The sequence below is a fragment of the Lepus europaeus genome, chromosome 7 (genome assembly GCF_033115175.1).
Source record: "Lepus europaeus isolate LE1 chromosome 7, mLepTim1.pri, whole genome shotgun sequence".
NCBI lineage: Eukaryota > Metazoa > Chordata > Mammalia > Lagomorpha > Leporidae > Lepus > Lepus europaeus.
This window is the reverse complement of record NC_084833.1, coordinates 107,461,051-107,598,259: the sequence shown is the minus strand read 5'-3', so window position 1 is coordinate 107,598,259 and position 137,209 is coordinate 107,461,051. Positions and strand designations below refer to the sequence as shown.

Here is a 137,209-nt window from a genome sequence, read left to right as displayed (position 1 = left end):
ATGTCCGCCCCGTTAGCACATGGTCCCCAGCAGACCTTAGCAGGGCAGGAGGGCTTCCATCAGTTCATAAAACACGTTCAACACACGAGCAGATTATTTATCACCACACCCAGTGACACCAAGTGTGACAAAAGGCTGTGACACCTCTCTGAGGACGAGAAAACTCCTTTACTTGGCTGATATCAGATTGGGAGCGAGAAAGAAACCTTGGTTCTTGGGGGCTGGTGTATGGCACAGCGGGCTAAGACACTGCTAATGATGCCAGCATCCCATAATTGAAGTGCCTGTTCAAGCCCTGGCTCCGAGCCAGCTCCCTGATAACAACCTGAGAAACCAGCGGCATGTGGTCCAAGTACCTGGGCACCTGCCGCCCACGTGGTAGACCGGGGTGGAGTTCTAGGGTTTTTAATAAGATTTATTTTATTGTTTTGAAAGGCACAGTTACAGAGAGAGAGGGAGGAATACAGACAGACACACACATGCACAAACACACACACACAGAGTAGAAGGGGAGAGAGAGAGAGAGAGTGGAGAGAGAGAGAGAGGTCTTACACCTGCTGGTTCACTTCTTAAATAGCCACAATGGCAAGGCAAGTGCCAGGTGGAGCAGGAACCAGGAGCTTTCTGGGCCCACTGTGTGGGAGAAGCAGCCGAAGCACCTGGGTCATCTTTCGCAGCTTTCCCTGGCACATTAGCAGGGAGTTGGATCCGAAGTGGAGCAGCCAGGACTCAAGCCAGCACCCATATGAGATGCCAGTACTGCACTACTGGCTTAACCCATGACCTCACAGCTTCAGCCCCGTGGGCTCCTGGCTTTAAACTGACCCTCCCTAGCTGTTGCGGCCATGTACGGAGTGAAGCAGAGGAGAGAAGATCAATCCCTCTCTGTCCGCTGATCTCTCAAATAAATAAATCTTAGAGAAGCCCGGGCACCAGTGCTGTGGCATAGCAGTAAAGCTGCCCCTGTGACACGGGCATCCCATGTTGGGAGGCTGGTTTGAGTCCCGGCTGCTCTGCTTCTGATCCAGCTTCCTGCTAATGTGCCCGGGAAGGAAGGCAGAGGAAGATGGCCAACTACCTGGGGCATTGCCAACCGCGGGGAGACCTGGATGAGTTTGGGTGCCTGCCTTCAGATGGGCGTAGCCCAAGTGAGCGAGCCATTTGTGTAGGGTGGGGCAGGGGAACCACGGATGGGTGATTTCTCTCTCTCTCTCTCTCTCTCTCTCTCTCTCTCTCTCTTTGTATATGTGTGTGTGTGTGTTTGTCTCTCTGTATCTGTCATTCTGCCTTCAGATAAATAAATAAATATTAAAAATAAAAACAGCCTAATCAGACATTTTCTTAGCAGTTTCCTTAGGGATTTACACTGAATTGAATTCTCGGGGCCGTGCCCACGGAGATTCCGCCTCCTCGATTCAGTCCAGCGTGGACCACATAGGACTGTCCACAGCACCTTCAGGCTACTGCTGAGCAGAGCTGGGGACACAGCGTCTCGGGGCCATCGCCTACCTCAGGGAAGATGGATTTTCTAGAACCAGGTGGGTGTGCATGGCGCCCACCAGCACTGCGAGGAGCGATGAGAATGAGCGCTGGGGGTGTCTCTGGTCTGTGCCGACGCTGCTTTGCAGTCCGGATGGAAACTCAGCTTTTCCTCGAACTGGGTTACTTGCAGGGACTTGGAGACCCCATGGCAATGGAAATAAAGGATGAGCTTCTTTGTTGCAGTTTTGAAATTCATGCATAGGAGAGGGTTTACAAAACGTTCACGGGAAAAGTATGTTAAGGACAAACTACGCACAGGTCTTCAAAAGTGTTTGCACCAAAATAAACATGGAATTTTATATTTGGTGATGCTTTGGTAGCTCCTGAGTTTCCTCTTTATTTGATCTGCCTTTGAAAACTCCAACCTTATGACAAAGATGGGTTTTTACCTGTGCTTGATGGAAAACAGTCCCCAAAGTCCTCATTCCCTATTGCTCTTTCACGTATTTAATAAAACTGCAGTGAGAATTCCTGGGGTGCTGGTTCTGTCCTCCCAGCCTTGAGGAGGTGACCAGCACTGCAGGAAATCACGGAGAAATCGCACCGTGCAATGTCCCTGGGCAACCGGAGGAGGGGTCATCTCCCCAGGGAGGGTTCCTCTCCCAAGAGGGCTTGGGCAGTCGGTGCAGAGGGACCACCACGTGTTCCTGGGCCCACGGCTGTGCTGGGCCCTGGGGGCTCCTCAAGAACTGCAGGAGACACCGATCCACCTGCTGTGTGGGGCGGGGGTTACGGGCTCATTTCCTACCTGAGAGGAGGTTGTGGCTTCCTCGGGAGAAACACTGGTCCTGAGGGCTCAGCACGAGGCTGTCCCAAGGAGACAGATCCGAGGCTGTGATGCGGCCATCGTCTCATCGTTCCTGGGCTGTGCAGGTCCTGAGGAGTTGAAGCAGGGAGTCTCATTTTTTTTTTCTAAGATGTATTCCATTTGTGGGAGAGTGAAGAGGGCAAAAGAGAGTGCTAGTGAGAGAGAGAGAGAGAGAAAGAGAGAGAGAGAGAGGGAGGGAACTCCTCCATGATCTGATACAGCCCATAAGTGACCTCCAGGACTAGGCCAGGCTGAAGCCAGGAGCCAGGAGTTTTTGTCGTTGTTGTGACAGGAGCCCAAAGCCCCAAGTGCCTGGCAGAGCCTCGATTCCTCCCTACCAGGCAGAGGACAGTCTCCGAGGATGTAGCATGGACCCCACTACCTTCTGGGCTTCCAGGGTTTCTGCCGAGAAATCTGACCATGACTTAGGGGGAAAGGGTGACAAAGCCACCTTCCTCTCAGCTCTGGAGATGCGGACAGTGTACCTGGTGGTGTCTTGGGCAACAGAACACGTGTTGAGTTTACCAAGGCCAGAGAAGTTGTTCCATCACTCAGAGACCCATCACTCAGAGGGTAAAGGAAAGGAGGGGATATACTAAGTGGAGACACTAGGAGGTCTTCGAAAGACACAACTTATCATCATATTTAAACTAGAAATTGAAGGCCACTGAAGCCATCTACAGGTTGGAGTTTCTCAAAAGTTAAGTATGCATCCCGATCAACAACCTAGGCCGAAATCTCTTTGGGTATCGTTTTGATTCAATTGGAAGATTCTGGAGAAAACCACTGTGGAGGAACTCCAGCTCCCATTGGTCAATTTCTTGCTCTGACTTCATAATGCCTCACTGTTATGAACGTCGTATTATTACAGAGTCCCTGGCTGGGCTGGGATTGGTCCGTTTCTCGCTCTGACGTCATAAGGCGCCACTATGTGAGGTGAGCCCCCCAAAAGTATAAATAGCCGCTGCGGGGCCTGGAGTTTCGTCCGCCTTACCCAGAGAGCACTCTTTTTGTGATCTGTGTAACTAGGACCGCAACTAGCCCTTTGCGCTCATTGCTGTTGCTTGTGCTTTTTCTTGGTTGTTTGTTTCTGGCTCTGTTTGGTTTTTGCTTTTTCCCGTTTTGTTTAGTTTGTTGTTTTCCTCCTCGTTGTTGTTTTGCCCATTTGGCCTTTTGTTGCAGTTTTCTTTATTTTTGCTTCCCCCACTCTAGTCAGCTAGCACGCTCAGAAGTATCAGCGGTCGAGGATTTAGTGGCTTTTCCTCTTTGTTGTTTTCTACTTTCTTGAGACAGACTTGGGGCTTCGCCTCTAGAGCAGTGAGAGTAGCTGGTGCTGTGTCTTAGTCAGCTGGGCAGTCAGGTCCCCGTGGTCCCTTTGTGTTGTAGGTAGTGCAGTGAGGGTCGGTGATTAGCTAGCGTGTGTCGAGCGACTTAGGGAGTCGAGAGAGCGTAGTTAGGTGACCGGCGGCATGAAACGCCACTTGGACGTCCATCCTCCTCTGCACGGGTACCACTTCATTTATGTGATCGGCCAGGGCGGCTTCGGCCTGGTGAAGCTGGCCCGGCACCTGGCGTCAGGCAGGTACGTGGCCGTAAAGATCCTGCGAGACGCCTCTCCCTTCAGCCCACTGTCCCCGCAGAGGGAGGCGGACATCCTGAGGAGCCTGCGGCACGACAACATCGTGCGGCTGCTGGAGGAGCGACACACCAGGAAGCACCTGTTCCTGGTCATGGAGCTGGCGAGCAGGGGCTCACTCCATCGCTACGTGCGGCGGCAGGGCGGCCTGGCCGAGGCCGAGGCCAGGGCCCTGTTCGGCCAGGCGCTGGCCGCCGTGAGCTACTGCCATGGGCAGCGCGTGGCGCACCGGGACCTCAAGCTGGGCAACCTGCTGCTGGACGAGCACATGAAGATCAAGCTGGCAGACTTCGGGCTGAGCCTGCGGCTGGAGCAGGGCACGCTGGTAAGGGGCTTCTGGGGGACCCCCGAGTACTGCGCACCAGAGGTTTTCCGCGGGGAGGACTATGACGCTTTTAAGGCCGACGTGTGGAGCCTGGGGGTGGTGCTGTTTGCCATGCTGGAGGCCACGCTGCCTTTCCGTGGCAAGAACACAGACAAGCTGCAGGACGCGGTGCTGTGTGGCATCTACGTGGTGCCACGTGGCATCAGCCCGGCCCTGCAGGAGCTGCTGGCGTGGCTGCTCACCATCGACGCCTCGGGGAGGCCCAGTGCGGAGGACGCCAGGACCCACGGGTGGTTCAGCCCCGGCCGAGAAGCCGCCCAGGAGGACAAGGAGGATGCGGTCGCCCTGCTGCAGCCCCTGGGCGTTCCCCAGGACCCAGAGGCCAGGGAGTACCTGGCGGGCCTCGGCCTGCTGCCAGGCACGGGGACCGAGGGGACACCAGGCCCTCAGCCGCAGGACCCCGCGTCCCTGCCCAAGTCCTCGCAGAGCAGCAAGTGCCACCCCATAGAGGACGACGGCTTGGCTCTGGTGTCGGTGTCCAGTGACAGCATGGCCGTCGAGGTTTCCTCCGCACAAAGCGACTCCTCCGAGGCCCCCAGTGAGTCTTGCCCTCTCCCTTCCCAGCCCCTCCTGCCTTGGGCCCTCCAGGAGCTGAGCCCAAGGCCCCGAGGTGACCCCACTCTTGACTCTCTCCTACCAGGCCAGCCACAGCAGGAGAGGAGCCGTGCTCCCAACGCTGCCCCCGACTCCCCCAAAGTCTCTGGTGAGTCTTGCCCTCTCCCTCCCAGCCCCAGCCACCTCATGTACTCTTGAGTCTGAGCCCTAGGCCCCCGAGGTGACCCCACTCTTGACTCTCTCCTACCAGGCCAGCCACAGCAGGAGAGGAGCCCTACTCCCAGCGCAGCCCCCGAGCCAGCCTCCAAGGCGTCGCCCTCCAGCCCCAGTGTCAGGAGCCGTGTGGACCTCGCAGAGCCAGAAGCCGCCGCAGCTGCCCGTGAGCCTGAGGGGGCTGGGACCGCAGCCACCGCAGCCACCGCTCACGCCACAGACACCACAGCCAGCGCCCAGGGCAAGAGGCAGGGCCGGCGCGGGGTCGGCCGGAGGGTCCTCCAGTTCCTGCTGAGGGCGTGCCGCATCCTGCCGTCCCGAAGGAGCGGCCCTGGCCTCCGCTGCTGCAGAGTGGCCCCCAAGTAGCCTTGCTCTGCCCCCATCACCAGGAGCAATGCGCAGGCTGAGTTGACTGAACGTTTTCTTTTCTTGAGCATTTGCAAATGCTTATGAATAAAATTCACCTTTGTGCGTGGCTTTTGTCCCGTGTGATGTTTGGGTCCCTCTGTGCACCTTGGGGAGGTGATGGAGGTATGGGCGGGGGCTCTCACGGAAAGACAAACGTTGGGCTTCTCACCCATGTGGGGATCACAGAAGGGGTGACCTCATAGAAACAGAGCATAGAGTGACGCCTCCCAGAGGCTGGGCGGGAGAGAGGGAGGGAGGGGGAGTCTCAGTGTCCACATGGCACAGGCACACGAGGATCGGGGTCTGAGGTCTCTGGCACAGTAGGGATCTCCCAGGCCACAGAGCTGTGCGTTGCAACAGAGCTGTCAGTGTCCTATCCAACATCTCCTGCGTCGTCGAGGGAGAACACAACCCCATTCCCCTGAGGGCCATGCACCTGGCCTCATGGGGTCCGGGATCCACCAGCTCTGCAGTCCAACAGCTGCAGGTGGAGCCGGGCAGGACGTCCAGGCTGCTGCGTGCCCGGCCTGCCCAAGGTGAGGCCCAAATGTAGCAGAGGACCAGGCAGGGCGAGGACCTGGTTGTTAGTTCAGGAGGCCCCTGGCAGCACCCAGGCCTTCCAAGTTCCCAGGGAACTGAAGGAAAGGCTTGAGACCTACTGGAGCGGACAGGACCCTCTGCCCCATCTGGGGACACTGGAGGATGGGACCTCCCCCACCCCTGGTCTTCCTCACTTCCACATTTCTGGGGCAGGTAGGCTGTGTTTAGTGAAGGAGCTTTCTTCCAGCTCTGAGGTTACATGGATGCTCCGTGCACAGAACTGGGCTGCGTGGGCTCCAGCAGGTGCTCACATCACACATGCAGTGCCTCTGGAAAGTGCCATGGGGAAGTGACTCAGTTATCAAGGTCACCCCGATGAGTGACCAGTGCTTCACGGCTGTCCTGAGTGACAGGGCTCTGAGCCGTGTGCTGGGCATAGGAGACCCTGTGACCCCCCGACCTGCACGTTACCTGGGTCCCACCATCAGAAGTCCCGTGGGAACCCCAGGTCCTGCCAGCGAGTGTGCTTCTTCCCCAGGGCCCACTGCACAATGGCAATGGCCCAGGGACCAGGCCCTGTCAGGGGTCACAGAGGTGGCCTGGGCGAGTCCCCCAGGAGGCCAGGTTGCTGACTGCACTGCTGAGCTCCTGACCGGGCCCTATGCAATGTCTGCGGCCTCTCCACGCTGGCATTTCAGCTTTGGGAGCTATGGAAGGAGCAGTCCCTCTGGGAGGCTTGGCCTGGCTCCCAGCCTTAGGCTTGTCTCTAGCCTGGGATCAGGAGAGCGATGGATAGCGAAGGAGGCGCCTGGCTTCCGCCTGATCCAGCTCCAGCCATTGCAGCCATCTGGAGAGTGAACCAGTGGATGGAAGAGCGAGCGAGCGAGCGAGCGAGCTCTCCCTCTCGCTCTCTTCTCTCTGTCACTCACTCTGTCAATAACCTTACCTTTCAAATGAAGTAAATAAGTCTTAAAGGAACTGACCAATGAGCTAAGTAGGGTTCATCCAGGACACATTCAGTATGCATCCACGATCCGCCAGGCACTAGAATAAGAACTGATGAACGTCTGCGTCCGGGGACAATGACACGCACTGAGGCTTCACAGCGCCAGGCAGTGCCATGTGTGCTTCCTGTGCACAGGCATCCCAACCACCCTCTGATGACACTGAGGCACCAGGCCACTCTCACAGGCTGCTCTGTGCAGTTAGGGTCAAATCCAGATGTCTCAGTCCGGAACAAACGTGTTGAATTCTTGCTCGGGGTCTGGCCCGGCACAGCCCAACACGGCAGAGGACCCCTGTGAAGAGGACCTGGCCGGCCGAGAGCAGGATCGGAGTGGGGAGAAGAAGGGGACGTTCCTGTTCATGCTCTTGACTCGATGGATTGATAACTCGGGGGTTTTACTAGAAGCCGGGCGATTGGCCCCTCTGTACTTGAATACCTACGTAAGGACACATGGAAATGGATTCCCAATGCCTACTTACTGTGCTAACTAACGTACAATAATCTCCCCTGATCCACTTCCTTTATGTTTTAGTTACCTGTGGGCAACAATGGCCCACATATACTAACGAGAAATTCCGGAGATGGTGTATACAATAATTTTACTTATTGTTCTCTGTGCTGTATCATCATCTTTACTTATTATTTATTGAATTTGAAAGGTGGGGGGGGGGCAGACAGGGCTCCTCCATCTGCTGATTCAGTCGCCAAATGCCCACAACGGCTCAACCAGGTCGAAGCTTGAGCTTGGAATTCAATCTGCGTCTCCCACGTGGATGTCAGAGACTCAGACACTTGAGCCATCGCCTGCCGCCTCCCGGGGGGAGCCCCGGCACCATCGCCTGCCGCCTCCCGGGGGGAGCCCCGGCACCATCGCCTGCCGCCTCCCGGGGGGAGCCCCGGCACCATCGCCTGCCGCCTCCCGGGGGGAGCCCCGGCACCATCGCCTGCCGCCTCCCGGGGGGAGCCCCGGCACCATCGCCTGCCGCCTCCCGGGGGGAGCCCCGGCACCATCGCCTGCCGCCTCCCGGGGGGAGCCCCGGCACCATCGCCTGCCGCCTCCCGGGGGGAGCCCCGGCACCATCGCCTGCCGCCTCCCGGGGGGAGCCCCGGCACCATCGCCTGCCGCCTCCCGGGGGGAGCCCTGGCACCATCGCCTGCCGCCTCCCGGGGGGAGCCCCGGCAGGAAGCTGGAGTCGGAAGCAGACTGGGACTCAGGTGCAGGCCCGCCGGTACAGCATGCAGATGTCCCGAGTGTGGCTTCATGCAGCAAATGCCTGTCCCGTTCCCAAAGTCGGGGCCGGCACTGTGGCCTGTGACACCAGCGTCCCCTATGGGCGCCGGTTCAAGACCCAACGGCTCCACTTCCAATCCAGCTCCCTGCTAATATGCCTGGGGAACAGCGGAGGATGGACCAAATCCTTGGGCCTCTACCACCCACGTGAGAGACCTGGATGAAGCTCTTGGCTCCCGGCTTTGGCCTGGCCCAGCCTGGCCATTGCAGCCATTGGGGGAATGAACCAGCAGATGGAAGATCTCTCTTTCTGTCTCTCTCTCTCTCTCCCTCTCCACCTCTCCAACTCTGCCTTTCAAACAAATAAAAAATAAATCTTTAAGTGCTCAGGGGCAGCTGAGAGGCAGGAGGGCCGGCATTCACACAACTGCCCACGCAGTCTGTCCTTACAATTGTTGTGTCCATACACACATGAGTCACTGTTGTGGATCTCTTAGTGTGCCTGTGCTTTACGACAGGGGTCTGTGGGGGGAAGCACAGTGTTGGGCTTGGCGTCATCTGTGGTTTCCATGTGCACTGAAGGTCTTAGAAGGCACCCCTGTGGGTGCAGGGAGGCCACGGGACACCACTTTGGGGACCCTCTTCCACGGGGCCCACGGACATCTGTTGGGAGGAGCTGAGCCCAGGCCATAGGCAGAGGTTACAGGGGCGTTGGCCAGAGTCTCAGTGCACTGGCCACCATGCCCCCCTCTTTCCCAAGGTGGGCTGGGCGCATGTGGACAGCAGCGTAAAAGGGTAGAGATGAAGTTTAACTGCTCTAAAAAGCAAAGACAAAAAGTCTCAACTCCAGTGGGCTGTGCAGGAGTACAGCAGGGGCACGGGGAGGTGCCCAGCCAGGGTCAAGGTCATCGGGGACACCAGTCCCAGCAGGTGGAAGGGGAAGCTGAAGCCTGGAGTCCCTTGGGAGTGAGAGGGACGAGAGCAGTGGAGCTGAGGCTGGAGGGGAAGCTCGCAGGGCAGGAAGGAGGTGGCCCCGAGCTGCGGGGGAGGCAGGGGAGGGGGAGTTGAAGGAACCTAAGGAGCAGGCAGAGGAGACCTCTGGGCAAGCAGCAGAATCAAGGGCTTCTTAGATGTGAGGAGGGAGGGGAGAGCTGGGGGGTGGGGGCGGGGGCAAGGGACAGAGCCCAGGGCCAGGCTGCCTAAGCACAGACAGGGGAGAAAAGAAGAGGGGCGTCCTTTCGGATGCGCTGTGTCTCCTCTGTAAACGCACACCCACGATGCAGCTTAGTTTATAAATTGGGCACGTAGCCGGCGCTGCGGCTCAATAGGCTAATCCTCTGCCTTGCGGCGCCGGCACACCGGGTTCTAGTCCCGGTCGGGGCACCGGATTCTGTTCCGGTTGCCCCTCTTCCTGGCCAGCTCTCTGCTGTGGCCAGGGAGTGCAGTGGAGGATGGCCCAAGTGCTTGGGCCCTGCACCCCATGGGAGACCAGGGGAAGCACCTGGCTCCTGGCTTCGGATCAGCGCAGTGCACCGGCCACAGCGCGCTGGCCGCAGCGGCCATTGGAGGGTGAACCAACAGCAAAGGAAGACCTTTCTCTCTGTCTCTCTCTCTCACTGTCCACTCTGCCTGTCAAAAAAAAAAAAAAAGAAAAAAAGGAAAAATAAATTGGGCACGTAAGAGAGGAGCAGCGATAATTAGGAATACACAGCACCGTGGCCACAAGGACTGTCTTCAGAATGACCGGCTGCGGTCTCTGGTTCCGGACGCAAATACAGGTGGCAATATCTTCATGCCCAGCTTGCTCTTTGGCGACAGAAACCCTGGGAAGCAAAGTTGCAGAAGGCAGAGTTGGGCACGGTCTCTGCAGCCAGGAAAGGGTCACGACCTGGGCACAAGAACGGGATCCAGGTGCTCTCAGTGGGATGGGGCGCTAGGCCTAAAAGCAAAGGGTGAGGGCCTGGTGCTGTGGTGTAGCGGGCAAAGACGCCACCTGCAGTGCTGCCATCGCATATGGGCACCAGTTTGAGTCCTGGATGCTCCATGTCCCATCCAGCTCCTTGCTAATGGGCCTGGGAAAGCAGCAGAGCATGGCTCAAATGTTTGAGCCCCTGCACCCATGTGAGAGAACTGGAAGAACCTCCTGGCCCCTGGCTTCGGTCTGCCAAGCCCTGGCTGTTGAGGCCACTTGGGGAGTGTACCAGCGGAGAGAAGATTTTCTCTCTTTCTCTCTCTCCCTCTCTCTCTTTTGAAAAACAAAAAATGGATTCAGCCCAAGCTCAGAGAGCAGGTGCAGCCATGGGCTCCCAGGGACCTGCGTCACACAGATGAATGTCCCAGGGGCACAAGTCTCCAGGCTGCTCGGTCTGTCTGTGCCTACTCTGGCTCTGCTCCTCTGGGCGACCTTGGCAACATCACGGCTCCACCTCTCAGCGCTGCTGTTTCTCCATGGTCTGTGACAGTGGTGTGGCTGGGCACAGCCAGGCAAGGGGGAGCTCAGGCCATATTCCATCCTCTTTCCTCCCACCCAGAGCCAGGGAGGAAAGCCCAACAGCCACACCTCCAGACCACTGACTTTTTCGCCTTGCCTCCCCTGCTGAGTGGGCCACCCTGGATGCACCCTTCTGGGGGTGGGGTTCAGTTCAAGTCCTGGCTGCTCTGTTTCCAATCCAGCTTACTGCTAGCACATGCTGAGAGGCAGCTGGTGATGGCCCAAGTGCTTGGGCTCCCATCACCCACATGGGAGACCCAGTTGCAGCTCCATACTCCTGGCTTCAGCCTGGCCCAGTCCTGCCTGTTGCCGGAATTTGGGGAGTGAACCCAGGCCTCAGACTGATCTCAACTGGACATCAAAACACATTTGGATGTGAAAAACAAAAGTCAATGTGTGGGGAGGCAGGTTTTGGCTTATTAAAATACACTAATTTTTTAAAAAGAGAATTTCGAAGCATCTGGAAAACATGCTCTTCGTTCCCAAGCCCCTGCAGCCCCATCTGCACAGCCATCTGCACAGCGTTTGGGCCCTTGCAGGTCAGGGACCGCCTCGCTCAGAGAATCCTGCAGCTCACACATTCCAGGTGCCCGCAGGTGCAGGAGTGCCGCCCGGGGTCTCATCCTCTCCCCTCTGCCAGGGTCACAAATCTCCCCCAGTCCTCTAACTGTAAGAATGGGAGCGTTCTGTTGTGTTCTGCTCACACCTGCCTGCTGTCCCCCCAGTTTCGCAGGGCTCCAGCCACCCGGTGATTCCCCCACCTAGGACCGCCCAGCTTTCTCCAGCACGGTGCAGGGAGGTTGTGGTACACGGGGACCGGGCATCGGGGCATCCTACTCCCAGGCTCCTCCTCTGGCCACCTGAGCTCTGCCCTGCCCCATTGCTTGTTGCGGGGTTGGGGGTTATGCCAGCTTCAGGAATCTTCAGAGTAAATAGATCCCTGGTTTTTGTTTCTAGTAAAATTATTTTATTTATAGTATCCAATGAGAAATTTCCAACATCTTAATTGAACTGTATGTTATTTTCTTTTAGAATGTCACTTTTTTCATTCAAATAATTTCTAAACCATTCTATCTGCTCAGCCCTCTGTTGAACACTCAGATCTGGGTTGTTGGTAGGGCACAAGTCACCAGCTCCATGAAGCGGCGAATTGGTCCTTGTTTAGGAAAACCCTCCAGGTGTTTATCCAAGAAAATACGTTCATGAAATTCTGAGCCATCATCATCAAAACCTGCTTCACTGGTAACTGGGACCTCCCTCAGGTGCCCCTCTGGTCCACCGGATTGTCTCTTCAAACCCATTCGGAAAGGGCTGTTCACTTCCTGCAGCCAACTGCTTAGCAAATTGACATCCCAAAGTGAAGGTGGTGTTTCCGCCTCAGGTGCTTCTTCAGTAAGTGTCTTAGGGTCAAAAATAGTAGGGCCTCTTCCCCTTGAATCAGTTTTTCCTAACACTTTTTCTGAGATCAGTAGGCTTCTGGGCAGGAGAACCATCAGATCCTTCGTCAAACTGAATCGGAAGCTCTGGTCTTATATGAACTCCAGCTGCAGCAGGTCTGCCAACTTTCCTATCTGAAATGATGTCCCTGAAACCGACCTTAGGCCTCTGTCAGCCCCTCTGTGCCCACGGGGCTTCCTCGCGTGCTGGAGCTACCTGAGCACGTCTGCCTGGGCTCTGCTTGGCAAAGGGAGAGCACCTGCCACGGCAGTCGAGCTGCCACCAACTCGGACTCAGAGGCTTCTCTCTCGTCTTTGGGCCGTCCTGTTTAGCTTTTTGAAGCTTGCCAATGACAGCCTGCTCGCCTTCCAGAGCCCTTCGCTTGGGTGGCTGTGTTGTGTGCTCCTCCGTGTGGCCACTGGTCCTCCCCGGCAGGCAGACACCACGGCTCCGGGCCCATCTTCCACCCACACCCTCTGAGCCACTTGCTCCTCTTTGGGCGTTGCCAGCGCTGCCCTGAGCCCTCAGGCACATGCTTCTGGGTGCACGTGTTGCATGCCTGGCAGTGCACCTGCTGCGTCCGGCCCGCTCTGGCTGTCGGCAGTCCCCCAGCCACCCCCAGGCCTGTGACCCCAGCCATCCCAAGGGCCAGGACCATGTCCATGGCAGCCAGGGGCAGGTTCCCCTGCCGACCAGCAATGCCCAGCGTCTCTGCCCATGCTTGGTGGTCGTGGGTCCGGCTGCTTTGGAGAAATGTGTGGCAGAGCCTGGGCATCTCTCAGTGGTGCTGGTGCCTTTGCGGTTCCCGAGGGTCTCCACACACTCTGGATCGAGTCCTTGTCCCAGACAGGTGTCAGCCAACCTCTTCTCCCAGCCGCCGGGCTTCTGGGCTCAGAGCACGCTGTCTGTAAACAGGGGCAGCTTCAGTTCTCCCTTTCCCACCCATGGCCCCGATGGGACATGCAGGCTGGCTTTGAGCAGGAGCCGAGAGAGAGAGAGAGAGAGAGAGAGAGAGACCTCGCGCCCTTTCCACCTGTCGCTCAGTCCAGCCTGCCACTTCCCTTCCAGAACATTCTCTGCTCCACCCCATTCTTCCTCTCAGCAGCTCTGCCCCCGCCCGCCCAAGCCTTGTTCCAAACGCACATGTGCGGGGCGGCCTCTGATCCAGAGCCTCCCGGGGCTCCGTTGGCCTGGGGACTGTGGTCAGCTGCAGCCCCCGGCCACCGCGGCCTCCCTCCTCCAGGCGGGGACCCCGGGCAGCGCATGGCCCTCGCTCTCCCGGGCGGGTCCCCCTCGTCCTCACACTGATGGCCTGCCCAGGCCCGTGGTGCTGACCCCGCGTCACTCCGGCCGTGACCTCCGACCCAGATAACAAAACAAAACAAAAAGCAGTTCCAGTACAGGCACAGGTGCTGTGATGAGGTCATCAACACCGTGGAGGAGGACCCCGCTGCCCAGAAGGTGCAGCTGCCTTCTGCCTGCAGCAGATCACGGCCGCAGAGAACAAGGTCACGACCTCTGACCTCCAGCCTTCCTCGCTGCCTCCGGGCGCAGGGGCGCTGCAGGCCCTCTGGGCCTTAGACCTAGCATCGGCCCGAGCGACAGGGCATCGAGCCTGTACCAGCCCGCGCCCACGGAGCCAGCACGGGGTCTCTGTGTGGAGACTGAGTGACTCGGGCACGGAGCCGCGGCTCACTTGGTTAATCCTCCGCCTGCGGCGCCGCCATCCCGTATGGGCACCGGGTACTCGTCCAGCTCTCTGCTGTGGCCCGGGAGGGCAGTGGAGGATGGCGTAGGTGCTTGGGCCCTGCACCCCATGGGAGACCAGGAGAAGCACCTGGCTCCTGGACTCGGATCAGCGCAGCACCGGCCGTGACGGCCATTCTGGGGATTAACCAACGGAAGGAAGACCTTTCTCTCTTTCTCTCTCTCAATCTCTGTCTAACTCTGCATGTCAAAAACAAACAAACAAACAAACAAACAAAAAACCGAATAAATAAAAATAGAAAAAGAAAAAAAAAAAAACAAAGAAAAAAGAAAAAAAAAAAATACCAAACCTGATTGATTCCCAAACGTGCCTTATGCCATGGAAGGAGACCTTTCTCTCTGTCTCTCTGTCTCTCTCTCTCTCTCTCTCTAACTCTGCCTGTCAAATTAAAAAAAAGAAAAGAAAGAAAAAAGAAAAAAACAAAAACAAAAAGAAAAAAAAACAAATACCAAGACTGAGTGATTTGTAAACGTCTCTTATGCCATTCTGAGCCCCTGTGGCAGTCAGGCCTCCACCTCCCCTCCCGACAGCAGCCGAATCAGATACCCAGGGCCTGGCCTCTGGGTGGGATCCGAGTCCCTGCAGCCCCAGGCTGAGCACCCAGACGTGTCTGCCCACTGCCCACTGTCCACGGACAGGAGGGGGAGACACAGAGGACAAGTGTACGATGCCTTCCTGACCTCACCCTGCCTCCCCAGGGGCACCCATGTTTGCCGGGCCCCACCTCCAAGGTCACGCTGGACATCAGACGTCAGGGCCGGGCAGCCAGGAGGAGCCCAGCTGCCCTGTCAGACAGGCTGCCCTGGAGGCCCCACCTGGGTCTTGGGGCTGGGAGCATGTGGACCTCAGGCCCAACACTGCCTGTTTTAGCAGGTTTTTAACACTATGAGTATTTTCATTTGTTGAAAATGCACACCGATGCTGATAATATTCCTGACTGTGGTGTGCTGTTGTCAGACACGTGTTCAGTCCAGAGGATGAAGTTGCCCCCTGTGTTCCTACCCCTCCCCTACCAGCCGCTCCTGACCAGGGAAAAGCAAAGAGCTTCCAGGGCAGTTGAGAAGGGGACAAGCGTTCGCCTAAGCAGTTAGAACAGCTCATCGCACGTCCGAGTACCTGCCCTCCCCAGCTCCTGCTCCAGATTCTGCCGCTGCAGGCCCGGGAGGCCCCGTGCTGGCTCCCATCACTGGGCTCCTGGATGCTGCTCCTGGCTCCTCCCTTCAACCCAGCCCAGCCCCAGCCATCCTGGGCGTTTGGGGAGCGAAGCTGCAGACGGAAGCTCTGTCTCTCTGCCTCTCAAATACAGAAAAATGGAAGAAAAGAAAGTTGAAGACCAAATATTAGGATCTGCAAACACTGATGCTTTTTCCAAAGACCAGCCTGGTTTTATCCAACTCTTCCCTCCCCCTCGTCCCACACCACACCTAAAACAGCACGGTGCTTCAGCTCACGCCTGCCAGAGCGGCTCTCAGACAGACACCAACAAACAACAAATGCTGGCGAGGAGGTGGGGGAAGGTGCCCTGATCCACTGCTGGTGAGACTGCAAACTGGTGCAGCCACTGTGGAAGACAGGGTGGAGGGTCCACAGAAATCTGAATAGAGACCTAGCCCGGGACCCAGCCATGCCACGCCTGGGAAGTCACCCAAGGGACATGAACCAGCCTGTGAAGAGCTATCTGCAGCGCCATGTTTATCGTAGCTCAATTCACAACAGCTACGATAGGGAATCAACCCAGATGTCTTCAACTGAAGACTGGATAAAGAAATTATGGGATATGTACACCATGGAATTCTACACAGCAATAAAAAATGAAATCCAGTCATTTGCAACCAAATGGATGAATCTGGAGAGCACCATGCTTAGTGAAATGAACCAGTTATAAGGGACAAATGCCATATGTTCTCCCTGGTCTGTGAAAACCAACAGAGCCCCTAGAAGGCAACCTGCAGAAGTGAACTTGACACTCTGTGATGCAATGACTTTGAATAGCCCTTGTCTCCACTGTGGAGGACAGTGTTCTTCATACTGTTTGTTGAACTCCTTAGTATAGAGTTTATCACAGGTGTTATATAGTTCATTGAAAATAGATCTTAAGTTTAAAAATGAGAATGGGAATGGGAGTGGGAGGAGGAAGAGGGTTGGAGAGTGGGTGGGAGGGTGAGGATGGTGGGATCCGAGGGAGGGCGTGGCTCTGTGGGTGAGGAGGTTGCTCCTGATGCCGCTGCATCCACAGAAGAGTTCATGGTCAACAAAATGGATCTGGACCTTGGTGTGGGGTGAAAGTGAAAGACGCATGGGGCCGGCGCTGTGGCGCCGGCATTCCATAAAGACACTGGTTTGAGTCCTGGCCACTCTACTTCCAATCCAGCTCTCTGCTAAGGCCTGGGAAGGCAGTGCAGGATGGTCCAAGTCCTTGGGCCCCTGCACCCACGTGGGAGACCCAGAAGAAGCTCCTGGCTCCTGTCTTCAGATTGGCACAGCTCTGGCCGTTGTGGCCATCTGGGGAGTGAACCAACTGATGGAAGTGCTCTCTCTCTCTCTACCTCTCCTTCTGTCTCTGAATTCAAAATAAATAAGTCTTTAAAAAAAAAAAAAGAGTAAAAGACACACAATCAGCTGGTGCTGGCCGAGTTCAGCCCGCTGTGAGAAGAAACAGGTGACGGCTGGGTCCACTGGGCTTAGTGGGTTAAGTGAGAAATGCAGCTCCTCAGGACAGGTGTGAGGTCAGGGCCCCTCTGCCTGCCGCCTTGGGCTTGCTGCTTTTCAGACCAGCTTCTCCTGTGGTGGAGAACAGGCGGCCACAGTGCTGAGCCTCCCGGCACGGCCCTCACTCAAGTCCCAGCAGTCCCAGGAATGATCCTGAGAGTCACACTGATTGGGCTGGCAGAGGTCATGTGCCCACTTTCCAACCAATCACAGTGTGGCTGAGGATGGACCCACAGATGGCTCCACCCCTGCCCTAGTGGCCAAAACAAGGCAGCAGCCACAAGCAGAGAGGGAGTGAGGAAGACCTTCTCCTTGATCCCAGGCAGTTATTCAAGTCTTACACCCACCTTTATCTTTGCTTTTAAAATCACTGATGAAACTGCACTTTCCTGCAGATCGGTGGCCTGTGAGTGTGTCAAGTGCCCACAGAGCGCTTTGTGGTGTGAACAGGGAGAGAACGCGTCATTAGAGGAAGCTTGGAAGGGCTGGTACTGTGGCGTAGTAGGTCAAGCCACCACCTGCCAGGCCGGCATCCCATATCCCATCTGGCTGCCAGTTCCAGTCCCGGCTGCTCCACTTCCCAGCCAGCTCGCTGCTAATGGCCTGAGAAAGCAGGAGAAGACTGATGGACCAAGTGCTTGGGGCCCTGCGCCTGGCTGCAGCCTGGCCCAGCCCCAGCTGTTGAAGCCAACTGGGAAGTGAATCAGTGGATAGAAGACCTCTCACTGTCTCTCCCTTTGTGTGTGTGTAACTCTGACTTTCAAAGAAATACATTTTTAAAACACACACGCACATACACACACACACTCACCTCTGGAAGATCTAACACATAGGAACACCCCTAGCAAGTCCACATGTTCTTAAGGGGCCAGGATCACAACAATGGTTAAAATTAACACCCCTTAACACCATACCCTGCAGCCCTTCTCCTCCGTGGGGACAGAGGCCTGGAGTCGCCTGGGAGCCAAGGTCAACTTTCTGCTGGGCTGTTTTCTGGGTGTCGGCTGTGCCATGGTGCTGGACTCTGCACTGACCAGGCAGGGGCAGGTGCTGAGACCACAGTGCAGGGCTGGCAGCCCCAAGGTCAATGTTGCCTGCAGGCTGTCCCCACCAGGACAGCGCCCCTCTGTCAGCCTGGGCCTCTCTGGTTCCTTGTCTCCCCCTTCACTCCTTCCTCCCATACCCTCGTCACTCTGGCCCCTCTGTACAGGGACTGCACCCTCGGGCCCTGATCTCCCTGCCCTTCCGGCCCAACAGGAAAAGCGAACAGACCAGAGTCACTGCCTCTCGGTTCTAAGTCTGCAGGTGGCACAGCTAGCTGCCTCGGCTGCCCACCTGCTCCCATCAGCACAGATCCTGCAGGGTCCACCCCGCGGGTAGAGGGGAAGCAGAGACTGCGGCTGTGAGTGCGCCATAAAGTGGGTCTCCGGGTCTATGGGGGACGTCCTGACACCTCTCATGAATCCCAGGAAGATGATTCACCCGGACACAGGGACCAGGCCACGCGCGGGCTGGCCAGCAGCACCCAGCTCCACCAGGGAGAACCAGGGACAGCCCTGGTCAGCTGAACACATGCAGCTCCGCTGAGGGCAGCAGAGCCGGCCTGGCACGGACCCAGGGCCAGCTGCCCCTTGGATCTGGCTGCCGGGCTGCCTGATCCGCAGTGGGGTAACCGCGGCTGTTCTCAGAGCATCCCCGGAGCTCGTGTCTGCTGCCAGACCTGCTGCAGCTTTGCTGCCTTTCCTGTGACTTCCTTGTCGGGAGACCCTCACGACTTCTGCCAAACTTGACCCTGAGTGAGGCGCTGAGAGAGGGAGCCCCCAGGCTGTGCCAGGGCCGAGCCCACCTTTTCTCCCCCTCCCCACCCTCAGACCTAAGCTCCCTGCTCCACTCCAGATCCCAATAGCTGCCATCACGAAACCGATTTCCTAACCTTTCAACCTGACCTTCAGCCTGCAAGCCCGTGAGTGGAGTTTGCATCTCTCCCGGCACAGATGGAAGTGCTCTGTGTTCTGGGGCAAATGTGGTCTTGAGGATGAGCCAGGCCTGGGCACTGGTCCCAGACTCACCACCAGAGGGCGCCGTGTCTCACTCAGCAGGCTCATACCGCTAAGCCTGATGCCACTTCACTTACACATTCTTATTTCTTTTCGGCTGGGAAGTAGACAGACAGACAGAAGTCTTTTGCCCGCTGGTTTACTCCCCAAGTGCCTGCAACAGCCGGGATTGGGTCGAGCGGAGGCCAGAAGCCCGAGACTCAGCACAGGTCTCCCACGTGGGTGGCAGGGACCAAGTACTTGAGCCATCTCCGGTTCCTCTGCGTTAGCAGGAAAGTGCAATCGGGAGCCGAGCTGTGACTCGAATCCGGGCACGCGAATGTGGGCTGAGGCGTCCATTGCGGCAGCTTCAGGTCTGTGCCCAGCACTGCCTCCTACGCCTGTTTCTCGCCTCAGAAACTCGTGGTAAGTCTCCCACAAGGATTACGTGGGAGAACCCAGGATCAGGTGCCCGACTCCCAGCTGGACCTCAAATGTTACCCTCTTTCCTTCTTAGAGGCGGGAATTCTGAGTACGCAGTCTAGACTCTTTCTCTCGCACCCACGATCTCACCAGTTCAATCAACAGCTAGTGAACCCCTGCGATACACACGGGCCAGATGACACGGCCTTGAACTCCAGGACTCCGCAGTCCTGTGTCAGCACCGGCCCCGTCAGCTTCTCATCACAGGGAGGTGGTGCAGCGGGTTATGTGCCCCTAACCTCACAAAGGTCTTGCTCGCTGTAAAACGTTGTAAATGACGATCACCCCGCCCCATACACACGGCGCCTCCTCCCCCACAGAAGTGTCTCAGCAGCAGGATTCTTCTAAGAACTCAGCTGTTTCTCCCTCTTCTCGCACAACTTTGCTCCTTCGATTCCCCTGCCCCCGGTGGAAAGTGGAATGACAGTGCCCTACACACCAGCAGCTGTGGTTCAGGACCATGGACAGCTCCAGGCGCCCGCCCACCCCTTGCCCAGCAGGTGGGTCCTAGCAAGGTGCTATCCCTAGACAGGAGAGTCAGAGCCCTCCTGCTTCTCCCAGGTTTCCCTCCTGCGCGAGTCACAAGTTCCCACCAGCACTCGGGCTGTGAACTCTTAGAACCCTCCCTCCCTGATGGCCTGGAAGGTGAGTCTGAGAGCCAAAAATACCCAGGAACCCTTGCCATTTGCACACACAGGGGAGAAAAGGGCAACCCACGGCTGGCTTCCAGGGAAGGCAGATACAGGGGACCGGGATGGGCGGCCTGGCCGAGACGTGTGTCCTAAGCCCAGTCACGTGGTGCTCCATGCTTCAAGCTTCCCAAAGCCAGTCCATGCCACTCAGTGCAGGAGTCACAGGGACGGCCACCAGCAAAGAAACCAGAGCCAGGCCTGCAGTGCCGCCGACCGAGAACCTGCCTCGTGGTGTCCTGGGCTAAGCCGCCACCTGCAACACCTTGATCCCAAACAGGGACCAGTTCAAATCCCAGGGGCCTCACTTCTGATCCAGCTCCCTGCTAATGTGCCTGGGAAAGGAGCAAAAGATATCCAAGTCTTGGGCACCTGCCACCTAGGTGGAGACCCAAGTTGAGTTCCTGGCTCCTGGCTTCCATCTGGCCCAGTGCAGGCTATTGAAGACATTCTGGGAGTGAACCAGAACGTGGAAGATTCATTCTCCCTCTCTCTCTCTCTCTCTCTCTCTCTCTCTCTCTCTCTCTCTCTCTGTAAGTCTGCCTTTCAAATATATAAATAAATCTATTTATTTAGTTGCGGCTGACCTCTGAGCCGGCATCTCTGGGGTCATGGCGCCATTGGCCCTGAGCTTCTGGAGACTGCTGGCCACTCCTACCTCCCCACAGCTGGTTCCTCCCCCCGGCCCTCACTCAAGGCCACGGCCAGGCATAGGCTGGGCCCCTCTGTTCACTTTCTCCCTACAGCTCGCCTTGTCTCAAGTCTCAGCTCTCAGCTCCATGTCTTGGCCTCGACAACTCCGTGTTATCCCCCAGATTCCTGATCAAACCCATGACCTCTACAGGGCAACCCCTCCAGGCCTGCAGCCACAGAGAATAGGGAGAATCGGTAGAGGTCTGTCCTAGGGGATGCGGCTATGCGCTGGGTCAGAAACTCCACGTTCGCTTTCCCTCCCGTCACCTGAACACCAAGGCCAGGGACAGAGTGAGCGGCACCTCTCACGATCGCACTACCCCAGGCCTCTGAGCTCCTGGGCTTGGAGGTCCTGGCTTCCACCAGGACACAATTGCAGCTCCATGGACCGGACGAGGGACCCCCCGGCCATGGGGGTCTTCATGCCGCTGAACCAGGAGCAGAGCAAAGCGGTAACCGACTTGAGTACGAGAAGAAACTGGGGTGTCACTGCACGGTGGAGGGAGGGGGCTGCATGTGGAGCAGAGGACGTCTGGGGTGCTCTCAGAACGCTCACGTCCGGTCACCAACCTTGGTGACATCCAGGGCGATCAGCAGAGGTGGGACCTCGAAGCACGCAGGGACCTCAGGAGCGGCACTTGAGGTCACTACATCAGAAACAGACCCAACCGGGGCGAGCCCAGGATGTGTGGGGTGAGGATGGGCGAGAAAGTGTAAGACGTCACCGCGGGCACACGACCCCTCCAGGTCAGGAGGGCAGCAGCTGTGACCCTTTTCTTCCCTGTGTGCTGTGTGTCTGTGCTGTGCATGTGTGCTGTGTGCTGTGTGTGTGCCGTGTACTGTGTTTGCTCTGCGTGTGTGTACTGTATGTGTGCTGTGTGTGTGCTGTGTATGTGAACTGTGTGTGTGTGCTGTGTGCTGTGTGTGTGCTGTGTACTGTGTGTGCGTACTGTTGTGCTCTGTGTGTCTGTGCTGTGTGTGTGCTGTATGTGTTGTATGTGGGTACTGTGTCTGTGTTGTGTGTGTACTGTGTGTGTGCTATGTGTGCTGTGTACTGTTTGCGCTGCGTGTGCCCTGTGTGTGTGTGCTGTGTGTGTGTGCTGTGTGTTGTGTTTATGTACACTGTATACAAAGTGTGCTGTATGTGTGCTGTGTTGTACTGTGTGTGAGCCATGTTTGTGTGTGCTGTGTGTATACTGTGTGGTGTTTGTGTGGTGTGTGTGTGTACTGTGAGCTGTGTGTGCTGCAAATTCTGTGTGTGTGCTGCATATGGTGTGTCCTGTGTGTGTATACTGTGTACTGTGTGTGTATATACCATGTGCTGTGTGTGTGTATACTGTGTGCTGTGTTGTGCTGTGTATGTGCCATGTTTGTGTGTGGTGTGCGTGTGTATACTGTCTGGTGTTTGTGTGCTGTGTGTGCTGTGTTGTGCTGTGTGTGTGCCGTGTTTGTGTGTGGTGTGTGTGTATACTGTCTGGTGTTTGTGTGCTGTGTGTGAATTCTGTGTACTCTGTGAGTACTGTGTGCTGTGTGTGTGTACTGTCTGTATGTGTGTGTACTGTGTGTGTGTGTTTATAGTAACCACCTCTTTCTCCTCTTCCCCATGCAGTCCTTGGGGATGGGATCCTGTGGCGCTGGACCTGGGTTAAGTGTGAGGCCTGCCCAGAGATGGAAACCATGGCTGCTGGGATTCTGCATCTCTCCATTTTGGAGACAGGCTGAGAAGGTTAAATGCAAACATAAGGGTTCTTTTCTTCCTTTTTTCTGTTTCTTAAAGATGTACTTGTCTATTCAAACATCAGAGTCAGCGAGAGAGAGGGAGAGACAGAGAGACATATTTCCCATGCATTGGTGCACTCCCCGAGTGGCTATAATGGCCAGGACTGAGCCCAGCCAAAGCCAGGAGCCAGGAGCTCCATCCAGGTCTCCCTCATGGGTGCAGGGCCCAAGCACTTGGGCCGCTTCTGCTGCTGTCCCAGGCACAATGGCAGGGAGCTGGACCGGAAGTGCAGCAGCTGGGACTCAGACCAGCATTCCAGTCTGCGATGCCAGCATCCAGAGCAGTTGTTTACCCACCGCACCACAATGCTGCCCCGAGAGTTGTTTTCCTTCTGCATCAAACAGCTGAGTGTGTGAATGGAAGTTGAGAAGCCAGAGGGTGGCCTCCACGGCTTACTAAACCGGTGTGGGCCACCTCTGCACCTGCCGCACACGCACGTTCACCTGCTGCTTTGTGAGCGTGAACCAGGACTCCACGCACATCTCAGCTTCGCCACCTGGTGCCCTGGGAAAAGCTGGGGACGGGCAGGGGCCCGGAGCGAAGAAGAGCTGGCTCCCTCCATCTGCTTCCCCTTCCCTTCTTCCTGGAAAGCTGTTGTGCCCGGGGCGATGGCGGAGTCCAGTCCTCAGCCTTCCCAGGGCTGCCGGAACACTGCCCGGGCCACCAGGGGAGCCACCGGTGCTACCCAGCTCCTCCTCCTCAGCCTCCCAGTGGGGGCTCCTCCTGGACCTCACCAGGTTTTAGTAAGTCTCCTGTCTTCCCCTCACTTCCCCGTCCTAACGTGATGACCTCCAGAGCCTAGGGTTACCCTCTACCCTCTGGGTTCCTGCTTGCTGCTTTTACGCCTGGCTAATGACTCAGCTGAATTCCCTCTTGTCAGATGAGGGTGTGATCTTTGATCCTGGGCCAGCCCTTTGTGGATCCAGTGCTCATTCGTTGCATTTAATGTCACGGAACTACGTTTTCTTCTTAGTGAATTAGTTCACTCACATTATGTTTGAAAGACAAAGACAGACAGCTCCTCCTATCTGCCAGTTCATTCTCCAGATGCCTGCATCAGCCAGGGCTGGGCCAGGCCAAAGCCAGGACCTGGGACCTCTGTCCATGCCTTCCACCTGGGTGACAGGGCCCCACGTGCTTGAGCCATCACCTAGCTGCCCCGGGTGTGCACTAGCAGGAAGCTGAGAGCAGGAGCCGAGCTGGGACTTGAACCCAGGCCCTCGGCCAGGGGACGCAGACCTCCCGTACTGTGTCTTAACTGCCGGGCCGGGTGCCTGCCCTTCTGTAGCTTCTTAAATTGATGTTAGTAAGTTACAGCTGTCTGGGCTTTTTTCTGATATAAAATGTCAAACATTGGGGGGTAAATTTGTTCCTAACACCCTGCCATTATCTTACTGATACCTGTGACAGCTGGAGGATGTGGTCTGCTTCGTGTTCTTGGTGTTCTCCTACTTTCCCTCGTTCCCTTGATCAATCTCAGCAGTGTTTCAAGTTCATTCCTCTTTTAAGAGACTTTTTAAAAATATTTTATTTATTGATTTGCAAGGCAGAGTTACAGAGAGATGGAGAGATACAGAGCGAGCGAGAGAGAGAGGTGCTCCATTCATTGTTTCACTCCCCAAATGGCCACAATGTCCGGGGCTGGGCCAGGCCAAAGCCATGAGCCAGGGGTTTCTTCCAGCCTCCCACGTGGGTGCAGGGGCCCAAGCACTCGGGCCGTCTTCTGCTGCCTTCCTGGGCCACTAGCAGGGAGCTGCATTGCAAGTGGAGCCACCGGGACATGAACTGGTGCCCAGATGGGATGCTACACCACAGTGCCAGTCCTGGTCATTTATTTTTAAAAAGAGGCCTATTGGCAACCGACAGAATGGGAAAAAATATTTGCAAACTATACTACAGATAAAGGGTTGATAACCAGAATCTACAAAGAAATCAAGAAAATCCACAACAACAAAACAAACAACCCACTTAAAAGATGGGCCAAGGACCTCAATAGACATTTTTCGAAAGAGGAAATCCAAACGGCCAACAGACACATGAAAAAATGTTCAAGATCACTAGCAATCAGAGAAATGCAAATCAAAACCACAATGAGGTTTCACTCACCCCGGTGAGAATGGCTCACATTCAGAAATCTACCAACAACAGATGCTGGAGAGGATGTGGGGAAAAAGGGACACTAACCCACTGTTGGTGGGAATGCAAACTGGTAAAGCCACTATGGAAGTCAGTCTGGAGATTCCTCAGAAACCTGAACATAACCCTACCATACAACCCAGCCATCCCACTCCTTGGAATTTACCCAAAGGAAATTAATTTGGCAAATAAAAAAGCCATCTGCATATTAATGTTTATTGCAGCTCAATTCACAATAGCTAAGACCTGGAACCAACCCAAATGCCCATCAACAGTAAACTGGATAAAGAAATTATGGGACATGTACTCCATAGAATACTATATAGCAGTAAGAAACAATGAAACCCGGTCATTTGCAACAAGATGGAGGAATCTGGAAAACATCATGCTGAGTGAATTAAGCCAGTCCCAAAGAGACAAATATTATTTGTTTTCCCTGATCGGTGACAACTGAGCACCAAAGGGGAAACCCGTTGAAGTGAAATGGACACTATAAGAAACAATGACCTGATCAGCCCTTGTCCTGACTCTAGATGTACAATGTAATACTTTATCCTTTTTAGTATTTTGTTGTTGTTGTTGTTCTAGTACTAGTGGTTGAACTCTGTAATTAACACACAATTATTCTTAGGTGTTTAAATTTTAACTGAAAAGTGATCCCTGTTAAATATAAGAGTGGAAAAAGAGAGGGAGGAGATGTATAATTTGGGACATGCTCAATCGGACTTGCCCCAAATGGTGGAGTTAGAAATGTGCCAGGGGATTCCAATACAATCCCATCAAGGTGGCATGTACCAATGCCATCTCACTAGTACAAGTGATCAATTTCAGTTCACAATTGATGGCTCTGATAGGTTTAAGAGTCAAAGGGATCACACAAACAAGACTAGTGTCTGCTAATACTAACTGATAGAATCAAAAAGGAGAGAAGGATCCAACATGGGAAGTGGGATACACAGCAGACTCATAGAATGGCAGATGTCCTAAACAACACTCTGGCCTCAGAATCAGCCCTTAAGGCATTCGGATCTGGCTGAAGAGCCCATGAGAGTATTGTAGGCATGGAAAGCCAAGATACCATGGAAAAGAAAAAAAAGAAGACCTAAATGAAAGATCTCTGCGAGTGAGATCCCAGTGGAAAGAACGGGGCCATCAAAGAAGGAGGTACCTTTCTCTGAAGGGAGGAGAGAACTTCCACTTTGACTATGACCCTATCAGAATAAGATCAAAGTCAGCGAACTCTAAAGGCTTCCATAGCCTTGGCAACTCGTGACTAGAGCCTAGGGAGATTACTGACGACATAAACAAGAGTGTCAAATTGTTAAGTCAGCAACAGGAGTCACTGTGTACTTACATCTCATGTGGGATCTGTCCTTAATGTGTTGTCTAATGTGCAATGATGCTATAACTAGTACTGAAACAGTATTTTTACACTTTGTGTTTCTGTGTGGGTGCAAACTGATGAAATCTTTACTAATTATATACAGAATCGATCTTCTGTATATAAAGATAATTGGAAATGAAAAAAAAAAAACCTGGTGTTAAATTGGAAATGGCATAGAAAATTAATTAATTTAAAAAAAATATTATGTAGGATCTCTGTCATTAATGTGCTGTACACTGTTATTTAATGCTATAACTAGTGCTCCAACAGTATTTTTTTCACTTTGTGTTGCTATATGGGGACAAACTGTTGAAATCTTTACCTAATATATACTAAACTGATCTTCTGTATATAAAGAGAATTGAAAATGCATCTTGATGTGAATGGAAGGGGAGAGGGAGCGGGAAAGGAGAGGGTTGTGGGTGGGAGGGAAGTTATGGGAGGGGGGAAGCCATTGTAATCCATAAGCTGTACTTTGGAAATTTATATTCATTAAATAAAAGTTTAATAAATGAAAAAAAAGAGGCCTATTGGGTTCACAGTTCTGGAGGCTTGGAAGTCCAAATACAAGGCTCTGGTGATGCCTCGAGCGGTGTTGGGGGGTAGAGGGTGGGGCAATTGGAAGCAGAGGGGAGGTGAGCAGGTGGGGAACCGGGGTGAGCTCATTTATGAGTACTGCATCCTGTGACTGCAAGAGCCAGAACTCTGAATCCCAAGAGAACTCACCCAGACCCCGAGAAGAAGCCGATCCCTTGCCGGGGGCCGATCCCTCAGCCTCTGAAGGCTCCCCCAGATCTTCACTCTGCGACATGGGGGATCGAGTTTCCACAAGGGTTCTGGAGGGGACAAACCACATCGAAACTGCTGTGGGCAACGGGCCCCTTGGCTGGGCTTGGGCTAGGCTCTGCTCTCCACAGGTGGAAGAATTTAGGGTGGAGGCATAGAGGTGTGCAGGGAAGCAGGGTGTGTGGAAGGAAAAGGGCAAGTGGGGAGGCGCTGAGGTGCAGTTGGTAAGGCCGTCGCCTGCAGTGCTGGCATCTCATATGGGCGCTGGTTCATGTCCCGGATATTCCACCTCTGATCCAGCTCTCTGCTGTGGCCTAGGAAAGCAGTCGAAGATGGCCCAAGCCCTTGAGCCCCTGCACCCAGGTGGGAGACCCGGAAGAAGCTCCTGGCTCCTGGCTTTGGATCGGCGCACCTCTGGCCATTGTGGCCATCTGGGGAGTGAACCAGCAGGTGGAAGACCCCTGCCTTTCTAATAAACAAACAAATCTGGAGAGAGAGAGAGAGAGAGAGAGAGAGATAAAGGCAGGCAAGCTGGAGAGAGAAGCCCCCTCAACAAGGTAAGGGGTAGAGAGAGAGACAAAAAGCCTCCAGCAACCTTGGGGCCATGTCTGGGACTGGTGTCTGGGTTGAGTTTAACTGAATATTCAAGGGGGTGCAGTTTGGAGTGAGACTGAGTACCACCTATTTCCGTGCCCCATTCCAGAAATATGGGCAGCATCATGGCATCAGCTACATGACGGGAGTGGGAGCCCTGGCCACGGTAGTTTTAGAAAAGAATGGAAGGGCGTTGCCGGGATGCATCCTGCAGCCGTACTGGGTGTTTGCAGCTGGTGCTGGTGCCTATGTCTGCAACGCTGTGGAATTTGCGATTCCTGACACATGGAAGGAGCTGGCCTGGAGGTGCAGGGAAGGCAGGTTTGGGGGTGCACAGAAAGGGGGTGTGGGCGGTGCAGAGCAGGCTGCCACGAGGGTGTGTGGGGGTGTCACGCTGGGGCTGGCCAGCCAGGGCTCCTTCAAGGGGCCAGCTGCAGGGTCCGGACAGGAGAGTGATGGAAAAGTGACCACCATAGCAGATCAGAACGGAACACAGAGACCCCAGCAGACTGTAGAGAAAACACACGTGTTCATGACTTTAAAAAGCTCTCTTTTGTGCGGGGGCTGAAGGGCGAGCTGGGTGGGGCGGCTGGGGTCAAACAGGCTCATCTGATGGAGGAGCAGGAGGAGCCCCCATGGGAAGGGGCCCCTCCTGCCCACAGCCCCCGTCCTCCAATCCTCCAGATTTTCCTGGGCAGCTCTCAGAAGCAGAAGAGAAAGGAATGCCAGGGTGAGCAAGGCTGGCTGATGGGGGGCCTAGACTGGGAGCCCCAGGCCCCACAGCCACCTCCCAGCTCCGAGTCCAGGAGGCTGAGTGAGCAGTAGGCTGGGCTGCACTGCCTGTGGCCGTGAGCTGCTCGGGGCACTGTGGGCACAGGAGAAGAGAGGCAGAGTCTGGTGCGAGGTCTTCCAGGTGGGGCGGGGTCACCTGAGCCAGCAGGTGTCAAGGTGTGGAGGGAGATGGACCTGCAGGGATGAGGGCTAGGTGTGCATTCCCCTCCCCCTAGCATTTCCCAGGCATGTGCAGCCCACATTCAGGCCACAGAGTCCTGGGGCTTGGGGGTGCTTTTCTGGAACACGTGCCCAGGCACGAGGAAGGTGGGACCAGCAAGCACCTGGCCAGCCAGCATCTCTGGGCCCTGGGCACCGCCCTCCTAGTGCCTGACTCAGGTCTGGGCACTGGGACCCTCCAGAGGCTCACGGCCCTGAGTGTGGGTGTTTCTGTCTACTCCTCACACCCCCAGGAGAGCCCAGGTTGGCTCCCACACCCTGCCCCTGCCTGCCCTTGACCAGGGATAGCTCATGTGCAAGGGGCGTCCAGGGGGTGACGGCCTGGGGACCACTTGGGGTTTTCCTCTCTCTGTGTCAGGACTGCTAAGCACAAGGCAATGTGGACTTTCTTACTGGCACAGGAAAATCGTTTTTCACAAACCCCACAGGGACGCCATCTCTGAGTTTATCAGGGAATCACAAGGAGCCCTCGCAGCACAAGACAACGGGGTGGAACTTGTATGAGAAATTTGTATTGTATTCTTATAATGTGTTAATTATGTCTACCTCTCATTGCAACCCTAGGGCCAAAGGTAAGGACAGATTTTTGGGATGGAGAGGCTTGTATCTAGGTTCGGCTCTGGTAGACAAGTAACTTTGCTGCCGGATGACCTTCTCCTGCTCCTTGGGAGCCTGGCCAGTTCCCGGGGAGGAGGATAAAGGAATGTTTCTGATAAACAGGTGGGCATGCTTCGTGTCTCGGCTCTCTGGCCAAGATCCAAGACGGGACGCACTGCTTGCCTAAAATCTTAGCAATGAGCCACCCTTGTCCTTGGGGGCTTTAAGAGGGAGCCGGAGCAAGCCTCTGCTGCTGCTGTTTCATCCCGGGGGAACACACAGTCAAGCTAAATGTTAAACATGCCTGTAATGATTACTGATAATGTCTGATTCTCAGTATGGATCCTTTTCTGGTGCTTTGTGAAGATTGCCTAGTGATGCCCACAGCACTATAAATTCTGCTAAACATAAGTACAATGTAAACATGGATCGATTGGCTACTGTGGCTGAGGTGTTCTATGACAGTCCCTTTCAAAAAAAATTAACAAAATGAATTCACTTAAAACAGGACATTCAGGACCTGCCGCTCTGCATAGTATGTCATTATAAAAAAAAAAAATCATCAAGGAGGGCTATAAATGTGGGCAGCAGGGACATGTACAAAAATTGTCCAAAAGTCAAAAATCAAAATAAGGCTCCTCCTGGTATTTTCCCCCGGTGCTAAAGGGAAAGGCATTGGGCCAATTAATGTCACTCCAAAACTGATAAAGAAGGTAATTCACTAAAAAAACTGAAGTTGCATATGTAGCCTGTGATGTTCCTGACTGGAAAGACCCTCAGTTCGCCTTGTTGGCAAAGAAATGGGCTCTCTGCTCAGGATTAAGTGAAAATTAAAATGACAAGTTACGGAGTGCACAGCCTCCACAAGTTATTGAGGTTTGCAATCGGTGCTAGTAGAAAAGGGAAATGAACTATAGGCTTTGGGAAGGTAAAAATAAATTTTGTTATCTGCATACTGATGCATGTGTAAGCAATTTAAAAAAACGGTACAGGATAAATGTAAATTAAAAAAAAAATACTGCCCTTTGGAGTCAAACTGCTAGGTGGTAATAGAAAAATTATATCAAGCCTCTGTGCCGCTGCCAGAGACAACTAAGGTTATTCAGTGTAAACAATACAGAATTCCAGGTAGACTTAAAAAAATATCTAAAACAGTAAAAAATTATGTTAATGCTGGAGTGATAATTCCCATAATCACTAAAAGAAATTATCTAATTTGGCATGTTAAGAAATCAGGTGAAACCTGGAGAATGACTGTAAATTACAGAAGGTTTGAGTAAGTTACAAAAGGTTTGAGTAAGTTACAGAAGGTTTGAGTAAGTTACAGAAGGTGTGAGAAAGTTACAAAATGTTATGGAAAGAAGACATTTTCGGTTATAAAACTATTAGTCTATTTTCTTTGACATAAAATCAAAATCTGATCCTCTGTTAAAGCAATGAGTTAAAGTAATCTATTATGTTCAAGTCTTGATGTCTCTGTTAAATTCTAACTGTTTAAAAATAGCTGTGAAAAGAGCAATGGTGAAATGGAGGGATCCTATCACCAATCAGTGCAATGGACCTGATACGGTACTGGAATGGGACGCAGGCTCCTAAGGGATGGGTTTTTCTATGCAGCCAATATGCCTTTACATCTTTAGCCTCTGATAACTTCCGCAATTGCTCCCTGGGCCGTGTGACCCTGATGCTGACATCTGTATTTACAGCGGCGGATAGAACGTGTCAGCGACATGCTTCACCTAAAGACTGTAATGGCAACGTCATCCTAATAGGAGAGGACACTGCCCTTGCCATGGCTGTACCAGCAGTAAGTGTTCCTGGACTGGCCTTTGAAAATAACCGTGGGCTGCGAAGGCTTGCATGTTTAGTGACCAAAACAATTAATCTTACTGCTACTGGACTGTCCAATATAGCCAAAGAATTGGTTCAAGTTTGCTACCAAACCTCCTTTGTAATCAAAAATAATTGATATTTGGCTGTAAGCTTCATCTCTCACCTAATGTCAGGCTGGAATGGTACTCAAAGACGGGTAAGACACTCAGCATCCTGTACCAACCTAAGACAGGGCTCTAGGCCAAGCGGCCAGAGTTACCGATGACGGGTAAGGACAGGAATGACTGAGGGCAACCTAAGACAGAGGCCATTCTCAATTAGATAAAAAAAGGGGTTGCGGCAGGTGTGAGAACAGGAACCGCCGCCCTTGTAAAAAAAAATAATCAACGCCAGAAATATCAGGCCCTCCATAGGGCAGTAGAAGACGATATACTGGACCTAGAGCAGACCATCGGTAAGCTAGAACAGTCTTTAACATCACTTTCAAAAGTAGTGTTGCAGAACAGAAGGAGGATGGACTTATTGTTTTTAAAGAAAAAAAGGTTTGTGTGCTGCCCTAAAAAAAGAGTGCTGCTTCTACACTGATCATTCAGGGGTCATCAGGGACTCTATGGCTAAACTAAGAGAAGCCCTGTAAATTTTAAGATTAAAATCAGTACAAAAAGAAGAGGAGGGAATGTAAGACCCCTGCTAAAAGTAAATATTAAAATAATATTATAGTAAAGGGTTAAAAAGTTTAGCTGCTGACAGTAGACGTCCCTTAAAATAACTGTGTCTCCACCTGCCTGCAGAATAACCTTGGGAAACTGCTCTGTGTTACTATCTCACGGGATAACACTTGCAGGAGTCCGGAAAAGAGTTGCAATAAGGTTCTGTGACCATTGTATATACTTACCCCTTCCCTCGATAAAATCTCAACAAGAGTTTGCCCTTCAAAATAGCTAATCACCAAACGCCCCACATACATATGTTAATCAGGTGGCTATTGTCTTTAAAAACTGCTGTAACCCCTGCTTGGGGCTCTCTGGCTCTCTGGACCGCCTGTGGTGCTGGGTGCCCGCCCGTTTGCGCAAACGCCTAATAAAAATCCTCTTGCTCTTGCATCTACTGGGCTGGAGTTTTGGGTCTTTGGGAGACCACCCGAGCGCATTGGATTCCCAGATTTGGCGTCCTTCATAGGAAGCCTCAACCATGCACCGGCTGTAAACTTCTTCCAAAATGTGTCCACAGAAGGACAATGATGTATGCAATTCAGCTCCATTTTGGACAGTTATTGGTTTGTTTTTTCATCTCTATCACATTTGAATCTTGATTCCAGTGGTGGGACACCTCCCCCCCCCCCCCAATAAATCACACTTTGGTTTCTGAAATCAGTTTGAGAAATAAAAGACTTTTAAAGGGAACTACTAGGGCCGACACGGTGGCATAGCTGGTAGAGCCGCAGCCTGCGGTGCTGGAACCCCAGCCCCCATGAATACACCTGGGAAAGCAGCATAAAATGGCCCAAGTGCTTGGACCCCAGCGCCCACGAAGGAGATCCTGGATCCTGGATCCTGGCGTCAGCCTGGCCCAGCCCCAGTCGGTGTGGCCATCTGGGGAGTGAACCAGTGGATTGAAGATGTGTGCGTCTCTCTCTGTCTCTCCTCTCTCACTCTGTAATTCTACCTTTCAAATGCATAAATACGTTTTTTTAAAAAAAAAAAAAAAGAAAGAAAGAAAGAAAAGAAAAAGAAAACCTAAAGAAGCAACCAGAAGGACTTGTGCTGACAGGGACTGGTGACAGCTGCCGGAGGCCCCAGACCACACGGTGCCCCCGGCTATGTCTGCCCTGCAGGGGCTCATTTGATGTTGTCTGAAGACGCTGCCCTTTAGGGGCTGAGGTAAAGCTGTGCCAAGGGCAAGGGGGCTGGGGCAGGAGACCTCTGTCACATCTGGAGGGACAGAGCACTGGCAGGAGGGGACCCCCAGGGAGCAGAGGCCAGCCCTGGCCCAGGCACAGAGTCTGTCCCCAGGCACTTTCTGCATTTTTCCCCTTTTTCCTCCCTGCACCTGACACTCTGGTGTTCACACCCAGTCTGGATACAGTTGCACTTGGGGCATTGAAGCAACGGCCCTGGGCTGGGCCATCCTCTTAGAGCCAGCCAGGGTGGCCCCAGAGCTCGCTAGTGATGGCCAGGGGAGCAGAGTCCTGGGTGACAGCTGAGACACGGCCATCCAGGGGCTAACCCTGGAGAACGGGGGTCTGACTGGAGGCCAAGGCCATCAGTGAACGGACGTCTCTGCAGAGCCAGGGAGAGGGAACAAGGCAGAAGTGAGGCTGAGAGATCCCATTACCCCAGGATGTGGCTTACTTCCCTTCTTCCCGGGCAAGGCTCTCCCCCCACCCCCACCAGTTTATGAACTGCGGCAAATTAGATGTGATTGCAACATTGTCTCCAATGTGCGACAGAGAGTAGTGGTAAACAAGCCAGCAGGGTTTAAGGAGGGAGTGCATCCAACAGGGCAAATAGGCAACTCATCAGAAATGTCTGAATCTACGTTCTGACTGGCGTGTACTCGGTATAAACCTCTCCCCTGTTTCCCCCTCCCCCCAGCTGCTAGGCTATTGCCGGACAAAGGACTTTCTGGGTGTGAAATTTGTCAAAATTCCCCCAAAGTTTTCTTCCCCAATTTCTCCCGGGACGTCTCCAGGGGGCAGGCTGGGACCAGCTAGCTGACAGGGACATGGGCAGGATTTTGATGTGCAAACGCTGGGCTGCTCTCCAAGGCGTGCTAAGGCTGCTTGTTCCATTCCCCACAAATCCATTCCCCAGTGACACAGTGTATGGCAAATGACGAATCTTTCAGTAACTATTGAACTCGTGTGTGAATTCACGAACTGTCCACTTTCTTCCCATTACCCTCTCCATTGCCCGTCTGTGCTATTCCAGCTCCACCCTCACCCTCCCTGCACACTCACAGCTCCCACCCCAGGAGCCCACTTCCAGACTTGCCTCCCCTGGACCAGAACGCCCATGGCAATGCCTGTGCCCTAGGCCTGCTGGCACGTGGCAGCCGACCTTGCAGTCACAACATTCTTATCATCGGCTGTCATGTCCCAGAATAAGCACTGTCCTCGTGTTTGGGTCGCCTTGCATCTCACTCCCTGCTCTGCTAACAATCTGTCCATTTCCTCCTCTCCCAGCCTCAGCCCATGGGCTTTCCCCAGAGCTGACGGCCATGCTCGGCTCCCAGCAGTCAGGGGCGAGGGGAGAGACCCCAGGAAGTCCCCTCCCTCTGGCCAATGTCGGGCACCTGGTTTGTTCAAGCCGGTGAGCCAGGAGAAGGCAGCTGCTTATCCTCCAGGAGCTACACTCCCTGGAAGCTGCTGACCACCATATCCAGGCCACGATGAGCTGCTATGTGGGGATGGAGCTGAGGGAAGGAGAAACCAGGTCCCTGTTCCATGATGAGAGCAGGGCCAGCGCTGTGGCGCAGCGGGTTAAAACCCTGGCCTGAAGAGCCAGCATCCCATATGGGCGTCGGTTCTAGTCCCGACTTTTCCACTTCCGATCCAGCTCTCTGCTATGGCCTGGGAAAGCTGTAGAAGATGGCCCAGACATAGGGACTGCTGGCTGTGCCCCCTTAGTCATCATCTCCCTGTTCTTGCAAACTTTGAGGCCCCGCATTTTAGCCGGGCATCTAGCCGCCCAGAATGGAGACTACATTTCCACCTCCCTGGTGGTTGGATCGGCTACACCACCAGATCCGGGTGGGCACTTACGAGGTGAACGGAGCAATGTGCACACGGCCCTGTTCCTGCCCTTAAAAGTCAGGGCAGTCCCTTCCCTCTGGCTTCTCCCTTTCCTGCTGGCCCAACGCAGATCCATAAACACAGTAGGGAAATCTCTGAACTATGGATATGACCACATCCCACGGAGCCAGAGTTGTGGCACAGCGGATAAAGCCACCGCCTGGTACGCCGGCATCCTATATGGGTGCCAGTTGATGTCCTGCTCCACTTCAGATCCAGCTCCCTACAAATGGCCTGAGAAAGCAGCAGGAGACAGCCCAAGTGTTTGGCTCCTGCCACCCACATTGGAGACCTGGAAGGAGATTCTGACTCCTGGCTTTGGCCTGGCCCAGCTCTGGCTGTTGCAGCCATTTGGGGAGTAAACTAGCAGATGGAAGGTCTCTCCCTCTCTTTAAAAAAAAGAAATCACATCCTAGGGAGTGGCAGAGCAGCAAGGCAGAGATATGTGAATCCTCGGTCCTCCGCCAGCCCAAGGCTCACACTCATGAGACTAGAATAACTTTGGTTTTGTTTAAGTCACTGTGGTTTGCATATCTTTGTCTCAGCAGCCATACACAAACCCTAACAGCAGTCACTGCCTACGGCCGTGCAGGGATGTGAATGTGGTTTGTCCCCACCAAAGCCCGTGTCGAGGTGAATTCCTCAGTACAGCTTTGTTGGGCGGCATTGGAGTCTGGGCAGAACCCTTCAGGAATGGGCTAATACATTGCTCATGTGAATGTGTTTGAGTCAAGATTCGTTACCATGACAGCGGGTTGTTATAAAGTGAGTTGGGCTTCCCCTCTCTTCTGCACCTGCCCACTTGCCCTTCCACTTTCCACCATGCATCCAAGCAGCACAAGGCCCTCACCAGAATCTGAGCAGATGCTGGCCTCCTGCACTTGGGCTGTGAGCCCAGATAAACCTCTTTCCTTTATAAATCACCCCATCTCAGGTATTCCGTTACAGCCACGGAAGATGACCTAAGCCAGGCTGCCATAACAAACATCACAAACATCACAGACCGGGTGGTTAGAATAACACAAGTGTATTTTCTCACAGTTCTATAAGTTGGAACTCTGAGGTCAAGGTGTCAGCAAAGTAGGTCTCCTCTTCCTTTTTTTTTTTTTTTTAAGATTTACTAATTTATTTTTGAAAGAGTTACAGAGAGAGAGAGGGAGAGACAGAGACAGATCTTCCACCCACTGGCTCACTCCCCATTTGGCCACAATGGTCAGTGCTGGGCCAGGCCAGAGCCAGTTTTGTCTGTGTCTCCCACATAGGTGGCAGGGGCTCAAACACTTGGGCCATCTTCCGATGCTTTCCCAGGCCATTAGCAGGGAGCTGGATTGGAAGTAGCTCAGTCCAGACAGGAACCGATGCCTATGTGTAACGCCAGCATTGAAGGCAGTGGCTTTACCCGCTGCGTCGCACCACCAGCCCCAGAGTTGGTCTCCTCTAAGGCCTCTCTCCTTGGATGGCAGGCAGCACTGTTTTCTGGCGTCTCCCCAGGGTCCACTCTGCACACACCTGCCAGTGTTCACACCTCCACCTCCCAGAAGGAGGGCTTATCTTAAAGACCTCATTCTATCTTCATTGCCCTCTAAAGCTCTAATCTCCAAACACAGTTACAGTCTGAGATACTGGAGGTTAAGACTTCAACACACAAATCTGTAGGCACAAGGGGGTTGAGGAGGCACCCGGGGTGATGACACTAACACATTTTCTTCTAGACTGTTCCCTCAGCAAATATGCTAGGGTGACCTTGAAGGAGAGGACACTTGTTGGAAAGCTGGGAAAGAGGGGTTCTTCTGGTCTCAGAGAGATGCCCCAAGCCGGAGAGGCACTGTCAGCAGGGGGGACAACAGCCTGCACCCTATGGCTCCCCAGCAGATGACCAGGTCATGGAGAAACGGCCACAGCGTTAGCAGCCTCACCTGTGATTCCTGTGCCTGGAGCCTGAGCCTTGGCAAGCCCTGCAGAGCAGGCCCATGGGAGCCTCGGCAGCACAGATGGCGAACAGATGGCTGCCAGAGGCCATGGCCTCCTGCAGGCCCTGGCTCGAGTGTCACTGGGCCTTCTGCACTTCTGGGACCAGGAGACTCCCAAGGACAAATATGGGTTATGCACCCCCACCACCCCCACCCCCAGCGAAGGGCAGCTGGAACCTAAAGTAAGCCACCTCCGGAGCAGGTGCTGGCGAGCAGTGTCAGACTCCGCTTCCGATCCAGCTTCCTGTTAATGCACATCCTGGACTGGGGTCCCTGCCCCCTATGTGGGAGACCTGGATGGAACTCCTGGCTCCTGGCTTCTGCCTGGCCCAGCCCCAGCCGTTGCAACTATCTGAGGAGTGAACCAGCGGATGCATGATCTCTCTCCCCCCACCCCTTCCCTCTTTCTGTCTCTCTCTGTCACACTGTATTTCAAATAAAGAAATAAATCTTGGGGCCGGCATGTGGTGCAGCGGGTTAAAGCCGCGGCCTGCAGTGCCAGCATCCCATATGGGCCACGGTTCTAGTCCCAGCTGCTCCACTTCCAATCCAGCTCTCTACTATGGCCTGGGAAAGCAGTAGATGGCCCAAGTCCTTGGTTCTCTGCACCTGTCTGGGAGACCCGGAAGAAGCTCCTGGTTCCTGGCTCCTGGCTCCTGGCTTCAGATCAGCCCAGTTCCAGCCATGTAGCCATTTGGGGAGTGAACCAGCAGATGGAAGACCTCTCTCTCTGGCTCTACCTCATTCTGTAAGTCTTTCAAATAAATAAAAATAAATCTTAAAAAATAAATAAATCTTACTATGAATGAAGTTGCCTTAGAGAAAAATGTTAAATGCATTATTTCTAGCCTATCTGGATTAACTCAACCCAGAGCCCTGTTATTCCCCGAAGCCCCACAGAGACCCTAACAGAGAACAGCAGGTTTGAGAAAGACCTGCAGGAGTGAGAGAAGCAAAAGCAGGAGACAGCCTGGGCAGGCCGAGTCGGCCCCAGCTTCCTCTCCTGAGCTCCTCCTGGGCTTCGTCTTCGCACACATGCACACCCTCCCCCCGCACGTGTGTCACACAGCAGGAGCAACTCCAGGCCAAGAACTTCGCTTTCCTCGCCCTCTGGCCCCAGCCCACCTCCATCCCATGCAGGGACTGGAATGAAGTTTCCTAAAACTGAAGGAGAGGGGCACTGAGTCAAGACACTAAAGCAAGAAGAAACAGAGCTGCTCAGAGGTGGAGGCAGGTGCGGAGCGTGTCCCGCCAGAGAGAAGCAGGGGTTGTCCCTACAGAGAGGAGAGGAGGAAGCGGCAACCTGCAGCAGAGCCCGGCTGGAAAGGGGGGAAGGGGCAGGCACAGAGCCAGGCCACGCCCCGGCCCTCCCACGACCAGCTCCAGCCCTTTGCCGCAGCGCCGGCTCCTCCTGTCATGATTTATTCAACTAAAGTCATGCCTGAAAATATCTTCGGCAGGCAGTGTATTCTCTCAGGGCCCAGCTTGGGGGAGAAGCCCGGGCAGCCTCCAGATACATCCCTGAGCTACACGGTGTGCACATCCCAGCCCCGGGAGACAGGCAGGGCAGACAGCAGCCCATTTCACAGTGAGCAGCAGAGGCCAGGGAGACCATGGACCTTGACCACAAGCTGCCGGAGGGCAAATGGGGGGACAGGACTGTCCCGGGAGAATGCAGGCATTTGTCCTCCGGACCGAGGCCGAGTGCTGGGTTCTAATGACCCAAGCCAAAGCATCCCAACTCCGTTTCTGCAGGGGGAGCAGGTGCTGGGTGAGGAAAGCCAGGTCCATGCTAGCAGGAAGCAGAATCACCCAGAGGAAGGGGAGCAGAGCCACGCCCACCAAAGGTTCTGGAACTCTTGGGTGCTGGGCACTGCGTGCATGCCCCCAATCCCAACAGCAGGCTCTCTGCACATCTGAGCCCCATTTCTGCTATACAAAGCCAACATGGAACTCTGGTCCTGGGGTCGGAAAGATTAGAAGACATAGGTTGAAATCCCTGGCTCACCCCGTGTGACTTGGGCAAGTCCTTTGAATGCTCTGTGTCTCAATGCTTTCATCTATAAAATAGGGTTTATTTCACCTCCTCGTGGGGCTGCTGAAAGGGGGATGAAATCCACATGTGTGAAAGACATGAGCAACCCAGGGCTGGGAGTCTCTGGAATGTTCTCCTTGCTGCCCCCCGCACCACACAGCCCCATGGCTCCTACAGGCCCTCATCCTTTAAATAAAACATCCAGTTAGCTGGAGAGAAGAACACATAAGTCATAGACGATGAACAGAAGCAGGGCCCTGAGCCCAGCCGCATCTAACAAAGGCCGCTCCAAATCACACCGGTGCCAAGGGCTTGGGGGCGGAGCTCTGCCCGGAACAGGGGCACCTAGGAAGCCTTCACCGTGGACCAGACGTCTGCGCTGAGCCTTGGGACCTGTGGGATTTCTCCTGGTGGAGGAGGAGCAGGCGGAGCAGAAGCCCTGCTGGGAAGAGAGTGACAGAGGCAGACTGCAAGGCCAGTACCCAGCATGCCCTGCTGCCTGCGAGGCCAGGGTGGGAGAGGAGGTGCCGAAGAGGCCCTGAGCTAATCACAGAGGACCCAGTGCACAGAACAGGGGGCACTTTAACATAAGACACGGCGCTTCCCTACATGCTTAATATAAAAATCTCTTAAATAAATGATTGACTTCGGGGCCAATGCTGTGGTATTGTGGGCTAGGCCTCTGCCTGCAGCACCGGCATCCCATATGGGCACTGATTCAAGTCCCAGCTGCTCCCCTTCCGATCCAGCTCTCTGCTATGGCCAGGGAAAGCAGCAGAAGATGACCCAAGAGCTTGGGCCCCTGCAACCTGGCTCCTGGCTTCAGATCAGCCCAGCTCCAGCCAATGCAGCCATTTGGGGGAGTGAACCAGTGGATGGAAGACCTCTCTCTGTCTCTCCCTCTCTCTCTCTGTAACTCTGCTTCTCAAATAAATAAACCTTTAAAAAAATAAATTTAAATAAATGATAGACTCTGTTTTGTAAAGCAGCTGTAGGTTCCCAGTAAAATTGAGCAGCAAGCACAGAGAGTTCCCGTGTGTCCCTGCCCCTCCACTCACAGGGGCACCACAGGCACACACCACGGCCTCCCTGCTACTTCCAGAGCTGGTGAGCTACCTCAGCACGTCCATGGTTTACACTAGGGCTCAGTCTTGATGTTGTGCAGTCTATGGCTTTAGACAAATGACAAGGGCTCTTCCAAAAGGTCATGAAAAATGCTTATCATGAAAAAAAAAAAAACTATGCATTGGATTTCAAAAAGTTTTTGCACCAAAATAAGTTTACCTATTCATTCCATTTTCCACAGACTTTTTGAAGCGCCTTTGCATAATGGCAGGTACCCTCCATTGCAAGCACAGAGAAGTCTCACTGCCCTAAAAACCCTCTGTGCCCCACCCAGTCATCGCTCCTCACCTCTCAACCCCTGGCTACCCCTGATCTATTCCCTGTCACCATAATTTTGCCTTTCCCGGAATGTCGCACGCTTGGAACCACACAATAGGCAGCTTCTTCGGTCTGTCCTCTTGCACGGAGTAACACACTTCTGATGCTTCCCCATGGCTTTAGCTCTGGGTGACAGCCCATTGTGTGGCGAGGAAACCTTTGTTAATGTTGAAGTAATATTCATGCTTCTTGACACAACAACCCTGCTTTTAGAATCCACAGAATTAAATGCATCACAACAAAAACTGCAGTGAACCCAGGCTGCTTTGTGTGTGTTAGTAGCTACCATGGCCCCTTCCTAAATTCTTTATAGCCCACGTTGTTGGTGCTAAACAAAGATTAAAATGACAGCGCTTGATGCACGCATGAATTTGCAGATTCCAGGAGCTGGAGACCTAAAGTGATTAGAGATGCTATGGGCGCTAGATGGCTATCTACGGCTCTCTGGGCAAATGACCAGGTCTGCATTTTGAAAAGAACATTCTGGCTCCCTGCATCCTCGGACGGTGCCAGGACACCCTTCCAATGTGCCCTGGGACAACGCTCCAAACAAGAGTATAGCTGTGCATGGTGGGCACAGCCTCACCAGACCCACACAGGATCCACACAAAGTCCTCCTTGGCACAGTCAGCCAAAAACCTTGCCCAGGTTATGCTTCCAAACAAAACTTGCATTAGAGCACAGCGTCAAAGTGTCTAAGCCCAAATTCAGTTTCAGAACTGAAGAGCTGGGCCTACTCCACAGAAGATTAAAACCCAAAAGGGCCCAGGCTAAGGCCAAGGACAGGATCCCCCTGAACGGAAGATTCTGGGTGGAGAAGCAGGTGGTACTGTGCCAGCCGCACCGCCTGTGGATCACATACCCTCATCGAAGCACTGAAGATCAACCCTTACTCCAGGATTAATTCCAGAAGGTGATTTGCCCAAGAAATCGGGTTCCAGAGCAAGAGTCCAAATTCGGTTTCAAAATTAAAGAACTGGATTCCCTGCCCAGAGAAAAAGATGACCCGATGAGGCCATTAGACCGAGGTAAGACAAGAGATGAGACGAGGTTCCAAGGGCCAGCCTCACCAGTGGCCACCTGGCAAACTCCGCATGTCTGACGTTGCCACCCAGGGCCCCAGATCTCTCCTTGTCTCGCCCTGGGTCTTCATCCTCCCCTGGGACTACAAGCTGAGCCTTCTGGAGATGGCTCCCGAGCCCAGGCCTGGTGGAACAGGGCGAGAGCACCTTCCTGGGCCACCCACTCGGACGGTGTCCTCAGGGACAGCCAGGTATGATCAACACACATCAGTGTGTCAGCATCACAGTAACCAAAGATTCAGCCAAAATCCTCACGGATGTTAAAACCTTTCAGTGGGACCAGCAGCCTGGCGTAGTGGATAAAACCTCAGCCTTCAGTGCCGCCATCCCATATGGGCACCGGTTCAAATCCTGGCTGCTCCACTTCCAATCCAGCTCTCTGCTATGGCCTGGGAAAGCAGTAGAAGATGGCCCAAGTCCTTGGGCCCCTGCACCCACGTGGGAGACCTGGGGGAGGCTCCTGGCTTTGGATCGGCGCAGCTCTGGCCATTGCAGCCATGTGGGGAGTGAACCAGCGGATGGAAGACTCTCTCTCTCTCTCTGTCTCTGTCTCTCTCTCTCTCTGCTTCTGCCTTGTTGTAACTCTGCCTTTTAAATAAATAAATAAATCTAAAAATAAAGAAAAAAGAAACCTTTCAATGAAGAGCAGGATAGACATCCCCTTCAAGAATCTCCCAGTTGTTAACTTCGCACCAAGGATCAAGATCCCCTTCCGCAGGAGCCAGGCAAAGTGACACGGGTGCCTGTGACATGAGGGCCTGGGAGCGACATACCATGAAGCAGAAGGAAGTACCACACTCCAAACTGAGAGACAGTCTACCAGGTAACTCACAAAAAAATGGATTGAAAAGATGGCTAGAGTGAGGGAAGGAAAGCAAGTGGGGTAACCATGGAAATAGTCAAGAACAGCATGGTCCAAATAGGAATTTCGGCAGTGAAGGAAGTGTTTTGTGTCTTTGTTGTCCAATATGGCAGCCATTAGCCACAGTTGGCTACTGGGTCCTTGACACCACCCGTTGTATCTACATGATTTGTTCATCCCGCAGGCAGACAGGGAAAGAGAGAAATAGACACAGAGACAAACACCCAGACGGATACAGCTCTCCCATCTGCTGGTTCACTCCCCAAATGCCCACAACATCCAGGGCTGGGCCAGGTCAAAGCCAGGAGCCCAGAATTCAATCCACGTCTCCTCCAGAGGAGGCAGGGACCCAGCTGCTCAAGTCATCAGCTGCCGCCTCTCAGGGTGCCGGTGAGCAGGAAGCCAGATGGGAGCATTGCCGGGACTCGAGCCAAGCATTCCAGCACGGGTGCCGGCGTCCCAGGTGCACCTTGACCACCGTGCCGCTGTCTCGCCCCGCTCACGCTCACGCTGCAGATGCTGGCTGGGGAGATCAACCTCTCAGAAATGCCCCCAGCGCTCCTATGCAAAGGGCCCTTGCCCTCCATTCCCACAGAGTTATCTCTAGAACTTCATCTTCCTAATTATTAGGACTTCTGCTTTATCTCACTCTTGTCCTGTTTCCTGGATTCAGTACTTAGGCCACCATTTCTAATCTTCATTAAAAAAATAAACCTTAGTGAGATAGTCTATATTTCTTAATTTGGGCCATATTCAGTCTTTAAAAATCTATCTTAATATGTATAAATTCACACTGTGACTAAGGAACTGGATTTCTACTTTTAATTCCAATTCATTTAAATTTAAATTTATTTAAATAACCACACGTGGTTAATGGCTACTGTATTAAAAGCCCAGATCTGGATGGCATTTTCCAAATGCTTAATTCACCCATATTATTTGGCAATGTCTTTCTGATTCATAAACACTGTACCTATTTCCATGCTAACACCGACTGGCTAGAAAGCAATAATGCTAAACCAGACCTCAGTCACAGTAGAACAGGGTGTATCAGAATAAACCTTTAAACACTTCCATAAATAAACCTACATGTTCCAAAAGCATCTCCCTAAGGTAATTTTTTAAAATAAAGATTAGAAGCAGAGGCTGGTGCCGTGGTATAGCAGGCTAAGCCCAGGCCTGTGGCCCTGGCATCCTAATGGGCACCAGTTCGTGTCCCGGCTGCTCCACTTCCAATTCCGCTCCCAGCTGATGGCCTGGAAAAGGAGAGGAGGACGCCTCAAGTGCTCGGGCCCCTGCACTGACGCGGGAGACCTGGAAGGAGCCCGTGGCTGCTGCCTTCAGATCAGCCCATCTCCAGCCATTATGGCCATCTGGGGAGTGAACCAGCAGACAGAAGACCTCTCTGTAACGCTGCCTCTCAAATAAATAAATAAATCTTTAAAAAGAAACAGAAACAGTGGCCGATGCATTGAACTCATGGTAGTTGGGGAACCAATGAAAGAAAGCAGAAGTCCTCATAATCAGGGAAACGACAGAGGTGGCTGGGGAGGGGCGCGGGGCCAGCCCACAGGCCCCACCCACGCAGTGCCAACTGCAACCCCACCCCCAGCCCCGTTGTGATCACCATAAGTGACTGCAGGCACAGCCCTTAACGGCCCTGGGGGGAGGAAAGCCACTGCCCGCCTTGAGAACCACTGTTCCAAAGACCGTGTTCCAGGGCCCTGAGGCGGGAAAGGGCCCAAATGTCCAGGACCACAGGGGAGACCAGCAAGTGCGACCCTGGTGAGGGATGTGGGGTGAGGCAGGGCCTGTGCCCACGGCCCTTTGCAGGATTTCAGTTTCAGTCTAAGGACAACGAGAATTGCTGAGCAGCTGAAGTTCAAGGGGGCAGGACACGGGAGGGACCCAAGAGGGGCACGCAGGGGGCCCTCCAGGAGGGGGAACAGAACAGTGTGACGTGCTCAGCCTCTCGCCAGGCGATGACTCAGCTCCCTCACCTGCACCCCTGGCCTGCAGGTGGTTATGAGGATTCAAATGTGCAGCTCACGGCCCAGGTTAGGGTACGCGAGTTCGAGCCCCGGGGCCGGCTCTCGGCTCCAGCTTCCCGCTAATGCACACCTGGAAGGCAGCAGGTAATAGTTCAAGGATGCGGGTTCCTGCCATCCACACGGGCTCCCTGCCTGGGTTGGCCCAGTCCTGGGTGCTGGGTGGGCATTTCAGGAGTGGAACCAGTGGGTGGGATATCTCTTCTCTCTCTCTCTCTCTCTCTCTCTCTCTCATACATAAATAGGAGGGCTGAGTGTCAGTTACACACTTCGATTGGCGGCTGGCACACAGCAGGTGCGGTAGCAGCCATTGGCTCATAGTGTGACTGCGCTGGCCCAGGTGACAGACAGCAGCAGTGTTGAGTGATGGCGGTGAGCTCATCTCCACGGAGGGGCCGTGGAGTTCAAAGGTTTACTGAAGAAGCAAAGCCTGGGGAGAAGTGAGCAGGAGAGCCCGGGGGGAAGTCGGCAGGAGGTGAGTTCTTCAGGAATCACCCATGGGCGGGGAGAGCAGGCAGCACAGGAACCAAAGACATCGCAGACCATGGTAGGGTTGGACTTAAGCAGCTGCCGGGATGGCGGCTCCACGTACGGGACAGAACAGACCGCACGCTCACTCTGGGCATTCTAGATCTGAGACACCCGCGTGAATCAAGTAAGTACGAGCTGACCAGGGCAGACCCAAGGACATGAACTTGCTCCTCACCTTCTGCAATGGAAACATCTAATGATTTGATTTGAATTAGATATGGAATAATAACGTTTACAGGCATTCAGAGTCTAAGGAATTGATCCTGCAGATAGAGCAAACACATACAAAATTCCATTTGTAATATTGTTCGTGGAAGCTTTGTTTGCAATGGTATAGTTAATAAATTACCTAAATAGCATTTATTGGGGACTGGTTAAATATAATATAGCTATAAAGTGGGGTATTATACACCTGATCAAAGAAAAGGTCAGCTTTATGTTGTCCTATTACAGAGTGACCCACAAGAGTTGTTGGTCCGTGAGGAAATCAGATGCACACAAAACTACAGCAGCCCGTACCTGTGTGCTCCAAGTGCTGAGACAGGAGCGGGGCAGGCACCTGGCCTCGTGGCAAAGATGCCCCTGACCCACGTCAGAGTTCCTGGCTTTGGCTCCTTATCCTGCCTCCAGCTCCCTGCTAACACAGAGCCTTGGAGGCAGCAGGGATGGCTCAAGTTATCAGGTTTTGTCCACATACATGAGAGAATTGCATTGAACTTAAATGAACTTTAGCCTCATTCCAGGCCATTGTATCAGCAGATAGCAACTCTCTATCTCTTTTTCTATGAGTTTCAAATAAATATTTTTAAAAAAAATAAAGAACATGGCCGGCGCCACGGCTCACTAGGCTAATCCTCCGCCTTGCGGAAACGGCACGCCGGGTTCTAGTCCCGGTCGGGGCACCGATCCTGTCCCGGTTGCCCCTCTTCCAGGCCAGCTCTCTGCTGTGGCCAGGGAGTGCAGTGGAGGATGGCCCAAGTGCTTGGGCCCTGCACCCCATGGGAGACCAGGAGAAGCACTTAGCTCCTGCCATCGGATCAGCGCAGTGCGCTGGCCGCAGCGCGCCTACCGCGGCGGCCATTGGAGAGTGAACCAACGGCAAAGGAAGACCTTTCTCTCTGTCTCTCTCTCACTGTCCACTCTGCCTGTCAAAAATTTAAAAAGAAAGAAAGAAAGAAAGAAAGAAAGAAAGAAAGAAAGAAAGAAAGAAAGAAAGAAAGAAAGAAAGAAAGAAAGAACAGGGACCAGTGTTGTAGCATAGCAGGTAACATCACTGCCTGCAGTGCCGGCATCCATATGGGCACGGGTTCAAGTCCTGGCTGCTCCACTTCCAATCCAGCTCCCTGCTAATGGCTTAGGAAAAACAGCAGAAAATGGCCCAAGTGTTTGGGCCCCTGGTGCCCATGTTGGGGTCCCACATGAAGCTCCTGGCTCTGACTTTGGCCTGGCCCAACCCTGGCTGTTGCAGCCACCTGGGTAGTGAACCAATGGATGGAAGATCTCTCGATCTCTCCCTCTCTCTCACTGTAACTCTGACTTCCAAAATAAATTATATCTTTTTTTAAAAATTTTTCTATTATTATTGTATTCATAGGCTATTTTGGGAAGAATACACAATTGCTAACAACTGCAGTGATGGCTGGTGCATAAGAGCTGACTAAAAATTTACTTTTTTGTCTGTGTTCTTTAGTGCCAATATATTTGCAACCACATGCATCTATTATGATAGTTTAAGAATATAATTTTAAAAGAAAAAATGCCGGCGCTGTGAAATATGGGCACGTTTGAGTACAGGCTGCTCCACTTCTGATCCAGCTCTCTGCTATGGCCTGGGAAAGCAGTAGAAGATGGCCCAAGTCCTTGGGCCCCTGCACCCATGTGGGAGACCTGGAAGAAGCTCCTGGCTCCTGGCTTCAGATCGGCGCAGCTCCGGTCATTGCGGCCATTTGGAGAGTGAACCAGCAGATGGAGGACCTCTTTCTCTGTTCTTCCCTCTCTCTGTCTGTAATTCAACCTCTCCAATAAATAAAATCTTTAAAAAAAAAAAATCACTGTGGTAGCCAACTAGAGAAAGAGACCAGAGACAGGATACCAGCTAGCTGGCTGCGGAACTACCCGACATAAGAGAGAAGGCAAGGACCAAATCTAGGAGTGTGTCATGAGGACAGAGGGGCACAGCTGAATCCAAGGAGCATTTTGCAGACAAAATCTACGACTTGGATGAGTAACTGGATACGTGGGTGAGGACGAGATGGGGCGGTGCCCAGATCTGGGCTGAGAAAGAGTTCCTGCTCAGAATCACACGCCCCAGCTCTGCCACTTCCTCCAACCCCTCCTGGGAGGCTTGAACAAGAGAGATGTGTCGGGTGGAGCTGCAGAAGGGGGTGTCGGGGCTGAGGGTGTACTCGGGTGAGCAGAGAGCTCCAAGTGCCCCTGCCCACCCACCCCCACACACACACACGCACGGCATCTCATGGACCCCTGGACCACTCCCCGTGCTCTCCCAGAGAAGCTGAAACTCAATGCTTTCCCACACCAATCCTGCGCTTTAGAAGCAAGAATACCTAGTAACATGCTCTTCCTTTCCTGCCTGCCAACAAACAGCAGAAAGCCTTCATCATGGACAAAATATTTCCCACTTTTTCCTGTTTCCCATCCGAGGGCTGACTCTCCCTGCTCTGGAACAGCCTGGCCCAGAGCAGCTACAGGATGCTGTATTTGCATCCTGAAACGGTATTGGTTGAAGCCAGGGGCAAGGGGCGTGGGGTGCTTGGCAGCCTCTTCCAAAGGAGTTGGGGATTTTATGAGGCCGTAAATCAGAAGGCAGCAGCTTGCTTACAAAGCAGTTTTTGCAGGAGCCGAGTCCTGGCTCTGGAAAGTTGAGGCGGCAGTGGCTTCAGACAACCACGGGAGCTCTGCCTGTAATTTTTCCATAAAAAAAAAAAATTTGAAAACAACCCTGCTCACATTCCACAAAGATGAGCCTTATTCTGAGGCCCAGCTGCCCCTGCCAGCAAACTGCGAATTCATGCACCCCCCACCCCCCTCCGCCCTGCTGGAGAGGCTAAGTCAGGCCCTCCACGGACTCCACTTCTCAGGCAGCCTCCCCAGCCCTCCTGGGCCCGGTGCAGATTGGAAACAGCTGAGCTCCGCCAAGCCCAAGCCCTGAGCTTGAGGCCGACAGTCCAGGCAGCTGCACAGTCCGTGTCCCCAGCTGTCTCTGCCAGGTGCAACTGCCCAGCAGACAGGTGGGGGGAAGATCCAGCCCTGGCCTTCCCAGAGGCCTCTCGCCCCCTCTCGGCCACGCCCCAGCCAGCCTGCCTGCAGCCCCCCGAGTCCCAAGCTTCGTCTGTGCTGGCCCCTCCAGCGTGTGCTGGCTCACTGCTCAGACCACGACTCCATTTGTCACAGCTGTGGTTTTCTGCAATCTGGTGCTCTGGACCTGGGTGGCCACCCCTCCCAGGGTCAGCCAGTCCCTAGGGACCCTAACCAGTCCTGCCACCTGGGCATCCAGCACTCGCACTCCAACCACCTCCCTCCTCATGTCCTGGGGACGGCCCCTGGGCCAGGCCTGCTGAAATGATTCGAATTAACTACTCCAAGGCCTGCCACTGCCTCCCTCAGAAACCACAATAAAGGCCTACAGTTTTTGGGCCGGCACTGTGGCGTAGCAGGTAAAGCAGCTGCCTGCAGTGCTGGCATCCCATGTGGGCACTGGTTCAAGTCCTGGCTGCTCCACATCTGATCCAGCTCCCTGCTAATAGGCCTGGGAAGGCAGTAGAAGATGGCCCAAGTGCCTGGGTCCCTGCACCCACATGGGAGTCCCAGATGAAGTTCCTGGCTCCTGGCTTCAGCCTGGCCCAGCTCTGGCCATTGTGGCCCTTTGGGGAGTGAACCAGCGGATAGAAGATCGATCTCTCTCTCTCTCTGCCTCTCCCTCTCAGTAACTCTGCCTTTCAAAAAATAAATACATATAAAAAGGGAAAAAAAAAAAAAAGAAAGGAGGCCTACAGTTTCTCCCTTCCCTCGTGTCTCCTGACCCACTAGGTGCTTTCCAGTGGGGTCCCAGGTGTGGAAGCCCCCTCCTCTTGGGATCTGTGAGAACAACAAAATATCTCTTTAATAGCATTTTGCCACTTAGGTTGGCCTTGCCATTGCAAAAAAATACATTTGTGATAAATAATAACCTGTTGTGGTTTATACTAATAACGTATAACAAATAATACCTAAATAGGGAGCATTCAGCCCAGCAGTGAGGACGCCATGGCCCTGGCTTCGGTTCCCAGCGGCAGTTCCTGGCTCCAGCTTCCCGCTGATGCAGACCCTGGGGGGCAGCAGGGATGGCTCCAGCGACTGGGTTCCAGCCGCCCACATAGGAGACTTGGACCGAGTTGCTGGCTCCTGCCTCTTGGTTCCAGCCCCAGCTCCAGCCCAGCCCTGGCTGTTGAGGGTATTTAGGGAGGAAACCAGAGGATGAGAGCTCTCGCGCTCTTGCTCTGTATTTCTGACCCTCAAATGAATCAAAGATCATTTTCAGATGGTAATAAAATGACACTAAGTAATGCTGGAACAGTGGCCTCAGTCTTCAGCTCCCACCCCCTTGTGGCCAAATCCAAGCATGCACTGCATTATTTTGATTGTTACTGATGCATTTATTGGAAAGGCAGAGTGACGAGAGAGGGGGAGTCTGCCCCGTGACCGCATTGTGCACGAGGTGTGTGCGCTGGGCTCCTGCCCTGGCCCCCGGGTTGCTCTGCATGTGCTCCCGCATCTCCTCCCAACCCCACCTCCTTCTAGCCAACCCACCCTAACTGCAAGCCTCATCATCCTTCCCCTGGCTCTTCTTGCACAGCAGCAAGTCTGAAGCCTCAGCCTGATCAACCCAATCTTTCACAACCTGGCTCCCTCTTCCCGGGCAGCCTCTAGGCCCTCGCTCTTCCCACTCTGGAAGCCGGGGTGCAGCTCCCCAGCCTTGGCTCCCGTGGCTCCCCTTCCAGAACATAGCCTAACCTTAACCCACCTTCCAACTCCCTCCTTTTTGCTTTATGGGCAGCACCTGCAACAGCTGATTGTTCTTACATTTGTCCAAAAATATTGAGAATCGACCTTGCGCCAGGCCCTGGGGCCCCCAGAGACACAGCTGTGAACAGCACTGCCGTGGACCCTGGTTTCAGGGAAGTGGAGGTCACACCACTTCTTCCCACTCCTGGGCTCTGAACATACTGCAGAAGCAACAAATCACTTGGGCAGAAGATGCTCCGTGTGGCCCTCTGGCCACCCCACGCTGCCCTGAGCCGTCTTTCCAAAGAACACAGCGTGTCCCTGTTTCACCTCCCGCCTGCAAACCCTTTGTGACTCCCCATTACCCAAATGCGAACAGACTAGGGCTTCCCTGACCGCCTCATCCGCACCCTCCACGTTCACCAACAACCCAAACTGGCTGCACTCCCAGTGCCACTCAGCTCTGTGCCGGTGCTTTCGCTCAAGCTGCCTCCTCGCTTCAAATCCCCTTGCTCCTCCAGGCCTGGGTTCCTAGTCATCCATGCCTCAGCAACAAGCCACCTCGACCAGCACTTCCGCAGCTCAGCCGTGTGCTCAGGGCCCAGTGGAGACACCTGCCTTGGCTCCACACAGGTTGGCTGGGCTCTCTCCCACATCTGTGGTCAGCTGATGAGCGGGCAGGCAACTGGGTGATCCCAGAGGGGCTCTCTGAGTGTCTGGCGATCGGGTGGAGCCGTCAGCTAGAGCACGTGAATTTAGGTGAGGCTAGCTCAGGCTGACACACGGGGCAGCTCTCCCCTGGCAGCATGTTCCCACTGGCCCAAACCATCCAATCGCCACGCCTGTGGTCAGCATGGATGACGCATGACCCACCGGGGCCACAAACACAGCAACATACCCCAGTCCACCCTCCACTCCCAAACGGGGGTGATGCGCTCACTGCTCGCCAAGCACCCCAAGTGTCATCCAATCATGACATCAGGCTCCAAGCCCGTGATCTCACAGTGTGCAGCAGGCCTGGATGTGGCCAAGGACCCTTATGTACAGCTCCTCCTGATTCAGAGACCTGTGAACTAAGGCACCAGACATCTGTGCCCACGCACCTCCGTGCCCAGAGGAGAAACGGGAGGCCGCTGGCAACCACTGGTGCAAAGCAATTCTGAAATCCAGCCAGGCAGAAGCCATCGGGACCCTACTCCCCAGGCAGGGATCTTACCCCACTCCCCTACTCCCCAGTCTCTGCTCTTTGTTTTAGCCTCTGAGCTCTGGCTCTGCCCTCTGCTAGGTCCCCTTCACCCATATGGGCTCCTTGCTAATGAGATGGGGAAAGCAGCAGAAGACGGCCCAAGTGTTTGGGCCCCTGCCACCCACATGGGCGACCTGGATGAAACTCCTGGCTCCTGGCTAAGGCCTGGCTCAGCCGTGGCCATTGTGGCTATCTGGGTAGTGAACCACTGGATGTAAGAGATCACTGTCTCTCCCCAGCGCTAAACTCTCAAATAAATAAATCTTTTAAAAAACAGAAAAGAAAAGAAACTGGGACACAAGGTGTCTTTTCATTTTGAACTGTTTAAGTCCCATTTGATCCCAAACGGAGGCATTTGCCAATACAGGCCTATTTAAAACCTTATGGGGGCCGGCCCCGTGGCTCAACAGGCTAATCCTCCGCCTAGCGGCGCTGGCACCCCAGGTTCTAGTCCCGGTCAGGGCACCGGATTCTGTTCCGGTTGCCTCTCTTCCATTCCAGCTCTCTGCTGTGGCCCGGGAGTGCAGTGGAGGATGGCCCAAGTGCTTGGGCCCTGCACCCGCATGGGAGACCAGGAGAAGCACCTGGCTCCTGCCTTCGGATCAGCGCAGTGCACCGGCTGCAGTGCGCCGGCTGCGGCGGCCATTGGAGGGTGAACCAACGGCAAAGGAAGACCTTTCTCTGTCTCTCTCTCTTTCTCACTGTCCACTCTGCCTGTCAAAAAAATAAAAATTAGGCCGGCGCCGTGGCTCAACAGGCTAATCCTCCGCCTTGCGGCGCCGGCACACCGGGTTCTAGTCCCGGTCGGGGCACCGATCCTGTCCCGGTTGCCCCTCTTCCAGGCCAGCTCTCTGCTGTGGCCAGGGAGTGCAGTGGAGGATGGCCCAAGTGCTTGGGCTCTGCACCCCATGGGAGACCAGGAGAAGCACCTGGCTCCTGCCATCGGAACAGCGCGGTGCGCCGGCCGCAGCGCGCTACCGCGGCGGCCATTGGAGGGTGAACCAGCGGCAAAAGGAAGACCTTTCTCTCTGTCTCTCTCTCACTGTCCACTCTGCCTGTCAAAAAAAAATAAATAAATAAAAATAAAATAAAAATTAAAAAAAATTTAAAAAATAAAAAAAAACTTATGGGTTTTCTGTGAATATAACTGTGTCCCACTCCATTCACCAAAGCCACATACATAACTAATTTCAAGAAGACTTGGGGCCAGCGTTGTAGCATAGCAGGTTAAGTTGCCACGTGCAGTGCCAGCATCCGCTACAGGCACTGGATCAAGTCCCAGCTGCTCCACTTCCAATCCAGCTCTCTGTTAGTGTGCCTGGGAGATCAGCAGAAAATAGTCCAAGTCCTTGGGTCCCTGTGCCCACGTGAGGGACCCAGAAGAAGCTCCTGGCTCCTGGCTTCAGCCTGGCCCAGCCCTGGCTGTTGTGGCCACTAAGGAATGAACCAGCAGATGAAAGATCTCTGTCTCTCTCTCTCTCTCCCTCCCTCTCTGTAATTCTGCCTTTCAAATAAATATTTTAGAAGAAGAAGAATACTTTGGCCATGACACAATGCCCTTAATATTCTTAGAAACCCTTTTTGTTTGGCTGAGAAAGGCTAATAGACACTACTTAAATCTTGCTGGGATAGGGCAGGAGTTTAGTCTTCAGTCGACACACCACTTAAGACGCCAGCGTCTCACAGCAGGGCACCTGGTTCTGACACCAAGCTCTGGCTCCTGCCTCCAGCTTCCGGCTCATGCAGACCCTGGGAAGCAGTGGTGACAGCTCAAGTGGTTGGTTCCTGCTGCCTACGTGAAAAACGTGGGTTGTGTCTCCCAGCCCCTGGCTTCAGTCTCTGCCGAGCCACAGCCTTGTGGGCATCTGGGGGTGAACCAGCAGATAAGACAACACTTTCTTTCTCTCTCTCTCTCTCTCTCCTTTATAAATGTTTTCAGATTCTCTCTCTTTTTAAGATTCATTTCTTTATTTTAAAGGCAGAGTGACAGAGAGAGAGGGAGAATGCCAGTGGGGACACCAATTGGTTCACTCCCCAAACAGCCCTAACAGCCAGCTCTGGGCCAGGCTGAAGTCAGGAGTCAGGAACTCCATCCTTTTCTCCCACATGTGTGTCAGGGCCCCAAGCACTCAAGCCATCTTGCGCTGCCTTCCAGGCACATTGGCAGGGAGCTGGATTGGAAGCAGAGCATCCAGGACTCAAAACAGGCACTGCAACATGGGACGCTAGCATTGAAAATGCACCACATTCTCTTGGTTAATCAAAACAAAGCCGACAAACAAAAAAACCTTCCTGAAGTCTTCGCAAGGTTCGGCAGCCACACCCCTTTAATTTCATCTTCACCTGTAGGCCAGCTCTTACTGTAAGAACTTGCTGCCTGCCACCGAGACTGGAGATGAGAATGAGCTTTCTTTCCAACCCCACAGACTGGGCAGGCCCTTGTTTAGCTCCTTTCTCTCCTGTAGTACTTTACCACGCCAGCTAAAACACCCATTGTTACTGTCAGCATTCCGTCTCTAGATCCCGCTAGCCAAATCCACAAATCCATTAGGTGCTGTCTTTGTTGGCTTCGAGTTGCTCAAACAGAACACCGCGGCTGGGTCAGTCATAAAAGAGGCTTGCTTACTTCACAGTCTTGGAGGCTGCAACTCCAAGATGAGGTGGTCCCATTTGGGCAGCCTCTGACGAGGACCTTTTGTGCACAATGTGAGTGGCAGACGGTGTCACATGATGGGAGCAGGTGCAATCTCTTGCCCAGCAAGAGCTGAAAGCAAGAAAGAGCAAGCTGAGAGAGCCACGCTTGCCATCAGAACCCATTCGTGCGGTAACTAATCCAGTCCCACGAAACCCAACCCACTCTATTAATCCATTCATGAGGGTGCAGTCCCCATGGCCTAACTGCCCCACTAGGCCCCACTCTTAAAGGTCCCATCACCTCTCAGTACTGGTTCGCTGGTGACCAAGCTGCCAGCACATGAACCTTAGAGAAACTACACCCACACCACAGCAGGTGCATTTCCTATCATCTAAGTTACCACAGGCAATGTTTTTCCACTTGTTCCACCAGTCCATAATACAAGTCACCCCTGTTGCGGTCACCAGCAAGTTTCCTTACTTAAGACTGTTGGAGCCACGCACGGCAGCCTCGGGGCAGTCTGACTTCCTCATGCCGGCTCCAGAGACCACCTTCTGGCAAAGAAGGGAGGAGCTGTTCGCCCTTCCAAGGCTGCCTGCAGAGGTCTCAGCATCACTCCCGCCACACCTCCTTGGCTGAATCCATCACAAGACCACTGAGCTTTAAGAAGACGGGATGTAGATTGCATTTCCTGATGAAGGAAGTCAATGAACTTCTGTCGCGGTTTTAGGGGATGACACGCACTTCCGAGGTGGCAGGTCCGCTGAAGGTATGGAAGGAGATGACGCACAGCCATGGGTCCCAGGGCACGTGACTCACCGGAGGCCAGCCATTAACAACATGCTACCCAGGGGCAACTGCCATGCCTGCATATGGTCTCCATGCACGCTTCACTCCTCCAAGAAGCCGTCTCAGGCCCCATTCCTCTCTCCCCCACCAGAACAAGCCTCTGAGCATAGAGGTTGTGTTCCGTTGGTCTTTGTATTCCTAAGGTCCAGCTCTGGGTCTGGAACAGTGTTGGAGCCAACCAAGCCTCTTCATTATCTGAGAAGTAACCACTCAGGAATCAAGTTTCAGAAATGACTGTTGAAGATTCAGTGATATCTCCAATGATGCTTTCTCCTCTCAACCTCTGCCCTGCGTTCTGCGAAGTCATCTTTACTGTGTATTTGTCATAGTTTCCAAGCAAACATGCCGCTCTGCAGGGAGCTGACCTCACTCAGGGATTTGGTCTCATCTGGAGATTGGGAGAGGCAGTAGCATAGAGGGCAGGGGCTCCGGGGTTTTCTAAATTCACTGATTAGTCATCTTTCCAAAGAAGTCAGAATTCACAGAACGTCACCAGCTTTCTTTTTGTCAAACACGGACGCAAAGACATACATGCACACAAACCACCTACCACTACCATTTCAGAGAAGTGGAAAGATATACCTTAGAATGGAAATATTAGAAGTACAGGTATAGGAGCCAGTGTTGTGGTATGGCAGGTGCAGCCACCACTTGCAACACTGGCATCCCATACCACAGTGTCAGTTCAAGTGCCAGTAGCTCTGCTTCAGATCCAGCTCCCTACTAACGCACCCGAGAAGGCAGTGGAGGATGGCCGAGCCCTTGGGCCCCTGCCACTTATGTGGGAGATCCAGAATTCCTGGCTCCCGGCTTCAGCCTGGCCCAGCCCTGGTTATTGCAAGCATTTCAGGAGTTAACCAGCAAAGAGCTCGTTCTCTCTCTCTCTCTCTCTCTCTCGCTCACTTGCTCTTGCTTTCACTCTGCCTTTCAAATAACCAAATAAATAACCCTCGAAAAAAAGTGCAGGTGTTGTCTCAATGAGTCCAAAAGTAGGCCTCACTATTATGTGCTGCCTTGACACCTAACAGAAGCGAGGGGAGCTACAAGTCCCCAGGCTGCCTCACGAGCTTCCTGTGTGAGAGGACCAGCTGCGGCTGCTACTCACTCCCGGAAGGTGGGCCTCAGTGCCTGCCAGCCAGCAGATTTGTTCACCCAGCCCATCACACCATCCCTGGGGAACAGTGGCACCTGCCTCCTACGGCTCCCGGTTGTCTGCATCCCAACTCATGGCATGTGGCGTTTCCTTCTGAGCTTCAAGTACCTGTGACCAAGAGACTGCTGCCAGTCTCACCTGTGCAGGGCTGGGTGCCCTGTGTCCAGCCAGCCCCATAACCCCAGGGGGCAGGAAGCTCTCCGTCCTCAACAGGTGCATCCCAACAAGGAGGCAACCTGGCAGCTATGCCCTGAGGACCCCACACTGTCCTGGCTCATCTTCTTTCACCATGAACTAGTGAAGGTCTGAGGACCCACACTGGGAGCCCTGGAGAGCCCTGTGCAAGGAGTCAGGAGACCCAAGATGCAGCCAGTCCTGGCTGTGCTCCCAAGCATTTGTTAGTGATATGACAAATCACCACCCTTCTTGGGCTTTGGGTCCCAACTATAAAATGATGCAGCATGGGGCCGGCGCTGTGGTGCAGTAGGTTAAAGCCCTGGCCTGAAGCGCCGGCATCCCATATGGGCGCCAGTGCTAGTCTCGGCTGCTCCACTTCCAATCCAGCTCTCTGCTATAGCCTGGGAAAGCAGTGGAGGATGGCCCAAGTCCTTGGGCCCCTGCACCCACATGGGAGACCCGGAGGAAGCTCCTGGCTCCTGGCTTCGGATTAGCACAGTTCCAGCCGTTGAGGCCATCTGGAGAGTGAACCAGCGGATGGAAAACCTCTTTGTCTCTACCTCTCTCTGTAACTCTGCCTTTCAAATAAATAATCTTTAAAAAAATAATAATGCAGCAGCTCATGCCACCTCTGTGGTTCTATAAAGAAAATCTGATGAAATCAACAAACGTAAAGAGCAAATGGTTGGCCGTGCCAGACCACCCATGGGTTTAGCCCCCACATGTCTCCAGCTGGGGCAACAGAGAATGGTGGGAGAAGAGAGGTCCAGGGGACTGAAAAGGCCAGCCCCAGTCTGCCAGGAAATCCTGCCTTGGCTCCTCTCCTTCCCACTCCCATCACTCCCATCCAGTCCATTAGTGAATGGGGCTTTTAAATCCCACAGGGTCACTGCCCTGTGTCCCACGCAAGGCCACAGGTCATCTCATCGGAAGCTTGAGTTTCGCCTTCATAGAAACACAACTGCTACAACCTCTAGCGTCCACACTCCCCTCCCCATCCTGAAGGCACAGTGCCTGGGGACCGAGAAAGTAGGCCGGGTCCTTGTAACCTAATGGAGGCAGCACAGCTCGGTCTTCAGAAACACAGGGCCGCGCAGTGAGAAAGGAGGCGTCCAGAGCCTTGGCAAGCTGTGGCCCAGGCACCGTCCGCACAAAGAGCTTCCAGGTAGTCCCATCTCCTGTCAACCATCTCTGGCCCCTAGCTGTGCTCCGTGGGGGGGGGGGGGGGGGGTCAGGCCAAGCCCCAAAGTAGAGCAATCGTGTGTTCTGCTAGGAAATTTCCCTGAGAAGCTGACAGGTTAAGCAGGAAGGAACACCCTGCCCCGGCGATGGAGGGAAGGCCACCGCGCCTGGAATGCACAGGAAGTGGAACAGGAAAGAGACGGGGGTGGAGGGCAGCGGTCAGGGGCCCTGAACAGTTACCCTGGGAACAGTGAGCGCCGGGTCAGTTCATCCACCAGGAGAGATGGCCTCACCAGGCCAGCGTGTTATGTCACCCCCAGACCCCGGGCAGCCTGCTCAAAGCACACAGCTACAGCCCTCGATTAAGGCGGTCCTAGGTGGAAACGGGCAGCAGTGAGTCTCACAAGTGACCCAGGAGCGGCCATGGTTTGCCGACGCGGCTCACCTCTTTTGCCCTGACCATCCATCCACACGCTGGGTCCAGCTAGGACGCTCCATCACTCTGAGCACGGGAAGACCACCTGACCCCCCGACGGACAGGGAAAGGGAAAGGGAACTCCCACCGCAAGCCCAGGGACGGCCTCCGGCACCGCCATCACAGTACCAGAAACCGCACCCGAGGCGCACAGCGGTCCTAACCTCCATTCCAAACAGGAGCAAGAGCGGTTGAGGGCCGGGGGGCGGGGCCGGGGGGCGGGGCGGCGCACAGGGGTCCTAACCTCCCCACCAAACAGGAGCATGAGGGGGCCAGGGCCGGGGGCGGGGCCAGGGGGCGGGGGCCGGGGGGCAGGGAGGCGCACAGGGGGTCCTAACCTCCAGACCAAACAGGAGCTTGAGGGGGCCAAGCCAGGGGGCGGGGCCGGGGCCGGGGGGGCGGGGCGGCGCACAGGGGGTCCTAACCTCCATTCCAAACAGGAGCATGAGGGGGCCAGGGCCAGGGGGCTGGGCGGGGGGGGGGGGTCCTAACCTCCAGAACAAACAGGAGCTTGAGGGTGCCAGGGCCGGGGGGCGGGGCTGGGGGCGGGGCGTTGCACAGGGGGCCCAAGCAGCACAGAGGTCCCCTTTGGTCACAGAGACCAAAGGATGCAAATCCACAAAAACACAATGCATCACACCTGCAGGCTGAGGGAGGGGCACCGAGTCACCAGCACTGGTGACCATCAAGCTGACGGCGTAGAAGGATGGGGGGGCGTGTGTGTGTATGTTTGTGAATGTGTATATGTGTGTGTATCTGTGTGTTCGTGTGTGTCTATGTGTATGTGTGTGTTTGTGTATGTGTGCTTGTGTGTATGTGTATGTGTGTTTGTGTGTGTTCGTGTGTGTATGTGTATTTGTGTACGTGTATATGTGTATGTGTGTTCATGTGTACATGTGTCTCTGTACTTGTGTATGTTTGTGTATGTGTGTGTTTGTGTATGTGTGTATATATGTGTGTGTGTTTTGTATGTGTATTTGTGTGTTTGTGTATGTGTGTATGTGTGTACGTATGTATGCGTCTTTGTGTATGTGTGTATGTTTCTGTATGTGTGTTCGTGTGTGTTTGTCTATGTGTATGTGTGTATGTCTATGTGTGTGTGTATGTGTGTTTCTGTGTTTGTGAATATGTGTGTTTGTGTATGTATGTGTCTGTTCGTGTGTGTATGTTTTTGTGTCTGCTTGTTTATGTATGTTTGTGTATGTGTGTGTGTTTGTGTATGTGTGTTTGTGTCTGTGTGTTTTGTGTATGTGTGTATGGAATGTGTGTATGTGAATGTGTGTGTTTGTGTATGTCTGTGTGTTTGTGTATGTGTGTGTTCCTGTGTGTGTGTTTGTGTGTCTTTGTGTATGTGTGTGTGTTCGTGTGTGTGTTTGTGTATGTATGTATGTGAATGTGTGTGTTTGTGTGTCTCTGTATGTCTGTGTGTGTGTCTGTGTGTGTGTCTGTGTATCTGTGTGTGTCTGTGTGTGTGTATCTGTGTGTCTTTGTGTGTGTATGTCTGTGTCTGTGTTGTGTCTCTGTCTCTGTGTGTCTGTGAATATGTGTGTGTATGTGTGTGTGTGTCTGTGTGTGTCTGTATATGTGTATGTGTGTGTGTCTGTGTGTGTCTGTGTGTCTGTGTGTATCTGTGTCTATGTGTGTGTATATGTCTGTGTTGTGTCTATGTGTGTGTATCTGTGTGTCTGTGTGTATGTGTGTGTCTGTGTATATGTGTGTGTGTCTGTGTCTCTGTGTCTGTGTCTGTGTATATGTGTGTATCTGTGTGTCTGTGTGTGTCTGTGTGTGTCTCTGTGTGTGTGTATATGTCTGTGTCTGTGTTGTGTCTCTGTGTCTGTGTGTCTGTGTCTGTGTGTGTCTGTGTCTGTGTGTATCTGTGTCTATGTGTGTGTATATGTCTGTGTCTGTGTATATGTGTGTGTGTCTGTGTGTGTCTGTGTGTCTGTGTTGTGTCTCTGTGTGTGTCTGTGTGTGTGTCTCTCTGTGTGTATATGTCTATGTGTTGTGTCTCTCTGTGTGTGTGTCTGTGTCTGTGTTTTGTCTCTCTCTGTGTGTGTCTCTGTCTGTGTGTGTCTGTGTATATGTGTGTCTATGTCTATGTCTCTGTATGTCTCTGTATATATGTGTGTCTCTGTGTGTATCTCTGTCTCTGTGTGTGTGTGTGTGTCTCTGTCTGTGTCTGCATCTGTGTTGTGTCTCTGTGTGTGTGTGTGTCTCTGTGTGTGTCTGTGTGTGTCTGTGTCTATGTCTGTGTCTGTGTTGTGTCTCTGTGTGTCTGTGTTGTGTCTCTGTGTGTGTCTGTGTGTGTCTCTGTGTGTGTCTGTGTGTGTCTGTGTCTATGTCTGTGTCTGTGTTGTGTCTCTGTGTGTGTCTGTGTGTGTCTCTGTGTGTGTCTGTGTGTGTCTGTGTCTATGTCTGTGTCTGTGTTGTGTCTCTGTGTGTGTCTGTGTGTGTCTCTGTGTGTGTCTGTGTGTGTCTGTGTGTGTCTGTGTCTATGTCTGTGTCTGTGTTGTGTCTGTGTGTGTGTCTCTCTGTGTGTATATGTCTATGTGTTGTGTCTCTCTGTGTGTGTGTCTGTGTCTGTGTTTTGTCTCTCTCTGTGTGTGTCTCTGTCTGTGTGTGTCTGTGTATATGTGTGTCTATGTCTATGTCTCTGTATGTCTCTGTATATATGTGTGTCTCTGTGTGTGTGTGTCTCTGTCTCTGTGTGTGTGTGTGTCTCTGTGTCTGCATCTGTGTTGTGTCTCTGTGTGTGTCTGTGTGTGTCTGTGTTGTGTCTCTGTGTGTGTGTGTCTCTGTGTGTGTCTGTGTGTGTCTGTGTCTATGTCTGTGTCTGTGTTGTGTCTCTGTGTGTGTCTGTGTTGTGTCTCTGTGTGTGTCTGTGTGTGTCTCTGTGTGTGTCTGTGTCTCTGTGTGTGTCTGTGTGTGTCTCTGTGTGTCTGTGTGTGTCTCTGTGTGTGTCTGTGTGTGTCTGTGTCTATGTCTGTGTCTGTGTTGTGTGTCTGTGTGTGTCTGTGTGTGTGTCTCTGTGTGTGTCTGTGTGTGTCTGTGTCTATGTCTGTGTCTGTGTTGTGTCTGTGTGTGTGTCTGTGTGTGTGTCTGTGTGCCCGCGCACGATCAGGAGCCTGCACTCAGCCTGTCCCTCTCGGTGCGTGGTCTCGGCAGCCCCGAGTCCTGCAGGCAGCTCAGGGGCGCGGCGCCCGCAGTCAGGTCTGCAGCCCCGGCCCGGGGCAGCCTTCGCCCGCGGGTTGTGGCCTCCGAGGTGCGCCGGGCTTAGCGGCCGGCGACAGTCCTGGCCTTGCCTTAGACCAAACAGCGCTCAGAGGCACCTGGGCGGGAGGGGCCGGCCTGGGGGCTGAGTGGGGGTGCCCCAGCGGACAGCACCCCCGCCCAGGGCAGAGAGGCCTACGGGAGGGAGGGGTGCAGCGCCGTCCTGCTTGCAGAGGGCGCACCAATACGGAAAACACCAGACCGACCGCGCCTTTGGAGAAAGCCTGGAACATTCCAGCGCCGAACCGGGCAGCCGGAGGAGCCTCCATCCTGCCCTCCTGACCCGTGGGGCTTCCCACAGACTCGGTCAGAAGAGAGGGGGACAGCCCACGGAGGGGCACCCGCTGGGGCCTCGGGGAGGCGGCCGCACCCGATCCGGGGTCCCGGGGTCCCGTCCAGGCCGAGGTCCCCTGGAGCGGCCGCCCGCCCACCACTCACCCACACCAATGGGGGACGCCTCCTCCACCCTTCCCCAGCCACCCCACCCCAGACTTCCCCGACCAGCCTCTGATTGGCTGCCCCCCAGCCCTCTCCACCCACTTCTCCCCCACCCGCGGTGAAAACTGCGGGCGCCGCGCACCGTGCAGCAGCTGGAGGCGGCGGCGCATCGAGGCGGCCGCAGCAGCGCAGGACCGGAGCCCAGGTGGGAGCGGGAGCCAGGACGGGACCCTGGGCTCAGGGAGAGCTGCCAGGCGCCCCTGCAAGCCCCCGCGATCTGAGGGCGCCCCAGGGAGGAACGCTGCAGGGCCGGGGGAGGGACCTGTTTCCCAGGCAAGGGCGAGAGCGCGAGGCTCTGCGGGGACCCGGCCGCTCTGCACCCCGTCTTCCGTCCTCCGGCGGGGTCTGGGGGACGGTTGTCCGGTGGAGCGCGAGGAGGGCTCCAAGGGCAGCCTTCGGTTCTCCCCACGCAGACGGCCCCACACGCGATGGCAAGGGGGGAGGGGAGCGCCATGCGGGCCGGAGGACGGAGGGTGGCCAGCTGCGGGAAGCCTCTACCCGCGACCTGGCGCGGCTGGGTGCGGGGCACTCGAGGAAAGGAAACCGCAGTGCCGCGGGCGGGGACTGGGTGGAAGGCGAGCAGACGGGGGAGGGGCGAACTCAAAAAGGATGAGGGGGGGAAGGGGACCTCGGATGGAAAATCGGATAGGAAATCACGGGGCTCCCGCGCAGGGCCGGGGACGAGGGGAGCGCGGAGCTCCGCTGGCGCTGAGCCGCGGGAACCCAGCGCGGAGGGAACGGGTGCAGAATGCGCCTCCCAACCGCGCCCCACCCTCCCCTGCGCGCTCTCCATCCCCCTGCAGCCCTGGCCTCCTTTCTTTCCTTTCCAAATCTGGCCGCTGCTCCCCCTACCCCTCCGAGATGCCAGGCCTGCACCCCTGGAGACTAGCCCAGGGTCCTCGCATCAAACCCGGTTGCCGATTCCGTTAGTTCGCGGCAGCGCTTCCGCATAGTTTGGGGGACCCCGCCCAAGCGTTGAGCGCCAGGGACCCTGGACTTCGCGAGTGCCGCGCCCTGCGCCGGGGACCAGTACCTCCTGCACCGGCCCCGCGCGCACTCGCAGGCGCGTGCTGCTGCTGTGGCCTCTCCTGGGCGCACAGACTAGACTCTCAGCTCCGTGATGGCAATTCAGTCTGGGCTGCAAAAAAAAAGAAGAAAAAAAAAAAAAAAGAGGCGGCGGGGCTGGGGGGGAAGGGCACTGGAAACTGCAGCCTGGCAATCCCAGAGAGCTGGGCATGGGGAGGCGAGGCGTCTTTAGTGCCTTTGCAATCAGAGGGCTCTGTCCCTTGTCCTCGTGCACACTGGACAGCCCTCTCACTGAACGCCAAGTGCAGGCCTACCTGGGAGGGCCGCACCCATCCTTGACAGCAGCCCCAGCCAGTGACATATTGGCGATGCCTCCGCTGAGCAGCCCTGCCCCGTGCGCCATTTTTCTTAACCCCCAGGACAACGTGGGCTTCTAGGCTCCAGAGCGCCTCATTCATTCCTTCAGTAAACATCTCCTGAGCATCTCTTGTATTTCAGGAGCTGCCCTGGGCATTTGGAGGTTTTCTTCTGCAGGAAGCCCCTGAAGGGGAAGTTCCGTGGCCAAGGGCAGAGCTTTGGTTCTGAAAGACCCCATTGCTCTGCCCTGTGGGCTGCTGAACTGTATGCTCACGAATGGCTACGCAGCCATATGCTGCATGCATATTAAAATCTTTAAAAACTATCCAGCCCCTGCGCTCACTGGCTCACTGGTCTCACAACCCCGCAGGCCGGGAGAGTGGGAGAGAGAAAGCCAGGTGCAGTCAGCCAGCTGGGAGGGAGCGCTCCCTGCTCAGACACGGACACAGGGACACACTTCACTGCAGAGCGCGCTTCCCCGTCCCTGGGCCAGGGCCAGACACAACTGGGGAGGAGAGGGCGGATGGAGAGAAGCGCTTAGGCGTCCACTGCGGCCGTTAGAGCGTGCTCCCAGTGAGCCCCCCTGAGCCTTCTCCCCGCTGATTCTTCCCACACGCAGATCCAGGGCGGAGCTCTCAGCACCATGAACCCCGCCATTGGCATCGCGCTGCTGCTGACAGGTACCGGGCAAGGGGCCGGGCTGGCCTCCCCCTCTCAGCCTCAGAAAGCGGGGGACGGAGGGAGGGAGGCTTCACACATCCCAGGTGGACTGATCCACCCAGCTGACCCAACCACCTGCCCGCCCCAGGAGGTTCAGGAAAGACCGCTGGCTGAGCCCTGCCCCATCCTAGTGAATTGGAACCTGCAAAAGGGAACCAGGAGCCCAAGCTCTCCTGCTGTTGCCACTCGCTGCTGATGGGTCCAGGGCTTCCGCAGACCGGGGAGGAAGGCTGGCGTCCACAGGGGGAGTCGGACTGGCCCCTGGGGACTCCCGGGGTCACACAGGATGCCTCCCCACAGCCAGGCCCACCTCTGTCCATCGCGTGGGAGGGCGGGCCCCTGCTCCCAAGGCTCTCCCCCAATGGGGCGGGGACGCCGCTGGTGGCAGTCTTGCAGGTGTCCCGAGGGCAGAAGGTGACCAGCCTGACAGCCTGCCTGGTGGACCAGAGCCTGCGTCTGGACTGCCGGCATGAGAACACCACGAGCGTGCCCATCCAGCACGAGTTCAGCCTGACCCGCGAGAAGAAGAAGCACGTGCTGCACGGCACGTGGGGTGTGCCCGAGTACACGTACCGCGCCCGCACCAACTTCACCAGCAGGTACAACATCAAGGTCCTCTACCTGGCCAACTTCACCACCAAGGACGAAGGCACCTACACCTGCGAACTGCGCGTCTCCGGCCAGCCGACTCAGAGCTCCCACCAGAACGTGTCTGTGCTCAGAGGTGAGGCGAGCCCCCGACAAGGCCAAGCGGGCAGGTGGCACCCTTGGCTGGGCCTCACCCACTCCCAGCTGCTGCCGGGTCCCCTGGGGAGTCCTTGACCTCTGCGACTGGGAGGAGGGGCTGCCTCCCCAGTCCTCCCTTCCTGGGAAATGGAGACGACACCTGCACCTGCCGTCTTGTGCTGCAGTTCAGCAGGGTTCCCCTAAGCCGCCATGTGTTCAGGGGCTCCCACCATGGCCAGGTTGTTCCTGGCTGCTGCTCAGACATGCCGGTGCCTGCCTCTCAGAGGGAGTCCTGGTCCCTTCCCTCACCGTGTTCTCTCTCCACAGACAAGCTGGTCAAGTGCGAGGGCATCAACCTGCTGGCTCAGAACACCTCGTGGCTGCTGCTGCTCCTGCTCTCGCTGTCCCTGCTCCAGGCCACGGATTTCATTTCCCTGTGACTGGTTGGGCCCGTGGAGGATCCAGGAAGCCTGGAGGCCCAGTGCAGAGATCCTGTTTCTCTGAGGCTGCTGACCCCCAACCCCAACCCCTCGCACAGCTGGGGGAGAAGCGGGGACCCCGCCCCTTATAAGGAACCCCAGTGCTGCATGCCATCTTCCACCCCCACACCCTGCCTCTTCACCCTGTCCGCACGCTGCCAGAGGTCTCGTCGTCCTCTTTGTCCCAAAGCTGCTTCTGTCTGATTTGCTTAGGGCTTATCCTTGTGTCCTGCGGGTGTTTGTGACAAGGGAAGCCAGGATGGGGAACTGATGAAAAGCGAGGGCGGGGGAGGGGCAGTGGCTAGAGGGGGCCCATCAGGAGCAGAGAAGTCTGGGAGAGACCTGGATGAGGAGGGGAAGGGGCGAGCCTGGCCCAGCACAGCCCTGCTCTGGCCAAGGCGCCGCCTCAGCAGCCAGCAGAGGCCCAGATGCAAGGGCACCGCCACGCATGTGTGGCCCGGCACGCGTCTCCAGGAATGATCTCAGCTGGAAAAAAAAAATGCCTGGCCCTTGCCACTCCACACGTCCCCCAGGGACCTGGGGCCAGGGACTCCACCTGCCAAGATGCAGACTTGGCCAGAGGACGGGGTCCCAGGGTCCATCGTCACCCCTGCCCAAGGCGGCTAGAAGCGGGAGCCTGCGTCCCTCACTGCGTGGGCCAGCCCTGTCAGGGTGGCAGAGGACGGCAAGCCTCCTCCCCGGCTGCCGCAAGCTCCCAAGAACTTCCAGAACCCTGACCCGGAGCTGCCAAGTCAGGCAGGTGACATCCCACAGCCTCAGGGAGTGCGACCCAAGTCTCCGGGAAATGTGGGGGAGGGGTCTGCCTTTGTTCGCCCATCAGTGCCAGCCCCTGCTGCCCAGGACCTGAGCCTCTCAAGACAGCCCCCTGCCCTTTGCAGAGACCTGTGGGGGGGCATGAGGTGAGCCATGGAGTGAGACCCTCCTGGGGAGATGGCGGCTCCCCCAGCCCCCCACCCCCACCCCGCGGTCCTGCCTGTCCTGTCCCGTGTGTAGTGCCATCACAGCTTGTGACATCTCACTGAGGAAGAAGAAAACTGCACAATAAAATCAAGTCTGTCCTCGGGCTGTTCTCTGCTTGGCTCCTCTGTGTTCCCCAGGCTCACCTCCCACCTTAGCCAGGGCTCTCCACGGGGCTCTCGGCGGATCCCCCCACCCCCATCCCCACCCACGACAGCAGCGCCGGCTCCCGGGGACACACACAGGGCTGCACCCCGTGCTTCTGTGCAGGATGACTCGAACCTGACATATCTGCCCCAATCAGTGAGCGCTCCCATCTGCTGACTCACCTGGCTGGGACAACACACTCACCTGCCCGCGTGGGGGCCGCACTGCCCGGCCCTGGCTCCGGGGGCTCCGGGACGCGCACGCAGCTGTGCGTGGACAGGTGCGGAGGTGTGGGGCCGCTGTTTCTCAGCCGGGACTGTTCCACACTGTGCTCCCTTGCTGAGCAGAGGGCGCCGGCAGGGGGCAGCCACGGATTCTTAAATGCGAGAGCAACAGCTTTCCAAGGAAGGCACTGGCGTGAGTAATGGCTCCCGGGGAGGGGGAGGGGCGCCGAGCCCCGTCCCTGGCTCCCTCCCACAAAACCACTGTGTGAAAGGAGCATCAGCCCCCCCCCCCCAGGTCCCTCCAAAGGTAGGTACCCACTCCAGGTGCTTTCACCAAGGACTTGCAGGAGGCGGCACCTGAGCAGTTTCCTTCAAGGCCAAGATCTAAGTTCCTGCCAGGGCCTCCCATTCCCCCGGGCACTGCCCAGTGCAGCCTCTGCTTTGCAGTGGCCCCCTCTGGTGACGATGCCCAAAGAAGGCCAGGGAAGCCCAGGAGGAAGGGAGCTGCAGGGGGCTGCTGGGGGGGGGGGGGCAATGAGACCCCCGCCTCGCCTTGTGTGCCCTGTAATCAGAGCTGCAAGCACCGAGCCAAGGAAAGAGATCTTGGCGAGAAGATACTCCGTGATGGAACGGGACTCAAGTGCCAGGAACGAGGTGGGCCCACCCTCGGGCAGCTGCTCAGGGGCAGGCATTTTTATTTTTTAAGGGAATACTATTTAATAATAATAAAAAGAATTTGCCACTGATACATGTCACAGCATGGATGAACTTCAAAAATATTGTCCATGAGAGAAGTCAGACACACAGAAAAACACACAATGTATGAATCCATTTACATGCAATGTCCAAGAAAGGCAAATCTGTAGAGGTAGGAATTAGATTAGTGGTTGTCCGGGGAGGGTGAGAACAGAAAGGGATTTTTTTTTTTTTTTTTTTTTTTTTTTTGGACAGGCAGAGTGGATAGAGAGAGAGAGACAGAGAGAAAGATCTTCCTTTTGCCGTTGGTTCACCCTCCAATGGCCGCTGCGGCCGGCGCAGCTCGCTGATCCAATGGCAGGAGCCAGGTGCTTCTCCTGGTCTCCCATGCAGGTGCAGGGCCCAAGGACTTGGGCCATCCTCCACTGCACTCCAGGGCCATAGCAGAGAGTTGGCCTGGAAGAGGGGCAACCGGGATAGAATCCGGCGCCCCGACTGGGACTAGAACCCGGTGTGCCAGTGCCGCAAGGCGGAGGATTAGCCTGTTAAGCCACGGCACCGGCCAGAAAGGGATTTTTTTAACTGCTTATCTGAAAGACAGCAACAAAGACCTCCCATCTGCTGCCTTATTTGCCCATATCCCTGCCACAGCTGGGGCTGGGCTAGGCCAAAGCCAGGAGTCAGGAGCCAGGAACTCAGCAGGGACCCAACTACCTGAGCCACCAGGTGCTGTGTCCCAGGATGCCCACTGGCAGGAGCCGGAATCAAGAACACAGCCGGGACTTGAACCCAGGTGCGTGGGTATGGGATATGGCTGCTCCAAGTAGCGTCTTAAAGAGGCAGGCACTTAATACAGTGGTCAAGCTGCACCTTGGAATGCCGACATCCCGGATCAGACAGTGCCTGGTTCCAGTTCCAGCCATTCAACTTGTGATCCAGGTTCCCGCTCAGGGGACATTCTTAAAGGCAGCAGATGGCCGGCACCGCGGCTCACTAGGCTAATCCTCCGCCTTGCAGCGCCGGCACACCGGGTTCTAGTCCCGGTCAGGGCACTCATCCTGTCCCGGTTGCCCCTCTTCCAGGCCAGCTCTCTGCTGTGGCCAGGGAGTGCAGTGGAGGATGGCCCAAGTGCTTGGGCCCTGCACCCCATGGGAGACCAGGAGAAGCACCTGGCTCCTGCCATCGGATCAGCGCGGTGCGCCGGCCGCAGCGCGCCTACTGCGGCGGCCATTGGAGGGTGAACCAACGGCAAAGGAAGACCTTTCTCTCTGTCTCTCTCTCACTGTCCACTCTGCCTGTCAAAAATAAAAAAAAAAAAATTTTTTTAAAAAAAAGAGAAAAAAATAAATAAAGGCAGCAGATGACGGTTCAGGTACACGGGTCCCTGCCCCCACATGGGAGACTCAGATGTAAGTTCTACGCTCCTAGCTTTGGCCTGGCCCACAAGCGTTTGGTGAGTGAACCAGCATACAGGAAACCTCTCTCTCCCTCTCTCTCTTTCTCTGCTTTTCAAATAAAATGAAAATAAATAAATTTTTTCAAAGGTTGAAGCTCCGAGATCCTTCAGGAAGTTACTGGTGGAAGCTCACTGTGGGGCTCCCACTGAGAGGCTGGTGTGCGCTCCAGGCACCTGCAGCAGCCACGCCCAGGTGCTGGGGTGGTGGTCTTGCCCTCTGCAGCCAAGCGCAAGACCGAGGCCCAGGGTGGGGAGGGGCAGCTGAGGGCCATGGCCATGGCTGCAGGAAGGCAGGAACGGAGGGAGGCGAGCGGGCGCTCAGGCCTCCCGCGTAAGCCTGCTGACCAGGAAGGACTACACAGGGCCAGGGCTGTCGCATGCTTTCAGCGACACGCCCTGACGGCCATCAGCCCCAGTCCAGTCTTGGGGAGGCTGTTGGACATCTGTGGTGACTTGGGAATTCATAGGAGCCCGGGGCCAGCACGGGCTCCTGTGCACACATGTGTCCCAGACTGCACCCCACCCACCTCCTGGGCCTCCTCACTGCTCTCCCAGGTCCCCCTTCAGCCATCTGCGCCCCTAACTTAGGGCACCAACTCCTTGTGCAGAAGGCCCTCCCTCCCTGTGCCCCATTTCTGGATCGCAGTGGTGGTGTCCACTCAAGGGGTCATGGCAGGGTCACCTAGGACCAGGAACACCTAGTGGGAGCAGGCAGAGGGCTCTCCAGGAGCGGGTATGGCACCTGCACTAACACGTGCCGGCCTCCTCACCTCCCCAGCACCATGGCCCTCTCTTCCCTGAACCTGCAGCTCATGTGCTGGGAAGGACACGTGTGTGAAAGAAGCCAAATGTCACTCCCTTATCGTCCTGTGAGCAAACCTGGAGCCTGAGTCCTGCAGCGTCCTGGCAAAGCGGACGGGTCGACAGCTCTGCCCAATCCAGGAGGGCTGTGGGAAGGGGGCAAGGCCTGCCCGCCCAGGGCTGTCAGCTGCAGCAGACTCTCAGACCCAGGACAGCCCCCGCCCACCAGGAGATGTGCGGCCTGCAGAGACTCAGGGGAGGAGTTTTTGCCTGGCAAAGGGGAGACCTGGGCGGGGGGCAGGAGGAGGTGGCAGCACGTGGAGGGCCGTGTAGAAACAAGAGAGAGTTCTATGAGGCCGCGGGACTCTCAATCTTTTAGAAGGTTCTTGCTGCTCTCTGCAAATAAATTTGAGAATAACAATTAAAGCAAAAAAATCAGGACAGTGAGGTACAAATGTTCCTTGACTTACAGCAGGGTTATGTCCTGATAAACCCACAAGTTGACAATATCGTAAATCAAAACCTCATTTGGAGCCGGCGCTGTGGCGGAGTGGGTAAAGCCACTGCCTGCAATGCCGGCATCCCCTATGAGCACTGGTCTAGCCCCTGCCGCTCCACTTCCCATCCAGCTCCCTGCCAATGCACCTGGGAGAGCAGCGGAATATGGTCCTTGCCTCCTGCACCCACCTGGGAGACCTGGAAGAAGCTCCCGGCCACTGCAGTCATTTGGGGAGTGAACCAGCAGATGGATGATCTCTCTTTCTCTTCCTCTCTCTGCCTTTCAAACAAATAATCTTTTAAAAAAAAAACGCCCACATCTGCCCCCAGAGTGCCAGGTCTGCTTCCCAGCTCCAGCCCTGATTCCAGCTTCGTGCTCGGGCAGATGCCGGGACGCAATGGCAGTGGCCCAGGTGCTCGGCTCCTGCCTCCGACCTGGGAGACTGGGGCTGAGTTCCCTAGCCCTTGGCTTGGGGCCAGCCCAGTCCTGGCCATCACAGGCATTCAGGGAGTAAACCAGCAGATGGGAGAATTCTCTCTTTCTCTCTCTAGTGAATAAATTAATTAAAAATTTTTAAAAAGAAGACAACTGTGTATCCCAAGCCCTGAGCACAGGTCAAGTCAGGAATAAAATGTTTGGTAGATGGTAGACGCTGACCATGAACCAAGTAAGATTTTACAGGGAGAACAGAGAAATAATGCTATCATTCTGGCCCAGACCTGGGAGGTGATGTAGTACTATAGTTGGGTTTTGGAGTGAAAGAAAAGGAGACCAAAGAGCAGTGAGGAATGACAGCGAAAAGTCCAGGGCCAGGGAGCCAGAGAAGGGAGAGCTCTCAGCGAGCAGGCCAGGTCACGGGGGGAAAGGCCAAGGCGCTGGTGACCATGACAGCCAGTCCCCAGGGACGGCTCCCACAACCACTTCCCAGTCAACGTGGCACAGCCCTGCATCACGCTTATGCCCGACAGCACCGGGAAGAACTCACACTCTGCGTCTTCCCAGGCTAGGTCCTACGAAGCCTTGGGGGCTCCCAGCTGGGCCCCCTGGAACGCTCACTCCTTGGACACTTCCTGTTGGAACCCGGCTGCTATTCTTAGAAGCCCAAGTGACACAGAGGGCTGGGCACAGGCACCCTAGTCAACAGCACCAGTTAAGTGTCAGCCAACAGCCACCGCCAACTGCCAGTCGTGGGAGGGAGCCATGTTGGATGTCCAAGGTCCCAGCACGGAGAGTGACCCTCAAGTGAGGACTTTCCAGCAGGGCCCAGCCACGCACAGACGCATGAGAAACATGGTTCCATTGGAGTGGCTCTTTATACAGCCGTGGATAACGGGAGCTGTGACTCGGACACAAGCAGTTCCGCAGAGCAGGCGTAAGGAACGCCAGATCGGAGTGAGCGAATGGGAAAGTGGAGACTTCAGCAAGTGTGGCTGCAGCTGGCATGGGAGGTTTTGGGCTCTTTTTAAGATGCCAATACCTGGCTGGCATTGCGTCACAGCAGGTTAAGCTGCCACCTGCAATGCTAGCATCCTGTTCAAGTCCTGGCTGCTCCACTTCCGATCCAGCTCCCTGCTAATGTGCCCGCCTAGGAAAGCAGCAGAAAACAGCCTGAGTATTTGTACCCCTGCCACCCACATGGGAGACTCAGGTGAGGCTCCCAGCTCCTGGCTTTTGCCAGGCCCAGCCCAGTCCAGGACATCACAGCCATTTGGGGAATGAACCAGTAGATGGAAGACCTCTCTCTCTCTCTCTTTCAAATAAATAAATAAACCTTAAAAAAAAAAAAGATATTGATGGCAATGAATCCTGGAGACAGGGAAAGACAAATAAAGAAGAGGGAGAAGAAGATGAAGCCTAAGAGTTGCAGGAGGGGCTGGTGCTGTGGTGTAGCAGGTAAAGCCACACTGCCTGCAGTGCTGGCATCCCATATGGGTGCCGGTTCGAGTCCCAGCTGCTCCACTTCCGATCCAGCTCTCTGCTATGGCCTGGGAAAGCAGTGGAGGATGGCCCAAGTCCTTGGGCCTCTGCACCCGCGTGGGAGACCTGGAAGAGGCTCCTGGCTCCTGGCTTCGGATCAGTGTAACTCCAGCCATTGCAGTCAATTGGGGAGTGAACCAGCAGATGGAAGACCTCTCTCCTCTCTCTCTCTTTCTCTCTCTCTCCCTCTCTGTAACTCTCTCAAATAAATAAATAAATCTTTTTTAAAAAATTGATTCTTAGTTCTATTAAAAAAAAAAAAAACGTTGCAGGAAGGTGAGCAGGGAGGATGAGAGCTACAGAGCCAAGGAGGTGGGTGTGAGTGGAGGTTGTGACCCCGGAGGCTCTGGGCTTCGCACAGCAGTGGCCTCTGTTTTCTAAAGGAAGCGCTAGTTCAAGGGCAGGTCTGCAGAAGGGAAACCCCAGAGACAGATAAGGGAGCGAGAGTGGCAGCAGGATTCCGAGAGGCACGCCCCGCCCCCGCCCACCCCTGAAACTTGGGAGCAGGCTAGGCTCTGAGACTGCCCGGGCAGGTCTGATCTCATCACACAAGGTTTTAAAGGCAGAGAGCTTTCCCCGGGGAGCAGCAGAAGCGAGAGCACACAGGGTGTGATGCACAAGGCGAATGGCTACAGAAAAGGCACACAGAGCCCCCAGTAGGGGGCAGGCCCCCGTGGGCAGCCAGCAAGAGGCAGGGGCCTCACCCCCACAGCCGTGAGGACCACATTCTGCTACACCCTGAGCCAGCTTGGAAGGGGATCCCTGTCCTGAGCCTCCAGACAGGTACCCAGCCCCACCGACACCAGGTGAGACCCTGACCACAGGACCAGCTAGGTCCACCAGGACTTGTGACAACACACTGTGAGATAATAAATGGGTGTTTTTTTTTTTTAAAAAAAAATCTTTTTATTTAAAAGGCAGCATCACAGAGAGACAGAGAGAGAGAAATCTTTCATCCATGCTTGTTCATTCCCCAAATGGCTGCAGCGGCTAGGGTTGGGCCAGGCCGAGCCAGGCACCTGGAGCTCCACCAGGGTCTCCATGTGGGTGCAGGGGCCCAAGCACTTGGACCATCTTCCACTGCTTTCCCAGATGCATTAGCAGGGAGCTGGACGTGAAGCGCAGCAGCTGGGACTTGAACCAGCGCTCGTACTGGAGGCTGGCATCACAGGCAGTGGTTTATCCTGCTGAGTGATGTTTTAAACCACTGATTTCCTGGACATTTGCTGTGCAGCAATCGAAAACTCATACATGGGCCAGCGCCACGACTTGCTACACTAATCCTCCACCTGTAGCGCCGGCACCCTGGGTTCTAGTCCCGGTTAGGGCGCCGGATTCTGTTCCGGTTGCCCCTCTTCCAGTCCAGCTCTCTGCTGTGGCCCGGGAGGGCAGTGGAGGATGGCCCAAGTGCTTGGGCCCTGCACCTGCATGGGAGACCAGGAGGAGGCATCTGGCTTCCTGCTTCGGATCGGCACAGCATGCTGGCCGTAGCGGCCATCTGGGGGGTGAACAAACAGAAGGAAGACCTTTCTCTCTGTCTCTCACTGTCTAATTCTGCCTGTCAAAAAAAAAAAAAAAAAGGGCCGGCGCCGTGGCTTAACAGGCTAATCCTCCGCCTTGCGGCGCTGGCACACCGGGTTCTAGTCCCGGTCGGGGCACCAATCCTGTTCCGGTTGCCCCTCTTCCAGGCCAGCTCTCTGCTGTGGCCAGGGAGTGCAGTGGAGGATGGCCCAAGTGCTTGGGCCCTGCACCCCATGGGAGACCAGGAGAAGCACCTGGCTCCTGCCATCGGAACGGCACGGTGTGCCTGCCGCAGCACGCCTACCGCGGCGGCCATTGGAGGGTGAACCAACGGCAAAAAGGAAGACCTTTCTCTCTGTCTCCCTCTACTGTCCACTCTGCCTGTCAAAAGTAAAAAAAATAAAATAAAAATAAATAAAATAAATAAAAAAAAAGAAGAAAATTCATACAGTGGGGACTAATCATAGTAGGGAAATTACAGCAACACCAGGTGGCGCAGTGTGTCCCTCTGGGGTCTGTAGTCAGGAGCATAAAGGGGGCTCAATGCAGCCACCTCCCCATCACTCACCTGTGTGGGTGGATGAGGTGGCGTCGGCAGGGGGAGGGTCAGGGTCAGGTGTTTCCAGGCAAGAGCATAGGCGGGAAGGAGGGGCAGAGGAACCGGGCAAGTTGGCATAGGAGAGAAAATAGCAAGCTCGGAAGGCCTGTGGCTGTGACAAGCTGGAGAGGCAGGAGGGACCCTCCCCTCCCCTGCAGACCTCGGGGCGAGCGTGGCCCGGCCCACACCTTGACTTTGGGCCTCGGGAACTATGCACACTAAGTCTCTGTCGTTTGGAGTCACCCGTGTGACTCGAGTGACAGTCACTGTGACTGATTTGTCACAGCGGTCCTAGCAAACTAACCCTGAGGTGAGGGCAGCTGATGTACTCACTGCACAGAGCAGAAATCATTGTCGCCGCCGTCACAGAGCACCTGGGCCATCTTCCGCTGCTTTCCCAGGCCATTAGCAGGGAGCTGGACCAGAAGAGGAGCAGCCAGGACTGGAACCGGCGCCCACATGGGATGCTGGCACTACAGACAGCAGCTTAACCTGGTGTGCCGCAGCACCAGCCCCAGATCTGTGACTTTTGGTAAGGAGAAGGAGAACCATCACGTACTTGTCCATTACTCGAGGGGAGACTTCAGTCCCTCCCATGGCTGGCTGATTCCGGGCTTTGAGAAAATCAGTACCAGGGCCCTTTCGTGTCCTCTGTGTAAGACAAGTCTGCGTGCACCCTTGACCGTAGAGGAATGCGGAGTATGGGGGAATGGGAACTGCGCTTTAGGCTTCCTACCTTTTGAAGGCAAAGGAGAGGCTGGACCAAAGGGGCTGGACTTTGCACTGTCCACACGCTGGTGCAGGCTGGAGAGCCCCGGGCGGGAGGGTCTTGGACTAGCTGTATGGGGCACTTCGCTCGAGGCGCTGGACAGCTCCAAAGGCTCAGCAGGTGTGCTAGGCTGGGAGGCTGCCTGTGAGGCTCTCCAGTTCTGCCTCCCTGAGGGCGGCCCCTCAGCCTGAGCTGGATAGCTCCGCCTTCATAGGGCGGGGCTTGCCCACCCTCCTCCTCCATCCGGTCCTGCTCCTGCACACAGCAGCTCTGGGACCAGGGCGACAGTGATTTCTGCCCCGTGCAGTGAGCACAGCAGCTGCCCCTCACCTCAGGGTTAGTTTGCTAGGACTGCTGTGACAAATCAGTCACAGTGACTGTCACTCAAGTCACATGGGAGACCCAGAAGAAGCTCCTGGCTCCTGGCTTTGGCCTGGCCCAGCCCTGGCCTTTGCGGCCATTTGGGGAGTGAACCAGCAGCTGGAAGATCTCTCAATATCTCTGTCTTTCTCTCTCCTCTCTTTCTCTGTAACTCTGACTTTCAAATACATGAATAAATCTATTAAATTAAAAAGTCACAGATCTAATCTGAAGCCAGTTTCCCCAAAGCTGGCTTGAAGGCCACAGTGGGGGTAGCGAGGACAAGGGCAACTGGACATCCTGGAACGACAAAGGCACCGGATGTCTGAATGAAGAATCTGACCCCAAGGGAACCGTCACAAACCGCAGCCCCACGAACCGCACTCCCACAGCTGTGGGGGATGTGCTTACCAGATATTAAGAGGTGGGAATTTTTTTGCCGGCGCCGCGGCTCAATAGGCTAATCCTCCGCCCTGCGGCGCTGGCACACCGGGTTCTAGTCCCGGTCGGGGCGCCGGATTCTATCCCGGTTGCCCCTCTTCCAGGCCAGCTCTCTGCTGTGGCCCAGGAGTGCAGTGGAGGATGGCCCAAGTGCTTGGGCCCTACACCCCATGGGAGACCAGGGGAAGCACCTGGCTCCTGGCTTCGGATCAGCGTGGTGCGCCGGCCACGGCTGCCATTGGAGGGTAAAACAATGGCAAAAGGAAGACCTTTCTCTCTGTCTCTCTCTCTCACTGTCCACTCTGCCTATCAAAAAAAAAAAAGAGGTGGGACTTTTTTTTTTTTTTTTAAGATTCACCTATTCACTTGAATAGCAGAGCTGGGCTGGTGCTGTGGCGTTGCTGGTTAAGCTGCCTCTGCAGCACGGCATCCCATAAGGGTGCAGGTTTGTGTCCCGGCTGCTCCACTTCTGATCCAGCTCCCTGCTAATGAACCTGGGAAAGCAGCAGAGGACGGCCCAAGTGCTTGGGCCCCTGCACCCCCATGGGAGACCTGGAAGAAGCTTCTAGCGGCTCCTGGTTTCAGCCTGGGTCAGCCCTGGCTGCTGCAGCCAAGTGGGGAGTAAAACAGCACATAGAAGACCTCTGTCTGCCTGTGCGTGTGTGTGTGTGTTTCCACCTCCCTCTCTAACTTTGCCTTTAAAAAAGGAAGAAAGGAAGGAAGGAAGGAAGGAAGGAAGGAAGGAAGGAAGGAAGGAAGGAAGGAAGAAAGAAAGAGAAAGAAAGAAAGAAAGAAAGAAAGAAAGAAAGAAAGAAAGAAAGAAAGAAAGAAAGAAAGAAAGAAAGAAAGAAAGAAAAGCAGAGCTACAGAGAGAGAGAGAGACAGAGGGCAGGATCTTCCATCTGCCTGTTCATTCTCCAGATGGCTGCAAGAGCCAGGATTGGGCCACACCAAACCCAGGAGCCAGGAAGTCCATCTGGATCTCCCACATGGGTGGCAGGGGCCAAAGCCCTTGAGTCATCTTGTGCTGCTTTCCCAAGTGCAATAGCAGGGAGCTGGATGGGAACTGGAACGTCTGAGACTCCAGCTGGCCTCCACTGTGGAGTGCCAGTGTCACAGGCGGGGGTTAGCCTGCAGTGACAACGCTGGGGCCAGGTGTGGGAACTATAAGAGGTAGCTGGTGCTCTGTTCTTCGAATGGATTAATCTATCCATGTGGTTAACAAATAAGCAGGCTAATGGGTTATCTTGAGTGTGGGTTTGCTATAAAAGCCACATTGGCTAGTCTTTCAAGCCTTCCCTGTCTAGCACTAGGTGACATATGATGTCCTGCTCCGCCCCAGGAGCCAACTAGCAAGAAGGTTATCACCAGATGGGGTCCCCTGGCCTTGGAGAAGAACTGGGAGGCAAGAGAAACCCCTTTTCTTGGGGCTGGTGTTGTGGCGCAGTGAGTTAAAGCCCCACCTGCAACGCTGGCATTGGAGCACTGGCTCAAGTCCCAGCTGCTGCACTTCTCATCCAGATCCCTGCTAAAGCTCCTGGGAAAGCAGCAGAAGATGGCCCGGGTACTTGGGCCCCTGCCACCCATGCAGAAGGACCAGATGGAATTCCCAGCCATTGTGGCCATTTAGGTAGTGAACCAATGGATAGAAGATGTATATGTGTGTCTGTAAACTCTGCCTTTCAAATACATAAATCTTTTTCAAAAATGAAGAATAAGGGCAAAACATAAATACCTTAAAAAGGATGAGGGCAGTCAGAGAAGCTAGAAACTGCCAAATTTCTGGCCGGGAATTGGGTGGATGGTGGTGTCATTCACGGGTATAGGGAATATAGATAAGCAGGCAGACTGGGAGAGAAAAGGTGAGTTTAAATGTTGGATGTGTTGGGGTTGAGATGCAGATGGAACGCCTAAGGAGGTGGCTGGTGTGTGAAAATACAGATGCTGTCACCATCAGGCCATGGATCATGTTCTGCTGCTTTCCCAGGCATGTTGCAGGGAGCTGGATCAGAAGTAGAACAGCCAGGACTCAAACCCCACCCACATGGGATGTTGGTGCTGCAGGCCAGGATCTTAATCCACTGCACCCTGCTGTAAGCTTTTTAAGCACATTAACATGTTGAATCCTCAAGCCAACCCTAAGAGGTAGATACTACTGCTATCACCATTTTTAAATATATATATATATATGGGCCAGTGCCACGGCTCAATAGGCTAATCCTCTGCCTTGTGGCACCGGCACACCGGGTTCTAGTCCTGGTTGGAGCGCCAGATTCTGTCCCGGTTGCCCCTCTTCCAGGCCAGCTCTCTGCTGTGGCCCGGGAGTGCAGTGGAGGATGGCCCAAGTGCTTGGGCCCTGCACCCCATGGGAGACCAGGTGGCTTCGGATCAGCACGATGCGCCGGCCACAGCAGCCATTGGAGGGTGAACCAACAGTAAAGGAAGACCTTTCTCTCTGTCTCTCTCTCTCTCTCTGTCTAATTCTGCCTGTCAAAAAAAAAATATATATATATATATGTATGTATGTATGTATGTATGTATATGAATGTGTCAGCTTTCCATTACCTGCTAAAGCACCTGAGAGAAGCTACTCAGGAAGGAGGGTTTATTTTGGTTGACGGTTGGGGAGGTTCCCAGGCTAAGGTCAGGTGGCCCACTGATCCAGTGTCTGATGGAGGCTGGCACTGACAGAGCAAGTGTGAAGGGACAACCACCCGGTGAGGCAGGAAGCACCCCTGGCTTGAATAACCAACCATCACATGAGAGCCTTCTGAGGGTACACCCCCAGTGACCCAGCCACTTCCCGCCAGGCCCGCCTCTCAGAAGCCATGGTTAAGTCAGGTCTCCACTTAACCCATTAACCATGAACAGAAGACCTAGAGGACCCACCCACAGCATGGGCCTCGGAAGGACACTCAAACTGTTATCCAAACCCTAGCAATGACGGAACCAATGTAACATTTCATGTCTCATCGCTAGAAAACCAGGCCAATCAGGAGTTATCCCACAGAACCCTCAGCCTGCACACAGAACACCCCCATGCCACAGCTGCACTAGAAATGAAGAGGACCAAGGAGGGGTTTCCAAGGCAGGGAGGGTGAGGAGGACAACTGGAGAAGCCATGTGTTGCAAGCCCCCCGGGAGGACAGAGTGGCAGGAGGGCCCAATGAGAACGATCAGGCTCGCAGAAAGCCAAGGAACCAACTCCATGTAAAGAGTGACCGTCAGATTTGGCGCCAGAAGGCTCAGGAATCACCGCATCAGAAGCCCAAGAGGGGCCGGCGCTGTGGCACAGCAGGTTAAAACCCCTGGTCTGCAGCGCCAGCGTCCTATATGGGCGCCAGTTCAAGTCCCAGCTTCTCCACTTCCGATCCAGCTCTCTGCTGTGGCCTGGGAAAGCAGTAGAAGATGGCCCAAGTGCTTGGGCCCCTTCACCCATGTGGGAGACCCGGAAGAAGCACCCGGCTCCTGGCTTCGGAGAGGCTCAGCTCCAGCTGTTGCAGCCATTTAGGGAATGAACCAGTGGATGGAAGATCTCTCTCTCTCTCTCTCTCTCTCTCTCTCTCTCTAATTCTGCCTTTCAAATAAATAAATATTTAAAAATTTTTTCTTGGAGCAGGCATTAAGTCACAGTGGTCCAAGCTCTGCTCAGAATGCCTGCCTCCCCGTATTGGAATGCCGGAGATTGAGTCCCAGTTCCACTTCTCATTCCTTGGTGGGAAGAAGGTTCCTGCAATGTGCACCCGGGGAGGATGCAGGTGGGTAACTGGCTTCCCGCCCACATAGGAGATCTGGATTGAGTTCCAGGCTCCCAGCTTCAACCTGACCCAACCCAGGACTAGCTGGTGCTGACATTTTGGGATTGAGCCAGTGATGGAAGATCAATCTCTCTCTCTCTCCCCTCTCTGTTTTTGTGCCTTTCAAGTAAAATGAAAAGACAGTGATCTTTTTAAAAAAAAAAAAAAGAATTTTTAAAGATTTTACTAATTTGAAAGGCAGAGTTACAGAGAGAGAGAGAAAAAGAGAGAGAGAGAGCTTCCATCTCCTACTTCACTTCCTGAATGGCTGCATTGGACAGGGATAGGCCAGGCTAGAGCCAGGAACCAGGAGCTTCTTCCTGGGTGCAGGGGCCCAAGGACTTGGGCCATCTTCCGCTGCTTTCCCAGGCTCATTAGCATGGAGCTGGATCGGGAGTGGAGTAGCTGGGACATGAACTGGAGCCCCTATAGGATGCTGGTGCTGTAGGTGGTGGTTTAACCCCCTATGCCACAACACAGACCCCAAAAGAAATTCTTAAGTTCAAAAAAAAAAAATTGCTCTCCTCACTTCTCTTTTTAGCTCCTTCTCATTTCCTCTGCTCTTTTTTTTTTTTTTTTAAGATTTATTTATTGACCTATTTGAAAGCTAAATTCAGAGATCTTCCATCTGCTGGTTCACTCCCCAAATGGCCGCAACAGCCAGGACCATAACAGCCAGGTCCACACCAGGTCAAAGCCAGAAGCCAGAAACTAGGCGCTCCATCCTGGTCTCCCATACGGGCGGCAGGGACCCAAGCACTTGGGCCATCATCCCCTGCCTAGCCAAGCGCATTAGCAGGGAGCGGGAATGAGAGCAGAGTGGGTGGGGCTTGAACTGGGGCTCTGCTGTGGGGTGGCAGCATCGTCAGCAGCTGTAAACCCCCACCGCACTACAATACCAGCCCCTCCTCTGCTTCCCTTGCAAGAAGATTCCTCCGGAGCTCTCCGAACGAGTTCCTTTTTGCTTGGATTCATCTGCAATCAGACTTTCATTACTGTTGCTGTGGATTCGTTCCTGAGAGGAGGAGCGTAGTGGGGGCAAGAGGCGCGGAGTCACCACACAGACCCCGGGAGTCGGGTGAAAGTAGGCCGAGGCAAGCAGCCTGCAGACTCCTTTATTTCAGTTGCTACAGCTGCTTATATAGCCAAGGCAGCCAATCCGGTCAAGGGGCGGTCTATGCCCTAACCAATCACAGCCTGTTGCCAGGCAGCTTCCGAAGCCATCCAATCACAGCCTGTTGCCAGTCAGGCTCTGTTGCCAGGCAGTTTCCAAAACCATCCAATCACGGCCTATTGTCAGTCAGGCTCTGTTGTCATGTGGTCTCCGAAGCCATCCAACCACAGCCTGTTGCCAGGCAGTTTCTGTTGTCAGTGGCCATCTTGGCATGACCTTCTCACCTTCTCATTCCACCACATTCATGGCCTTCTCATTCCACCACATTTCCCCCTTTTCGTTTATTTTATTTATTATTTTTTTTTTTTTTTTAGCAACGGGAGGCATGATTCTTGGCCATACCATTGTTGACCCCGTTTCCACGTGGTCTCCATACGCAGCTGTGCCTGTCTTAGGTTGTCCCCCAGGGGATCTTACCCGTCATTGACTAACCAGCGCTCAAAATGGGAGACCACAGGAGTGCTTGCTCAGATGGGGGTAGGAATGAGGAACAGTGGTAATCAGGAACGGCATGACCACACACAGGCTGTTGGCCATTTGAGTGGCTGACCAGAGCTAGTGGGGTATAAAGCAGTAATGGATGTGGCTATGGGCAGTTTCTCGGGGTAGGATGATAGGGCAGGTGCGTCTGCTAACAACATGACAACACATTACCATCACCATTACTCCATCAAAAGAAAACCTGTCCTTGTCAGACTCACCACCAGCCTTCTAAGTCCACCTTCACAGTGTTACTTCGCCTACGGGCAGCAATAGGTGCGTGGACCTCTGCCTTCTGCCCGCTGGGCTTCCTTCCCCTCGCTCCAGAACACACCACCTCCTGGGGTGCTTTGCCCCATGACGCTGGCCGGTCCTGAGTCTCTCCGAAGGTTTCATTTCATCTCTACACAGCGTCATAGTTCAGTCCTTGTGTGTCGGATCTGCTCTTACTCTTTGGTCAGCTCTTCTAATCCCACGGTTTTGAATAACATCCATATGTTGATGACTCATCACATCCCAGACCACACCGGACAGCCAAACGTCCAACTCTTTCCACAGCTCCACTGGGATGCCCAGCGGACGTCTCAGTTTATTATCCCGCCCCACCCCCATCAGAATCTGCTCCTTGCGCAGCCTTTCCCTGGGCAGTTACCGTCCAGGTGAACCTTTCCTCCCTTTCCCGCACACTGTCTAACCCACTGGAGAAAACGCATTCAAAATGCATCAGGAGCCAGGCACTTCTCATGGCGGCTCCCGCCACCACACTGACGCCCGTCTCTCAGCAGGCACTTGCAACGACCTCCCCAGTGGTCCCTGCTTCTACCCATTCTCCCTTCAGGTCCTTTCTCCACACGGTAGCCAAAGGGATTCTCAGACACACACCCTCCTCTGCTCAGAATCTCCCAAGGTCATCGGCACGGCCTCAGGGAGCCCTGCAAGCCGTAACTTCAGCTCCAGTTCTGCCTTATCGTCACTGCCCTGCTCTTCCCCAAAAGGGGCCTGGAGTTCCCAGCTCAGAACTCTGGTATGCATGTCCCCGGCCTAGAACATTCTTTCCCGTCCGTATGTACAGGGTCCCTCCTCCTTGCCTCTCATGAAGGCACCTTTGGCCACACCCCTTCCCTCCCTCCTTTCTTGATCTGCATCCTTGGCTCCTAGTGCCACCCACCATGCCATATCCGGCACTCACCTGGCTGCTGTCCCTCTGCCGCTACCACAGTGCAAGTTCCTCCAGGCCACAGGTGGGCCTGCTCTCTGCATTGCCACATCCGGGTTCCTGGAAGTGTGCCTGGCACATTCCAAACCTAGCTGGAAAATGAATGATGAAATGAGGGCCTTGCAGAAACACAGAGGGCTGACATCTAGGAGGGATAGGCCTTGAAGAAGAGGAACGTCTTCAGGGCCGGCGCTGTGGCGTAGCAGGTAAAGCTGCTGCCTGCAGCGCCGGCATCCCATGTGGGTGCCAGTCCTAGCTGCTCCGCTTCCGATCCAGCTCCCTCTAATGTGCCTGGGAAAACAGCAAAGGATGGCCCAAGTGCTTGGGCCCCTGCACCCATGTGGGAGACCCAGCTCCTGGCTCCTGGCTTCAGATTGGCCCAGCTCCGGCCACTGTGGCCATTTGGGGAATGAACCAGCAGACCTCTCTCTCTCTCTCTCTCTCTCTCTACCTCTGCCTCTCTGTAACTCTGCCTTTCAAATAAATAAATAAATCTAAAAAAAAAAAAGCATAGGTGCACATGGATATTTGTGATAAAAGGGGGGGGGCATCTTCTTCACAGCTCCTGGCGCAGAGGGAAGAATGAATTCAAGTATGTTTGCAGGTAGAAACTTAGGTCTCCACATCCTGTTTGCACCTAGTTTCTCCAGGAAACAGAGGAGGAGGAGAGTTTGAGGGGTGTGCAGATGGGTGAAGTCACCTGCTATGGAGAAGGCGCTCACTGTTGGTCCCAGTGAGGTTGAAAATCTGATCTTGCCCTGGCACCAGTCCACTTGGTCCTCACAAGCACGTGGGGGGGGGGGGCAGGTCAAAAGTTCAAGTGCTTGGGCCAGAGTTGTGGTGCAGCAGGTTAGGCCACAGCCTGCAGAGCTGGCATCCTGTACAGACACAGGTTCATGTACCAGCTGCTCCACTTCCAATCCAGCTCCCTGCTAGTGGCCTGGAGAAAACAGCATTAGAGGGCCCAAGTGCTTGGGCTCCTGCACCCAGGTGGGGGACCCAGAAGAAGCTCCTGGCCTCGGCCTGGCCCAGCCACAGCCGCTGTGAGCATTTGGAGAGTGAGCCAACAGATGGAAGATCTCTCTTGCCTCTCTCCGTATCTCTGACTTAAAAATAAAACAATTTTTAAAAAATTCAAGTTCTTCGATGACGAAGGAGAATTCCTTCCATAGTCTCTGTTTACGCAGTCGGGTAGTCATCAATACTCACCAATCCACGGAAGTAAAAGGAACAGGGAGCTCCTATAGAAGCAGACCAAAGGCGCGGAGGCCGAGGCCGAGGACTTCCCCCAGCCCGGTGGGAAGGGGCAGTGACATTCAGCGGTTCCTAAAAACTGAAAGTGGATCCTCCCGGGGCTCAAGTTCCCAGGCTCCCCACGGCCCCTCCGCTTTCCCAGTACCTTCCAGCTGCCCCGCCGCGTCGCATCCACCCCACTTCTTTCCTTGCTCCACCCACCGCAAACTGGCGTGCTTTCCTTCCACGTGGTACTCTGTGTACGTCGGTTGCCCGGGAGACCCTGGCCGGGCGGGGAGGGGATGACGTCACAATAGAGACAAGCCAATCGCCGTGAGATGTCTCGGTGACGCGAGACGCGGGGCGTGGCTCTGCCGGCCCGGGTGCAATGAGGTGGCTGCCCGCTGGGTGGCGCCGATTTCCCGGGGAGGTCCTTCCAGGGCCCCCGGCGGAGGTGGGGGAGAGGCGGGCAGGAGCCGAGGCCAGGGAGCCCTCTGCGTCAGCTGCTGCTCACTGCACCGCGCCTGTACCAGCCGGGACTCACCCGCAGCTCCATGCTTGTGCCGGGTTCGACTCGTCCATCCTCCGAGAAGAGGCAGGTACGTGCCACCTGTCGGAGATCGGGAACAGGGGGTGCGGAGGTCAGTTGCCGGTTTCAGGCTCCGAAGGTGAGAGGTCAGCGTCAGCCTGGGCACCAGAAATGTAGGGCGAGGGCCAGCTGAGCGGGGGAGCTCCAGCGGCGAGCGCCCGCGTGCGAGGGGGGCTGCCAGCTGGCAGCCCGTGGCGCCAGGAAGAGCCATCTGTGTACGGATCGGTGTGTTCCGAGGAGCGCAGCTCCCGCGGGCCGGAGGCCTGAGCCTCGCCGCCTGGACGCCGACGGCCCCCTCCCCACGCGTGCGCGCAGCTCGCCAAGCTCGCGACGGCTGTCTGTGGTCAGTTTGCCAGAAGCGGGGGAGGGGGGTGTTGGGGGAGGGTAGCAGTTACGCGGAATGGGAGAATTTCCACCAATCCCAAATCAGAAAGAGGCATCTTTGAAATCCTCACCAATCCCAGCCCAGACGCCGGCACGCGGTGCTCCGGGACACGCAACTTCTAGTCTGGAGCCCAGGGAAGCCAGCCCGGGACGACCCATTCTAGCTCCCCGCGGAGGAGTGGGCGCCCCACCTCCCGGGCCCACTGCTTTCGGAGCTGGACCAAGATGGAGCTGGAGGCAGGGGCGAGAACAGCCCCAGGGAAGCGCGGCTGCCCCCTCCCCTTTGATGCCGCACACACGTGCCAGGCTGCAGTTGGAATGAGGACCGGAATGACAGCCCGGGCGCGGGCGGCCTGGGAAGTGCATCAGCAGGTCGAGGGCTGAGTCAGTAGCCTGTGCTGAGACGGGGCGGAGGCACAGCCTGGGGAACTCGCCGTGCTCTGGGACAGCCAGCGAGAAACATCCCGGGAGCAGACAGGTGCACCAAGAACGCTGCTCCTCCGTCCTGCGACCCTGTGCGGCCCGGCCCTGAGGCCCTGGAATCCTGAGCTCTGGAACAGGTAGAGTGGGAGCCCCTGAGCAGGGTCAGGCACGGGGAAGGGGCCCAGATGGGCTTGACTCCCCCCCCCCCCTTGGTGGAGAGGACATTTAGAAAGATGCTCTTCCCACTGATGGGCCAGGCACCTGTTCAGAACCCTGTGGGACCCTGGTGTTGGAGAGGGTGCCCATGTCCCCTTCCCAGGAAGGTTCGCAGGGTGAGGTGCTGCTCTAGTACAGCAGCTAAGCTAGAGGAACCAGGGCAAGTGTTCGGTTCACCATCATGGGTTGACGTCTCCTATAGGCCAGGAAATGTCACAAAGATTAATTCATGCTCACAACCGTGAGATGTACCCCCCTATTATTATTATTTTCTTTATTATTATTCCTCCTGTATAAGCTAACAAGTAACCCAGGCCCAGCGAGCACAGTGATTGCTCACCGTCTCAGATCCAGTGGGAAGGAGCTAGAATGCAAGCCCAGGCCGAGACGTCCATGCTGAAAGCTGGCCACTGTGCCCCAGAGACCCACTCCTTCTCCCAGTTAAAGCAGCTGGGCTGGCCCCGAGGCCTCTTCCGTCTTTGCCCCTGTGGTGGACAGATCCAGAGCCTCTGCCTTTGCGCTGCCCCCACCCCTCTGCCCTCTTTCCTTTTCCTCTTGACACCCCCCACCCCACCCCTCCGTTCCCCCTTCCACACGCGCCCCTCCCCAGAGGCCCAGCAGCTCTCTTTGGCTGGCACTGGCCAGGTGGGGCAGCGGCGGAGGGTGGGCCTGCCACTGTCCCTTTAATTCTCTTGGGGCTTGGAATCCAAGTGAGTTGCTGCCGTCTCTGGGAGGTCAGATAAGATACTATATATATCAGCCGGAACCCGAGCCCGGATTACCCAGCCTCCTGGCTCGGGCTCTCCACCTCCACTGGGTTCCCTGCCCTGCCGGGGAAGGAGAAGCCCCCAGGCTCCGCCAGCTCCCCCAGCACAGGTCAGTCGTGTGCCTCTGGTGTCTGCATCTCTGTCCTCCAGGTGTCCAGGGGTCTGGGGTAGCCTGTGGTTCCAGGCTGCCCACCCAGCGTGTGGGAACCGGGGGTGGAAGCTGAGGATTGAGGAAAGAGGGATCCCTGGAGGACAGAGCGGGAGATGGAGACGCTCCCTGGGGAGGGCCTGGGCAGATCGTGCCTGAGGAGGGAATATATGGGCACCAGCGTTCTTTGCCACCTCTTGGAAGTAGAGGGATGCCCACCCCCTCCCAACCCCAAATCAAGACGCACCCTAGATGGTAGTGCTCTGAGCCCTCCCACTTCTTCTCCACCAGTCAGGAGTCTCCCCCTAATCTCCAATCTCTTTATCTCACCCCTCCCCCATCCCTGAGCCCCTGCGCAGCCCCCTAGAGACCAGAGGGACCCAGATTCCCCTGGATGGCCCCTTGCTGAGGCAGGGCGGCGCTAGCACGAGACAGACAGAGCTGCCACGAACAGGCAGGCGGGGGGTGGGGTGGGGCAGGTGGCCACCCCAGGGCCAGAGTGCAGCAGGCAGAGTTCCCGGACCGCGGGCCCCGCCCCCACCCTCTACCCGCATCCTCCACACCTGCCAGGGTTGACACTTGTGCCCTGCTGGAGCAGGCGGCCAGCGCAGCGAGGGGTACGGGTCAGAGAGTGTCAGCCGGGAGCCCCCTCTCACCTCCCCCTTGCCCTTCAGGGGTCAGCGCATTCTGATGCTGTTAGCAAGCAGCTTTGGGAAGCTCTGAGGTCACCCCTGCGGAGGTGCCCAAGCACCTGGTGACACTGACTGGGACTCCCCACTCACCTGCCCTGGGCACCCAGGTAGGAGGGAAGGCACGTTTCACCAGAGCAGGTGTGCCCTGAAATAGCTCAGGGCTCTCGGCCTAGGCAGTGGCAGGGCAGCCGCTGGGCCGTCATCCCAAGAGCCAAAGCAGATCTGTGCAAAGAGGGGCCATGAGGGTTGCTGGGATGTGGGGCGTCAGGGCTCCCCTACCCTCCGGGCCAGGAGTGTCTGGGATTCTTGGGGAGTGAGTCCCTCCCCTGGCAGGGCAGGTTAGGGAACCCTGCACGTGAACTACAGGAAATGACAGGGACTGATGCAAGGAGCCGGGGTTCCTTTTAACCCCTGACTCACCTTGCACGGGGACCTTGGGCAGCAGGTAGGAGGCTGGGGGCATGTTCCTAGCCAGGCCTGGGACGCAGAGCCCCGAGCTAGGGTAGATGCCTCCTGGACCGTCTCGCAGCCCATCAGTGTTGTTCAGGGGCTCAGGTTGCACCCGGCTTCACTTTCACTCACCTGCAGTGGAAAATCCAGGGGGCCGCTCCTGCCAGAGTCTGCACCCCCAAGGCTGTGGCTGGACCAAGAACAGCCAGGTGGTGGGGGGAGAGACGTCTTCCCCAGCCCCAGACCCACAGCTACCCAGGCCTGCCCCAGCCCAGGGAGAGTCCACGTGAAGGCTGAAGCAGGGGCCTGGCTCCAGGATGGCCGTAGTGGACGGAGGGGACAGAGCACAGGCCCCGGCTCGGCTCAGCCACCCGCCCCTCCAGGTGACTCTGGGAAATCCGACTCACTTCCAGGAACGTCGATTTCCCCATCTGTGAAATGGGACTCCTTGGAGCTTAGGGACCGCCTAGTGCTGCAGGGAGGATGCGGGTCAGCACACACAGAGTCCCCAGGCTCAGCGTCCCGTGAAGCCCCCAGAACCTCAGCAGTAGTGGTACAGATGCCAAAAGTGTATCTGAGAGTTTCAGCGTCGACACTTCATTTAGAATTTGAGTCGTGAATAGATTTTTTTTTTATTTCAATTTACTTTCAAGAACTCTTCCGATGATATTTGTCAGCGTGCAGCATTTTGTCTGAACAAATCCCAGCTCGAGCCAGCAGTGGCTCAGGGAGCCCCGGGTCTGGGTGCGCTTAGCGTGCGGGACACGCACTGCGGACTGGGTGGGTGTCGGTATCGCTGGTGAAATCGGACGCTGCCTGTGAAGCCGCTCGGTCCCTGGTCCTCAGGTGTGTAGCGCCCGCACAGGAAGTTGAGTGTCTCCGTGAGCAGGGATGCTGCCCCACCTCCCAAGGGGGGTGGAGGGGACGGAGCAAGGCGGCACTGGGGGTCACCTGACGGAGAAGGGGGAGGCGGGGCGTCTCTGTGAGGAGGGCCTGGAGGGGCACTGTGGCAGGTGTTGGTCCCTGTTGCCCAAGGTGGCAAGGCGGCAGGCCCATGAGGAGGCGCCCGGAGCCGCATGCCTGTACTTGCCGGCTCTGGGTAAACAGTGAAAGGAACTGGGCAGCAGGGGCCCCACGCCGGGCAGGGAGGGGGATGCGGGATGCCAGCCAATCGCCTCGCCTCCCACTGCCCCATGAAAGGGCCATTCAGTCCAGGCTGTTCCTGTGGCAACAGGGAGACTCGCGGCCATGTGAGTGGCCGTCCTGTCCCTGCATCCCGCAGCAGGCCCCCGCTCTCCCGCCCACAGCGCACTCTGCAGCCTCTGGGGTGCTGGCGCCAGGTAATGTCCAGGGGCGTTCCCCTCTCTTCCCTCTCCCCCACCCCCTGGCTGTCTTCTCACCTGGACAGTGCTGGGACCTCTCTCAAGAGGAAAACTGGGGACGGGGGCGGTGCTTACACCCCGACAGGGACCGGAAGGCACTGTCAGAGCGCAGAGGCATGGCAGGGCTCCCAGGGCTGCTGGGGGGGGGGAGGGGGCGGTCTGGCAGATGGAGCGGGAGCTGTGGGAGCCCTCCTGGGATCCTGTGGGCTAGAAGGCGTGGCCCCGCCTCCTGTCCCCTGCACCTTGTTAGGTCCTAGCACTTGTGCGTCATCAGCAGGGCCAGGAGAGGCCTAGGGCTTGGGGCACTGCCAGCACAACACCAGTTCCCTGGGAGCCTTAGTGTGGGGGAGGAGCCATGAGCTCATACCCTGGTGGGGGCAGGGGCGGTGTCTGATTGGCTGCCGGCTGTCCCAGAGCCCAGCTCTGGAGGCCTGGAGTCTCTTTTACTTTGCATTATTGATGGAGTTCTCCAAAGTGAAATAGAGCAGGACAGGTCCCTGCCCCCACTCCGTGCCCGCGTGCGTCCCCTCCCCTCTACGCCGTGGTTCCTCTCTAGGTCAGCGTGAGGTCATCTCCCAGTTATCTTGGGGTGAAGGCTGTGCTGGAGGCGGGAGCACAGTGGGCAAGGGGGTGTACCCGAAGATGGGTGGTGGGGGTGGGGAGGCGTTAGATGGACCAGGCCTTTCCGATGCCAGCCTAGAGAGGTGTGTGGCAGGGACAAGGGTCTCTGTTCTGCAGCCTGTATGGAAACCACCACCTGCTCATCTCCCACCCCTGCACCTATCCCAAGCCTTGTGTGTGGACTGGGTTTCTGGCAGGCTCTTGGTATTTGGGACTTGGCTCTCCCTCTCCCTCTGCCTGAATGGGCTGGGCTGCTGGCCTAGGGCAGGCTGTGTGCTGCTCGAGCCAGTGTCAGCTCAACGGCTCGGGGTCTGCCCGCTGCCCACTTCTCGCAGGCTGGGGGCTACAGGGGAGGCCCAGTACCCTGGGCCGAGGTCGGAGGCTGGCCAGCCCTGACATTATTATAATCTACAAAGGGAGGAGCCATGCTGCTTGGCGGGGCCCGGGCCGGAGGCAGAACCGGTCATTGTGACGTGCTTCCACGTGTTATTATCTCCTTTATCCCTCAGAGCAGCCGTGTGAGGCAGGGACCGTGCGGGGATGACTATACTCTTCACAGGTGAGGAAATTGGGGCTCCAGGAAGCTAAATGAACAGTGTAGCATCGCCCAGCCAGGCCGTCCCAGGGCAAGTCAAAATCAGCCCCTGAGCACTCTTACTCCGACCGTCCTGGGTGACTCTGCCACTGCCCCCTCCCCAGGGAGCCCCCCAAGAGCCCCATGGGCCTGGAGCAAGGGGGCCTCATGCTACCTGTCCCTCTCTCCAGGGCACGTTTGGCCCTGCAGCTCCACCGGAGAGGAAGCCTGCCCGCTTGGGTGATGGGCCCTGGGGGTCCCCAGCAGATGCTGAGGGTTGTGCTGAAGAGCTCCCTGGGCCGGATTCTGAAAGACCTGGATTCTTTTTTTTTTTTTTTTTTTTTTTTTTTTGACAGGCAGAGTGGATAGTGAGAGAGAGAGACAGAGAGAAAGGTCTTCCTTTTGCCGTTGGTTCACCCTCCAATGGCCGCCGCGGTAGCGCGCTGCGGCCGGCGCACCGCGCTGTTCCGATGGCAGGAGCCAGGTGCTTCTCCTGGTCTCCCATGGGGTGTAGGGCCCAAGCACTTGGGCCATCCTCCACTGCACTCCCTGGCCACAGCAGAGAGCTGGCCTGGAAGAGGGGCAACCGGGACAGGATTGGTGCCCCGACCGGGACTAGAACCCGGTGTGCCGGCGCCGCAAGGCGGAGGATTAGCCTAGTGAGCCGCGGCGCCGGCCAAAGACCTGGATTCTAATCCTGACTCTGCCAGCTTGGGGCCTTGAGCAAGTCAGCGTCCCTTTTCCCACCTGTATAACAGAGGTTAAAATGTACGATCATTTAGCACTCGGCTACTTCTGTCTTCCTTCCAAGGACCCACCCACCCCAGCTGCAAGGACGGTTCAGGGAGACTGGCAGTGCCACCTGCAGTGCAGGATTTGGGCCTCTAGGGGGTGCCTTTTGCACAAGTCAAGCCTGGGCAGGGGCAATCTGGGAGGCCACAGGGCCCTGACTCCACTTAGAACAGAAGGCTGAGCTCTGTGAAGAGGGTGGGTTCTGACCACCTGGGTGTCCCCCACTGTGGGACCACAGGGCTCTGGGCTGGGGCGTGGAGGCCGGGTTCCAGCCCCCTCGGCCTCCCCTGCCTGCCAGTCCTCCCTCGAGCCTCTTCTTCACCAAGGATCTGCACAGCTGCTCTCCAGTCCTTGCCGCAGACAGTCTGATGCCAAAAGGGTGCCTGCTTGCCACCTGAGAGTCAGAAAAGAGGGCGCCGTCTCAGCTGGCGACATGTCCAGGGGGTCAGGGATGGGGTCTGGGCTGGAAGCCACACGTGGCTCAGAGGACTGCGGGGGTTGGGCAGTCCTCGCGTGCCTGTCCGAGTCTTCGAGTGGGGCACGTGGAATAGCCAGGATGTGCTAAACCTGCTTCCCTGGACGGCATATAAGAGCCAGCTGGTCTCTTGGGATGGCACAGGCGCATGGCAGGTGCGCGCCCATTCCCCCGGGGGCAGCCGGGAAGCCTCTTGTGTTGAGCTCTAAGGCTGCGGGCCCAGCAGGTGCTGTGGGGAGCTGACCCCTGCTTCCCTTGTCTTTCAGCCCATGAGGCTCCCAGTCCCCACTGAGCGCCGCCCTGAAGGATGTCCCAGCTCTCCTCCACCCTGAAGCGCTACACAGAATCGACCCGCTACACAGATGCCCCTTACGGCAAACCGGGCTATGGCACCTACACCCCGTCCTCCTATGGGGCCAACCTGGCCACCTCCTTCCTGGAGAAGGAAAAGCTCGGCTTCAAGCCGAGCCCCTCCACCAGCTTCCTCACCCGTCCTGGGATCTACGGCCCCTCCTCCATCCTGGATTTTGACAGGGGCCGCCCCCTGCTGAGACCCGACATCATTCGGGGTGGTAAGCGGGCAGAGAGCCAGACCCGGGGCACCGAGCGGCCTTTAGGCAGTGGACTCAGCGGTGGCAGTGGGTGCTCGTATGGAGTAACCAGCAGCTCCCTCAGCTACCTGCCCATGAATGCCTGTGACCAGGGGCTGACCCTGGCCCAGAAGAAGTCGAACAGCCAATCAGACCTGGCCCGGGATTTCTCCAGCCTCCGGACCTCAGATAGCTACCGGATCGACCCCGGGAACCTGGGCCGTAGCCCCATGCTGGCCCGCACACGCAAGGAGCTCTGTGCCCTGCAGGGGCTCTACCAGGCGGCCAGCCGCCCCGAGTACCTGGTGGACTATCTGGAGAACTACAGTCGCAAGGGCAGCGCACCCCAGGTGCTCACCCAGGCCCCTCCCTCACGAGGCGTCCCCGAAGTCCTCAGTCCCACCTACCGACCCAGTGGCCGCTACACACTGTGGGAAAAGAGCAAGGGCCAGGCCCCGGGGTCCAGCCGCTCCAGCTCCCCAGGGCGAGACACCATGGTAAGTGCACCCTTGGGACCCAGGGACAGGCTGGGAGACAGCCAGCCAGTGGTGGAGAAGAGCTGGGTTGGGGGCAGGACTGCCATCCTGACTGGTGGTGGATGGCAGTGGCGCCTGGCGGAGGCGAAGGCAGAGAAGTCACACCGGCATGCGTACTGCGTCTGTGCTCAGCGCCAAGGGGAGGGCCTTTCCCAGCGCTCACGGGCGGTCAGCAGTGCTCATGGAACTGTCAGCTGCCCCCGCCTCTCTCTCCTCTCTCTCTCTCTCTCTCTCTCTCACACACACACACACACACACACATGCACACGCTGCCATTCTCCCCCTCTCCTTTCCCACCCAATGCCTGTTTCCTGCAGACGCTGCCCCATCCTGGGCTGAACGCTGGGGTCCCAAGACCACCAGTGCTCCTTGTGGCAAGAGGAGCGTCCCCCTCCTTCCTGGTTGCCTCCCTCCCCCTGCTCAGGCCCTGCATCTGAATATAAGGTAGCAGGGGAAGCGGGAGTCTCCGCCCACCCACGTTGGTGGGTTCAGGACCAGGGTGTCTGGACAGCAGTTCAGAGAAAATAGCAGAGAACGTTTTGTCTGGGGCCTGAGACAACCCAACCCCTCGGCTCGAGAGAGGGCAGTGGCTCTGCTGGGTACGGACCAAAGGCTGGCCTGGCCTCTCGGACATCTGATCCCTCTGTCGGGTCACTGACCACATTCCACCCTCTGTGTTCCTGGTGTGCCCGTTGAGGGCATGCTCTCACAGGGTGAGAGAGAAATCCTATGTGGAGATTCCTCGCCATGTGTCTGGAGCCGCAAGGGGCTTAGCTGGCCTCTGACTGCACGGGCAGATGGGTGGGTGGACAGGTGGACGTGTGGATGGACGAATGGAAGGACGGGCAGCAAGCACGGGTGCAGGAGGATTGGGTGTTTTGTCTCCTTCATTGCCCCTTCCCTAGTCCTGGGATATGAGCCTTGTTGGAAAGAACAGCTATGCCACCCCCAAGAAATACTGCCTGGAGGACTTAGCTGGGCAAATACAGCAAGGGTCCAGGACTAGGGTCGGGCGTTGGGTCACTGGCCGTGACTCTTGTCTTAATTAAAGGGCTAGAGAGGACACCTTTGATAACCACTTAGCGAGTCTTGGCCTGGCTAGGCCATCTGTGAAGTGCCATGAGACACGAAGCTGGTGCACCCCAGAACAGTGAGACCCCGCTGGGGCAGGGCTGGCTGCACTGAGAGCCAGCATAGAAAGGAGCTGGAGAACAGACCTGAATCCCACCTGGGCTGCTCTGGGAAGGAGCACGTTTTCTCACAGGGCTGTGTGCCGTGCTTGGGCAGAGATTCGCCCAGACACGGTGATATTGTTCAGAATGGCTCTCACGGGATGGGCTGGGGTCCGGGAAGCTCCGTGGGGCTCCCTCCCTTTGCTCAGAGACCCAAAACTGGGTCTGCAGCCTGCCTGCGTCGGAAATCACCTGCTGGGCTTGTGGGCTGGCCCAGGGCTCTGCTGGGCTGGGGCTTGGGCATCTGCCCCTTGCACCAAATCCTCAGGGGACCTCTCTCTACAGGGCAGGGGGTGTCAGGCCCCTTCCCCAACAGGCGCATCCCAACCCTCCCTGGAATTTGCTGCCCGGCCCCAGTTCCAGCACCGGGTCGGGGAGCTGTGAGAGAGGACAGTGGCAGAGACTGGGGCAAACTCTGCACCCTAACGTGGCCTCTCCCATCCAGAAGCACCCACAGCACACACAGGCAGCTGGGAGTGCCTGCAGGGGAGCTGGCGTCTCAGCCTGCGCTCAGGGGCCCCTGGGATAAGGTTTTATTTCACCTTGCCCCTCCCGACCTCACTTCCTGGAACTCCTGCACTTGCTGAGCCCCGAACAAATCCTGCCCGTGGGGCCTAGACCACTTCTGTCTGAACACCTGGTCTGGTTTCTTTTCAGAATCTCCCTTGGGGACCTTGCCTTCTCACTCACTCGTGTGCAGGGCTCAGCTGACTGGCAGGGCGAGCTTGGGTCCCTGAACCGCTGAATCTGTGATGGGAGCACTTACAGCTCCCACTTCCACAGTGACTGCAGGGGACTGGAAGGTGCTGGCTGTGTGTGAGACTGCCTGGTGCACAGTAGGTGCTCAGGGAGTGTGAAGTCCTCCTCGTGCCTTCCAGGTGTTCTGGGAGCCAAGTGATGCAGGCACCTTGGCCCTGGCCTGAGAGCATTTGCTCTTCATTTGGGAGAAACAAGTGCTTAAGCAATTCCAAGTCCAAGGCAGCCCTGGGTGTTCTCGGCAGAGGGAAAGAGGCCATCTGAGGTTGGGCTGGGCTGCTTGTGACTGAGGGGAGGGGCCATTGGCCTCCCTTGACCCTGGACACCTATCAGCTCCACTGTATTTCCTCGTCTATAAAAGGCAACGATCCTGCCTGCCCCGTCCACCTCTCGGGATGCCCAGGAGGCTCTGAAGCCAGGGCAACACTGGGGAGGAGGACCCCAGGGGCCTGGGTGGCTGCCTCCAGTGGGCAGGGCCTCCCCGGGGGAGGAACAGAGGTGAGAAAGTACATTCGGTGGCCCAGGGGGCTCGGGGCAGCTGACCTGAACCATACTCAGCCTTCAGAAAGGGGTAGAACTTGGACTATCAAACTCAGATGAGCGGGGGTAACCCTTCCCGTGCCCATGTAAGCACAAACAAAACCCCAGCCCACGGGTGCCACTCAGCACCTGCGCCGAGACTCCACCTTCCTCTGGAAATGCACACGGAGGAGCCAGAGGGGACAGCAGGAACTGTAAAAAAAAAAAAAAAAAAAAAAAAAAAAAAAAAAAAAAAGACCTTTTGCTACCCACAGTGGGGATTCTCCAAGCCAGCACAGGTGGCTGGGCCTTGCCAAGCGCCAGGAAGCCAAAGTACCCAATGCTGTCACCTCCCCCTCCGCCCCACCCCTCTTGTTCCCAGGCCTATGGAAGGACAAGCTGTTCCCACTGAACCCTGCCAGGGCTGGGCTTTAACCCCTACTATCCGTCCTAATCCTCCTCTACTCCGCCCCTCCAGCTGCTCCCTCGCCAGCCCTGGCACCCCGCCCGCTGGCCTCAACCCTGCCCTCGCCCCACCCTGCCCGGGCTACCCCCTCCTCTTCTCAAGAGGAGCCAGGGCTTGGCCTGGGGCCCTGGGAATCAGAGTCAGCAGCCTGGGCACCTGCTCCTCGTACTTGGAGCCAGGGACAGCAGCTCCGAGGATGGCCCAGCCCAGTCTTCCCATGCAGTGTCCTCCACATCCCCAGGCTCTGCTCTGGGACCTGGTTGCTTGGAGCAAAGGGTCTGGGCACTGAGTTACCTGGGTCCCGCTTGCCACTCGGGCTGCTGACTCATCTCCCAAAGCCCGGAGTTCCAGCTGTTCAGTGACAGGGAGATTACATAAGCCAAGGTCATGTGATTTTTTCTCTCGGGTGGGACTTTGGACTTGAAGCTGCCTTGCAGTGAGCAAAGGTTGCTCCAAAGAGACCACAGTGAGGATGGTGCAGGCTGCCCTGTAGCTCCTGGGTGAGATGCCTGAGCTTTCTGTCTGGGCCCTTGCCTCTCACTCTGGCGACAGGGCCACGCTGGACTGCACCCCTGCTGTCCCGTAGGGTCCAGCGGGACAGTCTGAGACCCTGGGGCCTATCCTCACCCAGTCCCACCCCGTGCTTCCTCAGCCACTCTAAGGGGCCTGAATCTGTGCTGACAGCACGAGATTCCTTACACCAGATTTCCCTAACCAGAACGGGCACCAGCCGCCAGTAAGGCACGGGCAGTGGGTCTGCGGCTCGTGACGATGATCAGCGAGATGCTGATGTGTCCATCCCTTGAAGGCCAGCTGCAGGCTGCGTCCTGGCTGACGGCCTTGGCATTGCTTTCCACGGGCTTGATTTCTCAATCAGAACCAAGGCACCGAGCTCCCTGCCTCTTCCTCCACCCGCCCCCTCCAGGATGTGTCCATGAGTTAATATGGTGCCGGGGCGGGGCTCAGCAATGCAGAAGTTAATCCAAGCCTGGCAAAATGTTCCCTGCCCCTGGGGGAGCCGCTCCACTGACCATCGGCTTTAGCAGTGAACATCATGTTCAGAGCCCAGAGCGGTGCACGTGGCCCCTTGTCGCCTCTTACCTCAGTGCGGACGTAAAACTGGCACTCCGGACAGAGGCAGAGGCAGGAGAAGGACGTGTGTGGGCTTCTGGAATCCAGCTGGTTCAGGCCAGACTGCCCGGGGGCTTGATGGAGTCTGAGTCACACAGAGAAGCACAGGTTCCCGCAGCCGGCGGGGGGTGTGGGGGTGGGGGGGGTGGACGCCCCCTACCCCATCCCCCACCCCGCTTCCCAGGACACACTGGGCCTGAAAGCCCAGCCCCTAACTGGCATTCATAGCCCCTGTCCATTTCCGTCCTATAGCCAGTCAAGCCACCAGTCTGTCCACTGGTGACACTGGCAGCAGCCAGGGCAGGGTCACCAAACCCTGACCCAAGCTGTTCTGATCGAAGGTCTGAGAACAGCAGGTGTTCTGGGCACCTGCTCTTGCCGACCTAACCCTGGCTGTGATTTCCCGGGGTGCCAGCGCCTGCCAGCAAAGATTCGAGGTGAAGATCATGACTTAACCCTACAGGGGAGGGAGGCCACACCCGGGCTGTGGGACAGAGCCCAGCTCTCTCTAGCTCAGTGTATTTGAGGCACAGAGCATCACGGGGCCTGAGCCAGATTCGGATCCTGGAAGGCTATCCTTCCTACCCAGCCCACTTCAGGAAAGGGTGTCGAAGAGAGAGGGTCTTGGAGGGCCAGGGCCTGTTGAGAGAGGAGCCCCAGTTCTTTGCTGGCTGTGTCCTACAGCAGTCACACCTGCATGACAAGGAGGGACCCTGCTGAATTCTTTCCCGCCACCCCAGACTTCCCAAAGTGCTTTCCCCCTCTGGCCGTCTCCCCTCCCAGCAACGACCCCACCCCAACCTCCTGCATCCCAGGAAAGGAGGGACAGCATGCTGGCTGGATGCCAAGGTGCCCCGGGGTGCTCACATCCCTGGATCTAAGCCAAATGCCACAGTGGCAGAGCGCACCTCTTAGACAGTGCCCCTGCCCACACACAGTGCGCTTGCTCAATGTGCAAACCCAGACTCACACCCCACACCCTGAGAGGCTCGGGGAGACTTCCAGGATTCCCAGCAGAGCCTAGTCTGGCTCTCCTTAGAGACAAGATCAACATCATTTATTAAGAGCCCATTAAGGGAACCCACAGCCCTGCCCTGGAGGAGGTTCCAGCGTGCCGGCACGGCCCAGACAAGCCACGCGCAATCTAAGCCCATTTACAAAAGTCTTGGAGACACTCATACAGCGAAGATAAACATATTAAGATAAATGAATGTCGCGCACACGGAATCCTAGCCGACTGAGGATACGCAGTGAGGTGTTTAGAGCTGGGTGGAGTTAATTAGGGAAAACTGTGGAAGATGAGTCTTGAGCGGAACTTACAAGTAATTGGCAGAGAACTGGATGGGCACCCCAGAATGTCCTGGTGGTTGTTTGGAGCATAGCTTGTGCAGTCCGACAGGTCTGGCCTCAAAGCCCCATGTTGCCATTTGTTAGTTTTGCAATGGTTGCAGGTCATTTGCTCTCCCTGGGTGTAAGGGCCTTCATCCATAAAATAGAGGTATAGTTACCACTTCATGGTGTTATGGAAATTAACTAGGTTAATATATACTCATCTTAGCCCAGAGCCGACTTTTTTTTTTTTTAAGATTTATTTTATTTATCTGAAAGGCAGAGTTACAGACAGAGGGAGGGCTAGAGACCTTGCATCTGCTGGCTCACTCCCCAAATGGCCATAATGGCCAGGGCTGGGGGCTTCATCCAGGTCTCCCATGTGGGTGCAGGGGCCCAAGCACTTGGGCCATCTTCTGCTGCTTTCCCAGGGACATTAGCAGGGAGCTGGATCGCAGTGGAGCAGCCAGGACTCAAACTGGCACCCATATGGGATGCTGGCACTGCAGGTGGCAGCTTAACCCATTACACACAATGCCAGCACAGTGCCTGCCATTTAATGAGAACTTGATCAGTGGCAGTTTTTAAAGCAGAAGATAAGAGCTGATTAACGGCTGCTAGCAGGGGTCAGAGAGGCATGAGTGTGGGTGGGTGACACTGGAGGGAGCTCCTGACAGGCTACCTGGGGCTTCTGGGCTGGAGGCAAGAGTCGGCTGCTCTAGCTGTTTGAGAGGACTGGCGTGCTGGGACGCAGCATGCCACACAGCGGAGAAGGAAGCTTGCAGAAAAAGGCTGTTGCAGCCTGTGCAGGCTCCAGGTCAGGTCAGAGACTGGGTGAGGACAGTGACCGTGGCGCTCACGCCTCCCGCCCGGCCCGCCCTCGCTGATCACGGGCAGAGTGCCCTGCCCTGCAGCTCCTGCCTGCTGCCTCTTCCTTGCCACTGGCTGGCACACAGGGGCTGCCCGTCCTGCTCCCCTCGCCCTAGCACAGCTTGCCTAGGGTTGCAGCCCATACCTGCGTCCGGGACACGATCCCCACGTGGTGGCGGGTGTGCATGCGGGGATGAGCGCAGCTAGGGGGAGCAGGAGCCCACAGATGAGTAACAGCACACACTGCTGCCTGAGTATTTTTAAATGCTAAAAATACTGGCTAAAAATAGCCAGCAAGCTCCAAACAAGATCATTTCTCTAGGCAGATTCCTGCGCCTCCCTGTTAGGTGGAGGGGCAGCGCAGCAGAAGTCAAAGCCGACGATCCTTGCTCTTCCGACCCAAGCCCTGCTCGGGGTCCGAGGACAACACTCGCCCCACACCCGCCGAGCACCTGCTTCCCCACCATTGTGTGCCTCCCCCAGCCCCTCCCCAAAGCAAGGCGCACCTGCGGTTCTGTAAGAGATGCGGTTTTGTCATTGATGACGAGAGGCCGGGCTAGGCTCTTTGCTGGGGCCAAAAGGGACGATGACCTATTGTCCTGCTCGAAACGGGCCAAACGAGGACCCGAGAGAGGACAGAGGAGGTAGAGGTCAGCCCCCATGCCCTGGGAGTCATGAGGACCTGAGCCCACCCTCAATGCCGGACAGGAGCGTGCGCCTACGCACAGATTGCCCTGAAAACAGCACAGAGCTGGTTCTCAAAGCCCCCCAGAAGTGAGTTCCCCTATGCGAGCTCGGAGAAGCTCGTCCATTTGAGAAGGTGTCCTCTGCCGTGCCCTAAGGTGTGTGCCTCAAGTCGCAGCCCCGAGCCCTGCGCCGGCCTCGGCGCCCCCCACCTGCCCCGTCCTGCCTCCCGCAGCGGGGCGCCGCCTTTTGCCGCCGCCAGCTCGGGGGTCGCCGGGCGCTGGGAGGACCCGAGGCCGGCGCGGGGCGGGGCGGGCCCAGCCGCCTCGCTGAGGTCCGCGTGCCGGCGCCGGGGGCGGGGCGGGGGGCGGGGCGGGGGCGGGGCCGAGGCTCCGGCCCCGCCCCCGGCGCCGACGTTGCGGGGGCCGCCAGTCGGCCGGAGCGCGAGAGCCGGTCCCGGGCGGTTGGCGGCGCGCGCCGGGGAGGTTGAGGCGGAGGAGCGCGCGGTGGGGCTGCCGTGACGGTTACCGCCGGGCCGCGGACGGTGTCCTGTGGCGGCCTCGCGGGCCTTGGCGTCCGGGCTGTGGCACTGCTCGGGGACTGCCCCGTGCCCCCGTCGCCAACGTCCGGCGTGGGGCCGAGCCCGCCGCCCGCCCCTCGCCCCCCAGCATGCGCACCTCGTACACGGTGACCCTGCCCGAGGAGCCCCCCGCCGCCCCCTTTCCCGCCCTCGCCAAGGAGCTGCGGCCGCGCTCCCCTCTCTCCCCGTCCCTGCTGCTCTCTACCTTCGTGGGGCTCCTGCTCAACAAGGCCAAGGTACGCGGGCCCTTTCCCGGGACCCCCACGCCGAGGGCTGGGGTCCCGCCTCTTCCCCGGGACCGCCCCCGCCCGCCACGCGCCCCGCGGCGGAGGCACGAATTCTCCCCAGCCCCCACCCCTCTTTCCCCGGGGTCTCCCAGCAGAGAATGCCCCCTCCCCAGGTGATCGCACGCTTACTCGAAGGCCCCAGCCCCTGAGTCCCCGTCCCTCCCTCCCTCCCTCTCGGTGACCGGGGCACCAGGTGCCTCTTGGCCTCGTAATTCCGGGCACCTATAGGGACAGGTGCAGCAAAGGGTAACCTTGACTAGGGCTCGGTGTGCGTGCGGGGACGGGCAGCAGCTGGACTGCGGGCTGACTCCTCCAAGGCCAAGCCCCCCCCCCCAGGAAGGCTGGTCCGAAGGGGGCTGCCTCCCTCCTCCGCCCCCACAGGGCTCTCTCCCAAGGGTCGGTGGCCGGGGTCCTTTGACCCTGTGAAGGGCAGAGTCGCCCCGAGAGGAGGGCCACTTGCCTTCTGGGTGGCTGAAGCGAGCAGTGGGTCCCTCAAATGGAGCAGCCACCCAGAGGAACGCTGGGCACTGCCCCCTTGGGAAAGGGAGAAGGGGCCCTGGCTTGACAGGTCTTATGTAACAGGCGCCAGCTCCCGTGCTGGCAGTGTGTGCCCTTCCTCGTGCAGGGCCACACCAGGCTCCTTGGCTGACGCTCACCATGCAGGTGAAGGAAGCAGGAAAGCTCCCAGCTGGGGTCACCACACAGACCTGCTGGCCCGGCATCTGGGCATATTGCCCCCACCCCACCCCACCCCACCCCGAGCCTGCCAGGGGAGGGTTCTGCCGAGCCCCCGGCTCCTGTGCTGGAAGGACACTGCTGTCCTGGGGGTGGCACCTGCTCTCCAGAGCAGTGCTTGCTGAGTGAGTGCGAGGAAGCCGGTGCAAACTTTCCCAACTCTGCAGCCGCGTCCCTGGGGAGCAGCTGATGCCTGGCCGCCCCAGGAGCCAGGCTGCGCAGGGGCTCCTGGCCCACCCCCTCCAGTTCTAGCCTGCCTCTCCCTTTCAGCGCTGAGGTAGGGCTGTGTGCCCCTGAAGAAAGGTCGCTCTGGAGTGGGAAGTGCTGGCTCTCCCTGCAGCCCCTGACTCCCTATTCATGGCAGAAGAACACGTGGCCAGGCCGGAGCTGGGCTGCTCTCCCCTCCACTCCCACCTTGGCTCCCGTTATCCACCCACCTTCCGCACAGAGCCTGGGAAAGTGGCCAGTGGTTTTTATACAAAGGCACGACCAAAGGGAAAAAACAAAACAAAAACCGAGGGTCCCGCTCCCCCTAGGCCAGCAGGAGGGCTAGGTCCTCAAGCCTGGCAGCGTGGGTGACAGAATGTTCCTCGCGCCCCGCCCCCGGTCAGGGCCGAGTCAGCAGCGCCCCTGTAGACAGATGCCTGCCCGCCCGCCGCCCCGCCCCCGCTGGTCTCAGCCCAGGGCCTGCTCTGTGGACATGCACAGCCTATTAGGATGGACGCCACCTGAGACACAGTGGGTACAAACTAATAGAGCACTGCCAGAAATAGGTGCAAGACTGGGTACAGGGCTGGGGCAGCAGGGAGACTTCACAGCGGCTTTGGCTTGAGGGTTGGGCTGGGGGTGGGGGTGCTTGATCAATTCTGCCCGAAAATGCTGGCAGGCTCCTTGTCCCCCTGCCAGAACGCCAGGGTCTGGGTGCCAGGACCGTGAGGTTCCAATGTATGTGGGCCCATGCGCTGCAAGCCCCCAGCATGGCTCTGCAAGGACGCCTGTCCCCCACCTGTGAGCCAGGTCTCTCTTCTGGGGGCATTGTCTTCCCTACCTGGGAGCGTTAGGCCTGAGCTGGCCAGGGCAGGGATCCTCTTGTGGGATCGGCAATGTAATTCTTGAGAAAAGCCCTCCTCCAGCCTCCCCCCCCCCCGCCCCGCCCCGCCCCGCTGACAATCTCATGGGCTGTCAGCACACGGCGTGAGTAATTTTAGCTGAGTTATTTCAGGCTCCTGTTCTGATCAGGGTTGAGCCGGCCCCACGCATGCCCTAGCCAGTGTTGCTCCGGAGTTGCCTGCTCCAAGTCCCCTCCCCAAACGAGGGGGTGGCAGACCCAACTGCAGATTGTTCCTTTAACCCTAGGGGCCCGGAGGCTCTCTGATCCCTGGGAGGTCTGTCCCAGATTAGCCAGGGCCTCTTCCCCAGCAATGCTGTAAGTCCAGGACCTAGCACCTCCTCTCTCAGCAGCCTCCACAGTAGAGAGCACCTCTGTCCCCAGGAGTCTCAGCCCGTGGCCAGCCAGGATGTTGCAACCTGAGCCAGGCAGGGAGGAGTCTCCCAGCCTCTCACCAGCCCCTAGGAGCTGAGCTCAGCTGGGAGGGATTCCACCTGTCTGTGGCCGGCCAGCACACTTGAGTTTTTCCCAGCCGAGGTCGGGGTGTTTTGTCATTGAACTTGGTGAAGCCCCCTCAAGGTGCCTGTGATGACAGTGGCTTCATCTGGTGGACATCTAGGGGCACAAATGGAGGTCACTTGAGATAGCGCCTGAATTTGGGAGTTGAAATTCCTCACAGCCAAGAGTCAAACATATGCCCGGGTTAGGACTCCCCAGGCACCTGTTCTGCTCTGGGAAGTGCTCCCGTGTGGTCCAGACAGCACAGCCCTGGGGGTGTTTTCACTGTCTGGACTGCGTCAGTCCCAGCCCTCTTCCCTCCTGAGCGAGACTCCTACCGTGGCCTGCTCATGGCTCCCCCAGCAGAAAGCTGCAGGCCCAGCCTCTCTCCATCAGCCTCACATACGCCATGTGGTCTTTGTTTACAGAATTCTAAGAGCGCCCAGGGTCTGGCTGGTCTCCGAAACCTTGGGAACACGGTGAGTGCTTCCCAGCCCACTTCTTTCCGGCCTCGTCCTGCCATCCCGATGGGGACGCCCTACCCAGAGTCCTCTCCTCGCTCCAGCTGACTCCATGCCCCCTAGGCAGTCGGTGCCTGCCCTTTCCTGGCTGGTGTTTCCCAGAACTGCTGGGCGGAGCCTGGCTGGCCCCCAGCAGGAAGCACTGGTAAAAGGGAGTTGCCCTTTTGACTGTCAGCTTGCCATTCTGAATCCTGCTCAGGGACACATCCCTCGCACCCAGCACAGCCACGCCCTTCCGCACATCTCGGCTGTGTGACCGGGTTCAGCCCTGGCACTGAGGCTGTGAGAGGCTTCGGTTCTGGGGGGCCGGCTCTGGTCACGGGGGCCGGGCGGGGGTCTCGTCCCCGTGCTCAGCCTCTGGTCGGGCTCTTGCAGTGCTTCATGAACTCGATTCTTCAGTGCCTGAGCAACACCCGGGAGCTGAGAGATTATTGCCTGCAGCGGCTCTACACGCGGGACCTCAGCCACAGCAGCAATGCGCACACCGCCCTCATGGAAGGTGAGGACCCTGTGCCCGGGGCCCCGCTTCCCGGCTGCTGGCTGCCGCCCCGCGGGCCGTGCCAGGGCCGTGTTTCAGACGTGCCTCTCCCTCCTGCCATTCTCGGCCTGCTGTCTGCGGGGATCCTCCTACGGGAGGTCTCTCCCCTGTCCTCCACACCCCGTCTCTGCCTCTCCCTCCGATAGAGTTTGCAAAGCTAATCCAGACCATATGGACTTCGTCTCCCAATGACGTCGTGAGCCCCTCTGAGTTCAAGACCCAGATCCAGAGATACGCGCCGCGCTTCGTCGGCTATAAGTAAGGCGTCCTCCCGGGGCGGGTGGCGGCGCCCCGGGTTCCTGAGCCACCGGCCTCGGCCTCGCTCACTGTCCTGCACGGCTTCAGTCAGCAGGATGCCCAAGAGTTCCTGCGCTTCCTTCTGGATGGGCTGCACAACGAGGTGAACCGAGTCACGGCGAGGCCCAAGTCCAACCCGGAGAACCTCGACCACCTTCCGTAAGTAAGAGGAAGACGCTGTGGGTAGCGAAACTTTGGGAACTTGAGGATTTTCCCTAGTTTTCGGGGGTAATGATTTGGGAAGAATCCGGCTCACTTGTGAAAATGAAGGATCTGGATGGGTAGACCCTGAAACACGACGTGGCGTGAGCTGACTCGGCCCTTCCTCTCTGGTGCCCAGGGACCACGAGAAGGGGCGGCAGATGTGGAGGAAGTACCTGGAACGGGAAGACAGTCGGATCGGGGGTGAGTGTGCGCGTGGGAAGAGGGCCTGCTCGCCCCAAGCTGCCCTGGGATGGGGCTCCCGGGGATCCTCAAGTGCCCAGTGTCACTCAGGCTGGGGTAGGGGCCGTGGGAGAGAAGACGCCTCCCTGTGGCTCAGCCCCTCCTGGCCGTCTCTCCCCCAGATCTCTTTGTTGGGCAGCTGAAGAGCTCCCTGACCTGCACAGACTGCGGCTACTGCTCTACAGTCTTCGACCCCTTCTGGGACCTGTCCCTGCCCATCGCGAAGGTACGCACCCCCGCCTCCCTGCCGCTACCCCCACGCCTGCGCCCGCGGCCACTGACCTCCAACCTGGCCTTCTCCCCCAGCGAGGTTATCCCGAAGTGACGTTAATGGACTGCATGAGGCTCTTTACCAAAGAGGACGTGCTCGACGGCGAGGAGAAGCCGGTAGGTCCCCCTTGGCTGCGGCAGGAACAGACAGCCCTGAGGCCGCTGCGGGAGGCTGCAGGTGCCAGCAGATTCAACCGAGGACCAACTGGATGCCAGCTGGGTTTTATTTGACAGAGAAGAGGGAGAGACACATCTTCCATCAGCTGGTTCACTGCCCAAATGCCCACAGCAGCCAGGGCTGGGCCAGGCCAAAGCTAGGAGCCAGGAGCTCCATCTGGGTCTCCCACATGGGTGGCAGGGGCCCAGATACTTGAGCCACCATCTCCTGCCTTCCCAGGCACATTGGCAGGGAGTTGGATGGGAAGCGGAGCAGCCGGAACAAGAACCCGTGCTCCGATATGGGATGCTGGTCGTGGGTCGTGACTTGATGCCCTGCGCCACAGTGCCAGCCCTGGGCTGCTGATTCCTCCCACAGGTTCCTTCCAGCGTGGTCTGTCTTGTCTTTCAGACATGCTGTCGCTGCCGGGCCAGAAAACGGTGTATAAAGAAGTTCTCCATCCAGAGGTTCCCAAAGATCTTGGTGCTCCGTATCCTTAGATGCATCAGGGTGGGGCTTGACCCTGGAGGGGGACCAGTGACGCCGGGCCAGTGGGCGGGGGGGACAGCAGGGAGAAGCCAGGCCGTCAGCTCCCCGCAGAGGGGGCCGTTGCCCATTTCGCACCCACTCTGCTTTCTGGGCCGCCCTCGCTCGGCTATCTGCCCTTGACTCGCGGCAACACCAGATCTGAAGCGGTTCTCAGAATCCAGGATACGAACCAGCAAGCTCACAACATTTGTGAACTTCCCACTGAGAGACCTGGACTTGCGAGAATTTGCCTCAGAAAACACCAGTGAGTAACTCAGAGCACAGGAGGCCGGGAGGGGGCCGGGTGGGGCCGGGGAATGGCCCTGGGGCTTGACACCCTGCGTGTCCTCCTCAGACCACGCTGTTTACAACCTGTACGCTGTGTCCAATCACTCCGGAACCACCATGGGCGGCCATTACACCGCCTACTGCCGAAGTCCCGCGACGGGCGAGTGGCACACTTTCAACGACTCCAGGTGAGAGTGGTCCCGTGCGGGCGGGGCTCCCGGCTCCAGGGCCCACACCTCCCTTGTCAGCGTGGCCTCCACCTTGAATGGACCCAAAACTTCAGAGCCCAGAAGCTCTGTAGCAGCCCTGAGTCCGGTGCCTGGGAGCAGGGGAGAGAGGCTGGAGGGGGCGCCTCGCACGCCCCCAGCCCCTCAGCTCCAGGCCCCTGATGGAGCCTTGCTCTCTCTACAGTGTCACAGCCATGTCCTCCAGCCAAGTGCGCACCAGCGACGCCTATCTGCTCTTCTACGAGTTGGCCAGTCCACCTTCCCGTATGTAGCAGCGGGGAGCTGCGTCCCTCTCCCTTCCCTGTGGTGGCCCACACCCTAAGTTTTTTAAAAAGACAAAAAAAAACCAAAACAAAACAAAAACAAACAACAAAAAACAAACTTGACAAATAAGAGAAAAAAACTACAATAAACTGCCGAGCAGGAGTCGACGCAGCCTGGCCGGGGTCTGGAGCAAGGAGCCGGGTGCTCCTGAGCCGTGGCCCGGCGGGGAAGGTGGACTGGACACAGCGCTCCCTCGGCTTCTCTTGTTTGCATTTTTTAAGCCTGTGGTTTTTGTCCTGTGTGTGATAAGCAACGCCGTGTGTGGGGAGAAGATCGCCGGCCACCTGCTGCCCTCTCCAGCCCCCGCGCCTCTGAGAAGACAGCGCCCTCTGGAGCCCGCTGGGAGCATCGCTGCCTGGAACAGACAAGCCCGTGCCCCTCGCGGCCTGGACCTGCGCACTGGTCCAGAGCGGAAAACACCCGTGAATGAGCCAAGAGCCCTCTTAACGCTGCTAACTCCAGGGGGACAGACGAAGAAAGGTCTTTCAGAAAAGCAGTTTTTAGTTTTTTAAAGTCCAACTTTTTTTTTAATGACCCTAACTGATGTTTCAGCCTGGAGATGTCTCCTTCACACCTGCCCCACTGGGGTGCTGTACTGGCCCCCCCTTTTTTTTAATTCTTAAAGTACAACTTCTCTAATACTAGCCCCCGTGGTGCTGGGTTGGTGTTGGCCAGACCCCAAGCACAGCCACGGTAGACTTGGGATCTAAACAAGTTTTGGTCATTGTTGTTGTTTTTGTTTTTTTTTTTTTCTTTCTTTCTTTTTTGTTAATGTTCTGGATGGAATGTAGTTGCCTACAAGAATTGTGCCTTATAGCATTTGGGGACCAGGAGATGACTGCCCCTCCCTGAGAGCACCCTCCTCCTCTTCCATCCTCCCCGGCGCCGTGCTCAGACCCACCGGTGCAGAGGGGTCATGCCCTCTGCCCCGGACGTTGCTGTGCATTGTGGGGTGACAAGGAGGAAGCGGGCGGAGGGAGGTTTCCTGTGATAGTGTGCATCAAGGTTTCCTGCCCACACCCTCCAGCCCAGCCCGCGTCTACGCCCCAGCTCTTCAGAGGATAGCACAACCCCTGTCCCTTAAGCTGCTCTTGCCTTTTAATTTATTCTCTCAGTGATGTCTGTGCCCCCCTCCCGCCTCCCGCACCCGCCCTTCTCAGAGCCTCCTAGACAGAGGCCCTGTGGACGAGTTTTTCAGGGATGCCCAAGCTCCTCTGCCTGGGGGCTGGAGCCTGGCTGACTGGGATTCCTCCCCTGGGGGCTGGATGTTGCCCTGCGGCACTGGGCGGGACTCTGTGCTGTCCCAGAGAAAGCGGTTCCACACACAGTGTAGAGGTCCGTGTGCCTGGCACAGCCCCGCTGCTGGGCCCAGCCTGTGTCGCTTGCAGCCTGTGGCATCCCCGGAGGAGGCACCTGAGAAAGACGCCCTGAGTTTAACTGGCCTGACACCCCTCTCCAGGGAAGACCTGGGAACCTGAGCCCGAGGGCTGGTGTACCTTGTTTACTATGTAAGCAAGAGTAGAATGTCTCATGTACAGTGGAACCTTGTACAGAATAAACGATAGCTTTGAGAAATAAGGTGGATATGACAGAAGCTTGATTCGGGAGGGGTTTAAACCCAGGAAGGGCTCCTGGCATATTAATGGCCACAAATGAGGGCAGTTCAAAAAACCTGTGGAAAAATGGAACTAAAAGAAGTTTAGGGATGGGCGCTTGGCCTGGCGGTAAAGGCCCGTTTAGGACACTCGTGCCCCACATCCGAGTACCTGGGTCCGAGTGCCAGCTCTGGCTCCTGATTGTGTTGCAGGACGACAAAGACTACCTTGTTTCTTGTCTTACGTCGAAGAATTTCTTTGTGGACAGGGACAGTGAGCAAAGCAAAATCTATTCAAAGAAACCAGCTGCAGCGGTCAGGAGAGGAACTCCGAGAGAGGAGTGGCCACTGCTGTTTCTTTTATACAGAGAGTGACTCTCTGATTGGCCCTTTTCTGGGAAGTGAGTAGAGCTCTAGCCACTCAGAGGATGGGCAGAATACAACCAATCCGGGAACAGAACGTGTGCTGATGGGATGTGCCACGAGTGCAGGGTACTGAGTGTGTGCTGATGGGACGTGCCGCGTGAGTGCCGGGTACTGAGTGTGTGTGCTGATGGGACGTGCCGCGTGAGTGCCGGGTACTGAGTGTGTGTGCTGATGGGACGTGCCGCGTGAGTGCCGGGTACTGAGTGTGTGCCGCGTGAGTGCCGGGTACTGAGTGTGTGCTGACGGGGCGTGCCGCGTGAGTGCTGGGTACTGAGTGTGTGTGCTGATGGGACATGCCATGTGAGTGCTGGGTACTGAGTGTGTGCTGACGGGGCGTGCCGCGTGAGTGCTGGGTACTGAGTGTGTGTGCTGATGGGACATGCCATGTGAGTGCTGGGTACTGAGTGTGTGCTGATGGGACGTGCCGCGTGAGTGCCGGGTACTGAGTGTGTGTGCTGATGGGGCGTGCCATGTGAGTGCTGGGTACTGAGTGTGTGTGCTGATGGGACGTGCCGCGTGAGTGCGGGTACTGTGTGTGTGCTGATGGGACGTGCCGCGTGAGTGCCGGGTACTGAGTGTGTGTGCTGACGGGGCGTGCCGCGTGAGTGCTGGGTACTGTGTGTGTGCTGATGGGACATGCCGCGTGAGTGCCGGGTACTGTGTGTGTGCTGATGGGACGTGCTGCGTGAGTGCCGGGTACTGAGTGTGTGTGCTGATGGGACGTGCCGCGTGAGTGCAGGGAGCTGACACAGCAGTAGCCTATGGTGCACAGAAGTGTGTGGAGCTCAGTGCCGGTTTTCAGCCTCCGCTAGATGCAGGTGGCAGTCAAGGCTCCGGGAGGGTAAATGACACGATCTGGGCCCCTGAGGTCCCTCTCAGGTGCAGCTTCTTACCAAGGTGGACCCTGGGACACAGTGGTAAAGGCTCAAGTGATTGGGCTCCTGGCCTGCCCTGGCAGGTCTGGACTGTGTTCTGGAAGCCGTTGTGGGCATCTGGGGAGTGAGCCAGGGGAGACTTTTGTCTCTCTTCCTCTCTGCTTAAGAAAGGGGGTATCTGCATTTTTTTAAAAAAAGTTTATTCAAAAGCATTTGAAACCCACACAGTTTTCTTATTTGCTTTGAATTTTTGAAGTACCCTCCTATTTCATAGCTTCAACCAGTTGTAAACCAAGTCCTAGAGAAAATGAACTCTACCCACTTCTTAAACTTCTCAGTTCTCTAAGAAAGCTAAAATAGGACAGTTTTCTTCAACTGCATTCCCCAACATCCGACTGTTTGCCACATTCGTTTATAGATACTTTATTTTGGAGGGGCAACACATTTAGGGGTGCAATGTGACATCACTTTTAAATACTCCAGCAGAGGGAGTGAGGACCCGAGTGAGGATGAGGTTCCTGACGGTGTTCGCACACCTGGGAAAGCGAGCCCAGCGCTTGGGCTGGTGGGAGGCCTCTCAGCCGCTGGTGGGAGGCCTCTTGCGGCTCTGTGCAGACTTGCTGTGAGCGCAAACAGGTCTCCAGCAGGGGTCAGAGGGCCCCCCCTGCCAGCTGAGAAGGGGAAGGCTGTTTTCTGTAAACCCTGCCAGCAGCTGCCTGTATGGTCAAGGCTTTGCTCCCCGCAGTGCTCTTGTTTGTTTGTTTTTCCAAGACTCAAGATTTAATCCCTTGGGACACTCAAGGACATTGTGTCTTTGGGATTTATCTCTTAATCCTTAGTACTGTTCAGCTTTTCCTTTGCTGCCGCTGATCCTAGAACTGGGGAAGCTGACGTCTCCCCTCGCTGAGCCTAAGGGTGTTCACGTGGAGGTGCTGCCTGCTGGCCCTGCTGCTGACACGGAAAAACCCAGGCCTGGCTCGGCCATCCTGGCTCACACGGAGGCACCTGCCATCGCTGGAGGCCTGTGGCAGGCCCGCCGCACAGACGGGGACAGGAGTGGGGACATATTTCTGGGCAGTTCTCAAGGGTGTCAAAGATGGTTTGAAGACAACAGAAACCCTGGAATTTCTCCCTGGGGAGCTTCTGCAGCCCAGTGAAATAGATTTTTTTTTTCTTTTAAGGATTTATGTATTTGAAATGCAGAGTGATGGAGCAGGAGAGTCGGAGAGACAGCTCTTTCAGCCTCTGGGTCACTCCGCAGATGGCCAGAGCGGAGCAAGGCTGAAGCCAGGAGCCTGAACTCCAGCCAGGTCTCCTACATGGGGGGCCATCATCTGCTGTTTCCCCAGGCACATGAGCAGGGAGCCGATGGGAAGCAGAGCAGCCAGGACTCAAACTGCTGCTCTGATACGGGTGGCTGGAGCGGCAGGTGGTGGTCTAACCTGCAGGGCACCACCCCTCCCTACCCCCAAGAATAAGATCTTAAATGCTGATATTTTCCCTAAGCCACAGGTGAGCAGGATCTCTTCAAAATGGCTTGTAGCGAAGTGGAGTGAGCCCCAAAAGCATGCAGCTTGCTCTGCCTCTCGGTGGACTGGTTTTGCACTGGTTGCAACAGATTAGCCAGGGGCAAACCAAGGGCAGGGGCCTGACTCCAGCCCCCAACCCTGCTCCCAGCCCTCCCTGTAACCTGTGCCACTTTCTCATCCAGTTGGCAACAGGCCCCAAACAAATAGCTGTGTCCCCACGTTTCTTGGTCCGGCAAGCGTTGCCTCCTAGCAACTGGGATTTCTTCCCATCTGCGGGCCTCCCAGCAGGCCTCTTACTAGCAGGTGCTCCCCCTGTGACTGCCCTTCTGTGACCTTGAACGAGAACCTCCCTCTTTGGGGGCTTAGTGCCTCCTCTGTGAATTAGGGAGACTGGGCTCGAGCAGCTGGAAGGGTCTCTGACTTAGCTCCCAGCCTAAGTCACTTTTTCTCTACTTATATGCCCAAGACCCCGATTAGGGGACTCCATGTGTCTCTGGCTGCCTGCTTGCAGCTTCATGGAGTTCATTTCATTTAAGCAATCAGTGCTCGGGAAAGGCTTCTCTCCCTGAAGCTTTAGTCAGGGTCATGGAGGTCACCTGGTCCACAGCCCCGCTTAGGCAGTGAGGATGCTGGGCCTTGGGCAAGGCTCACTCGGGCCCAGGGTGGAGCCAGGTACCTTCCCACCTGAGCGCTCTGCCTTCTGGGTCTACAGATTTCCCCACACCGCGCCTACCAGGAACCAGGCTGCACAGCGCCACCCACCTCACTGAGCCGCAGCCTGTGAGGGGCCCACCTTCAACATGTGCACCAATAGGCACCTGCGCAGGATGCAGGCCGCAGCGGGCAGCGACTGGCAACGATCAGCCGAGCAAATGACTCAACACCTCTGAGCCCCAGGGTCCTCATCTGTGACCTGAGCACCAAGGGCACATGGAGTTGTGGGTGCCAGTGCTGTGGTATAACAGGTAAAGCTGCCTCCTGCAGTGCCGGCATCCCATATGGACACCAGTTCGAGTCCCGACTGCTCCACTTCTGATCCAGCTCTCTGCTGTGGCCTAGGAAATCAGTGGAAGATGGCCCAAGTGCTTGGGCCCCTGCACCCATGTGGGAGACCTGGAAGAAGCTCCTGGCTTCAGCTCAGCACAGCCAATTGCAGCCAATTGGGGAATGAACCAGTGGTTGGAAGACCTCTCTCTGCCTCTCCTCTCTCTGTGTAACTCTGACTTTCAAATAAATTTTTAAAAATTTAATAAAAGAAAAACAGCTTGACACATAAGAAGTACCCCACAAATGTCCATTTCCCCATCTCCAGGATGATGTCATCGAAGCACTGAGTTGTTTTTGTTTTTTAAGATATATTTATTTTTAAGGCAGAGTTACAGACAGAGAGAGGGGGAGAGAGAGAGAGAGATCTTCCATCTGCTGGTTCACTCCCCAGATGAGGGCAACAGGACTGGGCCAGGCCAAAGCCAGGAGCTTCTCCCAGGTCTCCTGCATGGGTGCAGGGCTCCAAGCACTTGGGCCGTCTTCTACTGCTTTCCCAGACACATTAGCAGGGAGCTGGATTGGAAAAGGAGACGCTGGGACTTGAGCTGGCACCCATGTGGGATGCTGGTGCTTCAGGCTGCTGCAGGCCGCAGCTTAACCCACTGCACCACAGCACCAGCCCCACACTGAGATTCTTGTAGGGAGGGGGCGAGCCTCAGCACGTCTTTAATGGCCCCACCTCAAGGCCTCCACCACCTTTCTCTCGAGTGGCACACTTGACCAAGGCCGAGGGATGCCAAGTTACAAGAGGATTGCCCAAACTAAAGGGAACTAGTGAGGTGTAGGGCCCTGGAGGGGCACAACGCAAGGAGGCGTGCGCCTTCCCGGTTTCCTCCTGGTTGGAGAGACCCACCTTTTGGAGGCAGAGCTGAGTAGGCTGGGAGCAGCTGCAGGGCTGCAGGCCCCTGGAGACCAGGGAAGCTGCATGAGGAAGGAGAGGAGGAAGGGGTACGTTGGAGGTTTGGTGGGATGCAGTGAGCAGGGCGCCTAACACGCACCTTTCCTGCAGGCCCTGGGGGCGGGGACAAAGAAAGGCAGCCGGGATCAGAGCCAGAGCATGCAGGAAGGGGAGGATCTGGGCAGGAGAGCTGGCAGGGGGAAGGCTAGCGAGCTGCAGTCCTAGAATAGAACACACCGATGACCTTGAGCCACTGGCGGGAGGGACACGGACAGCGCAGGCAAGCACGCGGTGATGGTGACAGTGACGGGTCAGCCGGGGTGCCACTGGGCTCCCTGCTCTCCAAAGTGCAAGCCGGCGCCTGCAGGAGCCTCCAGGGCCGGGGAGCTCTTGAGCAGCATTCAAACGAGCATATAACGTCCCTTTGCTTGTCAATTTTGTCCCTGTGGTTGGCAGGGGACTCTGTGAGAACAGCCCTGCCACATCGAGGGGCGAGCCATGGGGGTGGGGCAAGAAGGCCAAGGCCCCCGGGCCAGGGGGAGGAAGCAGAGGAAGCTCAAGGGGTGCAAGAAGCAGGAGGAGCACAGGGCTGGGGCGGCCAGACTGTGAGCCCCAGCTCCGCGCCCCGCCCCCTGCGTCTTCTGACCTATGTCCTTGCCCCCGGACCCTTTTGCCCCCAACCCATTCTACAGGTTTATAGAGAGGGTATGAAAAATGCAACGACTAGGAGAGAAAAGGACAAAGTGAGGCCGGGCACTGTGGCACAGAGGGTTAAGCTGCCGCTTGCAACACTGACATCCCATATGGGTATGGGTGCTGGTTTGAGTCCCACCAGCTGCTCTGCTTCTGATCCAGCTCCCTGCTAATGCCCCTGGGAAAGCAGTGGAGGATGGCACAAGTGTTTGAGGCCTTGCTACCCAGGGAGACCTGGAGGAAGCTCCTGGCTCCTGGCTCCTGGCTTCTGCCTGGCTCTGTTCTGGTCATTGCAGCCATCTGGGGAGTGAAACAGCAAATGGAAGACCCTCCCACTTCTCTCTAACTCCGCCTTTCAAATAAATAAATAAACCTTTAAAAAAAAAAAAAAAAGTGGTGAGTCGTGGAAAGCATGGGTTTAGCATCTACCCCCTCCCGGGAGCTCTGGCCTCTGCATCTTACAGAGCTTTGACCTTGGAAAAGGAACTTAACCTTAGTGCCACCATTTATAAATGGATATGCTGCCTCAAAGGTGATACAATGAAAGTCCATGTAGGACCTCTTGCCCAGGGCTCAAAACATAACAGCATTCTACAAATATCAGGCTGCCTCCCCACCCCGACCCTGCCCGACACAGCCTGAGCAGAGCTAACACAAAACAGACTGGCAAACCCCCGCCTCCCTCCCTGAGGACAGCTGGGCCACGCCAGGATTGTCCACAAGACAGAGGTGTGGAGGGACGAGGCCATCGGTAGAGTGGGGGCCCCTGGCGCCTCTCCTCACCCAGCCCTGTTGAGAGGCGGGCCCCTCCTCCATCCTGGATCTTTCTCCTGCAGGCTTGGGGCTCACAGGGATAGACAGCCACACCAGCTTCTCTTCTTGTCCTGGTCACACAGCCCAAAGTGGCTGGTGCTATCACGCCCATGGTAGCAGAGAGAGGACGCAAGGGCCTAGACACAGCCGCACCTGCTTCCCTTCCCTTCTCAGTCAGCCCCATGTTCCATCTCCCTCCCAGCACCCTCAACTGCCACCTGGGCAGGTCAGAAGGGGCGGAGGAGCCCCCCTAGTCCCAGCCCCCTCCCCCAAGTGACGGATTGCCGCTGTCACTACCTGTGCCTTTAAGAACCGCCACCCTGCGCCAGGGGCTCGACCTCAGCACCCTCAGCTGAGTTGGATTAAGGGACCGTTTGGTGCCTTTGCAAATTCCTTCTGGCTGCTGCGCCTCCCCCGACGTGGACACAGAGTAGCCAGTAGCCCCGAGCATTCTGCCAAGGGCAGCGGGGAGGCGAGGCTGCCTCCCGATAAGGGCTGTGTCGGGGATTCCAGACGGCCATGCGGAGCCCTGGGCCATGAAGGAGCACTCGGAGGAAGTCAGCCTGTGCGTGGAGGCCACAGAGCAGAGCAAGGTGAGGCCCACAGAAGCCCTCTCCCCCCCAGCCCCGCGCCCCAGGGCCCCCACCCTCACTCGCAGAACCCTTCTTGCTTTCAGACTGAGTTCTGCAACCCTGCCTTCGAGCCTGAAGAAGAGCCGCCCTGCCCGGCACCTGCCTTCCAGGGGGAGGCGCCCTGCAGCAGCCCAGCTCCCTGGCATGGTAACCAACCCAGAGGGGGGACCTGGGGCAGGACAGTGTGAGGGGGCCGGGGCCCTCTAAGTGTTATCCTGGCTGCTGCAGGCCGGCGCCCGCGAGGGCTACAGCCCGACTGCCGCTTCTCCTGGCTCTGTGTGCTCCTGCTTGCCGGCCTGCTGCTCCTGCTGCTCGGGCTGCTGGTGGCCGTCATCCTGGCCCGTGAGTAGGGCTCGCTGGGGAGCAGGGCGCAGGCCTCGCCACCTGCCCCCTGCACTCTCCCAGGGTGCAGCTGGGGGGCTCCTCTGAATGCCACTCCTCCGCCCCCTGCCTCCAGAGCTGCAGGCTGCACCTCCACCCGGGGCCACCTACGGCCCCCTGCCTGCCCGGGGCCTCGCCACCACTGCCACCGCCACCCCCAGCACCATCCCCACCACCACCACAGCCTCTCCAGCGCCTGGGCTCCCTGGCCGGCCACAGCAGGCGGGCGTGAGTCCCCCACCCCACCCCAGTGAGTACTAAGAGCAGGTCTCCCAGGACGGGGGCTCACAGGGCAGCGGGAAGGGAGGCCAGGAAGAGGCACCTTGGGGAGCAAAGGCACCTCTCACCTCATGATCTCTGAACTCTAACCTCCATCTCTGCAGCCTGTGGGGGTCTCCTGCCTGGCCCAAGGGGCTTCTTCAGCAGCCCCAACTACCCGGACCCTTACCCACCCAATGCCCACTGCGTGTGGCACATCCAGGTGGCCACAGACCACACGATACAGCTCAAGATCGAAGCTCTTAGCATGGAGAGTGTGGCCTCCTGTCTCTTTGACCGCTTGGAAATCTCCCCAGAGCCTGAAGGCACCCTCCTCAGGTGGTCCCTCTGCACCCTGTCCTGAACCACTCTCGGGGGCCCAGCGCAAGGGGGTTGCGTGGGAGAGGCTGGACTAGGGGGAAATGAAGAACCTTGACCTCTGGGCCCAGCTTTGCCACCCCTCTGCTGTGTGACCTGGGGAGGGTCACTGCCCCTCTCTGGCCTCCGTTTCCTAATCTGTGAAATGGGCCTCTTACCAGTAGTTCCCATGGAGAAATGCTACACGGCTGACTGACACACAGGGGCTGGGGCAGTCCGAGCACCCTGGGAAAGTGCAGGAAACTTTGTGCTGTGCTCAGCACCAGTTCAGGGGTTGAGGAAACAGGACGACAGGGCCCAGGCCGGCTCCGCCTGGCAGGCTCTGAGCTCTGAGCCTGATCAGCTTCCTCCGCTTCTCGCAGGGTGTGTGGGAGGGTGGCGCCTCCCACACTCAACACCAATGCCAGCCGCCTGCGGGTGGCTTTCGTCTCCGACAGCAGTGTGGAAGGCTCTGGCTTCCAGGCCTGGTATCAGGCTGTGGCCCCCGGGCATGGTGAGTGTTAGGCCACTGTGTCCCCAGCTGCCTGGCAAGTGTCTGGCTCCCCTCCCCTCAGCCACTCCCAGCCCTGGAAAAAAGGGGGTGGAGACTTTGGGGGTGGTTCCTGAATCCAGACGCCATCCCCAGGGAGCTGCGCCCACGATGAGTTCCCCTGTGACCAGCTCACCTGCCTGCTCCCCGACTCGGTATGCGATGGCTTTGCCAACTGTGCTGACGGCAGTGACGAAACCAACTGCAGCGCCAAGAGCTCGGGTACGGGCCCGCTAGGCGCAGGGCGGGTGCTGTCTCCGGGCATCTGATCCAGGCTCTGGCTGCGCTCCCCAGCGCTGGCCGGGCCCCAGGCCACAGCGCTCCCATCGGCACACCCTGCCTGGCCATCCTCCCAGCCAGAGCTTGCTTCCCTGTGGGCAGGGCCGAGACCCTGGCCAGCCCCACAAGCGAGCTGTCTGCCTCTCCACAGGGTGCGGGGGGAACTTGACGGGGCTCCAGGGTGCTTTCTCTACTCCCAGCCACCTGCAGCAGTACCCGCACCACCAGGTCAGTGCAGCGCGGCCGCAGGGGGGACCAGCGGTGCCGAGCACGGGCAGGGGAAACACTGCAGAAAGCCAGATGGAGAACATTCTTAAGTGCTTACTGTATACCCAGATGTTCCCACACTGCAGTCACTCCTCTCTGAGCCCAAACAACTTTAAAGGCCCTTTGTACATCCAGAGCCACGGAGGCTGCAGGCACACCGGGCAGTGGCCGCCCCGTGACTGGCTCCTCCCGCACTCTCCCCAGCTCTGCACCTGGCGCATCTCGGTGCCCGCCGGCCTCGGCATTGAGCTGCAGTTCCACAATTTCAGCCTGGAAGCACAGGACGAGTGCAAGGTGGCCTACGTGGAGGTGTATGAGACCAGCAGCTCGGGGGCCCTCAGCCTCCTGGGCAGGTACAGAGTCAGGGAAGGAGCTGGACTCAGCCCTCCCCCTCCCCTCAGGCCCAGCCACTCCCCAGCTCCGCCCTCTGCCACTCCAAGCCAGTCTCTCCAGAGCCACCCTAAACAAATGCTTCTGCCTTCTGCACCCCAGGAGGTCCCTTCCCAAATCTCTCCCAGCTCCCCTCCAGCTCTTCCCCGGCTGTGGAGCCATTTACTCTCACACACACACACACACACACACACACCGGCCTGTTTGCCACTTTGTCCACCAGCGTTTCCTCCCTGGCACTGAGTTCTGTGAGTCAGCCACTGTGTCTCCCCTCACCTCTGGCCCGGCCTGGAGCCCCCCCCGCCCCCACCACTCACATCGAGCCCACGGGAGGCTGCAGCCAGGGGCCCACCGCTCTCCACCGCTTCGGGCAGGTTCTGTGGGGCAGAGCCGCCCCCTCGCCTCCTGTCCTCACACTGGGAGCTGGCTGTGTTCTTCAGGACAGACCACGGCGTCAGCGGCGGGGGCTTCTCAGCCACCTTCCAGGCCTTCAATGCCACAGAAAGTAGGTGCCCCTGGACCCAGAGAGTGGGCGGCACGGGGAGGGCAGATAGGACAGGCACTGCCACGCCCCGTGCCTACAGACCCCTGTGGGCGCCGAGAGTCCCCCTGCCGGGACGGAGAGTGTAAGGGGCTGCAGTGGGGATGCGACATGTGGAGAGACTGCACAGATGGCGGCGGTGACAACTGCAGCAGCCCCCTGGCCCCACCGCCAGGTGAGACGCCGGCCCCACCCGGGATCCCTGCAGACACGCCCTGGCACCCAAGCTACCACCCCACCCTACCTCCCCGATTCGGGCAGGGGCGAGCAGCCGCTGGGCCTCACCGTGGTGGCAGTGGTCCTTAGGGACATGGGGATCTGGGAGTCGAGAGTTGGGGCTTCGAGAACCCTGCACCTTGACACACGGAGTCCCTCTGCAGAGTTCGCCTCAAAGGCAAAGGTGAGATGCGATGGGTTGCAGGGGGCTTGCGTCCCTGCAAAGGCAGATGCCCTGTGCCTCCTGAGGTCACAGAGACGCCAGCTCAACGCGCAGGGCTGACAAGCGATGTTGGAGCAGACTCCCAGGGCGTCACGGGGACCCTCCACACAGGCAAAGCCCCTCGCCCTGTTACCTTCCTGGACTCCCGCAACCCCAGCGGCCCAGGCCACACAGCCAGTGAACAGCCCCTCCTTCCCCCCCCCCCCCCCGCAGAGCTGGCCTGTGAGCCCGTCCAGGTGGAGATGTGCGTGGGTCTGAGCTACAACACCACGGCCTTCCCTAACATCTGGGTGGGCATGGCCACCCAGCAGGAGGTGGTAGAAGTCCTCCGAGGTTACAAGGTGCCTTGGACCAGCGATGGGGAGGGAGGCCGCGGGAGGGCAGGGGACCTGGGGACCGGCACTGAAGACGCCTCTCTGCCCTCCGCAGAGCCTGACCAGTCTGCCCTGCTACCAGAGTTTCCGGCGGCTCCTCTGTGGGCTGCTGGTGCCCCGCTGCACCCCGCTGGGCAGCGTCCTGCCTCCCTGCCGCTCTGTCTGCCAGGAGGCTGAACGCCAGTGCCAGTCTGGCCTGGCCCTCCTGGGCACCCCCTGGCCCTTCAACTGCAACAGGCTGCCTGAGGCAGCTGGCCTGGAAGCCTGCGCCCAGCCGTGACCCTGAAGCGGCCCCCCTGCCCTCAGCCTGCCTGTCCTCCCGTGCCTATGGGGCTGCGGGGCAGGGCGGGGGGAGGGGGGCCAGCCGGGGCTCTTCTCACCCTCCCTGGGGCCTCCCAGCAGCAGCGGGGAATCCACAGCCCCCTCCCCCCTTCCCTGCCCCTGTCCTCAGACAACCCACACCGCTTCTCTCCGGGGCCCTGAGTGCCTTCTGCCTTCTCGAGTTCTCTGCCACCCACCTTCTGACTTTCACGCTCATTCGGCAATCACGTGGGTGCTGTGCTTTAACCCCGGGGGTCCCGATCTCTGCCCCAGCTCCTCCCTGCCCCCCTTCCGCTGCGACCCCCCGCAGCGCCCGCTCTCCCCTTCTTGGTCGCTGCGGCGCCACCGCGCTCTGCCCCCGGGAACGGGAGGCGCCCTGCGGGTTGCCTCTCCCGGGGCCCGGCTCAAGCCTCTCTCCCCCTCCCTTCTCCCCCAAACTTTGGCCGGCCGCCGGGCGACACCACGAGTTATTTCCCTGCTATTTCCCGGCCCGGAGCTCTTGGCCCCTGAACAACTGGTTTCCTCTCGGAGACTGGGAGGAGCAGAGCCGGGCCGGCGGCGAGCGCACCGGGACCAGCGACCCCGCGAGGGCACCGGGCGCCCGGCCGCGGCGCAGCGCAGGGCCGGGAGCAGGCCCCCGGGGAGAGTCGCAGGAAGCAGTCGGCGGGAGAGCTGCGAGGGGTGAGCCCCGCGGAGGCGGGTGGGAGACGGCCGGGCGGGCAGGCGGCCTCCCCTCCCCCCTCGCGGTGCTCCCCGGGTCCTCGGGGCTGGGGCGGGGTGGGGACGGACGGGGCCGCGCCGGGCCGGGAGAGTGGGTGCCGACTCCAGTCCTGCCCGGCCCGCAGACTAGGACAGGACCCCGCCGTCGGGCTCCCGGTGCCGGCGCCATGAGGCTGCTCCTCGCCCTGCTGCTGCTGGGCCTGGCGGCCGGCTCGCCCCCGCTGGACGACAACAAGATCCCCAGCCTGTGCCCGGGGCACCCCGGCCTCCCAGGCACCCCGGGTCACCACGGCAGCCAGGGCCTGCCTGGGCGCGACGGCCGCGATGGCCGCGACGGCGCGCCCGGAGTTCCGGGCGAGAAAGGCGAGGGCGGGAGGCCGGGTAAGGCGATACCTTCGCGGCCGTCGGTGGGAATGTCGGGGCCGGCGCGGCCGGGCGCTCGCCCTCCCGCGTCCTCCGGCCCCGCGCACCAGGGCGCGCTCCTCTCCCCCGACGCGGGTGGGGCGGAGGGTGGAAGGGAGTGAGCCAGCCGGCGGGAGCCAGCGCTCCGGGGACCCTCTGGGGCCACCTGCAGAAAGGTGGGGAGCACGGGGCCAGAGAGGGGGCCTGTAGAGTCGCCCTTCCGGCCCCCCGCTGCGGGCCGGCACGCCCACGCTCACCGCTGCCCTTACTCCCGCAGGACTGCCTGGGCCGCGTGGGGAGCCCGGGCCGCGGGGAGAGGCGGGGCCGGCTGGGCCTGCCGGACCTGCGGGCGAGTGCTCCGTGCCCCCGCGCTCCGCCTTCAGCGCTAAGCGCTCCGAGAGCCGGGTGCCTCCGCCGGCCGACGCGCCCTTGCCCTTTGATCGCGTGCTGATCAACGAGCAGGGCCATTACGACGCCGCCACCGGCAAGTTCACCTGCCAGGTGCCGGGGGTCTACTACTTTGCTGTCCACGCCACCGTCTACCGGGCCAGCCTGCAGTTCGATCTGGTCAAGAATGGCGAATCCATTGCCTCCTTCTTCCAGTTTTTTGGGGGGTGGCCCAAGCCCGCCTCGCTCTCAGGGGGTGCTATGGTGAGACTGGAGCCCGAGGACCAGGTGTGGGTGCAGGTGGGTGTGGGCGATTACATCGGCATCTATGCCAGCATCAAGACAGACAGCACCTTCTCTGGATTTCTGGTGTACTCTGACTGGCACAGCTCCCCAGTCTTTGCTTAGTGCCCACTGGAAAGTGAGTCACGCTGACTCCCAGAGGACAACAGCCACGTCATCTGTCATCCGGGAGGGCTGGCCCCCCCGGAACATTGTCACCGACTCGGGACTTCCAGTGGACAAGGAACCGGAACCGAGGCCGTGTGAGCGAGCTCACCGCAGGCAGCATGGGGCAGTGGCTGGATTTCTGCCCCAGACCACAGGAGTGTGCCGTGCGCTGGCAAGTGTGGGTGGGTCCCCCAGTTGCTCAGATCCAGGACCCCAAGGGGGGGGTGCCCCGTCCTCTGCTTTTCTGTGTTCTCCCCCCTCCCTCCTGCCCCCAGGCCGGCCCTTTCCTCAGAGCCCACTCAGTAAATCTACAAGAACCCCTATCAGCTTCAGCCTTCCTTATTGGGGGGGGGGGGCTATTTCTGAAGGTCATTTGGGGTGGGGCTCAGACAGAAGGGAGGGTCCTTGGGCGGGCTGTTGGCCTAGCGGTTAAAACACCAAGTGCCTGGGTTCAATACCCACCTCCAGCTTCTGACCCAGGCTCCTGCACACAGGTTCAGGACCATTCCAGGACCCTGGGAGGCACTGGTCATTGAGACTGAATTCCACCTGCTGGCTTTGGCCTCATCCTGGCCCTGGCCTTTGAGGGCATTTGGGGAGTGAACCAGAGGATGGGCGCTCTCTGTATGTCTCTCTGCCTGTCAAATAAAATTTAAATATATATATATATTTTTTTTTTTTAAAGAAGGGGAAGTTTGAAAGTGGGCTGGAGCTAGGGGCAAGGGGCACAGGCAGCAGGCCCAGGTCGGTGAGCGGCTGCTCAGAGCTGCCGCCTTGGCTGCGCAGGCTGAGAGAGAACAAGAGCGCCTGATGGAGGAGGTGCCTCCTGGCCACGGTGCCGGCCACTTGGAGAAAGAGGCGGCTTTTTCTTACTCCCAGATGCCAAATGCACCAGGCAGGGTTGTCGTCAGCACACATGCCCTTCCCTGACCCAACAGAAAAGAGGCCGGGATCTTCAGTCGTGGCTGCTCTGGCTCCTCGCCTGGTCCCTAGATGACTGGGAAGCTCTTGGGCTGTCTCCAGCATTGCTGGTGTCTAGAAACAGGTCGTTTCTGAGATGACCGCCAGGGGGCACCCCAGCTCCGGAATGCAGCAACGACCCTGCATAGCTGGAGCCCGACTCCCAGATTAGGGGAAGGAAGGGTGTTGAGGTCTGCCAAAGGAATTTCTGCTGGGGTGGAGGGAAAGGGGGTCCTTTGCTCCTGGCTCAGGAAGTTTATCTCCTTTCATACAATGTTTATCCCCACATTAAACAAAGCCTGGAAGGAGCTGGGCCTCCCCTAGCTCAGGCCCCTCTCCAGGGTTGGGGGAAGGGAGACAGCACCAAGCCTTCCCTTGGGACTCCAGATTCAAGGTGGAGGTGGGAAACTCTCCCCCACTGTGCTGGGCATCTCGGGTGGGTGGAGTCACTAAGTCTGAGGCTCCCCCTCCTCAATCCAGGGGGGACAGGGGCTGGGGGGACCTCCCCTCTAATCCAGTTTCCCAGAGGGTTCAACCTCTCACCCCAAGAGAAGGTGGAGGGGCCTCTCAGCCTCTTCTTCCCTGCCCCCTCCCAGAAGGCTGGCCCAGGCACTGTGCTCCCAGACCCCTAACATACAATTAAGGGAACAGCCTGCTCCCCACCAGGAGGTCTCACGGCGCCAGACTCTGACAAGCACCAGCGCCTCCGGGAGCAGAGGGTGGGTTGGATTCCACCCCAGCTCCTAGGAAGCCCGGCACCAGAGGAAAAGCCGGGAAGGCTGACTCAAGGGGCCAGAGAGTTTGCATCCCTCTCCCTGGGCGCTGCACCCTGGCAACAATGGTGAAGACAGAGCGAACCCCAAGGCGCCGGCAGCCTTTCTTCTCTTCCTCCCCCACTCCCAGGACCCGCTGCTGTTCCCGTGCAGATGCACACAGAGGCTGTGAGAACTGTCAACAGAAATTTATTTATTGGAAACTGGGCCGGCAGGACCCCTCGGGGAGCTGCTTCTGAAGACGGCTGTCTCTGTGTTTGGACCCTAGTGAAATGTGCAGTCTGCCTTCCCCAGCACCGGGGAGGATCAGACAGAAGAGAAATGCCATCCTTCGTCGTGACGTGGGGAGACGGGAACGAGGAGAAACCGGGTCAGCCCTCCCGGGGCTCCCCGTGAAGCTGGCGTGGTCCCAAAGCCAGGTGCAGGTGCACACACAGGCACCCACCCCCCCGGGGTTAACTGATCCCAGCTTTCAGATCGGGTTGGGAAGGTGCCTTGCAAGATCACGGCAGGCAGAAGTGGCCCTAGGGGCACCTGAGAGGTGCTCCCCTCAAGCCTTACCCGGGCACAGGGGTTCTGGCTGCACACAGGTTCAGGCCCATTCCAAGACCCCTGAGTTGCCAAAACACCCACACGACACTGATGTGCTGTGGCCGCAGAAGCTGGGGGCAGAGTGGGAAGGAAACAGGGAAAGGACCTACACAACCCCAACGGAACACCAGAAGCGGAGAGGGGCAGCCCCAGAGGCTGGGCCCTGAACGGGCTGTGGGCTCAGCAGCCCCAGGGCCCTTGCATAGTGACACACTCACCACCCTCGGCATCCAGGGCACCCACCGGGGAAGCAGCTCCGGGGCCCTCCCCCACCCAGAGAGTCCCATCTCGATGTCCAAGGTGTATGGCTTGGCGGGGATTCAGGCCAGGATCTGGAGAAGGGGTGCGAATGCTGGCCCAGCGCAGGCACCTGCGTGGAGCACGGAGGGGTGGGCAGCAGGGCGGGGGTGTTCAGAGGTAGACATTGAGGGTCTGCAGGATGCCCCGGCGGCACAGCGGGCAGTTGCGGTGATAGACGGGGTGGCGCATCAGTATCTCGGTGCAGGCCTGGCACAGGCACAGGTGCCGGCAGGGCAGGAGCAGCACCGTCTTGCTTTGGTCCTGGCAGATGACACACTTCTTCCGCTCCTCTTGCTCCTTCAGCAGCTTCCAAGGGTCTTGGCCGGCTGCAGGCTCCTCCTCGTTGAGCCTCTCCCGGCCCCAGGCAGGTGCGGCTCGGAGGCTCCTGGCTTCCTCTTCGGCCTCTGATCTGAACCCTGCTTCAGGGGGAGGATCCTGCGCCCGGGGCCGGGCTGACACCCTTCGAGGGCCCCCCTGGGGGGCTCCAGGGGCCCCTGCCCGGTTTGGCCAGCTTGCCAGCTGCAGGCTGCGACTCCAGACTCGGCGCCAGGCCTCCAAGCCCAGGGCCAGGCGAGACACCCGCACGACGTCCTCCCGGAGCCGGTGGTAGGATGGGCGGGCCTGGAGCTGGCTGAGAGCCCGGGTGGCCAGCCTGAGGGTGAGATCTGGGTGCAACACGGTCACTGTCACTGCCAGCACGCAGGCCAGCACCGCCAGACCAGTGAGATTGACAAACACGAAACTGGCCAGGAGGCGGGCAGATGAGGCCAGCAGCTCCAGCGCTAGTTGACAGGGGGTCCACAGGAGGATGGCCATGGCCACGGCACTGCTGGAAATGTGGGCTAGGAAGGCGGCCACCACGTCCGTCACCCTCCACAGAGGGCCCATCACCGCGTCCCACAGGGCCAGCACCAGGGAGAAGAGGTTCTGAGTGCCAATGAGGCAAATGTTGACCAGACTGTTGATCACATAGGCCACCAGGCTCATAGCAATGGCACAGATGTCACAGGCCTGGCGCAGCAGCGCATGGCCATTGGAGAGCACGCTGAGCACGCCCCGGTGCAGTAACTCCCGGCTCCGCAGTGCCCCGTGCGAGGCCAGGTGTCCCAAGAGCTTCAGGCTCTCCAGGCCAGAACAGCAGCTGTAGAGCAGAGTACACAACGCCTGCAAGCCCCCAACGGTGAGCCGGACCAAGGCTTCGACCACAGCCAGCAGCGAAAGCAGGACTCCACGGCCCAAGTGCAGAAGGCTGGTCAGTACCGTGTGCGGCAGGTTGTAGATGAAGGCCAGGAGCCAGGCCAGGGTAGCCAGGAGGGAGGACACCAGCAGGAAGTTGAGATCCAACACCAAGGTCAGCACGTCCAGTACCAGGCCCACACCATTCACCACCAGGTACACGGCCTCCATGATAGGGCTCCGGAAGTTAGTCTGTCTCCTCGGTGCACGGCGCTGCCAAGGCTGTTAATATTGCTGGAGGCTCAGGGATCTGGAAGGAAGGTGAGCGGCTCTGACCCAGGGGGCACCCAGAATCTGACGAAGATGTGGGCTGCACTAAGCGCAGTCTCAGTATAGGGAAGAGGGGCCAGGGGCCGGGCCAAGACGCCCGGTTACGAAGGCGGGCTGGCTGGGAGGGAAGAGACCACGCATCTCTAAAGGGAAGGCGAGCCGGGCTGGAGGAGACACCCCAGCCTTGCAGGCCTAGTGTGGCGTCCCACGGCCGGGCAGTGGGTCAGCGGAGGAGACCGGGAACGGATGGGATGGGATCGGGCCAGGCCGGGCCGGGGCCGGGGCCGGGTGGGGGCGGCGCAGGCTGGGCGCAGGTCCAGCTACGCAGATGCCCCTGTCCCCGCCCGGCCCCTGTCCTCCCGTTCGCGGCGCTTTGCGCCCAAAGGGGAAGGGGGAGAGGGAGTCAGTCTCAGCAAACCCCAAACGCAGCCTCTACTCCGCTGGGCGCCGCCATCTTGTGTCCGAAGGGGTGGGGCAAAAGGCGTGACAAGGAGAGGGGCACGACGAACTCCGGCCAATCGGGGAGGGCCAGCCGGAGGGACGCCGAGCTGTCATTGGTCCGTTTGAACAGCGCCCAAACAGACGTATTTTCCAAAAGGAGGGGGCGGAGGCGTATTAAAATCCCCGCCCCCGTCGGCGCGGTGATTGGTCCGTTGACGGACAGCGTCGAACTGGGCCCGCCCTAGCCCCGCCACCTAGAAGAGCCGGACCTTGGACTTGGCTAAAAGCGGACGCCGTGCTTCCTCTGGCCCGGAGCCTGAGCTGGGCCGGCTGCGGCCGGAGCTCGCCGCCTGCTCCCCGTCGCTCCAGCCCTGCGTCCTGTCGCTCACGCCACGCCTGCAGCGCGCCGTTCACACAACGAACGGAACCACGGCCTGTTCTCCAGCCGCTCGCGAGGCGAGCCGACTGTTCGGAGGCTCCACGCTGCTGTTCCAAACTGGCTTCTCCGGGTTTTTCCAGAACTCTCGCAGGATCTCCTCGTCCACTGGCGAGAGGCGGCTCAGCTCCCTCGCGGGCGCCCAGCACTGCGAGCGCTCTGGCTGCAGCTGGGTCGGGCTCCGGGCTCCGGGCTCCGTCGGAAGCTGGCCGTTTCTTAATGCCCCGAACGTGTTGGAGACGCCGTCCCGAATACCAGTCTACGGAGACTCCCCTGCGGGTTCTGCGTCAGCCCTGCGCTGCTTCTGCTGATTCTCCTGGACTCCAGAGCGGGCCTGGCCTCCCCACCCCGCCCTGTGCCCTGCGTTCTCCGAGCACCGCAGAGGCACAGCTGAGGGCCGCAGCCCGGACTGCACGGGGGCAGAGCAAGAACTGCAGTGGCTGAACGCCCGCCCGCCTGAGACCCCAACTCAGTGTCTCTCTGGCCCTTCCTCTCCCTCTCCCTCTCTCCTTCTCTAGCTCCCCAGTGTCTGTTACATCGTACTGCAGAATTTCTACGTCCATTGTGAGCACAAAATGCTGACTTCTCCGAACACTGTCTGGTCTGCTGATGTTGTCATTGTCCCCCTGTGCATCCTTTCCCCAGTTTCTTTCTTTTCTTTTTTATTTTATTTATTTATTTTTTTTTTTGACAGGCAGAGTGGACAGTGAGAGAGAGAGAGACAGAGAGAAAGGTCTTCCTTTGCCGTTGGTTCATCCTCCAATGGCCGCTGTGGCCGGTGCACCGCGCTGATCCAAAGCCAGGAGCCAGGTGCTTCTCCTGGTCTCCCATGGGGTGCAGGGCCCAAGCACTTGGGCCATCCTCCACTGCACTCCCGGGCCATAGCAGAGAGCTGGCCTGGAAGAGGGGCAACCGGGACAGAATCCGGCATCCTGACCGGGACTAGAACCCAGTGTGCCGGCGCCGCAGGTGGCGAATTAGCCTATTGAGCCACGGCGCTGGCCCCCAATTTCTTTTTTTAATAAAACTTACTAGTCATTCTTTATTTGAAAGGTGAAGACAGAGAGCAAGATCTTCTATCTGCTGGTTCATGGGGAGCCTGGAACTCAATCCCAGTCTCCCCTCCTGGCTGGCAAGGACCAAGTACCTGAGCCGTCCCCTGCTGCCTCCCACGGTGCACGTTAGCGGGAAGCCAGACCGGAAGCAGAGGCGTCAGGACTTGAACCAGGCACTCCACCACGGATGCAGGCACGCCGGGCGGCAAATGCCCATGCCCCTGTCCCCAGTTGCACATCTTGGGGAACATGCGCTCCTTCCTTCCCAGATTCTAATCCCACCAGCCTTACCCTCTCCTCAGGAGTCTGACTTGCCGGTGTGCTTGCTACCACAGACGGCTTCCCACCCCCACCCCAGCTTCCGAGACATTGCCCTTCCCATCTCCTTCCTGTTCCCATCATAGCCTCCTCTCCCCTGTGCAAGTGGATCTCTAAATCTATATCTTCAGCCTGAACCTCTCTTGCAAAGTTCAGGTTGCCGCTGCTCCCCGGGCACAGGCAGCTCCTGGATGCCCCCTGGTGCTTCATGTGTCTGCACTGTGAGCAAATAAGCAGCAGATCTGCCACCAGGAAGCGTGCCAAGGCCATCTCCGCGTGGGTGGGACCCTCTACGAGAGGATTTCCACCAGCTGGAGACCCAGACCTCCCCTTGGAGTGAGCTGGGATTTTGCCAGTCCAGAGCCACACTTTTTCTCTTGGAGAGTCAGAGGGGGGAGGAGAGAGAGAGAGCACGCCCACCCACTGGTTCACTCCTCAGATGTTCCCAGGTGAACAGGAGCTCAGTCCAGGTCTTCTGATTGCTCGAGCCATCACTGCTGCCTCCTGGGTTCACATTATCAGGAAGCTGGAGCCCAGAGCTGGAGTGGGCACTGAGCCCAGGCACTTCCTCATGGGACACAGGCATCTTAACACCACTTTGAAAGAGCCACAGGCCTGGCCTCCCAGGAGCCCTGGCTGGCAGCCCAGCTGGCCCTAACAGACAACTCCAACTGACTTCAGGGAGGGAGTTCAGACCGCTTTCCCGGGATGAGACCCAGAGATTCGGAAGAAAATGGGCCGATCGTGAGACAACGGAATGCCTGGAGAAGTGACCCTACAGCGGATGAGGTAGGGGCAGGAAGCGGAGCCTGCTGGGAGCCTCCACCTGCCACACCTGCCACTGCTGTGCTAACTGCGGGGCTCTTGTGTGGCTTGGTGAGAGTCCAGCTAGGACGACGGGAGGAAGTTTTAGAGGAAAAGAGAGGTTGAGGATTAAGAGATTGGGCAAAACCAGGAAGGAATGGCTAATTCAGGAGTCCTGCCTGGGGCTGCTGTGTGCACTGTCCCCTTCCCTTCCACCTGCCCACCAGGCATTCAGGAAAATCTGCATCACTGCCACAGCTTTAGACTTAGATGTCTTTTTTTTTTTTTTTTTTTTTTTTTTTAGATTTATCCATTTATTTGAAAGGCAGAGTTTGGCCGGCGCCATGGCTCAACAGGCTAATCCTCCGCCTTACGGCACCGGCACACCAGGTTCTAGTCCCGGTCAGGGCTCCAGCTTCTGTCCCGGTTGCCCCTCTTCCAGGCCAGCTCTCTGCTGTGGCCAGGGAGTGCAGAGGAGGATGGGCCCTTCACCCCATGGGAGACCAGGAGAAGCACCTGGCTCCTGCCATCGGATCAGCGCGGTGCACCGGCCGCAGCGCGCTACCATGGCGGCCATTGGAGGGTGAACCAACGGCAAAAGGAAGACCTTTCTCTCTGTCTCTCTCTCTCACTGTCCACTCTGCCTGTCCAAAAAAAAAAAAAAAAAGGCAGACTTACAGACAGTGAGGGATGAGGGAGAAACAGAGAAAGAGGGCTTCCATCCACTGGTTCACTCCCCAAATGGCTGCAACAGCCAGGGCTGGGCCAGGCTGAAGCCAGGAGCCTGGAGCTTCTTCCAGGTCTCCCACATGGGTGCACGGGCCCAGCACTTAGCCCGTCTTCTGCTGCTTTTCCAGGTGCATTAGCAGGAAGTGGAACAGCCAGGACAGAGCTGAGCGATATAAAGATATCTCTCTCTGCCTCTCAAGTAGGTAAGGATAAATAAACATTAAAAAAGAAGAGGAGGAGGAGCTGACACTGTGGCACGGCAAGTAAAGTGGCCACCTGCAATGCTGGCATCCCATATGGGCGCCGGTTCCTGTCCCAGCCACTCCACTTCTGATCCGGCTCTCTGCTGTGGCCTGGGAAAGCAATAGAAGATGGCCCAAGTGCTTGGGTCCCTGCGCCCACATGCAAGACCTGGAGGAAGCTCCTGGCTCCTGGCTTCGGATGAGCACAGCTCTGGTGGTTGTAGCCAATTGGGGAGTGAACCAGCAGATGGAAGACCTCTCTCTCTGCCTCTCCTTCTCTCTCTGTGTAGCTCTGACTTTCAAATAAATAAATAAATCTCTTTAAAAAATAAGAAGAGATCAATGTAGTATTTACAGTAGTAGCTGAGGAACATTTTGCAATATTGATTCATATTTCCAAAAATTTGTAAATATGTAGGTCTAGATGAAGTGTGCATGCATATTTAACTGGTCTCAGCCCTGTTTTGACTTAAGAATCGAGAGAAAAAACTACTTGCAGGCCTGTGTGAACCTGCAAGGCAGCAAGTTAAGCACCCACCTCATGTTGGAGCACCAGCTCACATCTGATCTGGCTCCCTGCTAATGTGTCTGGGAAGTCACTGAAGATGGCCCAACTGCTTGCCCCTGCCACCCATGTGGGAGACCCAGAGAAGTTCCTGGCTCCTCTCCCTCTCTCCTTCTCTGTCACTCTGCCTTTTGAATAAATAAATAAATCTTAAAAAGATCCTACTTAGAATTTGATTTAAAAGATTGTCAAGGGCAAGTCTATGACAGTGACACCGGTGTGATTGGTAATATAAAGAGGAATGGGACAGAATTTTGGTCAAGAATTCAGAAGCACGTTTTGTGTCATGTGCCCTCCATAACACACAGAACTTGTTAGGAGATACGGCCTGAGTGCATAGTGCATTCCTTTGCCAAAGTAAAAGGATTATATGTAATCTTCTGGATTTGCCCATAGATGGAACATCTTAGAGAAACCTCTATCCCAAGGCCAGTGCTGTGGTGTAGTGGGTAAAGCTGCCACGCAGAAATGCCGGCATCCTACATTGGTGCTGGTTTGAGTCCCCGCTGCTCCACTTCCAGTCCAGCTCCCTGCTAATGTGCCTGGGAAAGCAGCAGATGGCCAAGTCCCTGAGCCCCTGTATCCACTCTGTACCCTGGTAGAAGTTCCTGGTTCCTAGCTTCAGATCGGTCCAGCTCCAGCCGTTGCAGCCATTTAGGGAGTGAACCAGCAGATGGAAGACCTCTCTCTGTCTCTCTTTAATTCTGTCTTTCAAATAAATAAATAATCTTTAAAAAAAAAGAAAAGAAAGAAAAGCCTGTATCACATGTGACTTCATAACCACTTTTGGCTTCATAAAGGGAATGCTGGCCACGTGCAGTTGAATCAAGTCGATTTACTTTAGACAAGAAGGAACCAGAAGAATAAGAAGAGCTCAGCCAAACAACAGATTTGCAAATCATGGTCTCAACTGGAAAACAGAGCTATTCTTGAATGATACTTATTATTAGTACTGTTGACGAGTTGAGTTTAAGTTTGGGTGTTTACGTCTGTCAATAAGTGATACACCAATATTGATCTGTTGTTATTACCTGGACTCCAAGGCTTACATTGTGGTTCACTGGGGATGCGCTGTCCAGTCCATGGTCTGGTCAAGTGCATAATGACATCCGTCTACCATTATAGAATCGTACAGGATCGTTCACTGCCCCAAAAGCCTTGGCACTCTGCCTGCTCCTCCCCTCCTCACCCTAAACTCCTGGCAACCTCGTATCTTTTTACCATGTCTCTCCCAGAACGTCTTACGGTTGAAGTCACAGGATGCCACCTGATTCTCAGATTTCACATTGCGTTCTCTCGCAGAGCAATATGGATTCAAGTTCTCCCCATGTCATTGCTAGCCTGTGACTTTTTCAGGGCTGAGTCATCGCCCCTGTTTGGCTCTACCAGTTCACCATCCTTCCAGCTGTTGGAAGACACCTGGGGTGTTCCCAAGTTTGTGCAATTCTGAATAAAGCTGCTACGAACATTCATGAGTATTTGTATGGACATAAGTTTTCAATTCATTGGTGTAAATACAAACGAGCAAGATGACTGCTTTATATGGATGATGAGGGAATGTTTGATTTTGTAAGACATCATCAAGCTGTCTTCCGAAGCGGCTGCACCTGTTTGTGTTCCCACTGGCAGTGAGACTTCCAGCTGGGCCACGTACTCACTCACCTTTGGTGTCTCCATGGTTCGGCTTCTGGTCATTCTGATAGGCATGGAGTGGTATCGCACTATTGACCTAATTTGCTGTTCCCTGAAGCCATGTGGTGTGGGCACTGGGATGTGTGATTGTTCGCCATCCGTATATCTTCTTTCCTAAGGTCTTTGGCCTATTCTTAAACTGGGTTTCTTGTGTTGTCATTATTGAGTTGGAAGCGCTCTTTGTATGTTTGGGATACTAGTCCTTTACCAGAGGTGTGTTTGCCTTTCTGCCCTGCACACAGCTCAGAGCCCTGTCCCTTTAGGAAGCTCTGAGGCATCGGTCACTCAGGGGGGTGGTCCTGATAACCATGTAACCTTCCAGAGGCACGGGAGTATGACATGACCACCTGCTCAAGCAGGAGCCCCACAGCTCCAGTTCTGTGCCAGGAGAGTTCACAGCAGCAAAGGAGCTGTGACCCATCTTGGGGGAGCATGCATGTAACCTCCCATCTAGAAATATGGTCATTCACTAAGTCCCGCTTCCCCTTCTCAGGAACTTGGAAGAGAAACTGACCAGGGGTGGAGGAAGGGCCACATGCCACAGTTTCCTTGAGGTGGGGGCAGAGGGTCCTGTCTTCTCGAGGAGGCCTCCAGCCATCAATTCAGCTCCCCCAGCTTTGTGCGGGTGGCCATAGATGGTCAAGGTGCGAACATGGGGTTTGGAAGGGTTGGGTGCTACTAAGGGCCCTACTGACCGGAATACCTCACAGAGAATTCCAGGCGCATGGCCTGCCTCTAACCCCTATTGAAGCCGGGCTTCACACTGGGCGGACTGGGAAACAAAGCAGCATGGACACACTGCTCCCCTCCAGATACAGCTGTTGGGCTGCAGAGCTGGTGGATCCCGGACCCCATGAGGCCAGGTGCATGGCCCTCAGGGGAATGGGGCCGTGTTCTCCCTTGACGACGCAGGAGGTGTTGGATAGGACACTGAGAGCTCTGTTGCAATGCACAGCTCTGCTGTTGAAATAAATCAATAAATGTTTTTCAGAAAGTGATAGGGAAGAAAGGCCCCTCCTTTGTGGGACTCTGTGTGTGCATGTTGGGGGGGGCAGGCTTCTCCCGAAGTGAGTCATCAGCCTCCCCAGCTGTCATTAAAACACCGCACTCCCCCACCCCCGGCCCCCATTACTAGAATGGCTGCAAGGACAGGGACTGAGGAAACCAAGTGTCCACGAGAGCTTGGGACAAACCAGGGTGTGCGCCTTCTGGCCGCTGTGGGGCACTGGGGGCCTCCTTTCCGGTTAGGCCTGTGTCCCCTCCCTGGCCCGCCCTGCCCAGGAGGAGGGGGTGCTGCCCTGAGCACAGCGACTGGGACAGAATCCTCACCTCAGCCTGTGCACAGCGCCCCCACAGGAAGACACCGGGATTGCCCGTCAGCAGTAGAAGGAAGAAGCAGGCTGGGTGGCACCCAGGGTGAGATCCTGTGTGGCCATTGGAAAGGATTATTGCCCCACGCAGACACATGGAGTAACCCACCCCCGGTGCTGAGCCAAGGAAGGAGGCAGCCTCAACTTAGAAAATGTGGGCTGGAAAAGATATGCAGACACTGAGGGATCTCATGGGATCTGAGGGTGCCATGGTAAACCTGCATTAGAACTGGGGTCCAGATCTCCAGGACAGGATCAGCCCCAATCATTCATTCCCTCTCTCTCTCTCTGCCCCACCCCAGCCCCTTCTCTCACCTCTCTGTCCCTTGGACTCCATCTTGGACCCAGGCTCTCTTCCCAGGAGAGAGGGCTTCCACCATCCTGGCATTCACAGCCCCCACTGGAAGCCCTCCAGGAGACAGAACTCTTCCTGGTACCTGCGTCTCCTGCCCGGCAGAGCCCTGGCATGGACGCTACCTGCATTATGAGCTCATCCAGCTCAGGCACTGTGACCAGGGGTGGCCACCCAGGGGCTGTGCCTGTGGCCCCTGCCCTTCCTGGCCACGGGTGAGGGTGGGGTTTCGTGTCTGGCTGCCCCGCTAAAGCGACATTGTGTAGACTCTCTGGTGATGAGTAACCTGGCTGCCACTGGTTCTGCATGTCCGCCCCGTTAGCACATGGTCCCCAGCAGACCTTAGCAGGGCAGGAGGGCTTCCATCAGTTCATAAAACACATTCAACACACGAGCAGATTATTTATCACCACCCAGTGACACCAAGTGTGACAAAGGGCTGTGACACCTCTCTGAGGATAAGAAAACTCCTTTACTTGGCTGATATCAGATTGGGAGCGAGAAAGAAACCTTGGTTCTTGGGGGCTGGTGTATGGCACAGTGGGCTAAGACACTGCTTATGATGCCAGCATCCCATAGTTGAAGAGCCTGTTCAAGCCCTGGCTCCGAGCCAGCTCCCTGCTAACAACCTGAGAAACCAGAGGAAGATGGTCCAACATGGGCACCTGCCACCCCTGGGTGGAATTCTAGGCTTTTTAATTAACTTTTTGAAATCTTATTTATTTGAAAGGCAGAGTTACAGAGAGAGGGATAAAGACACAGAAGGACAGGGGCACACACACAAAGAAAGGTGTTAGAGAGAGAGAGAGAGAGAGAGATCTTCCATCTGCAGATTCACATCCCCAATAGCTAGAGTGGCCAAGGCTGTGACAGCCTAAAGCCTGGAACAGGAGATTTCTGGGTCTACAGCATGGGAGAAGTGGCCTAAACATTTGGGTCATCTTTTGCAGCTTTCCCAGGCCCATTAGCAGGGAACTGGATTGGGGATGAAGAAGCCGAGACTCAAACCAGCACCCATATGGATGCCAGCTCTGCACCGCTGGCTTAACTCATTTTTTTTCTAAGATGTATTCCATTTGTGGGAGAGTGAAGAGGGCAAAAAGAGTGCTAGTGAGAGAGAGAAAGAGAGAGAGAGAGAGGGAGGGAACTCCTCCATGATCTGATACAGCCCATGAATGACCTCCAGGACTAGGCCAGGCTGAAGCCAAGAGCCAGGAGTTTTGGTCGTTGTTGTGACAGGAGCCCAAAGCCCCAAGTGCCTGGCAGAGCCTCGATTCCTCCCTACCAGGCGGAGGACAGAATCGGAGGATGTAGCATGGACCCCACTACCTTCTGGGCTTCCAGGGTTTCTGCCGAGAAATCTGACCATGACTTAGGGGAAAAGGGTGACAAAGCCACCTTCCGCTCAGCTCTTGAGATGAGGACAGTGTACCTGGTGGTGTCTTGGGCAACAGAACATGTGTTGAGTTTACCGAGGCCAGAGAAGTTGTTCCATCACTCAGAGACCCATCACTCAGAGGGTAAAGGAAAGGAGGGGATATACTAAGTGGAGACACTAGGAGGTCTTCGAAAGACACAACTTATCATCATATTTAAACTAGAAATTGAAGGCCACCGAAGCCATCTACAGGTTGGAGTTTCTCAAAAGTTAAGTATGCATCCCGATCAGCAACCTAGGCCAAAATCTCTTTGGGTATCGTTTTGATTCAATTAGAAGATTCTGGACAAAACCACTGTGGAGGAACTCCAGCTCCCATTGGTCAATTTCTTGCTCTGACTTCATAATGCCTCACTGTTAGGAACGTCGTATTATTACAGAGTCCCTGGCTGGGCTGGGATTGGTCCGTTTCTCGCTCTGACGTCATAAGGCGCCACTATGTGAGGTGAGCCCCCAAAAAGTATAAATAGCAGCTGCGGGGCCTGGAGTTTCGTCCGCCTTACCCAGAGAGCACTCTTTTTGTGATCTGTGTAACTAGGACCGCAACTAGCCCTTTGCGCTCATTGCTGTTGCTTGTGCTTTTTCTTGGTTGTTTGTTTCTGGCTCTGTTTGGTTTTTGCTTTTTCCCGTTTTGTTTAGTTTGTTGTTTTCCTCCTTGTTGTTGTTTTGCCCATTTGGCCTTTTGTTGCAGTTTTCTTTATTTTTGCTTCCCCCACTCTAGTCAGCTAGCACACTCAGAGTATCAGCAGTCGAGGATTTAGTGGCTTTTCCTCTTTGTTGTTTTCTACTTTCTTGAGATAGAATTGCGGCTTCGCCTCTAGAGCAGTGAGAGTAGCTGGTGCTGTGTCTTAGTCAGCTGGGCAGTCAGGCCCCCGTGGTCCCTTTGTGTTGTAGGTAGTGCAGTGAGGGTCGGTGATTAGCTAGCGTGTGTCGAGCGACTTAGGGAGTCGAGAGAGCGTAGTTAGGTGACCGTCGGCATGGAAGGCCCCTTGGACTTCCATCCTCCTCTGCACGGGTACCGCTTCATATACATGATCGGCTGGGGCGGCTTCGGCCTGGTGAAGCTGGCCCGGCACCTGGCATCAGGGAAGTACGTGGCCGTGAAGATCCTCCTGCGAGACGCATCTCCCAGCAGCCCGCTGTCCGCACAGAGGGAAGCGGACATCCTGAGGAGCCTGCGGCACGACAACATCGTGCGGCTGCTGGAGGAGCGACACACCAGGACGCACCTGTTCCTGGTCATGGAGCTGGCGAGCAGGGGCTCGCTCCAGCACTACGTGCTGCGGCAGGGCGGCCTGGCTGAGGCCGAGGCCAGGGCCCTGTTCAGCCAGGCGCTGGCCGCTGTGAGCTACTGCCATGGGCAGCGCGTGGCGCACCGGGACCTCAAGCTGGGCAACCTGCTGCTGGACGAGCACATGAAGATCAAGCTGGCAGACTTCGGGCTGAGCCTGCGGCTGGAGCAGGGCACGCTGGTAAGGGGCTTCTGGGGGACCCCCGAGTACTGCGCACCAGAGGTTTTCCGCGGGGAGGCCTATGACGCTTTTAAGGCCGACATGTGGAGCCTGGGGGTGGTGCTGTTTGCCATGCTGGAGGCCACGCTGCCCTTCCCTGGCAAGGACACGGACAAGGTGCTGCAGGACGCGGTGCTGTGTGGCATCTACATGGTGCCACGTGGCATCAGCTCAGCCCTGCAGGAGCTGCTGGCGTGGCTGCTCACCGTCGACGCCTCGGGGAGGCCCAGTGCGGAGGACGCCAGGACCCACGGGTGGTTCAGCCCCGGCCGAGAAGCCGCCAAGGAGGACAAGGAGGACGCGGTCGCCCTGCTGCAGCCCCTGGGCGTTCCCCAGGACCCAGAGGCCAGGGAGTACCTGGCGGGCCTCGGCCTGCTGCCAGGCACGGGGACCGAGGGGACGCCAGGCCCTCAGCCCCAGGACCCCGCGTCCCTGCCCAAGTCCTCGCAGAGCAGCAAGCGTCCCCCCATAGAGGACGATGGTTTGGCTCTGGTGTCGGTGTCCAGTGACAGCATGGCCGTCGACGTTTCCTCCGCACAAAGCGACTCCTCCGAGGCCCCCAGTGAGTCTTGTCCTCTCCCTTCCCAGCCCCTCCTGCCTCGGGCCCTCCAGGAGCTGAGCCCAAGGCCCCGAGGTGACCCCACTCTTGACTCTCTCCTACCAGGCCAGCCACAGCAGGAGAGGAGCCCCACTCCCAGCGCTGCCCCCGACTCCCCCAAAGTCTCTGGTGAGTCTTGCCCTCTCCCTCCCAGCCCCAGCCACCTCATGTACTCTTGAGGCTGAGCCCTAGGCCCCCGAGGTGACCCCACTCTTGACTCTCTCCTACCAGGCCAGCCACAGCAGGAGAGGAGCCCTACTCCCAGCGCAGCCCCCGACTCCCCCAAAGTCTCCAGTGAGTCTTGCCCACTCCCCACATCCCCTGCCACGTTGGGGCCTCCAGGAGCTGAGTCCAAGGCCCCCGAGGTGACCCCACTCTTGACTCTCCCCTACCAGGCCAGCCACAGCAGGAGAGGAGCCCTGCTCCCAGCGCAGCCCCCGAGCCAGCCTCCAAGGTGTCGCCCTCCAGCCCCAGTGCCAGGAGCCGTGTGGACCAAGTAGAACCAGAAGCCGCCGCAGCTGCCCGTGAGCCTGAGGGGGCTGGGACCACAGCCACCGCTGACACCACAGCCACCGCTCACACCCCAGACACCACAGCCAGCACCCAGGGCAAGAGGCAGGGCCGGCGCGGGGTCGGCAGGAGGATCCTCCGGTTCCTGCTGAGGGCCTGCTGCATCCTGCCTTCCCGAGGGAGCAGCGTGGCCCCCAAGTAGCCTCGCTCCGCCCCCGTCACCAGGAGCAATGTGCAGGCTGAGCTGACTGAATGTTTTCTTTTCTTGAGCATTTGCAAATGCTTATGAATAAAATTCAAATTGTGCGTGGCTTTTGTCCTGTGTGATGTTTGGGTCCCTGTGTGCACCTTGGGGAGGTGATGGAGGTATGGGCGGGGGCTCTCACGGAAAGACAAACGCTGGGCCATCACACCTGTGTGGGGATCACAGAAGGAATGACCTCATAGAAGTAGAGCATAGAGTGACACCTCCCAGAGGCTGGGCGGGAGAGAGGGAGGGAGGGGGAGTCACTCATCCACATGGCACAGGCACACGAGGGATGGGGTCTGAGGTCTCTGGCACAGCAGGGAGGTCCCAGTCCACAGAGCTGTGCCTGCAGCCAGGAGCCCAGTTGGGGGCTCTGGCCTGAAGCTTCTCCTGGCATTTGACACAAGTTCCCGATGTGGCTCTCGGGTAGGCCAGGCAGAGCCGGGAGGTGTGTCTGCCCCCAGGGCAGGAGAAAGGATGGTAGGACCTGGGCTGGAGGCCAGGAGCCATTCCTCCATGCCCTTCCGCCCATCTCTTCCCCCACCTGCTGCTCCTGCTCTCAGGGACAGAATGTGTCGGCGTTGGGGGTGGGGGGAGGAGCAAGTGGCCCTTTCCCCTGGCAGCCCAGAAGCCCCTCTTCACAGTGGTGACCCCAGGCTGAGGCCTCACCTCCCTCCCTGAGCTTGACCTCGTCCCAAGGCACTGTAGATTGAAAGCGTCAAATCCCTTGGAGCCAGCGCTTTAGTGTAGCGGGTGAAGCCGCCGCCAGCAGCATATGGATGCCGGTTTGAGTCCCGGCTGCTCCACTTCTGATCCAGCTCTCTGCTATGGCCTGGGAAAGCAGCAGGAGATGGCCCAAGTCCTTGGGCCCCTGCACCCACGTGGGAGACCTGGAAGAAGCTCCTGTGCAGAGCCCCACGCCCCTGAAGGCAGAGGCAGAGCTGCTCCCTGTGTCTCTGCCCTTGGCCCTGGACACAGCCCTGCTCCTGGGGCTGGCGGGCGGCACCCCGGACATGCTCGCCCAGGCCCATCTACCAGTCCCAC

At 56.9% G+C, this 137,209-nt stretch overlaps 6 protein-coding genes and 1 pseudogene across 9 annotated transcripts; 5 read left to right on the top strand and 2 right to left on the bottom strand.

Annotated features, from left to right (window-relative positions):
- Window positions 1-11,817: 11,817 nt before the first annotated feature.
- LOC133763926 (small ribosomal subunit protein mS31-like) lies at window positions 11,818-12,786 on the bottom strand (annotated as a pseudogene).
- A 48,232-nt stretch (window positions 12,787-61,018) lies between these two features.
- On the top strand, window positions 61,019-65,386 carry THY1 (Thy-1 cell surface antigen). The gene is made up of 4 exons (XM_062198396.1): window positions 61,019-61,146; window positions 63,004-63,064; window positions 63,493-63,828; window positions 64,158-65,386. The coding sequence occupies exons 2-4, from the start codon at window positions 63,028-63,030 to the stop codon at window positions 64,268-64,270; spliced, it is 486 nt and encodes a 161-aa protein (XP_062054380.1). The 5' UTR covers window positions 61,019-61,146; window positions 63,004-63,027; the 3' UTR covers window positions 64,271-65,386.
- A 17,807-nt stretch (window positions 65,387-83,193) lies between these two features.
- On the top strand, window positions 83,194-106,701 carry USP2 (ubiquitin specific peptidase 2). Of its 4 annotated transcripts, none has more exons than XM_062197198.1 (13): window positions 83,194-83,275; window positions 90,456-91,276; window positions 101,939-101,989; window positions 102,407-102,530; window positions 102,716-102,827; window positions 102,915-103,025; window positions 103,207-103,271; window positions 103,433-103,536; window positions 103,617-103,697; window positions 104,149-104,227; window positions 104,423-104,530; window positions 104,621-104,741; window positions 104,965-106,701. In XM_062197198.1, the coding sequence occupies exons 2-13, from the start codon at window positions 90,497-90,499 to the stop codon at window positions 105,050-105,052; spliced, it is 1,824 nt and encodes a 607-aa protein (XP_062053182.1). In that variant the 5' UTR covers window positions 83,194-83,275; window positions 90,456-90,496; the 3' UTR covers window positions 105,053-106,701. The 4 variants fall into 4 exon arrangements, with proteins under 4 accessions (XP_062053182.1, XP_062053183.1, XP_062053184.1 ...); XM_062197199.1 differs by lacking the exon at window positions 83,194-83,275 and adding an exon at window positions 84,073-84,209; XM_062197200.1 differs by lacking the exon at window positions 83,194-83,275 and adding an exon at window positions 85,083-85,164.
- A 6,814-nt stretch (window positions 106,702-113,515) lies between these two features.
- MFRP (membrane frizzled-related protein) lies at window positions 113,516-117,727 on the top strand. Its single transcript, XM_062198395.1, has 13 exons — window positions 113,516-113,572; window positions 113,656-113,758; window positions 113,840-113,953; window positions 114,069-114,242; window positions 114,376-114,589; window positions 114,991-115,121; window positions 115,254-115,379; window positions 115,588-115,664; window positions 115,908-116,056; window positions 116,468-116,598; window positions 116,678-116,809; window positions 117,287-117,414; window positions 117,503-117,727. The coding sequence occupies exons 1-13, from the start codon at window positions 113,516-113,518 to the stop codon at window positions 117,725-117,727; spliced, it is 1,761 nt and encodes a 586-aa protein (XP_062054379.1).
- A 507-nt stretch (window positions 117,728-118,234) lies between these two features.
- Window positions 118,235-120,060, top strand: C1QTNF5 (C1q and TNF related 5). The gene is made up of 3 exons (XM_062198394.1): window positions 118,235-118,449; window positions 118,614-118,869; window positions 119,168-120,060. Exons 2-3 carry the CDS (start codon window positions 118,656-118,658, stop codon window positions 119,683-119,685), a joined length of 732 nt encoding a protein of 243 aa, XP_062054378.1. The 5' UTR covers window positions 118,235-118,449; window positions 118,614-118,655; the 3' UTR covers window positions 119,686-120,060.
- Window positions 120,061-121,633: 1,573 nt separating this feature from the next.
- Window positions 121,634-124,402, bottom strand: RNF26 (ring finger protein 26). The gene has a single exon (XM_062197197.1). It carries the CDS (start codon window positions 123,756-123,758, stop codon window positions 122,463-122,465), a length of 1,296 nt encoding a protein of 431 aa, XP_062053181.1. The 5' UTR covers window positions 123,759-124,402; the 3' UTR covers window positions 121,634-122,462.
- A 9,874-nt stretch (window positions 124,403-134,276) lies between these two features.
- Window positions 134,277-136,120, top strand: LOC133763925 (serine/threonine-protein kinase MARK2-like). Its single transcript, XM_062197612.1, has 4 exons — window positions 134,277-135,372; window positions 135,475-135,537; window positions 135,640-135,702; window positions 135,804-136,120. The coding sequence occupies exons 1-4, from the start codon at window positions 134,277-134,279 to the stop codon at window positions 136,118-136,120; spliced, it is 1,539 nt and encodes a 512-aa protein (XP_062053596.1).
- The last annotated feature ends 1,089 nt before the right edge of the window (window positions 136,121-137,209 follow it).

Bases quoted from the DNA above. Each gene is read 5' to 3' on its own strand.
- C1QTNF5 (XM_062198394.1), top strand. From the start codon at position 118,656: ATGAGGCTGCTCCTCGCCCTGCTGCTGCTGGGCCTGGCGGCCGGCTCG. The intron at 118,870-119,167 runs GTAAGGCGATAC...TTACTCCCGCAG, and splicing joins AGGCGAGGGCGGGAGGCCGG to GACTGCCTGGGCCGCGTGGG.
- USP2 (XM_062197198.1), top strand. From the start codon at position 90,497: ATGTCCCAGCTCTCCTCCACCCTGAAGCGCTACACAGAATCGACCCGC. The intron at 103,026-103,206 runs GTAAGTAAGAGG...TCTGGTGCCCAG, and splicing joins GAGAACCTCGACCACCTTCC to GGACCACGAGAAGGGGCGGC. The intron at 103,537-103,616 runs GTACGCACCCCC...CTTCTCCCCCAG, and splicing joins TGTCCCTGCCCATCGCGAAG to CGAGGTTATCCCGAAGTGAC.
- MFRP (XM_062198395.1), top strand. From the start codon at position 113,516: ATGAAGGAGCACTCGGAGGAAGTCAGCCTGTGCGTGGAGGCCACAGAG. The intron at 114,590-114,990 runs GTGGTCCCTCTG...CGCTTCTCGCAG, and splicing joins CCTGAAGGCACCCTCCTCAG to GGTGTGTGGGAGGGTGGCGC. The intron at 116,810-117,286 runs GTGAGACGCCGG...CCCCCCCCGCAG, and splicing joins CCCCCTGGCCCCACCGCCAG to AGCTGGCCTGTGAGCCCGTC.
- LOC133763925 (XM_062197612.1), top strand. From the start codon at position 134,277: ATGGAAGGCCCCTTGGACTTCCATCCTCCTCTGCACGGGTACCGCTTC. The intron at 135,373-135,474 runs GTGAGTCTTGTC...CTCTCCTACCAG, and splicing joins CGACTCCTCCGAGGCCCCCA to GCCAGCCACAGCAGGAGAGG. The intron at 135,703-135,803 runs GTGAGTCTTGCC...CTCCCCTACCAG, and splicing joins CGACTCCCCCAAAGTCTCCA to GCCAGCCACAGCAGGAGAGG.
- THY1 (XM_062198396.1), top strand. From the start codon at position 63,028: ATGAACCCCGCCATTGGCATCGCGCTGCTGCTGACAG. The intron at 63,065-63,492 runs GTACCGGGCAAG...CGCTGGTGGCAG, and splicing joins CATCGCGCTGCTGCTGACAG to TCTTGCAGGTGTCCCGAGGG. The intron at 63,829-64,157 runs GTGAGGCGAGCC...CTCTCTCCACAG, and splicing joins GAACGTGTCTGTGCTCAGAG to ACAAGCTGGTCAAGTGCGAG.
- RNF26 (XM_062197197.1), bottom strand. From the start codon at position 123,758: ATGGAGGCCGTGTACCTGGTGGTGAATGGTGTGGGCCTGGTACTGGAC.